This window comes from Argiope bruennichi, chromosome 4 (genome assembly GCF_947563725.1).
Source record: "Argiope bruennichi chromosome 4, qqArgBrue1.1, whole genome shotgun sequence".
Classification (NCBI taxonomy): Eukaryota; Metazoa; Arthropoda; class Arachnida; order Araneae; family Araneidae; genus Argiope; species Argiope bruennichi.
Window position 1 is genome coordinate 92,538,370 of NC_079154.1, and position 128,977 is coordinate 92,667,346.

The 128,977-nt window shown below is 26.3% G+C and overlaps 1 protein-coding gene and 1 long non-coding RNA gene across 2 annotated transcripts; one reads left to right on the plus strand and one right to left on the minus strand.

Moving 5' to 3' along the window:
• The first annotated feature begins 14,272 nt into the window (after window positions 1-14,272).
• LOC129967170 (syntaxin-7-like) lies at window positions 14,273-29,226 on the plus strand. The gene is made up of 10 exons (XM_056081866.1): window positions 14,273-14,435; window positions 14,935-15,036; window positions 17,020-17,085; window positions 18,481-18,550; window positions 20,204-20,294; window positions 23,066-23,140; window positions 24,352-24,504; window positions 25,234-25,348; window positions 27,246-27,328; window positions 28,624-29,226. Exons 2-10 carry the CDS (start codon window positions 14,946-14,948, stop codon window positions 28,717-28,719), a joined length of 840 nt encoding a protein of 279 aa, XP_055937841.1. The 5' UTR covers window positions 14,273-14,435; window positions 14,935-14,945; the 3' UTR covers window positions 28,720-29,226.
• Window positions 29,227-33,001: 3,775 nt separating this feature from the next.
• LOC129966630 (uncharacterized) lies at window positions 33,002-64,999 on the minus strand. The gene is made up of 2 exons (XR_008784281.1): window positions 64,624-64,999; window positions 33,002-33,486 (listed from the first exon to the last, which is right to left on the minus strand). It is a non-coding gene; the product is annotated as an uncharacterized LOC129966630 (long non-coding RNA).
• Window positions 65,000-128,977: the final 63,978 nt, after the last annotated feature.

The following is a 128,977-nucleotide window of genomic DNA, read 5'->3' on the forward strand; positions in this document are numbered from 1 at the left end:
GCACGAATGTTTTAATTGTTAACTTTAAGATGATGTAAAAATAATTTTTAACCTGTAATATTTTCGGAAACTGTGGTGAAGAAACACCAAAATGTTAACTTTTAATTACTTACAATTTTAATTAAAATTACAAAACTTTGCTCTGAGAGGCACATTTCCACTTTCGAAAATATATATTATCCAAATTATATAAATCTTGGTCTAATGGTCAGTAAAGTACTAATTCACTATTCATTATCAGTAGTAGCGAAGATATGACATATAGTTTTCCATACAAAACTGTAAAATGGTCCCTTCTTCTTTTCAAGTCACCATAATAAATCCTTTTTGGAATACTATTCAGATTTATTTCCAGGACATTAAAATTTATTTAAAATTCATATCATACGCCATGATTGTATTTTCTGTACGGGTCATTTTTTTTTTTTTTGTTAAATATCTTTTTCCTTCATTCAACTGAAATTTGACACAAGCATCATACGGAGTGGTCGACTTACCGGATGTTGGATATCTCTCAATTGCCCATGGAAAGTATGAAAATGCGTCTGGTAAGTAAGTCTCTTGTCCACGGGCCCACAGCTGCAAAGTTCACCAGACGTCTGATGTACCTCAAGAAAAAAAAGATCCAAGGAAATTAACCTCGGGGATCATGTAGATCAATGAATGAAATCTTACGGATACGGAATCAGCAAGATACTATTATTTCATACAAATAAATCTTCTCTTCCTATATGTTTGTAATTCAACAGCGAATCACCACCAATATTATTTTACTTTTTAAACTTCTTGTATATATTTACATCTATCTGTTATATAAATGTTATTGTAGTCATAATCGTATATTTATGATTTTACGTTATGTTTGGTAAAGCTATAAGGTATGTTTGGTTTGGTCTTAAGGAATTCTTCATATTTTGGGCAGCTTAAAATACAAGAGAATAAACAAATTAGTATTTTCTAGCCTCCTTTGAAGATCAAAAAGAAAAATTGGTTGACTTAAATTTTAATTACATATCTAGAATCTAACTTGATTTTTTATGGTACTTTCAGCAAAGAATTTTTAAGCCTAAAATTGTGATAGATACTAAAGCTATGTAATTTTAATAACCTTATACCTGTTGTGTTTACTGTGTGGATGAATCTTTCTAATGGACTAAAATCCCATAACATCAGAGTATCATTAAAAATGTCAACGGTTCGACTTGTCTTATTTCTAACTGCATTTTGTTTTATTCAATGTCGTAACTACTTTGTTACGTCTCATGTAAAAAGAGTAAACAATTAGTATAATCTTTCTTCTCTTCTAACAACAGAAAAATATAAGGCGATTAAATATTTGATGAAAAAATTAAAATGATTTGAATTTTATTGCAACAATGAAAAAATATTATTAAAAATCGTGGAAAAAATATTTTTTTTAAAAAAATGTCAGAAATTTAGAATAAATTATATAGCAGATAATTTGCAAGTCTTGACTTTGGCAACTGTTTAAAAAATGTGTAGAAATTGATGCGTAAAATGTGAAAAGTGTAAAAATTGACTTTGAGCAATAATATTTTTGGAAATTATTGCGGAAAAACATCAACATCTCGTTTAAATTTCAAACAAATGAAATTTGAAAAAAATACTCTAAAGTGTATATTCCCATCTTTAAAAGTAAATCTGAGTTGTATTTAATAGTTCAAGGTCAAAAGACTCGCCAAACAGCGCTAACAAATACACTTATTCATTCATTATTTTTAGTGGATATACGAAAAAAATGTAGCCCTATATTTGTATAAGAATTAATTTATCCAAAAATATCTCAGAAAGGTACTTATTACATGCACTTATTAAGGAAGAAATTAACACTTAAAATTATAAACTTGACCCATTATGATATTTCTTGCTCAGAGAATCTTGCCCAAACAATAGAAAATTGCAAATGAAAGAAAATCAGCATCAGGTGACCAAAAAGTAGACCTTCGATATCAAATGATCAAATCGACCATAAAGTTCAGGAAAACCTTGGTTGTTTTATAGTGTTTTTTTTAATCTTCTGAAAATAAAGATAAGATTTTTGTCTTCTAATGACAATATCACTGTAATTAATAAGAACTTGAGAGAAGGAAGGTTCTAGTAATAATAAACAAACAAATAAATATATATAATAACCGGTATACCCGATGAAAATTACTTAGGTTGCTAAAATTTATGGTATGCATGTTTTTTAAACAAAAAGATTTTCTGGCATTAAATATAATTTATTAAATGATGCATTTCTTTAGTTGCATTATGGAATTTTATAAATTAATTCCGAATAATGGGTTACAAATTTCCCATTGTGTTCAAATACCTATTTGTATAATAAAAAAGAAATCTATACAAAAGTATTACCTTGAACAATCATTAGTTCTAAAATTACAAATTATTTAAAAATCTATTTATGAAATTATATGGTAATTTATGATTAATGTGATGATAAGTGATGAATGTTTATCTCGTCGCACTCGATCAGTTTTATATTACGTTCAATTTAATTTCTTTCCTTTCCTTTTTTTTTTTTTTTTTTTTTTTTTTGTCTCTCAGTTTCAACTGTCGAGCTTGATTAGCATCAAGAGCTCCTTGAAAATTCTGAATTGACAAAACTATTAACAGGATTTCCCCGGTATCTGTTTAAACTACTAGCTAACTACTAATCCCAATGATCTTTCCAAGCTCAACTTTATTGCATTTGCTATTTTATTAACAATAGTCACGCAGTGGATAATCTGGTTTTAAACTGTAAATCTTAAAAGTATTCCTTATATCAAGTTCTATTATATTCAGTTCTTTATATCAATTCACAAAGAGCAATAACTGACCATAACTCCTTGGAATGGTCTGCTTACTACTCTAATGAACTTGTCTCTCTCTAATAAACTTATCATGCCAGAGAACACCGTACATGGCATTGGCGTTCAAAAGTTACGAAATATTAACTTTTGGCTTCAATTTAGCATTTTTACTGAATCTATTATGTCATTCTTGGCGAAGGTTTCGGGGATTAACATCTGGCATGCGTTAATAGTATCCGAAAATCGAATTTGTGTTTTAAAAATCTTTTTCTCAACGTATTAAAACAAAAATTCTACACAAAATTGCATTTGTAGTCACAAAACCCCACATTAAATTTAATATATTTAAATCATTGCGTTTTTGAATTATCGCGTTTACATGTTTCTGGAAATACAGACAGACAGACGGCCAACTTTTAATCACATTTGGCTCAAAATTTGACAAGTGTCTGCACTATAGATGTTACATCTGTGTACCTAATTTTACCTAGTTAGCCCTCTCCGTTTTGTAATTGTCGTGTTAGCTTATATTCGAACAGGCGGACTTCATCTGAGCAGATTTTACTCAAAATTCGATAGGAACCTGCAAATTTGGTATAAAGACAGTATACCAAGTTACAACCGTCCAACTCAAAATATTTTTGAGTTATCTTTGTCACAGACAACCGGACATGTTCCAAAAATGTGTTTTTCGAACTCAGGGTGGTCTAAAATGTGGAAACTCATCAAAATATCGAGTTCGAATGTTTTGACGATTTTTATACTTTCTCTATACTACGTATACGAGAAAGTAAACAAATAATCTGAGATGTTTAGGGATAATTTCCGATTCCTTCTTTATACTAAATCGAGAGCCCCCGGGGGGCACCTCGAAATAAGGATGAGATGCTTCCGGTATGTTGGTTGGATCTCGCCACTCTGGAGGGTACACTAATAGGTGGGGGATCTGATTCCTCCCATCGATGACGGGACGTACTTCCTTCTGGGATGGTTGTAACGTGGCCGGTGATGGCCCTTAGGACTCAACAACAGTTTATGCCTCCCGCCTAAATGTTGTCTCCGACGTCTTCCCACCAGTGTTGTTGTTGCGTCAGTTCGGTCATTCAGTTTTATGGTTTAAATCCGTGTGCCTTCGTGGCGGGTCGGAGAGTCAGATGGCTGACTTATACTAAAACTAGAGAACAATCAAGAATGCTAAAAGCATTTTTTTGAAACATGCACGACTCTTTTGAAACATGTTACGATTCTTCTGGAAAATGAATTGGCAATGTGTTCTTTTTTACGTGACAAGTTTATTATTCTTCATAATTATATGGAAAATGCTCAGTTTTCATAGTTGCATCTATGCCAATATTACAGCGATATGCACAACAAGGCACGGGGGAAAAACGGAAGAGAAAGTGCGAAAATAAATTCAAATTGGATGAACCCAAATTTAGCTGAAGAAGCATTTTGGTTTTAACGAATAATTATGTGATTTTTGCTTGCTATTGCAGCTTCATTATGCATAGTTAAACTTATAGTTTGAAAAGCGAGAAAAAACAAAAATGCGTTCTGCTCAGAAGTTAAAATGTTGAATTCAGATGGTCAGAAAATAAATAATTTTTATTATAAATTTTAGGCCTGTTTGTGTAAGCGTGTATGTATGTATGCATCTCAGATGTATACAAAAGTTTAATTCAAATGTTACTATTATTATTATTTTCGTATTTGCATTATTCTGATAGCTTTTTTTAGAGGAATAAATTATCATAACTGATGATCTGAAAAAAAAAATAATTTTCAGAAAGCAAAGCATTAAATTCGGGAACTTCCTTTAGGTGCTTTTGTTAAGTTTAAAAATCATTGCCTGCGATAGCTTATCTCTGACTTACATATATCTAATACACATTATGTAATTAATTATATATTTCCATAAAAACAAGAAATAAACATGTAAGAATCGATTCATGTTTTAGCAGAATCTCATGTTGAGTGAATGCGAGTATGTGTGCAAAATATAGAGATAGCATGAGATTCAAATTTAAAATAATTTGAAAGAAATGCTTTTTTACTTTTACAAAAAAATCTGTAAACACAAAAGTAAAATATTATCTTTAAAAGTTAGTAAGCTTGTTCATAAAGTATATTCGATCATAAAATAACCATCATGTAAAATATTTGGGACTTTATTTAAAATTTTACACAGTATAAGGATAGATTTCCAACAAAAATCAAACGAAAGATGGAGACTTTCATATAAAAGTGAAGCTTAAATGCTGAATATTTCACAATCTCTGATTGAAAAAGATATGTCTTATAAGAATAAAAACACTAATTAAAATTGCACAAGCGCTATTGAAAAGACATGAGAAGTCGTGACAGTTTTCAATTTGTAATACACATTTATTCTTTTTGACATGTAACTCACAATTAATATTATTTAAGGAAATAGGAAAAAACTTTTCATCAAATAAATATTTATACACTCATTTAAGGAATAAATAACGTGAACTTTGATCTAATAGATATTTATCTTTAAATGAAATGGACAGATAATAATAAAAAAAAGACAACTTTCATGAATTTTCGTTTATGATTTCTATGAATCTCCAACTTGTTTTTTAAATCAGTTTAGAGAAGTTTAAAAGTTTCCAATTCATAAATTAAATTTAATTTGACGCATGATTTTTTTCGTTTTTTTTTTTTTTTTTTTTTTTTTTTTTTTTTTGTCATACTAATGCTCATTTTTTAAATTCTAATAAGCATGTAACTTTTCACTCTTGAGTGCAGTTTAAATTTCTTGCTTTATTAGAATGATTTATGAATTTTACTCATTTAAATTTAAACACCAGTGATCACATGATCGATAATGGAAACGAGTGCCAAACATGAGTGCTTTTTTTTCCATCATTATTTGGTGACATGCTTGCTGATTCCATTAATAACGCATTATATTAGCATTATGAAGCAATCGAGTCAGTAAAATCACTCAGGCTTTGTGCAATATGTGAATTAATTAATTAAAATTTTTTAAAAAGCGCCATTTAACAATCATTAATTTTTTATCAAATCAAGACAAAATGGCACTGAAGAATTCACAAATCAGTTATACCTTTAGTAAAAAAACTTTTTAATGCATAGGTGCCTTTTTATAAACTCGTTTGTTTATGTCTTTTCTATTTGATTCAATCTGACCAATAAAATTTGAATGAAAATAAACTTATTTCGATTGTAATACTTCATAAACGAAAACACACTTTTAAGCCAAAAACTCATATGTTTACTGTCTTTCTTATTTGGTGCAGTCTAGCCAATAAAATTTGAACTAAAATAAATTTTTTTTCGATTTCAATACTTTATGAACAATATCCATTTACTTTTTAAACCAAAAACTGGTTTGTTCACTGTTTCTCCTATTTGGTTCAGTCTAGCCAATAAAATTTGAATGAAAATAAATTAATTTCGATTGTATTGCTTCATGAACAATTTCCACGTGCTTTTAATTTAAAAACTCATTTGTTGACTGTCTTTTCTATTTGGTCCAGTCTCACCGATAAAATTTGAATTAAAATAAATTTCTTTCGATTGTAATATTTCATGAACGAAAACACACTTTCAAACCAAAAACTCGTATGTTTACTGCCTTTCCTATTTGGTGCAGTTTAACCAATAAAATTTGAATTAAAATAATTTTTCTTCGATTTCAATGCTTTATGAACAATTTCTACTTACTTTTTAAACCAAAAACTGGTTTGTTTACTGTTTTTCCTATTTGGTTCAGTCTGACCAAAAGAATTTGAATTAAAGTAAGTTTCTTTTGATTGTATGACTTCATGAACAATTTCCACACACTTTTAAACCAATCTACCCACTTAACTGTTTTGGCTCTCTTTTTATATTTTCGATTTGAAAATGTATTATCTTAAAAATTTAATTAAAAATTCATGGAATACTTGAAGTTTTTATGCATGACATGTAATTTTTGTATTGAATTATAGCGTCTTTGAATGACTTATTTCAGCTAATAAATTTTTAAAAGTGCCAGATCGATGACCATATGACGCACGGACACATGATTAAGAACTTAAACATTATTAAACTAATTTTAGATGTTATTTTATGTTGTATCTTTTAGAAAACTGAGCAAAATTTTCACCCTGTATGTTAGTGCGAAACTCTGATAATATAAAATTTTAATTTCCTTTCTGTTTAGAATAAGTGAAATAGAACGGTTCACATTAAGACATGGCAAAATAAATCCGATTTATATTATCAGTTTCTCTATCTCTTTCTATATATAAGAGCAGATCTATTAGTTTTCAATAAAAACGCACAAAAAAAATCAGGAATGAATAAACAAAAGTCATATCTGATGTTTTAAATTAAATAATTGAGGAATTCGTGAAGTTTTTCTAATCATATTCTACATGTGAATAGAATTCACATTAATTCCATTTACATTAAGAAATGATGAAATGCATCTGATTTATGCTATCAGTCTAAGAGGAGGATACTAACTGATTTTATGAAATTTTTAAGTGACATCATATCTTGATGCAATTTAAAATGGATAATTAGGTAGTAATACTGATCGTTTAAATTAAATAGCAACTGATAAAGCAAAATTTGTAAGTGGAATTAATAAAGCAAAATTTGTTTAGTTCTGTTTACATAAAGAGACGACGAAATAAATATGAATTTTTCTAGAAGGTACCATCTGATTCCATGAAATTTTTAATGTCACCCTATCTTAATCTAATACACACAAAAAAAAGAAGAAGAAGAAAGCAATATACTCAATTATAATCTTTTAAAATTAATTAAAACAAATTATGAAAGCTGTTGTTAAATTGTGTCCTTTATTTCCAACAGGCCGTCATTAAAACGACAGTCTGTAAAAATTAATTTGACACACCTTTAGGTGTCGATGGGTGTAGTTAATGACACTTCAAAATAACACTACCAACCTTCTCACAGCCGCCGCTGCCAAAACATGCTAATTCAGTTGTCAACACCTAGCTGACTGTGTTCGCTCATGAAAAGTTCTACCGTGACTTTATTATGCATGTATTTCAACCAGTTATCCTTCATCAATATATTAGCAATACAATTAAAGTACGTGATCAGATTGAAAAACTTATTTTTAAAACTGTTTTTTGCAAAATGTTCTTCTTACAATGTGTGTCAAAATTACGTGATCCCGCCACGAAGCAACTCTGTCTTTGTTCGTTGCTTAACAAAAGAATTGCAGAAATGGAATTTCGTGAAAGAAGGGTATTCGCTTGACCATATCTTTTGTATTTTCTTGTTGATGCTAAGCAACAGTAGCTGGATACGACCTTGATTGGCAATCCATCTAGATAGCCCGATTGATGCTTAACATGCAATTTGGTTATTAGGCTAAGCAACAGAAGGGCACTTTCCAAGTAAACGATGATCTTTGGTTCACTTTTTCCGTGCGGTAGCTTTTTTTTTGTTTGCCTAAAACGCATTTAATTTCAAGACTGGTTTTAAACCACACTTGAAATTTTGAGTTTATTATCTTCTCAGTCCATTCCATTACAATCAAGACAATAAAGTAAAATTTTCTTTACAGAAGAAGTGTAGCATTTTGTGACATTAAAATGCTTCTGTTGACTTTTTTCAATTATTTTTGACGAGATAAATGGGTATTTTCAAAATGAACCTTTGGCCTTTGAGTTTTTTAATCTTTTAAATTGTAGTGAGAATGAAATAGTGTATTTCTTAATTGACGGCGTTAGAAATTCTTGAAACCTTTCAGTGGCCAATGGTTATTTTTTGAAGTAATATAAAAAAGAAAAGATATAACTAGAACTGTGAAAACATCAAGGTCATCTCTCTGTTTCTTTCAGTTTTTTTCTTTTTCTTTTTTGCCAGAAAAATAAAATAAAAAAATATTTATCTAATATATACAAGTGAAAAGATATTAATACAATTATAAAAAAGATATTTTTAGGTACTAACACATCCAGAAATAATTTTAGCAATAAGGCTACAATTTTGAATAACTTTTTTAATTCAATATCAATCTTAGCAACAATATGATAAAAGTGTCTCAATCCCAATTACATATATCGTTTTTATAGAATCAGAAAATTTCAGAATTTTATTTTATTTATTTATTTATTGTTAAGCAGATGTCGCTCCCAATCTTACTCTCTTTGTTTGAATTATTTAAGCAAATATTTTTGTCCATTTAAATCAGTCCATTTATTTAAAACCATATATGGAATTTTGCTGTATATTTGTCGTTCTACTAAATGATAGACCAGCAGATAGAGATCCGTTCTTCTTCACTCAAAAGTGTAACAGGCAAGATGAATTAAATTTGTCATTTCGATTTTAGAATAAAATAGCAAATTGTTGTCATATTTTAGAAGGAAATCCTTCTCTTGGAAGCATATCTATCCTAAAATGTCGTATCTCTCCTACCCTCGTACCTATCTCTCTCTATCTAAAATGTACATGTGAAGGCAGTAATTCAAAACAATAGCAAACAAGGTAAATGGAATTTGATATGTGACATTAGTACTAAATTATAGGTCTGTATCACGCTAATTGATACAGCCAGCACTGTTTGGAATTAAAATACTTTCATATATTGCATTGCTCGTAATATAAAATACTTTCATATTTCTTAATCTTTTGGAAAAAGAAATTAATTTTCCATAAATATAAATATGTTACACAATCATTTTATATAACATAATATCCTTTTATTACATCTCACAGCTTGATTAATAGCCATTGGGCCTTGCACAGAGGCAGGCCCTTGAAAATGAACCACCTCTGTTAGGCGCCGTTAAACAACAACTTTAAGTGAATCAACAACATTTCCCCAAAAAATTTTAAACAGAAATTTCTAATAATGATTATAGAATAGATATAAAATAGATTATAGAATAGATCTAATAAGGATTATAGAATATTACCTTGCTCCAAATCGTCTGAGCTAAATTTCAAAAGAGAGAATAAAAATTAAAGAAAAAATTGCACATGAAAGAATTTGGTATAGCTGAAAAAAAGTAAAATTTTGAATTTTTTAATGGTATTTATTATTTCTTTAATGGTATTAAATATATTTTAATGGTATTAAAATATTTCTTGTAAGATTATTTGCTCCGAGTTCATTGTAGAGAAACAGCTAAATTTTGATTACTTGCTAATTAACTCAATATTTAATTAAGTCTGGCATTTTTAAAAGTTAATAGTATTTTTTCTATAGTATTAAAGAATAAATGTGCAAAGTACTCGTGAAATCAGTCCTGCGCTTTAAAAAAAGTTGTGGAAGATACATATACATACTTTTATAATCACAATGAGTTTATTTATAATAATTTTGAGACCAAATTAAATAAAGGAAGAGGATCCAAAATGCACATTTGATTCTCTTCTCTACATTACGGAACTAAACACGCAACTCTCTCGTTGATTATTATGCAATATGGCGATTCTCATGTTTTCAACCTAATGTTTGGAATTATTACTATTGCTAGTGTTTATTCAGTGACGTGGCGACAGGACAGGGAAGAAATAATGATGGCTTGGATTCCAATGGAATAAAACATTAGTGTGTTTATATCATGTTTTCAGTCAAAGTCGTTTCTCTGACAAAAGTTCGACTAGTCAGTGTGGCACCGAAGAAGGATATAAAAATCACGTTATCAAAGCCTGTGTACTATGGCGAGAACACAGATTCAAATGGCCAAGAAATTGGATGAATCTTGACGACGAAGAATTCATAAAAATTCCAGCCTTTAAATCTTTTATTCGGGATATTTTGTCACAACTCTTGACTTCAGTTCTCACCTAAAGTAAAAAGTTAACATACATCTAATGTATTCTATGCATTTTTAATGTATCAAAATTAAATATGTAATATAAATGTATTTTTTTTCTATTCTTTTTTTCTGTACCAATATACGTTTTCTCTAGAGGGTTCTTTGTTGTTTGCAAATGTCCAATGCCATCAAATGTTGTTTGTTCTTTCGTTGTAGGCGACATTGCTCATCTTCGGTCCCATCAGGTTTCTCGCATGGCCTCTGGCTAGGTCGGGGTATTGCTTGAAATATCATGCTTTGAAATGGAATATACCATGAAGACGTGAAAAAATAATACCATACCTCGGGCACCATTTGCATTTGCTAACCACTGATAACAATTGGAGTAGAAAAAAAATGTCGCATATACCTATTATCCTCGCATCTCCGATGGATTGATTTCACCTAAGAAACTTTGCCGTAGAATTTAAATTAACTATGAATTGATGCGGTTTGAGATGATCATTTGTTAGTATCAATTATGTGATGGCTGCAAGCAAGTTATCGCTTGGCAGAAAATGTGGTAGATTAACACATTGCAACACTCATAACGCTCCGATTACAAATGGTTATAACTCTCCTTTAAACCGCGGAAGGAATAAATATTTTTTAAAGCATTAGCCCCCTCATTTCTACAATAATTTGAGTTCAGATATCTCAGATTAATGGAACGCTCAAATTCTTCTTTCAAAAATAAGAAAAATTCCCACCCATTCAAAAACCACACTGACAACTTGTATTCTCTCAAGGGGGTGAATATGCAACAGAGGGTTCCACTTAATAATTGGATTGACCAACATTCTTTGATAGTTCTCAGAAAACGTTAGCGTCCCCCAACCCAAGAGAGAGTCTTTCTAATAAAGCATGCCCAATAAGTTTTCAATCAATCACACATAATAAAAGCAGAAGGAATTCTACAGTGAGAATTAAGTGTTTCGGACACCCAACATAACTTCCCTGAAAAGATGTTTGGGGTCTTTCAGTATTGATAGAGTTAGAGAAAGAAGTTAAAATTTCAGTGGCATAACAATAATTTCGATTTTTCTTGGCCACAAGGGAAATATCCGCGAAATGGTCTTTTTATGAAATATGTTCGCAACTTTTGATAAGTTGTCGATAGCTCCATGTATGTTTCATATATGATTTGAGAAACTGCTTCTTGTGTTTCCATTACAAAACGCATAAGTAATAAACTTTGCACTCCTTCCCCCATTAGTGTGCAACAGTGAAAGATTAGAATGCTTCAGATGATATTGAAAACAGGATTACTGCATGGTTGTTGTTAATTTGATCAAGGAAAGTCACAATAAACATTGTTACATACAATAATAATAATAATAATAAATATTTTTCTGTTATGTTCAATTAAAAAAAAATATTTTGCAATTTTTTGGGGGGGGGTAAAAAAAATTTTGGTAATTATTTTGGTAATTATATCGATATTGATATAGAGGAAGCTGGATAAGATAGGCTTTGGGAATAATGGAAGGCAATCCCCTCCCCTTTTTTCTTCCTAAGTTGGCAATTCTGGCGACGATTTTATAAAAATATAAGTACGAATATATTCAAAAATCTTCGATATCTTATTTCAACTTTCAAGTTATCTTAGGAATTTTGTATTCAGTGCTAACATCGATGCGTCTTATGTCGCGTAATTTATAGCAAATTGTAACCCTTGGATAGATACGTTTTAGAAATTATACTACAACAGCTTTTACAAGCGAGCATAAATATGCTTTTTTGATAATATTTTAGATATTTTTCAGTTAACATTCTATTATTAACATTTTGGAAATTTATTATTTGTTTCTAAGCATGATTTCCACAAATCTAGATAATTAAAATAATAATAATAATAATAATTACATTGTATGTTTATTGATAGTAAAATTAATAAATAATCACGAGATGTGGCTAAAATTGTCTTATTTAAATGAAATACTATCCTTATTAGCAAAAGATATCGTAAGATATCTCCGCGATGTTGCTGATATTCTGAATGCCACAAAATATCATGAGGTTATTGTTGTTGGATCTTTTTTGTTATAATATTTCTAATCAAATTTTATAATTTTTTTGAAGTTTAATTATGAACAATTGATTTTCGTAATTTTATTCTAATTCAGAGATATTAATTAAACTATTTGAGTCCAATGACGAATTTTACAAATATGTCTTACTTTAATTAAAAGGGACATGCGCACTCTTTGCGCATGCCAACCAGTTGGCATACTGTTATTTAATTACATATAATGAATTTAAATATATATCTATCTCTATATTAAAAAAGACAACTGAAATTTGTCTTTGCAAAAATTACAATCCAGGCGCATGGTTTGATGTGCTCTCATCAAAGAAGCAATGGTGATTTCATTTTGGTATCCATTGGACATGTTACAGCGGAAATAAGGACATTAGGTCACGTTACATCGTGTCAGCAAATAAATGATGTGAAGAAACATACACAGTGCAATATTTAAATGTTACCTTCCTTGAAATAATACCATTGATTAATTAAAACAATAATACATAAGAAACTTTATATTTTCTTATGCATTATTGTTTAACATTCCTATTCATCACTATATACATATTGTAATTGAATTCAAGCAAAATTTTGAGATCTAAAATCCAGTTCAGATAGCTTCAAATGCTTCTTTTAATCGAATTTCGAGAATCATTTTTGTTTCGTTTATAAGAATTTAGTAATTTTTATTTTATCATGTTTATTACCTTATCTGTTTTTCAATGACCCTTCTTCCGAAAGTGAGATTCATAAATGAACTAAACTTAATGCTATTTAATATGTTTATAAGTTAGTATACTTTATCTAAAATGAGACACGCTTAAAGAAAAAATTGTTTAAAATGCTTTATAGGGAATAACCATCAGACATTAAATTACCAAATTTGGTACATATTTATTTTTTGAGTTCAGGTGCTGCTTAAGAAAGAATTTCTCACATTTTTATAGGATTTTTATTTAAAATTAATTAAAATGTTAAAATTTTCTCTCATTGATCTCGATGCATTTCATAGCAAAAAAAGTCATTTTTATATCAATTTAAAATGAAACAAACAAACAAAAATGCAGTTTTCCAGTGAGATCAACTTTGTTTCCGAACAAAGCTTTCTTTAATCTTATAAAATTTTAAAATTATTTTTAAGTGTATTTACATTATTATTCTGATAGATAAGGAATGTCTCAAGTCTCATAAGGTAATCAAATATAGTTTTGTGTATAAAATAAAATAATATTACGGAATCAATATAAAATCCTGTTTTGGTTGCATTCATTCTCCCAGTAGCACAGACATCGGAAACTAATAAGTGTACCAGTAAGCCTTTCTTAAGAATAAGATATGTGCTGCCATCTATGGAATGAGAATGACACTATACTACAGAAATCTGAATGTTAGTGTTTACAGTTAATATACACATTACAAATAAATAAATATTATAAAATTATTGAAGAGAGAAAAAAGTAATATTTTTATTAAATATTATAAAAGAGTACATGCTTCAGAACTAACATTCTATTGAAATTAATCTTGTTTCTTAATTTAATTCTTTTGTTGATATCGAACATATGTTTAATCGTAATCGACTTTCTGAAATGTTTTTGTCACCTGATTCTGTATGAATATTTTAGGATCGCCTTTTCTGTGATATATTGGTTTCATTGTACTTATTTTACTTTTACAAGATCACTTTATGTTTCTTTTATTCTTTATGTTGAACGTCTCTCTGTAAAACGTCGTTATAGTTTAGTGACGTATTCCTTCTTAATTTGTTAGGTAATTTTTTACGACATTGTTTTCGTAAATATTTAGAAATTATGGATTTAATTTAGTTATATCTGTGTTATAAATTAAAAGCTTCATGGCTTATACCATTAAAATTTTGAAAAACTGGAAAGGGGTTTTTTTCTTCTTCTAAAAATACATTTACTTTACATTTTTAATGACATTTTTGTAATTGAATATGAAACAATTATAAAATTATTTTTTATTATTTCCTTACAATGTAGTTTTTGTTGAATTTAAATATTAATTATCATAAATTAACTGTTAATTCCGTAAGTAAAAGAAAATATGTTTTGTGTTTAATTTGTGAATAATTTTTGTGTTGTTTACTTTAAAATCCTTATTAACATAATTTTAGATAACCTAGTACCTTGAACCAGCATTTATAAGTTAAATTAAACTAAGAGATAGCTGTCAGAGATTTAATATTATTATTTATTGTATGAATATTTGTTATTCCATATATTCTTATGTTTGTCTTTTAATAAAGGTTTATTCAAAATGTCATTTGGTCGATCAAGTTTTCCAGATTATGGATCTACTGATTCTAGATTTGGGGCACAACAAAGATCTCAGCCAAATACAAATTTTGGTATGTTTTTTTTATATATTTAATCAGAGATATAAATTATGCTTTTCGTTTTGTATTGTTTTGTTTGTTTTTATATTTATTATTATAAATGCTTGGACTCTAAATAACTCAGCTTAGTTATCAAATTGTTTATTGTGGTATTTATGAATTTCAATTATTGTTAACCCGGCAAAAGCTAAGAACTACGATTCTGGAGCAACACACCTTCATTCCTTCCTTCCTATCAAATTGTTTATTATTATTTTACAATTTTTAATTAAATCATATAGAAGCATTATTCACTATACAGTTAGCATCAATTTGAATATAATTCTTTGGCAGCCAGTACTTTAACATGTATGAATTTAGTTTGGAAATTCTGTTGTATAAAAAATAACTGATGCTATCTATTTATATTATGGCGTAATATTCATGTCAACTCCTTATTTAATTTTTTTCATGTATTGAAATCTTTGAATGGAATTAATTTGTAAGATTTTCTTGATAATAATAATAATTATTATTTTGAAATTTTTTTTGGAAACAAAAATTTTCAAGCAAAAGAGAATTAGTATTGGTTAATTGAATCCAAATAAAACTTAGTTTATACTGCATGTTTTCTTGTTTATAGCTTAATTACATAATGAAATCGTAATTCCGAGATTTATACTTGCAGTAAATAGTGTCAAAAATTAATTTTTTGCAAAATTTACAAATATCTTTTTAAAGCATAAAGATGCTAGTTTAAATTAGAAAATCTTTAAATTTATTTTATTAGAGATAATTTTTGAATTTGCTTATTAAAGTTATGTATTAGAGTTATTAGTATGTTTTTTTTTAAGTACAGCTGCATTATTTTTGTTTATCCTACACAAAATTATTGTATCAGCAATAAAGTATTATACTCATAAAAGTTGGTGAACAATGTGAATTCTTTCTCTCAACATTGATCCACTTTAACTCTCTAAAGATTAGAAGAAAAAAAATTATTTGTAAAAGTATTGATTTCTTGGAAATGTCGCTCTGTATATGCTTGCTCATTCTACATCCATTTACTTCACTGAACTGCAGCTATCATGCTTTCCAGGATATAAATGCACATTCATAAATCTTTCATGATATGGCTTTATATATATTTTACATATATGATGAGATTGTTGTTAAAATTAATTTCTTTGAATATAAGCAAGTTATGGTTGTATTATCCTATTCTAATTGGCTAACTTTTTGAAGTGTTAGATGTACAGTATGAAATTTTATGATGTATTGTGTATTTTGATATCCACTGTATGTTTCAATTCTTTGTGAGATAAGCTTTAGCTCATCTCATAAAGAGATGAGAGAGATAGTAGATTGCAAAGGACAAGCAGTGATGTTCTTTAGTAATAGTTATTTCACTTTTGAAAAAGTATCTGAAATTGCACATCACTGATTCAAAAAGAAAGTTGCCATCAGGTTATTGCATGGCTTGTCAAACTGCTTCTTTTGATTTAAAGATTTGCAATGCACATATTCTGCAATTATTTAGAGAATCCTGTCATGTGTAAATTTTGATTATCCAGAAAGTGTTCTTAAAACAGAAGTTTTCCCTTGTTGAATGTTTCTTTTTATAATTTGTAATTTCTTGATTGCAAATTGATTATGTTGAAAGTTTATAATTTGTAAAAATGTACTTATTTGTTTTTATTTAATTTATAATTCATAAAGCATTATTTGTGCTACTAAGTACTTATTTGTGTAAAAAAAAGTATTCATTATTATAAACATATTACTAAATTCAATACATATTGAATTTAGTAATATGTTTGTTAATAGTTGCATGTTTTATTTTGGGTTTCATACAACAACATATTAACATTTACAACAAAATTTAAGTCGTGTATGATAGATTTTCTTAAAATTTACATGTTGTAGAAATGAATTAGTTATTACATTTTTTTTATATGTATTGAAATTTTTCTCTTATATATATATTAATGCCACATTTTAACTTTTTTTTTTCAGATGTTAGACTGTATAATCAGCTATGTGATGAAATCAGTTGCAATATATTCTCTATCAATAACAATGGTAATTTGGTTTTATTGTATGTATCGTATTGTATTGCTGTGTATCATAGCATATGGGTATATGTATAAAGATGTTCATGTTTTTTAAGAATGTGTTCCAATAAGCATTAAAAATCATTATTGTAGTGAAAATACAAAAATATTGTTTACTCATCACTTAAGGCAAACAGTTGATTTACTAGGAATATTGGTTTTATTTGATTTCAGATAAATTATTTAGAATTGATGTCAATGATTTTGCCAAATTGTCTGACGTGTTATTTTAATTTTCATATTTAAATTATGTTTATTGTGTACATGAACTTTTCTAATGGACATTATAGCGCTATTAAAAATATAAATGCTTGGTTCATTTATCTTCTAACTTTCATGGTACACTTTTTTTTTTTATTTGTAATATTAACCAGAATCTTCTGTAGTTTCCATTAATGGAAGCTAATCATGCGATATTAAATATTTGATGAAACAATGAAAACAAAATAAAGTACATTTTTTTCAATGAGCATTAAAAGTCATTTTAATAATAATGCGACATGTATGTTATTCTAAAATATAATAGTGAATGTATAAATGTTATTTGTTATGTTAAAGATGCAAAAATTTTGTTTACTGCTTTCTTCAAGAAACTAGTGTGTGTGTTTTTAAAGGCGACGAAAATATTGAATATAAAATTGCTTGTCTCTTCCCTAGAATAGGAGTATCAATATAGTAATATAACATTTTATGATTTCAAAATGAAGGATACTATTATATTGGATGGAAATAAAAAAAATGTGCCAAAGACAATTACATATTAATAAAATTAGATTAATGTGATCCTACATTTAATAATACATGAAGAAAACAGGAAAAATCAAATTACATAAGTACATTAATTTTAGAAATAACATCATTCATAAATTAATAAAAAATATAAGAAATCAAAATTCTAAAAATTCCACCAGTTAAAAACATTTTGTAAGGAAAAAAAAGTTGATATAAAGGAACAAGTATATCCTCCCCCCCCCAAAAAAAAAATTAAATGGTCTTATAGTATTGATGTTTTAGCACTATATTTTATATAATAGAATCTATGAACAATTTTATTAGTAACAAAATTATACAACAAAAAACACAAAACATTACTAAAACATAACATATACAAAAAACATTACTAAAAAGTACACTAAAATGAAGCTAATAATACTTGAGTTCTGATAAAGAAATGAATAGATAAATAATAGTTTTAATTAACATGGGCCATATATGAAGCAAATATTATGTTTTAAAATTTATTTGTATTGGGATATGCGATTCTGTTGCATATATTTAAATTTATATTTTAAAAAATATTATATTCATAGCTTTCATTATTTTGAAGCATTTGTCTGTTAATTACTGATCTTCTTATACTTAGTTACGGCATTGGAAAAATCGTTAAAAGAAGTTGGAACACAAGCTGATACTCCTTTACTAAGAGAAAAAATGTATGTTGATTTTTATTTGAAAGTTATTTATTTTATTTGTTTTAATATAAGGTTAATTTTTTAAATTTTGTATTTAAAAAAATTACCTTTGTTTAATTACGTAATTACATACTGTTTATTCTATTCATTTTTTTATTTATAAAAAGTATTAATGTAACTAAATAGACACAATAAATTAATTCAACTTGAATACATATATATATATTCCTACTGAAAATAGCTGATAGCACCTATTTATTATTAAAAATTATGTATTTTTGTGTCGTGGAATATTTAAATGGAAATAAATTGAAAATGTAATTTTTGTAGTTTGGCATTACTGATAATAAAAGATACATTACTTCAAATTAATTAAGCATTTTATTAACCTTGATTTTTTTTATATAAAGTAAAATTATACCGATTTATTCTGGAATAATATAATTATATCAAACATTCATAAAAATCTTCAAAATTAAGTTTACTTATCAACTTTTGTTGTAATGTTTAATATGAAAGTGGTTAAAAAATTAAAGCATTTGGATTAAATCCTAAAATAAAAAAATAAAATTTTGTAGAATGAAAAAAAAAAAAAAAAAAAAAAAAAGTGAAACAATTTTTTTTTTTTTTTTTTTTTTTTGAAATTATATATTATTTTATACAATTATTTTTGTTGCTGATTGAAATAAACTGTTCCTCTTCAATTTGATTTGGTTTTGAAACAAAACAAGGAAATTATTTTAACACTGCAAAGATTTGATTAATAAAAGTTTTCAGTGAAAAAAATAATTTTGCTTTTTGAGTCATATAAGTATCTCTGAAATTCTCTTTTATATTTTAAGCAAACATTTTACTTTATTATTTGTGGGCATTTCAAATATATCTTGTGTACTATGCTCAATATCAGTTGCAATTAAAACTGAGTTATATGCTAACAGAAGAATTCATGCACTTTTATGCATTTCTTAATTAATGAAAAATATAGAAAGATAAAATGCATTAATAGCTTAAATAGCTATATAGTTTATATATTCAAGAGCATTGCTTGAGTTTGGTCAACACTGACCCTTGTCCAATATATAATATATATATATAGCTGAATTTTTGGAAAAATAACTGAAAGATATTCAGTTTGAATGTAAAAGTAGGTTTGACAATTTTTTTGTAGTTTAAATTATAATTTTGAAGGTTTTGCTATTACTCAAATAAAGTGCATTGATAAAGAATGTTTTTTTTTTCCTTCCAAAAAAAAAAAAAATAGTTATAAAGATTGATTAGAAATATGTGTAATTGAGCCTTAATTTTGTGTAATGCTATATATAATTTACTCAATTTTCATAGTACAGAAACTGTAATCCATAATTAGGCGAAACATTGTTTTAAATTTGAAGCTGAATTTGTAAATATTTTGAAATTCAAGAATATAATTAAGCTGCTAAAACCTTTTAGAAAAATTCTGATTTTTAAAATTTGTTATATAATAACATATTCAAACTCCGGTTCATGAGAGATTTTAATTGCTTGTATTCAACTTGGAAGATACATAAACATAAGTTGTTGAATATCAATATTTGTGCTGCTTTATTTTTCTGTTTTTATTGATTAGCTACTCTTCTTCTGGCTTTTGGAATTCTTTGTTTATTATGTAATTTAATGCAAAATTATAATTTTTAGACATGCAACACGCCAAAGCACCAAAGACCTTGTAAGCAGCACAACAAAATGTTTAAAAATGTTGACAAATGTGGTTGCAAGAGCAGGAAGGGTAAGCTTATATTGCTAGTTTTCAAATATATATATATATATATTTTTTTCTAGTGCAAATAAAATTTTAAACGGATTTTATCATTTTGTGTTGAGTTTGCTGATGTTTTATTATGTGAACTGAATTGTATTTGTGCATTTAAACTTTTCTTTATCAAATAATAAGTTTTATAACATTATTAACACACCTTTTAATCTGACAGTAAAGGAAGATACCATTCAGTTGATTATCGACTTCTTTCTTTCTTTTTATTTTTTTGCCATGGGAAAATAATAATAATGTGTCAAAAGAACATTCTGATTTTTGAATTAAATTTTAAAGAAGTTATTTTGTTTTTATGTATGAAAAAAGATTAACTATTTTTTTACATGGATAGTTTTGATTTTTTTTTAATGAAATCTAAAGACTTTTATGATTGAAAATGCTTAATTTCTACATATACAGTTTGTATGCTTCTTTAAATTAGTTTGTGTTTGTTTACATATTTGATGATAAAGATCGTGAGTAATTTGATTTGATATTATTAATTTTAAAATAATCAGAAAAGAAAACGTACTCTAGCATGTCAAATGAGAATATGAAATCAAATATAAAAATATTACTTTTATCACAAAATAAAAAATTAAATTCGTAAGACTCAATCAACACTTTAAAACCAATTTGATTTAAATTAAATACCTTTAAATAGAATGCTGAATAGAACAAAATTAAAATTTAGAATGTTTATCATGGACTATAGCAATTGTTAGAAGATAGTGGTAAATACAATTTTTTTATGGAAATCATGTTAGAAAAAATAGATTGGAGAATGAATACTGTTATATTCATTAGTAAGAAAACTACTTATAAATGATTGATAATGTTGCTAATTTTTTTGTTAGTCACATTTTGAGTGTATAATTATTGTGACAGCATGTGTAATAAGCATAATTTTTTTTTATTATTATTTAACTTTCATTCTGTATTATATTTGTTATTAAAGTTTGAAAAGAATTTGACTGTCACAAATGGAAGAACTTTATAATTTATTATTATTCCTTCTAATAGCCTGGAGTTTGAAATACAGTTTAAGAAGGTATTGAATTTGTGTGATAATTTAAATTTAATGATAGAAAAAGCAGTAGGGAAAGATGAGGCATAGTTTTACACAATTTTTATTTTCAACTTTGTTGTCAAGATATGCTGTGGTATCTTACATACAAAATTCTTATAGAAATCTTGGATCTCTTATGTCCATGTTATAATCATTAAAGCTCAAAAGAATAACATTTATTTCCATATTTAATGTTTTAGGTAGTTATGGGCCTATTTTAAGTATACAATGTTGCATTATAGTCACAGTAGTTATTATGAAGTTTATTAATCGATATGGTTTTTAATAAAATACCTTTAAATTGAGATATACAGATATCTAATGATTTCTTAAGCTGACATAAAATATAATACCACAATTTAAAGTTTATTGATACTGTAAAGTAGGGGTAAATATTAAAATAACATTTATAATATTTTCAATTTTTATACATTTTCTAAATATTAAGCATATCTTTCTTTCTTTTGTTTAATATTTCATGTTTAAATATCTGGAGCAAAATACAAACAAATATTAATAAAATAAATTTGCTATGAATCTAAAGAAATATTGTACATTTTCTTTCAAAATATATGAAAACTTGTGTAAAAAAAAAGCTTTGGAAAAATAACCAATTTATTTGTTATCCTTCATATTTCCAATTAAAAATTCTTAAATGAAAATTGAAATTAAATGAACATTTTGTTGTACTGTATCCCATCTGAAATAGCCTGTAAAACAAAAACAAAAAAAGTCTATATAATTTAAATTCTGGTCAGGTAGTTTAACTCAACTTAACCTAAAATAAGCTTTGCTACTAAAATGAACTCCACTCATGAATGTAAAGAGAATTTAATTACAGACAAAATCTTATTGTTAACATGTAAAAGTGGCAATGCATTTTTAGAAATATAATTAATAAATTAAAGTCTTCTAAAACAAATAAATTTCTGGGGGAAAGATGTTGATTGAAATTTTTAAAAATAAATTGAAACTAATGTTGCCAACATTTTAAAATGAAATTTATTGTAACAGTCTTCTCTATATCACACTATCTCATCTTCCCTTGACTACTTCCTTGGTTGATGGATATGTTGTTGTAATTATTATGCATATAATTCAGATTTGTGTTCCAGCTTTTATATATTTTACTCTAATTTTATTACTGATTGTTTGATTCAATCTTTCCTATTATCTAAACAAAATTTCTTAAATTGTGGATTTTGGTCTAATTTGAGTTATATTGAACTAGATTGGTGTGGAAAGTTTTACAGTGCCTTACATCAAATTCTTTAATGTTTTCAGCTAAAAGTATTTATGCTATTTTTTCATCCTGAATTATAAAATTTTATGAACTATTTATTTTATATATCATTAATCTATGTTTATTTTTCATCTTTGTTGTCAAATATTATATTCAAGATGAAATTTTCACAAAAGGATTTTATTTGTTTTTTTACTTATTACAAATTACAGAAATTAAAAAATCCCTAATTCCATGAAAGCAGTTGCATACAATAAAGTTAATTTTTCACAACAAAGTTTGTTTATATTGTGTTTATCTTATTCATTAAAAAAATATTGATTGATATTTATTTACTATGTGTATTTAATTATTTTATTTATGTGTTTGATCATGTAATATAAAAAAATCATTTTAATTTCATTCATTGGTTAAGTTAAATTTTATTATATTTAGGAGCAAAAATTGCAAGCTGAAAGAGTACGCAATGAATTTCGTGCTACAGTGCAACGTTACGATACATTGCAAAAGGTAATATATTTTAATGGAATTTTTTTCTATTTCATTTTGTGAAGGTTTTTAAAAAGTAAGATTGCAGTTAAGTTTTTTAAGTATGTGAAAAAGTTTTTTTTAAAATTAGAATTTTTATATTTATGCATAGTTTTGAATTAAATTTTATTTAAATTACTTTTGCTAACATTAGATTACTTGCAGATACACCTACTGTTGTTCAGATTGAAAATATTTTCATATCTTTATTAATAAAAAAATAATTATGTAATTTGTCACAATACTTTCAATATTTGTAAGCACATTTTAAAGTACTTGTTACAAGCATAGCTCACACTGTTGGCAACTGCATGATATAAATGTCATATTTGAGAAAGTAAAAATATATTTAATATTACCATTTAATGAAATAGCAATATGTATAAATAAACTCAATTCTTACAAATATATATTTTTGATATAGAAATATTTTATCTGAAATATTGTAATTTAAGTTTCTTGTCAATTTTAAATTTATTTTTAATTAAGATGGAAATAATAGTTTGATCCAACAAATTTTATTCTTTCTGCAACATCTGTTTATTATTGTTAACAGCTCTTTGAATGCTTTATCTTTTAAGAGTAAGTTTATTTGGTCTTATCTTATTTTGATTTGTTTTAACTTCTTTCAGTGTATAACTGTAATTCAAATTACTAATGTTAAACACTACAATTATTTTAAATAACTTGCAATTTGAAATTTTATTTATATCTAAATTTTCTAATAATTCAGTTAAATCAGTTGAATTTATTTAAATATGTTTTAGATTCAATGTCTGTTATTCTGAGATAGTAAAATTTTTAATTGTTTTTTTTTATCATGTCATGTAAAAATAATTAACAAATTTGTGTTCAAATTTTTTTCACAGTAAAATAATCATAATCAAAAGCAATAAAGTAAAAAGAAAAAAGATTAAACAAATTAATAAATTTATACTCTCTAGAATACTATATGAAAAGAATAAAGAAAAAATAATTATATATTGAAAACTAAAATATTTACTATTAAAAATATACTACTAAACACTACGATTTAATTCTATTAAATCAAACAAGAACCATTAAAATATCTAACAAATCTTTTGCTCAAATTGTCATTATTTTGTTATAATAGCATTATTAGTATTATAATAGCATTATGACATTGTTGAAAATACAATTCATATAAGCATAAATGTATTTTTAATTCGCAGCAATTAGATCCAAAAATGAAACAGACTGCGGTGCAGAATCCAAATACTAGTAGAAATATTTGGAATCCTGATGAAGAGGAAGAACAACAATCATTAGTTGCTGCGGAAAAAATGCAACAATATCAAATACAAGAAGAATTAGAGTTTGAACAGGTAATTTTTATCATGGTTTGATACTTGGTTGTTAGTACTTTTTTTTTTTTTTTTTTTAAGTAGAAGTCTCCAAGAACGTTTTTTGGAATTTTGTTGATTATATCTTTTTTAAATGTTAAAATGCTACTATCTAATTATTATCATCATATTTAAAATATATGCTATTTTTCTGAATTATATAGTTTGAGGCTATTTTATCCATCTGCTTTATTTCAAGAATATTTTTTTATTCAATTATCTCAATTTTCATTATCAAAAATAATTTTATTTATTGTGCTATGCATATTAATGTTATCCATTAAGTAGTTTAAATAATGATTGAATTTTTAAAAACAAATAGATGGAAGAGTATATTGTGCTGTTTCATCTTAGTACTATAATTTGTTTTTAATAAAAAAAGGGGGGGGGCATAACCCATTTTTACAAATTTTCAATTTATTTTTCCATATATATAATTTTTGTTTTGAAATCTAATTTCATGGCATGTGATTGTTCAATATCATAAAAATATATAAAGCTATCAAAATTTTTATTTAAAAAGTTAACATGCATCCTTGTATTCATAAAAAATTACTTATTTATGTATATTTAAAAAAACAGTATATACTTGTTGATGAAAGTAATATGCCTGATTGACTAATTTTTCTAACAAATATTTGCAGATATATATTACTGAAAATATTTTAATGTAAAGAATGCAAATATATTTATTATGCTTTTACACCATAGGGATTACTTTTAGAAAGAGAGCAAAGGATAAGACAAATTGAATCTGATATGCTTGATGTTAATAAAGTATTCTTAGATTTGGCGGCAATGGTTCGGGAGCAAGGAGAAGTAATAGGTAAGACTTTACTGGGTTTTTTTTTATTGTTTTGCTTAATTTTACTCTAATTATTTTCTTCTGTTTTCTCTCAAATTTTCTCAACAGTGTTTTGTATAATACAAAACACAGTTTCATAAATTTTTCATTAGTTCTAGCTATGTTTTTCTATCAGTTCATGGATATTGTTGCTATTCACCTCTAATCCCATAAATGTAGTCATAGATATAATCTTATTGATTATGGCTCCACCGATACTTTCTCAACCCGAGAGCTCGGTTAATTCATTAGATGTTTGCAAAGATCTATTCTAAAAATGAAAATAACACTTTATAAGAAGTGCCTGTTATGTTGTGGTGAATAGCATCTAAGCCAATTAACAATTCTTCTACCCGAACAATTGTTTTGGTATAATGGTTTAGTTACTGGACTGCAAACCACAAGGTCCCAGGTTCTATCCTAGCTCATCACTTACCGCTAAAATGTAAAGTTTGACTATATTGTGTAATTTTAAAATAATTTTTTTTCTCAGGTTCATTTTTAGTTAATTGATTTGTTATTGTATCAATTTAAGGAAATAAATCAATTATTTAAATTAAAAAAACTTTAGAACAGAGCATTACTTTCAAGCACTTACAACTGTAAAATTTCAAAATGCAGGCATATCGGAGAAAATAAACAAATCAATTACTGAATTCCATTCAGATGTGAAGAGTTAAATAAAGTCACATTAAAAGGAAATACAGTTATTTAATAATTATAATTTGATTGATTTTTATTTAAAGTCTGGAATTTTTTTCTTAATGAGTTCTTTTAAGTGAGAAAAATTTTTTGCCAAAATTAGTAGCTCTAAATCTAACAGTCTATATTATAGAATGTTTTTTAAATCATGCATGTCATATAATGCAATTTCCAAATAATATGCCTGCTTTGTGATCATCATTTTTAATATTAAATCTTGATGCTTCTTTAATATTAATTCTTGATGCTTCTTTAATTCTTTAATATTAATTCTATATATATATATATATATTGCTGAAACATTAGAATAAAAATTATCAAAAATTGTATTATTTGAAGATTAATGTGGTGCTTATCTTTGTGATTTTTTTTCTTGATAAAATATGAATATGTCCATTATATTTTAGAATTTGAATGTTTTTAATTTGAAAGAATAATCTTGCCATATCTATAAAGTAATTTGCATGACCCTCAACTTCTTTACTTTTGAAATATTTTGAAGATGTTGTATAGACATTGCTTAGTACAATAAAATACAGAAATACTTTCAAGAGATGGAATATGAACCAGCAACTTTTGTGTCTAACAGAATAAAGGAATTTTTAACCTATCTAACATCCTAACTGTAATGCAATTGTTATTGAATTGGCAAATAAATATCAGAATCGGATTTTTTTAGATTCTTATTTCATTTATCTGACATGTCCCCCCCTCTCAATAATTTAGCAGGATTTGCTTATGAAGAGAAAGCAATTTGTAGTATTTCTTCTATAAAATTTTATATTATCTTTAAGATAGCTAGAAATTATCTATAATGTATGCTTTCTTGTCTGCCTTTTAAAGTTTGTAAATTTTGTTTACTGTTCTTGTGAATTAGAAAAAAAGAGATTAAAATATAAGTGCATTTGTTTATCTTTTGCTATTTAAGCTTCTTAAATTATTTATTAGGCATTCATTTTATTTTTGGAAGTCTAACGTTTATACATGTACCTGTAGCAATGTTAACTATCGCATGTTAGGCTGTTGAAATATTCTTGATAGCATTACATTTATTTGGTTTTGATTATTAATTTTTTAAGCAAGAACAATTCAGTTGCTTGCATTGTTCGAAGCTTCTATTATGTGATTAAAATGATTCTATTATGTGATTAAAAATGCATGTTGTGTACTTTTTTAGGCACAATTGAAGAAAATATTACAACTGCTGCTTATAATGTGGAGGGAGGCACTGAACAATTGGTTAAAGCTAGAAATTATCAGGTACTTATATTTTATCTTTATCACACTGTTGCTATTTATGCATTTTTTATTTCATTTTTAAAGTATTTCAATGATGTTTCATTTGAAATAATGTCCCAGATTTTTTTATGAGTACTTGATCTTAATTGAAACAGAAATTGTTATGGAAAATTTCTGAGTGGATTTTCAAAACTTTTAGATAACTCTAAAAGTATGTATGAAATAAATTTTATTAAGTGGATTTCATAAATATTTAATTTTTTAAAAAAGGGTTTTTTGACTTCATTAAAATATGCTTTTGTTTACTATTTATTTATTTTCATTTCTTATTCTCACTTTTGAGAAAGAATTGACTTCTTTTTTACTACCCAATATATATTTTTCTTATGAAAATTATCTATTTAAAATATAATTATACTTTTTATAATAAATATATTTCTATTTTAAAACAAGAAAATATTTCATGAAAGCAACAAGGTCACTGCTGTTACCAAGATTCATTTGTCTTAATCCATATAATATAAGTTATGTTGAAGGAAAGATATTTTTATAAACTGTGATATGATATTCAGAAATATGTTGTGTTTTTCCATTCAGTTTCCTTTCCTTCTTCCACTCCTAGTGTATTTTTCTTTGAAAATTAGTAATTATTTGCTAATTATGTCATATATTATCAGACTTCTGGTTCAGTTTATTTCTTTAAGTTTATAAAATAATGAATGCCATAATTGATAAAACTGCTGTTATAGAATTTGTTAATGATGCCTTGGCCTTTCAGAATTGGAAATAAATTTCACTTTTATGGAGAATAAAATATCTTTTTTTGCATATTTTATGGCCTTTAAAAATGAAATGAAGAGTTAAAATAAATATGAAATTACTCCTTCATAATTTATGAAGCTTCTTACAGTTACAGGTGAAGAATAATGTACCTTTCTGTGCTCAGAATTTTAGATTGCTTATTTATTCAAAATAAATTAAATCAAACAAAAATGAACAAAAGTTTAAAGTGTGATTTAATGTATTCAGATTTAGAATAAAATTTACTTTTGTGAAAGTTTATTTTATAGTTGTAAACATTGGCTATTTAATAAATATTCAAATTGTTGCTTTATGTATTTTTTTTATATTTTTTTATGCAAAATGTTACTATCAAAAAGGAAGATAAATATTAATTTTTTATCAATAACCAGAAATAAATTTTGTTTTACCTACTATGACATGAGATAATCTGTTTCTTTCTTTTTTTCTCTATTTAAAGCTATTATGATAGAAATGACAAATATTGTTTTTTTAATAATTTTATTATTTTTCAGAAAGCATATCGCAAGAAACTTTGCTGTTTTGTTCTCATTTTAGTTGTTGTTACAGTCATCATAGCAATCATTGTATCAGTCAGTCTGAATTCATAATCGTATTTCTATTCCTGTTGCAATTTGGTATGCATTAAGCTTGTACAAGATTTATTGCCAACCATTATTTTACTGACAAGATATAGTCATGCCACTGTGATAATATTGCACATCAATAGCTATAGTTAAATATTTGTGAAAATATATAGCAAGAAATATATCATTTGTTAAATAATTCCATTTAAATTTACAATTTTTTCAGAGTAAAATAAATGTTTAGTCATAAGTGTGTTGTATAATTCATCTCTGTGTTTTGTAAATTGTAAAGGCTGCAACTCTTTTAATCTGTTTCTGTCTTATTTTGTAATATTTGTTATGAAATACTTTAAATATGTTAAATTCAGAACTAACATGACATTTTAAATATATCTATTATGAAAGTTGATATTTATACAAATATTAATATCATTTAATAATGTGAATGTTATTCATAACATGATCATTGCTACATTATATTGATACACAAAATGCAAATAATGCAGTTAATAATTATTTTTTTAAATATTGCTAAAATATTTTTTTTAGGTATTTATATTTTTAGCCATTTGCTTTTGTATTTTTGTGACCTAGGAAAATAATACCTAATCATAAAAATGCAACTTCAATTTTTTTAAAAAAGATTTTAGTTGGTATCTTTTTATTTTTGTTTTTGTATGTAATTCTTCTTATAAAACTTAAAAGCATTTTAAATGTGTATGCACTATGTTATATAAATTTAAAAGCAAAATCTTATAAATCTTCCCATGTTTGTTGTTATTCTAAAAATCATAATTAATGGAGGATGTTTAGAAAACAATTAGTTTTTGTGTTATTTGCAGTTGCAGTAATTTCATTTGAAGTCTGAATTCCTTTCAATTATAAAATATTCAACTTTTTTCTATAGCTTTATGATTTTTTGAATCAAGAATAATACAAAATTAATACCTTATAGTAAATGTCACTTTAATTTAAAAGTTGTTTTCTTTCATTTTTTAATTGCATATTAAAGGCTTCTAAAAGAAATATTTTATTAATATTTTTATTCTCTCTTTGTGTCTGATATTGAAATTAATAATAATAAATCATTTTAATTTTAAGGTAACTATTATAATAATTTATTTTTAAAAAATGTTTTAAAATTATCCATTGTAATGTGTAGAAGTGCTAAAAACATTCTTCTGTTTCACTTCATTGGTAATTAACTAATAAATTATATTTTAATGAAAATTATTAAATGCATACTGATTTTTTACGATTTGTAAATAATTCTCTGTAAATTGAACCTTATGCATAACTTCAGGGCTGTTTATTTTAATGATTGTTAAGTGTATATGAAGCAATGTTTTAACTTATCCTATGTGGATAACATCTATTATTAGAAAATATCTTAATTTAAATTTCTGTATTATAATAGATTTTTATTTTCTTCGTTTTTGTATATTTTCTTTATTTTTAAGAATATTTGTGGAAAATAAAACAACTTTTTTAATAAAAATGTCTATGTGTATTTTTTTCATTTTTTGATGTTTTTCCATCAGTGAAAATTTGTGTTAAAAAATAATTTGCGACCTGTATATGTGCTTTTAAATGAACAATCATTGAAGGAAAAATATTGACACAATGTTAAAATTATTGGGATTCGAAGATTGAATACAGATGCTATAAATTGGTGTCTCGTTACCTCATGGATGGTACAAATAATATACCTGCAGAATATTTATCTTATGAACTGTTACAACTGCTGTACCGGTAAGCAATTAGAATTTTATTCTCTTTATTTTAATTATTACAATTTGGAATCCTTACTAGATCCCTTTTTTCGAATCTTTAACACTTTTTATAGGACTTTAATCACTTTTTATAGGACAACAGTTGATTGTAAGAAATCTCGTAATTAAAAAGAAGCGAAGGAAAAATTTAATATTAATTTTCATTTTTATGTGTTGCTATTTTTTAAAAGTTTTTATAAATTAATATTTTAAAACAAATGTTTGAGCAAAATAAATAAGTTTTGAGGAAAGCATCTATTTTCCAAAAACAAAAAGATGTTCTGGGTTACATAACTCCTCTTGTGCCATCAGATTTCACAAGTTGAATGTTATTTTTAATTCTAAAATTAAATAGTCGTCGCTTACCATGATAACAGGAGTGTTTAAAATAACATTAAAACAATGTGTACTTTTTAAAGGAGATTGATGACACAAAAGGATTTTTTTAGTTAGTCTATAATTCATTAATAGACAAATATATAATTTTCATTTTATTAATTATAGGTTGCTCAGAAAATATTAATAAGGATCAATGATATTATATTGTTGCTATCATTCTTTGAAATTATTTTCTGAAAGCTGATAGTTTTGCCAATATTTTTGTTAATTTATCAGTAATATGAGTTAATATTGACTACAAGCAAACCATGAAGAGTTAGGAAATGCATTTTGTCTTAAAAAACAATTATTTTGACGAAAAATAATGTAGCCTTGCAGTTTGAAAGATAAAGCAAGACCATTAGTGCCTTTGGCCTCTGGCAGAACTTGACTGGGATGTCTTACTCCAAACTTAACATCGTCCTGATTTGGTCCCTTCAAAACCGTTTACTATTTTCTCCACTCTGCAAAATTCGTTAAATAGAATGATATATTTCATGAGAGGATTGGGAACAACATTTTAAATAGTATATTAACAATAAATAATTGATTTTATAAGAGTGAGGTAATGGAAAAAGATGGCAAATCATTATGAGATAAAATAATACATATATTATTGAATAAAATTCATTGTTACAAAAGATATTTTCAATTCCTTCCAAAATTCCGGGAAAAATTCAAAACATTTATTTTCCAATCTTTGAGAGTAATACAATAATAGAGGTGTCTCTGAAATTATAAAAACCTAAAGCCTAGCCCTCCTACAAAAGCCATTTTTACTATTTTTTCTCTGAACTATTACTGGTAATGTGGCGACCTGAGGAAGGTTGAGTGTAGATGCCCTAATCACCAGTCGTAAGAGGCACCATGGGGACAGAAAAATTAATGCGTTTATGTTTTTTTAAGGGGGATATCTTAAAGAGAACGAAAAAAACTAAAACCAGGCACCAACGCCATTTATCGTCACTATACTACTGATTGTTGTCCCACCTCCTGCGTTTTTAATTTATGTCTTCTTTATAATCAATTCGCAATTTTTTTTTTTTTTTTTTTGCCTGTTCTATTCAATCACCCCAAATTTAATAAGTAGTTTGATGATCAGCTATGGAAACAAGAATTGTATGTAGGTGGTTAAAAGAAATTCCAAATTTTACTTTCTAACAATATGAAAAGAGAGAGAGAAAAAAGCACTTTTCCTATTTCTTCTCTTTTAATAAGATTTTTTGGAGTTTCCTATTGGCAGCAGAAATAAGGGATAGTTAGATATTCATTGGACAATTATCCTGTTAATGATTTCAAGGACAATTATCCTGTTTTCCTTTTAATGTCATTTTTAAAAAAAAGTCTTGGAACATTACTTGCTTGATTTGCTTGAAATTATTTGATAGCAATGTCTGTTAATAGAAATACTTTATTTGCTCGAAGACAAACTTATATAAATTTATTCTTCTGTGAATCTAAATTGCCCTTAGAGAGATAAAAATGAAAGTATGTAGATTTTAAAAAAAGGAGGAACCAATTTTGCCATTTCTTTCTGTTTGAGTTGAATTATTATTATGCATAGAAGAAGAAAATGTAATCAAGCGGCAAGTAAAATATTCTTTTTCTTTCTAATGTCATTTTTTAAAATCTTGAATACAAATGCAGATGCTTATAAATTACTCACTTTATTATCTGTCATTTAATATGCTTCTTTTTCATTGAAAAATTAATTTACCACTAAAACTAAAAATAGAAAGGAAAAAAAAAAATTAAAATCTACTTCTATAAATGTAATAAAGTTGAACTTTTTAAAATTCCGCCTTTATTAATTTTTAATATATAGTCAGTTATTATAATTATAATAGAAACGTCTAATCCAATAATAGATGGCGCCATTAGTATGGCATCAAATCAAATATGTTAATTAATTAAACTAAAAATGTTGCAGTATATTGTCATCGAGAATTTGCAAATGTTTAAAATTTCAAAATGCAAGCACATTAGGAAGTCATTGAGACAGGAATTGATCACACAATTCCATCTTGCTTACATGAAACAGATCAAATTAAATAAAAGTGTGTTAAAAAAAAATGTGCACGAATAAAGCCAGATAAAGAGCCACAGTTCGCTTTAAATAAAATACGGAGTCCAAAATGCATTCAGCATGACAGCCATGAGAAATAAAACATTTTATTGACAAAACTGACACTGATACTCGAACTCTAATTTTAACAAATCATAAAAGTGCCTTTAATTTGTGGATAAAACTAAAATCTGTCTTTTTCAAGACAAAGAAAAAAACTGATGTGAGACTTGCAACATATTTTGTGCATTATTTTTCATCGCTGTAACTGGAATCAAATTCTCTCTCTTTAATAAGAGCCAGAATTCGAAATTCAGGCTTAGCTTTTCTTTCTAGCTCATACAGATAGCCCACAGGTGATGACAAATCTTCGCTCCTTTTGCCAAATCTCATTGGTGTTCTGTTCTGGCAGGTTTTACAGTCATCGCTGTCCTTATCCATGCAGAGTGCGGAGCAACGCATTTCGTTCCTGCCAAATCTCAGAGCTTCTACCATGCAGCATATGGACGCTATGGCCATTAAACTGAAGATAAGTGCGTGATAAAGGCTCATGTTGAACTGTTTCTTTGGATAATCCTGAAAAAAAAAAAAAAAACATAACCAAGGGGTTAAGTTTGTTGATGAATTTAATATAACGATATCTTATAAAGGAAATTGTATTCACCGTTTATTATCATCCTGTACAAAATCAATGCATTTGAAAAAATGATATCAGTCTTGTTTGTTGCATGGATTCAAAAGTTTTTTTTTTTTTTTTCCTTCTAAATACCGGGTGATTATAAAAAAAACTATCCCTATATATGAGATCATAACTATCATATCGTGTTTACAGGAGCGGAATAAAATTTTGGTTCAAAGAATTTTGAGATATGCGCTAAAAGGTGGGTTCACACGAGGCCAACAGTTGCGCGCAATTGTTGTCTCTCTGCTGTTGTCCCTATATTGTAACCCGTGTCAACAATTGAGACAACGTCGATGGGACAATGGCAAATGGTCATCCTGACGGGACAACCATTTGCCATTGTCCAGTTGCAGTCACGTGATTTTACTGAAGTAGGCGTGACCTTCTATTGCGCGCAATAGTTGGCCTCGTGTGAACCCACCTTAAGAATCATTTGAAAAACAACCGTTAAGTTCTGACGGTTGCGATTACAGTAACAAAATTTCAAAATTTTCACATGTAAGCACTAACTTTTTTTTATTGGAATTTATTCTCCATAGCAATAAACAACAAATAAAGTTGCAACGGTATTTATAACACGAAAATGACCAACGCCAAACAGACTAAGAAAAGAGAAAACAACTGTGGTGCGCCTAACAGAGACGTGAAGTTCAACAGATTCCTTTCGGCATCGCACGTGCTTTGGTTCTAGGTACCATCCGCCAGCTGCAAAATGTCATTGTGGTTGAAGCAGATCAATAAGCAGAAAGTTTATGAAACACAATAAAATGTTTTTTCGCTGTTATTTCTCTGCTGTTATTGGATTTTTTTCTCTTCTCTTATTAGTCAATCTAGCTTGAGTGATTTTAGTGCTACAGTTCCATCCAACGCTATTTATTGTTTTTTGGTATGGAGAACACATTCCAATAAAAAACGTTTTTGTTGACATTTGAAAATTTTGAAATGTTATCACTGTAGCTGTAACTGTTAGAGTTTAACTGTTTCTTCAGCGCATACCTCAAAGTACCTTGAACAAAAATTTTATTTCGTTCCTGTGAATGGTTTGATAGTTGCGGTCTTATATATCGGGAAAGTTTTTTTTTTTTTTTTTTTTTTTTTTTTTTTTAATATAATCATTCTGCATATTGAAAAAAAAATAATCCAGTTTGAAGAAACTGGGACAGACGGAACATACCACTAAAAGTCCTCATATCTGACGCGAGAATGAAATTGCAGAATTGCCTGCTATAGTAATTGGAATTAAATAACTAATGCATTAAATAATCTTGAACGAAATAAACTTTTTTGAAACTAAGGCATTAATTTAAAATAAAAAATAAAATCATTACTGACGGATACCAAATCATCACCAAATTTGAACACTTGAATTTGAACGAATTTTCGCTAAAGACAATATTTAGCCCTAAGATTCAATAATGAGAATTTTTGTTAATATTTAGTTGTATTTATCTCAGGATTAAAAAAAACTCAAATGGAGTTCTGTGTTCTAAATTGCTTTTCTCAATTAGTATTCAATTAATAAGCATTGTTCAAAACATTTCTTCATAAAAACCAAAATAAATTTACCTTTGAAATTAAGCTGCATTGAAAAACTGAGTAACAATAAATTTAGATTATATATAAGATTTCTATTTAATGAAAGCAGTTTCTAACAATAAGTTAAAAATATTTCTCCGAATATGGTTCATGGAATATCATTTTAACAAGATTTATGGCAATGCAGTAACTTCAAATGTCATATAGTTTGAAAGCTGGAAAAAAAGTGAGTTATGCTTTTAGATCCATATTGTCGTCATTAAGTCATGGATTAAAATATGAAAGAAATAACTACAAACAACAATCGTTTGATTTAAAATCGAATATTACTTTAACAAATAAAAAAGAGGAAATTCATATAAAGGAATTTATGTCCTTGTCGAGTTAAATTTCAGTAGATTGAAGTTTTATACTTAATGTTTTATCTTAAGAAGCTATTCGAACCTTAAATATTTATTAAATAATTTATTTACTAGTTATGCTTATTTTAGCTCAAAAATAGTGAAAAAAAGAGAAGAATATAACTTCTATCATTTGACTTTTTCTAATTTAATTTTTTAAATATGAAAGAACACACTGTTTTTGGAGTCAAATGTGTTGCTTACGATACAAACATAATATCATTTAGAAATGATTCCCCCCTCAAAAATTATACTTTCTAGTGATTTCTTACACCGTCACCACTTAATTAACTTTTAATTAATTCACTTCACCATTCACATAATCCTCTCTCGTGAATGTTGACGTTGTAATATATTTTCTGTCTTCTGATAATTTTTTAACTTTTATGAAATTTGTGTAATTACATTAAGTCATCCGTATGTGTGTAATTAAACTAAACAATTGATTTTTCACACTTGTTTCATAATTACATTAAATAATTAATTACTTCAACAATTGAAGCGATTTAATGCAATTATAAAAGATTTCAAATTAAAGCGCATCTTTTCGCTTCTATTTTGGAAGAACAGTTTCTATCCGAAAAATACCTGAAAAGTCATTCCGTTCGTTATCTGTTTAAAAGACTTTCACATCTGGATGATTACTAATTTCAAATTGAAATGCTTATTTGTTACATCAACTTCACAAAATTAAAAAAGATAAAACATCAATACTAAATTATATATTTTGCATATGAAAATTGATTATTTTCATTTAAATGTATAAAATATTATCAGTATTTTAATCTAAGATCATAATAAAGGTTCATACTAAAATGGAATAAAATCAATAAATGATCTTACTATTTCTTTTTTATCACATTTATAGATCATGATTATAAGCATTTGTTCTACGAAAACATCTTTTATCTCATTAAGTAGAGAAAGTACAAGTGTCGAAATTGAGTTTCATTAACTCAGTTGGATATGAAGAGCATTCTGCAAATACAAACGATAGAAAAATCAAAGAAAAAATATCCTTCGAATGACACACTTCATATATTTTAAAAAGAAAATCCAAAGTTCACCAATGGCTGCTGCTGAGCCTCATGAAATTTGCCAATTTTTTTAATTTTACAATCACAAACTTGTGCTGAAAAGATTCAAATGAAGATGGAAAGTTCTGCAAAAATATCTGTTGAAAATACCTGATTACTTACTTTGCAGAAGTAAGTCCCGCAATCGAAGCTGATTAGGCAAAATAAATAAATAAAAAAAATGGCGCTACTATTTTAAAAGTATTTCTATAGACTAATTTACGCTAAAGATCAATATTCCAATGTGCTTAGCACAAAATGAAACAGAATTTGGAAGAGCCATCTAATCTGACATTGTTTCAAGTTGGGTAATTCGGAATCTTAAAATTAAGAAAGATGTGATTCCATTCATTGAAAAGCAGAAACTAAGAAAGTAAAAGAAATTTATACAAACTCGAAATTTGGGGATAGAATGCAGAAAATTACACCATCTGGAAATGAATTTTCAGTGACTGTTATTCAGTCGTCTATAAATTTATAAATCATTAAAATATTTTCTGTGAAAATAAAATTTAATTTTTTTAAAAAAAAGTTAAAATTATTACTTTTTAATTTTTTAAAACTTAATAAGACTTTCATAAAAACAAACAAACTCTAGACAATGTATATTAATATCATTAATTCAAATAAATATGTTTTATTAATTAATATATTTAACAATTATTGTATCATATATCATATCATATTATATATTAATATTACTATTGGGTTGGCAACTAAGTAATTGCAGATTTTTTTTAGAAAATCAAAGACAATTTTTTCATGGAACTGAATAACTTTATTCTGTAATGTATTGCCCATTTTGATCAATGACCTTTTGCCATCTTTCAGGCAGCATCATAATCCCACGTTCATAAAACTTCTAGCTTTTATTATTAAAAAACTGACTGAATCAGGTACGATTTGACATCATCATCATTATTGAAATTTTTACTATTCAAGGAGTTTTGTACAGATCGAAACAAAAAGTAATCAGATGGTGCAAGATCAGGACTATATGGTGGATGTGGCAAAACATCCCAGCCAAGCTCCAATAATTTTTGCCGAGTGACCAAAAATGTGTGTGGCCTTGCATTGTCCTGATGGAATACAACACCTTTTCGATTTGTCAATTCGGGCTGCTTTTCTTCAACTGTATGGTTTAATTTCGTTAGTTGTTCAATGTAGACATCAGAATTGATCGTTAGGTTGGGTGGTAAGAGTTCAAAGTAGACAATTCCTTTGTAATCCCACCAAACTGATAACAAAACCTTCTTTTGATGAATATCAGCTTTTGATGTTGTTTGAGTTGGTTCATCTGCCCTGCTCCACGATCTTTTCCGCTTGATATTGTTGTAAACAACCCATTTTTCATCGCCAGTTATCAGTCGTTTTAAAAATGGATCATTTTCATTACGTTTCTTTAGCAAATCGCAGCTGTTAATGCGTTGCGTTAAATGCGTTTCTTTCAGTTCGTGAGGTACCCATGTATCGAGTTTTTGAACCTAGCCAAGTTGTTTTAAGTGATTTTCAATGCATGTATGTGATACATGAAGCTTCTCTGCAATCTCACGTGTTGTACTGTGACGATCCGAGTCGATTATTGCTTTAATTAGGTCGTCATCAACTTCAACTGGACGACCAGAGCGTTTTTCATCTTTGAGTGAAAAATCACCAGAACGAAATTTGGCAAATGAATTTTGACACTGCCGTTCTTTTAAGGCTTCGTCACCATAAACAACACATAACTTTTTATCAGCTTGCGATGCGTTTTTTCCTTTGCGGAAATAAAAAAGCAAAATATGACGAAAATGTTCCTTTTGATTTTCCATTATTCAACAAACGCCAAACGAAAACTACACAATCGCTCAAAAAACGTTTTTTACTGATTGACAGCTGAATTGCGAACTATCAAATAACAAAATGTGTTTTACATTTGTACTACGTCTGCAAACCAAAAAATTCAACTGAAGCCATTTATGAGTGAAATCCGCAATGCCAACCCAATAATTTAATTTCGCATAACATACCAGTTTTAAAAACTGCTATCGACAATAAATGTTTAAATTTTAGCGACATTAAATAAATAAAATAGCATTTTATTTTAAAATATACAAGAATATTTCATAATAATGATTTTAGCAAAAAGTAAAAATATTACTAACACTGTACTACCACTATAAATATTGCTGTATTTTAAAATACATAAGGAAATATAATATTTAAAAAGACATTTTTATATAGAATAAACTACAGTATATTCTAAAACATCAGAAATTTCAAATTTTTCCAAAATAATAAAAGTGAAACTGTTCCAAAAGTTTTTAAAAAAAATGTTCAACTAATATCGGGACATAGACATTTGGAAAACGTGATGAAGTATGGATAGAGTTTCAATTTTAGTTTAAAATGTAGCTAGAATTATTGCGGAAAAGATATACGATAACCTTTATCAAATCTCCTTAGTCAAACAAATATCTATTAAAAAAGAAGCATATATATATTTTTTATTTATAAAGATATATTTGCATTCTAATTGGTATGTTCGCAAAATGGAAAAAAAAAGGAAATTTTCTCAATCTAAAATCATAAATAGTAAGTGAATAAGAAATCCCGTTTTTCTATGAAAATTGTCAAGATACTGAGTCTCTGAAAAAAGTTTTTATCAAATTTATTAAAAATAAAAGCTTAAATTCTTTTCTCATATTCGTTGAAAGATGTATGTGGAAAAGTTATGATTATTTTTAATGCAATTTCGATACTAATTTGTTAATTTTGTTTTTGAATTAAATAATAACATTGAAAAAAGTAAAATTAAAGTAATTTTCATGAAATAATTCAGTTAAAAAGAATTTTAATTTTTCTTTCCTTTTATTAATACGAAATAAATATATGTTCAAATATCGCACTTCAAGTACGTCTCGTTAATTTAATTTTAGACTTTGCCATTCATCTTGCTAGAGGAAAATGTTGTGACGTCATATTATCGAGTAAAATAACATACAGTTAGATGTTATACGTAATTGCGTATCATCATATGCAACCGTTTTATCACTTAAATTAAGGTTCATTGATTGCTCGAGCGATTTCCAGATCTCCAAGAAAAAGTTTTATCAATAAATTAATATACGGCAACAATTTAAAGTTTTTAATAGTAATATTTTTGCAAGAAATTAACAAAATCAGTTTTTTAAAAACGTACTTTTATTAGTAGACTAAAGATGACAATTTTTAAAATTTAACTATTTTTTATTTTTATTTTTTAGCCTTTAATTTCTTATAGACTATCAGTCGTCATTTATTTATTATAGTTTATTATAATTAGTTAAAAATAATTAAAATTAACCTATTGCTTTTGATGACAAGACTTTATTAGAAAATAGCAGATGAATTTCATTTCAATTAAACCTCTGATGCATAGTTTAGTATTTAATGTTCCTTTAGTATTTGTATATTTGAAATAACTGATAAAATCCAGATAATCAGTCTATCTTCTCAAACCCAAGTCTGATTTCGCCAATTTTTGCTTTATATCAAATTTTATGATCACTAGATACGACAAAAATAGTTGCTTATAATACTGAAATATGGAAAATTTTTGATAGTACAAAAATATAGAAAATTATCGATAATACAGAAATATAGAACATGTGAATTTTGAGGCAAACTAGAATAGGGCGAACATTCTATTACATAATTTCTTTTTTGAAAACGTGGAATAAATCAAGTTAAATAAAAGTATGTAATGAGAAGCAAGCTTATTTTATGGAAAATTCATCGTTTCGAACACTTATTCATGTTAATAATGTTTCTTTAGTACAATTAGTTTTAAATCATTTTTTAATTCTATTGATTTTATATACAATATAAAATACATTGGGGCTTTATGGTTCTATAAAAATACTTCTTAAATGTATAATAATTGGTGAAATTAGCAAGAATGTTTAAAAATTCTTTACGATGATTTTTGTTTTAATTCAAAAGATGCCGTAATGTAAATTGAACAGAGAAATTTTACTTAATGTCGTTTTCAATTTAATCAATAAGAACTGCAGGGAAGAAATACTCTGTTTGCAATAAATGATTTATTATATGTTTTTAAAACGAGCATAAAAAATTTTTAAGCAATGAAAGCAAATTAACTGTGCTTAATAACAAAGGAATAATTTAGATTTTGCACAAAAGTTTACTTTAAATGAAAGATTAACCTAATTATCCGAAAGAAAATTTCTGATGTTACTTATTCAACAATGTATGAATTTTCAAAATGAGAGAGATGGTAACAATTTATTACTTTGTTTGTGATCTCAGTTAAATCAGAAAATAAACGAAATTAAACTTCTTAGACGAGCTTTGAGGTTGACATTATTCTGTTATACGTCTTTTATAAATGAAAAAAAAAAGAATGATTTTTAAGCTTTGCAATTTTAATATTTAACTAAGATACTCTGAAAAGGGACTATATTCAATATATTACTGCATATGATATATTACATAGTTAAAGAAAATTAAGATTAAATTGTTGATTTGAATTTTAAATTTGTTTTTTATAATACAAAACGATATTTATGAATTCCAAAGATATTTTGTCACAATTTTCGTTATTAGAAGACTAGTATAAAACTATTTGTATTCAAAAAGAAAAGTTTTAATATTATTATAATGCTTAAGTACTTGGAACTCATAAGTGTAGGCATATTTATTCCTTTAAATGATCGTCAGTTATTTGAAACAAAGTGTTTTTCTGGTAATAATGATCAGCTTTCGCAAAATTATTTAAAGTACAATTTATATGCTCATTTTGATCTTTTCCTATCACTCCAATTAGTTTAAGTTGTTTTCAGAAACGATGTAAACAAAGCAATATTTTAGAAGGAGCTAGTGGGATTTCTTCTCAATTTTCTTATGCAGAACTAAAACAATGACCAATCGCAATTGCATCTTTAAGACATATAGGATTTAGATATTTATGAGTAAACTTTTATTTATTTGTATCATATTTTGAATACATTTTTCAAATAAAATTCTTCTAAAAGTTTTGTATTTCTTAGCTTTCTTAAAAAAAATAATAGTGCTAACAGAAAACACAGCACTGTAATTTTTATGAATATGGTATTATAAATTTAAATTGTGCTAGTAAAACTACTATAAAAGAAGATAATTTTTTATCGGTTTGCAATAAAAGCTCATGACATCATAAACATTTTTGACACTGAGTTTTCTTTTAATTCCTCTTTTAATCCAATTCCTTCGTTTTCTTCTGTTTTCAAACATTTTGAAATATAAATAAAGAAATCGTTAAAAAGAACTAGGTTATAGCTATCGAATTAAAAGGTTTTAAAAATACCATAAGTCTTAGGAAGGTGGATATGGAGTAAATGAAAGACAAGGTGCTATGTGATTTGCTAGAAATCAATTAAAAACTTCACGGTACTAAAAAATTATTAAAAAAATTGCCTATGTTATCAAAGATTAAAGTTCTATTTAAAAGTTTCTATCTCTAAATGGGGGGAAGTAAATGAAAAGACATCGCATAAATAAGAGAGAATTTACTTTTTTGAGGGCATAGTAATGTTGTGAAGTCGAATTACCTTCACTCCAAAGCTGGGAAATGTCTGCAACGGGAGGAGTTCCACTATAGCTGGCGAATGGATAAATTTATACCCTCATGACTAGGTACCATTTTCCCGAATTATTATCACGAATATTATCTTTTATATAAGTTTAGAAGTCTAAACTAGTATTAATTCCTATGTGGTTAGAACATTGATGTTTGTACAAAATATATCTTTCACATCTGTCAAAAGTTGAATAGTTTTATTTTGAGCTAGATTCTTTGAAAACCAGCAATTGAAAATAAGTAAATAGTAAAACAACATTTCGAAATTTTTACACTGTGTTTTGAATTTGAACAGACTATCGTCAGGCATACAAGAAAAAAAATTACCGTGGATTTGATTATGCATTTTCATTAATCTGAATGGCGGATCGTCATATATAATAATGTGAGCAATGTTTATGCGAAAAGGGCTTCGTTGTGACATTACCAAGCTTAAACTTCTCTCAAAATGGGGGAACCTCCGAGGCTCGAGGGCTTTAAAAATGTGTCCTAGAAATTTGATTTTTTTTTTATGGAAGAATTTGAATTTCTGTGTAACTACTTTCAAAATCCTTTGGAAGCTGATCATAGGCATGATGGAAATTTATGACATTTATTTTCTCAGAAAACAAATGTTCGGGCATCTAATGACAGATGTGCGCGCACTCATATCAGTATTGAATTCCTTATAATATAATTTATAAGTAATATAGTTTACTTTCGTTATTAATTAATAATAATTTCAATTTTAGTTATGTATATGTCTGATGATTTCCAAATTTTTAAACTCAACAATCCTTACTATTTTAACAAAAATGTCATCCTTCAGTTACTTTTAAATGTGGAACAATAAATGTGATATTTTTGTAAAAATTAATCTTTGAAATTTTGCATATTGTGCTTTCTTATAAATAATATTTTCAGTATCATAAATGTCATTTCCTTTTTAAATAAAAGTGTTCCCTGGGCTTAAACGAGCAATAGAAATAATTTTTAGGTCGCTGCTTATTGCGTCAGTTGCATGTTGAACGTTCAAAATGGTTTTTAAAAACAACATCCTGTCATATGCTAGTTTCCTTCTGTCATTCGCTTTCTTAATACTAGGAATGCCAAACCAACTGAAATTCGCTGACAAATTTCTGAAGTTAAGGATAAAACGTGATGAGGGATTCGATGGTAAAGCGGTAGGTGTGAAGTTTCAATGAAGGGCATGAAAATGTCCCGAGAAAGAACGAAGTTGGTAGTGGACTCTGATTGATGATGATTTGCTTTTAGAAATTGAAGAGAAAATGGAGAATAGAAGATTCACCATTACAACATTGTCAATGAATTTTATTCAAATTTCTCTTTCATCATCGCAAGTGGCATCTTTCTTCGTCGAGGTTTTACAAAAGCTCGCGTATCGCCCTAAGGTAAATATTTCTATAATTGAAGCAACTATGTTGAAAAATAACGTAATAACGTAATAATAATAATAATTTTACAATAAAAGTGTTTTTCATATAATCAATACTTTTTTTTAATTGCTAGACCCAACTTAGTGTCTGGATAAATTTTGTTCTATGAAGTTAAATTTTGAAGGGCTATACGGTGTAAAAATATGAGAAAATTGAGAGAGAACACTCGTTCTAATTTTATTCATTCTTCCATTGTCTAATTTTGAGATCTCTAAAAGGACATTCTACAGTCTAAAAATCATAGCATTATTGGGCTCTCGTATTAATATAATAGAAAACTCTTATTTCTTCAAGTTAATAATACTCATGATAATTTTTTATTATAAAAAATTACTTAAGCCTAGATAAATAGGAGATAGGAGTCAAATGACTCCGCGTTGTTCATTAGCTTTGATTATCACGTGGTATTTTGTCCTTGAAAACAATAATCTTCTCAGTACTTTCAAGTTTTTCTTTCAGCAGTATTTTGGCAAAAGTCTAAATATGAACACGTGCGTATAACCGAGTTATTCTTTTTCACATTTTTTTATGGAGTCATTGACTCCATGTATCTGAAACTTCTTTTAATTTGAATAATGCAAAAAGAATAAATAAATATTCTTAAGATAATATTTTAAAAATATCGTATTCTTCTTTTTGTTTGTTAAATTTTAACAGTTATTAACATTAGTGTAATTCGTTAATATCTAAACGAAGTAAATACTTATTAAAAAATTGTTTAGGTTTTTCTTATAACATCTTTTCAGTATTTAATATTATAACATTTAACATTTTTAATATTTTTGGTAGCTTCATGATTTCATGAATGTATTGTGTATCCAAAATAAATTCCAATACTATTTACAAAAAACAAAAGAGTAAAAAACAGTGGAGTCATTTTGACTCCATGTCTCTGACCGTGTGAGGAAATTCATGTCTAGTTACGAGTTAAAAAGTTACGAGTACACAGAAATTATCACTTTTCTTTTTTACTAAGAAAAGATGATTATGGCTCTCTTCGGCGACATTTCGATAGTTCTTTCGAAAATTCAAAAAGGTTAGCAAACTCTGACAAAAGGAAATGAAACTAAAATCGCCGCTGAAAATAAAAACCAATGCAATCTTTGGATGCTCTAGAAGCTGCAATGCAATATTGATATAAAAGAGCTTAGAAATGCTATTTTTCATTTGATTCTAGCAAGTTTGAAAAAAATATACTTTGACTTTTCTTGGCGAAGTTCCAATCCTAAACGAGACTTTCTAAGGAAAATTCAGGCGAATTGTGACCCACAGTTTTTTTTCAGTACATCTAAATGCATTTTAGCATAAAAGTGAGATTCGAAAATGAAGACGCATTTCTTAGAAGGAAACAGTTGAAGAAAAGTAGTTTCGCTCCCACGCAAAATAGCATTTGTGTAGCAATGAAAAATGCATTTTAATTCATTCTTGTGACTCAAAAATTCACGAAAAAAGGATTAAAAAGTTTGTTTATTGTGAATTTTTTTAAACATTTAACATTTTTTAATATTTTTAACATTTTTTAAAACATTTTTTAACATTTTTTAAACATTTTAACATTTAAAGAAATAATCAAGGTTTCAAATCAATTTTTCCATGTATATCAAAAATATCTTCTGGATAAAATAGTTGTTTCGATGAGGAAAAAACTTGAAAAGAATTAAAAAGTAATGCAATAATAATAATAATAATTGAGATTTTTTTAAAATTTCATTTGTCAGTTAAGAATTATTTTTGGACCAAACAAAAATGAGAGATATAGTTTTAAGTTCTTTTTCAGTAGTCAACAATTTTAATAAATAATAGATACTGAAATTTTATTTATTAATTATTGCATAAACAAACTATATAAACTATATGTAAAAAAAACTATATGTCGTAGTGTATGAATTAATAATCTTTATTTTTATGAAATTAAATTTCACTCATAGAATTAATAGCAACTTTTTTTATAAAATGCAAATAAATAAATAAATAAATAAAAAAGTGTGTTTTTCAATCAGATGTTTTCATAAAATTATATATGTAACAATCCTTTCAAATAATCTAATCTTAGAGGATATTTACTTTTTTTTTGTCAGAAAATAAGACTTTTTAAAAAAAAACTTCTTCAATTCTTCTTTTCTTCTTAGAATTATTATTATTCACAAAGGCTAAAAAAATGTATCATACTGCATGAATTAAAAATCTTTTTATTTATACAATTAAATTTTATTTATAGAATATATCGCATTTTTTTGTGAATTGAAACATTTTGATTCGCAATTCAAATCCTAATTTTCAATGACATCATCCATATAACAATCCTATCGTGTAATCTTGTTTATGGGAATGCTAAATTCTCTGTTGGGAAATAAGATATTTGCAAAGAAACTTTTTCAAAACGAGTTGGATTTTTCCATTAAATAAAGTTTTTTTATAACTTCATTTTTGTTTTTGTTTTTTCGGATCAAAGGAATATAGTTTTCAAAGAGCAACGATTGAAATTATTCTGGAGTAACATAAATTTCAGTTTCTTTGCCAGTGTCAATGGTGATGATATCCTGTTTTTCGTTTTGTATTGTGATGTTTCTACGAAAATTATTGATAACATATGAAGAAAATCTTATCATCAATCCGCCTCTCAGCAGTGGAGATGATAATCTTCTAAATGATGGTTGGTTATTTTTCTTTTTGAGTGGGCACGTAAAGCTATCATGTTGACTTACTTTCATTCCAATGAAGGGACATGTAACCTACGAGAGAAACTGTATATGGTCGGTGATGATTATTAAAATTCAACCTCATCTCCCACTGCTTTAACGATGATGGTCATTCAGGTTACCCTGGATGCTTAGGTAAGGTGAGAGTAAGTCTGACATGGTTATTGTCAATCTTTCAAAATCCTTCGCTTGGCTCAAGAGTCTCAGGTTCTGTACATATTCATATACTCTATTTATTATTTGGTAATGAGTAGAAATATTTTAAACTTTTAATTGGCAAAAAGGCATTTGAATTTAATTTCCCGGGCCTCAATAAGAAATAAGCCTTTGGTTTATGAACAACTTTTTTCGGAAGTATGTCTCCGCCGAAACAAAATGAGAAATTGGGAGGAAAAATAGATCCCCCCCCCACACGCAGCATCACACACAAATATACAAATATATATATGCATGTATGTGTGTGCATGAATAATTTTTACCAGAAAAGTGTTTCAACTTTTGCAAATACATAATCAAAAATAAAAATAATTATTTCGAGAAATTGCATAAAATATTTTCTTTTTGTATAATTTTCTTTAAATATTTTAATTTTTTTTTATATATATCCCCAATTATTTTTGCGTCTTTGCATTTAATGCTGTTCCACTTTTATATGAATATGTATTTTCAAGTTTTAATCTTTTAATTTATTTAAAAGTTGAAATATTTGAAAGGTTTTATAAGCTGGATGACATATATTTACATACACTATCAATTTAATATAATTTCAATGTTATGTTATATAAAAAAAATTAAAAATCATATTGCTACTCAGATATTATATTCCAATAATTTTAAAATAATACTGGCGTATTTTCAATAAGAAAAGTATTAGTATTAAATAAGGCAAATTTGGATTAAAAAAGGAATTTTTCCATGTTTTCTTGATATTCAATAAACTTAGCATTAAACGTCTTATTGAATTTTCTAAACCTACCCACAAATTCGTCAATATGTTAATCTAATATATTACACCACATAAAATATATAGAATATGTTACATTTTAAATTTATTACAGATTTTAAATTTGTTTCATTTCACGACATAAAATAAAAAAAATTGTTATTATTTCACTACATATAATATTTAGTTAATATTCTTTTAATATTCTCAAGTATACTTTTAATATTCCCTATTATTCTTTTAGTATTCTCTAATATACTTTTAATATTCACTACTATTCTTTTAATATTATTAATATACTTTTAATATTCACTACTATTCTTTTAATATTCTCTAATATACTTTTAATACTCACTACTATTCCTTTAATATTCTCTAATGCACTTTTAATATTCACTACTACTCTTTTTATATCTTTAATATGCTTTTAATATTCAGTACTATTCTTTTAATATCTCTAATATACTTTTAATATTCACTACTATTCTTTTAATATTCACTACTATTCTTTTAATATTCACTAATATTCTTTTAATATTCTCTAACATTGCCTTCTAAAAATCATATACATTTTTAAATGTTTAGTGAATTATTTTCATTGAGTTAAAAAAATGTAAGCCAAAATATATTTTTTAGGGGGGGAATGTTATTTTCATTAATTTTGTTATGAAAATTGAATTTTAAACTCCCATTTATAGTCCTCTGTTAACCAACTAACACGTATAAAACTCCGCATTAAGGAAGTGAATTGAAATACTTTTACATTTGTTAAAACGTTACATCTGACATTAAAGCAGTAAAGAATTGCTTCTTCAACTGTCATCATAAACTTCTGAAAATGCAATCTATCATTGTGGATTTCAGTACCCTCTAGGGAATTGAATTCTTTTCCATTTGCGAGGCATCTTAAGGGTTATTTTTTATTTAGTTTATATCTACAAGGTATCGAAATGAAAAAGAAAGTACCATCACTAGAAAATTTTCTGGAAATTCTGTAAAAGTCTTCGTTTTTTCAAGCTTACAGAAATAATTTTCCCATGAAAGCTCCATTAAACGTTTTCCACAACTTTATCGGTATTGCTTATGAAAAGCAACAGATAAAATATATTTCTAAATAAACATTTTTTTTTAAAATTTTCATTCATCAATTTTATATCATTCGAATAGATGAAATATATTTTTATATGTACTTTAAATATTCGAATAAATAAACTTCTCATGAGTTAAATAAGAGGAAAATATTTTTGAATTGCTTAATAAAACTAATATATTTTTCATGGTGGTTTAAAAGATATAACGGATTGTATTTTATATGAAACGAATATTCCTTGTTATTGGCAATATATACCATTCGTATATAAAATGTTTAAGAGATTTTTAGAGTGATTATTCTAAAAATTGTAATTATTTTTTGGATAATATTTTATGTAAAATGAAAAATTTTTTGGATTATGAAAAATAAATATGCAAATTTTATTTTGAATCGAAATTTATAAAAACGAAATAAAAGAAATACTAACTTCTTGTCTTTACACCGATTCAATTAAATAAATTTCGCTAATCCATTTCCATAAAGTTTTCATTAATTTTGTTTATACTAATATATAATTTTGATTTTCAAAGTGATTACTTAGATCATATATTATCAACTTTTTACAAATTTGCAAAAAGAAGAAACATGTATTTTTTAAAAATATTTGGTGGTCTTCATTATGTAGAATCCCTAAAATACCTGTAGAAATTTTTAAAAAGAAGTGGTCAAAATTTTTCTAGATGAATTCGAAATTGTTTTAAAGTTATTCAGTTATTTGAGCAGGCAATAATAAAAATTAAAAATAAAAGAGTAAAAGTGATATTTTAAATTCTTGTCTTTCCCCAAAACATAAAGGCAATTAAATGTGAAAGTTTTAAAAAATTAATATTATTTCCAAAGTATAATTTTTAGCTTTGCTTAATGATTTTGGAAACGATAAATTGTTCTGAGAAAATTGATCTAAAAGAAAAATTTTGAAAAATCCTGAAAATAATTAAGAGAAAACGTTTTTTCTCAGGATTAGATATACAAAGAAGGATATATAGTTAAGATAAAAAAAATATTTGTATACAGAAATTTAAACATAATTAATGCTAACATTTTTAGTTTTCAATTACAAAGAAAATACAGGATTTAAATTAATGTTATATATCTGTAGTGATACAAACTTAATTTGATTGAACTTTATTAATTGAGATAAATATATCCTCAAATCGGCAAATAGCAATATTATACATAATTGATTAATAATATTTTAACATTTTCACACAAAAATTTTAAAAGTTATATTTTTTCTTTTAACATTCAGAATTAGGAATTTATAAAAGAATTGTGCCAAAGCTAAACATGCAACTTTTTCTTGCTTAATTTTAAGTTTTATAATTTGTTCTATAAGTTCATTTAAAAAGTCTCGCGTGTTCTTTAAATATGGATGATTTCTACAAGTTAACAAAAAGGTATCACAGGGACGTGAATTTATAGATAGAGTCATTTTCAGAGTAATCATGGTGCAACATATTCAAAAGAAAAATATGGAGCATATTTTAAACTAAATTATGAAATAAAAAGAAACATATTTGTAAAAAATAAGCTCTGAATTACGAAATAAGCTAAGGAATTAGAAATATGTGAAAATTTAGTTAAATGCCAAAATTTATTTTTGTTTTAAAATGTCTATCGAGTTTTATTCAATATCAAGAAACGTTCCTTTATTTAGTTTTTATGGTTATTTCATAGTACGAATTCAATTTGTGGCTAAACTTTTCACTTCAAATTTTATGATTTGAAATCCCATGATCTAAAACGTATTATACTAAATCGGTTTATGTTCGACACAATAATTTCTTTGTAATTGATCTCTTATATTTTTGTTATGAACATCCTGCATACATTGTATGCATGCATTGAAAATTAAAGCACACAATCAAACGAATTAATATTTACTGCTTTAAATTATAAATAACTAATTCACAAATTTTCATATATCAAATGACTTGATTTAGCTGAAATTTATCTACAATTTTTTGGGTATTTACAAATAAGCTAATTTTGAAATGAAAGCTATTTTTTTGAAATAACGTTTATCATCAATTAAACTATGGAAGATTTTGCTTAAAAAAGTGAATGTCTTCATCTTATTTCTAAATTACCGAATGATACTGAACTTATACATTTATTGACCTTATGCATTTACTGGCCTTATATATTTAAAACATAATAAGTAAAATGAGATGTTTAATAGTTGATTCTGCTTTATTTTAACTTTTCATTTTGACCCTTGAGATAAAGTGCTGAACAATTTGTCGGGAATCAAGGAGATTGTCTATCGCTTATTTATTTAAGTGCAAGCATTTATCCAAATAAAAGCATTTATACCTTGAGGCATCCTTATGGATCCATTTAAAAGGTAGCTAAACTTAGGTTAAGTCGCATTTGCTAATGAAAACAAGCAAAGAAGCCACCGAGAAATCGAAGCCATTTGTCTATTAAATCACCTAAGGCTTGGGAATCGAGGTGTTTAAAGCTAATGTGACCATCAAGTAATGCGAAAATGATCATTATTGCAATAATTGTTTAAAAAAGAGCTGTTTGTAGAGTATTGACATTATCGCTCTCAGGCGTGATGGAATCTTATTCCAAGAACATTCGTAGGCAAATGGAACAATGAATTAGTTTCTAACTTATTTAGAGGCTCATTCGAAAATAACCAGCCATAAATAGATGTTTCAAAGAAGACTTATGTTTACTTTGATAGATGATGCATTTTTAGAACTTAAATAATTTTTTTTCATTTAAATATTCTGATGTGCTCGAAGCATTAGTTGTTATATGACAAATAAAACATTTAATTAAAAAAATATAAAAAAACCATAATTTATTTCCATTTGAAAATAATAATCAGAAGAAAAATGTAACCAATTTAATCTTTCTTCCATTTATTTTATTGACATTAAAAGAATGTCTCATATTGATTTTTAAGAATGCATAATCACAGGAAAAGAAAATTATGTGAAAATATGAGAATTCCCCCCACCACCCTCACTCAATAAATGAAGTTAAATCTGAATTTTTCGTAGACTATAAGTGTAATTTTGACCAGTTTTTTAAATAATTAATTCTCTTAATAATAAATCTGAATATACAGTTTTTGATGCTCTATTAATCATTTGACTTAATGTTGTCAATTGGTACAAAAATACTTTGCATCAATTGACAAACATACTTTGTACTTTGAAAGATAGTTATTTGCTTCTAGAAATAATTGAAATTTTAAGTCATTCAGAAGCAAAAAGTTGTAGACATTTTTTCACGATGGTTCTCCAACAAGTAATTCCACAAAAATGATTTTTATATTATTGTAAAATCAAAAGTGCTGTCTTTTCAATGATAACAATTTAGTCATCACATATTTTTCTTTCAGAGCATATATTACTAAGTTAAAAAAATTAGGGCATTTTTCAGGATAATTCTTCAAAATGTAATTACACGAAAATGGATTTTATACTATCGTAAAATCCAAAATGTTGTCTTGTCAATGATATCAATTTAGTCATCACATACTTTTCTTTTAGTAAAGCATATATTACCAACTTTGAAATTATATTTAAAACTGCTTTAACATTACCTTAAACACAGGATATAACATATTCGATGTAATTCTAACATTGTTTTTTCATTTATTAATATACAAAAGGAAAAAAGATTGAATTCATATTTGATAAAATTAATTTTTGATTAACTTATTACCATATAAGTTTTTATAAAAATAGGTTATAATAGATACATGTAATTAATTAATATATTTTATTTTAAATCAATGAAGTGCTTAAATAAATTACTTTGAAGAATGAACTTTTTTCAATTTTAGGTGATAATCAAAAATTTAAAATATTTCTTCATAGGTTTTATTTTATCTGTCATTATAAATTTTGAATCTATTGATTCCATCGTAAGTTTTGTAAAACTCCTTTAAAGCATTTTGAAATTTTGAATCATAAATGTAAATTAGTTTCATTGATTTTGTTTGACAGACCGACATATCAACAAAGATAGACTAACAAAGTGATATCTTTGATGAAACGATTTCATCTTTTCAATAAAATTACTCAGATCAATCGCTGCCAATTGAATAAGACATCAAACAGGTGTGACTTCACATTTATCCTCTCTATAACATTAGAAATTGAGATTCAGCCTCAACTTCAAACGAATTAGCAAAGGACGAAATTCATATTCAGCAATTACCGTTTATAATGGAGGCGAATAGAGAATATTTAGCTCTATTCATTATTAATTAATGATCCCAAAATTGATAGAGAATTTATTGAATTGTGGCAATTTATTAAGAATCAATATTGTTATAACAGAAAGTAATAATTGATTTTCACTTTGATAAGATGGCTTTCTTACTTATTTTTCTTACATTTCATTTTCTAATCATTTTCTTGGTTTTATTTAAATATTCGAGGTTTTTATTATTTTGATTGAATAATTTTCAGATCTTAAGAATGGAGATGTGAGTAATAAAAGCTTTTTTGATATGTAAACGAAATTTTGATTTTGCAGCAAAATATTACCCATGGAGCTTTAAGAATATGTAGAAATAAATAATAATAAATTTCTTTTTAACTGAACATGAAAAACAGAAAAGACATTCAACATACACATGAATGTGTATAGACAAATTCTTACTTGAATGTAGAACGGTAAAAAAAATCACGGATGTCTCTTAAGAAATAGCACAATAATGTAAAGAGTAGATAATAAAAAATAGCCAGGAGTTACTTCACTTTCATGGAAAAAATTAACCCGGTCTTCATGATCGAAAAAAATAGACAGTTGCAAAAACATCATGACTTTTTGCAATTGTGAGTAGAAATATATATTTAATTAACTTTCAATTTTACTTATTCAAATATTTAAGTTAATACACGTTATTTTTACAATATCTTGATTACACCACAAGTTTAATCTCTGAACTTATTTATTTCAGATTAATGATAAAATAGTGTTATAAATTTTTGTTGAAACTTATCGAAATCGGATTAAAATTGTTTGAATAGTAAATAAAAAAAATTGTTGATTTTTATTCACAAATTAAGGAATAAATTAGTTGCTTAGAAGATAAACTTTTTAACATGTAATCACTAAGCAAAGCATTAATATGTTTACTAAGCATTTTGCGATATTGTGTTTCAATTTTCTATTGCTTATCACGTTTTATCAAATAGATTTTAGAGCCCTATTTTGCTAAGATCGTTGCAATTGTCTGTTTGTATATTTTGAGAAAGCATCTCATTATGATTCTTAGTCGATTATCAAAAACCTTTCAACAATGGATGAGAATGACTACTTCAACCAAGTGGATTATTCTCAATATTGTTTAGATTGGTGTTAACTTAGTTTGAGATCTAGAATCTGGCTAGAATTTTTTTATTATAAATTATTCAATATTAGGGTTTTTTAATTTAAGGATTTTTTTTAAAACTTTCTATTAAAGATGAAGGATTGAAAATTTAAACAAAATATGGTGCCATAAAACAACAATAATTAATTTAGGGTAGAAAAAAATAATAGTCAAAAACACATATGCCACTCGAAAATTAAAGAGAAAATAAGTCAATTGCACCTAATTATATCACTAGAAAAATTGTACAATTTTTACTTTTATTTGAAACTTATTTTCACAATAAATCAAATGATTCTTATTTTTTATTAATTATCATTTTTTACAGATGTGTTTCCTAGGAATCGATTAATCTCTAAAATCTGATTAAATTGGTACAATAATCTTTTTTTGTATTATGGTAATAATGATTAATTTTGTTACTCCTTTCAGAATTGAAATTTGTTTAAACATGTATCCATTCAATAAAAAGAATAAAGTTACTAAAAAGCGAGTTGATGAACACCAGAATAAAGTACTTCAGGAATATATTAATTTTGCCTGAGCTATCTATTTACTCTCTAATACTAAATTGCGAATTTAAGGCATTCGTCTATGTTGAAAGTCTATACTCGGAGGTTAGACTTAGGAGGTTTATATAATAGCCATACTTTTAAGCTCCAGAACTGTTTTTGCTTTGTTTCAGAGATATTTAAGAAGAAAAATAGAACTGTTTAGGTAAAACTTGCGGCTAAAAATCAAAATCGGAAATGTCTTTAAATTATTAGCGGAAGTGGAATGATGGGGAATTATTTTTCAGTAACTTAAACAATGTCAACTAATATTCATTGTAATTTCCAAAACAAAACGAGTCTTTCAAAGAAGCTATTTGGTCGATAAAGCCAAAAGAAACATTTGTTGAATTGGCAAAATTTAAATATGGAGTCAATGTTACAGTGATTCAATTCAATATGGGCAATTCTGGGTTACTGACAGTCCTAGATGAAATGTATATTTCTTCAGGGCACATACTGAAGACGAATTCCAAATGATTGGCAACTCTCGAATGGCGAATCGTAAAGAGACACTCGCTAAGTTTTGCTAAACTGCACAAACAAAACAAAACAACAACAAAAAACGAGCCGTAAGAGAACAAGAAATTGAGTTATGCTAAAAAAAAATAAGGCATAATTTATAAAACCGGAGAGTTTTGAAGAAACACATGCATATCTTCCTAATGTAAACAATTATTTATTTGCAATTTTCTCAAAACGTAATTTTCTTTATCAATGTGTCAATTTTCAAAAACAATAAATACCAATTTAACGTATCAGTACAAAATTTGGTATAATTGCTGTTTGAAACATTACCTAGGTACCGTAGCAGAATATATGTAAAATAACTATTCACTGCTAAATTATGTAGTTTTTATATTTGTCAAACAAGTAAAAAAAAATTGAAAGAAAAAAAAGCATCCTCAGATTTTGTGTTGAAACTTTTATAATTTAGAAATGCTTCAAGATATTATAAAAATTCTGCTACAGACCCTAGCAAATATACATGTGTTTATTTAAGCAAAAAGTTATATTATTATGATTGTTTGTTCTCAGTAGATGGGTTTTTGAAAACGAGGGGATATTTAGAAAAAATGAAATGAGCAAAATGAAAAAGTTTCTTAAATTTAAAAAAAATATTTAATGAATACTTTTTTCTACGTGAATTATTAAGTTAAAATATGAATTACTCCTAAAATTTTATATATATATATATATATATATATATATATATATATATATATATATATATATAATTAAAAGACTTTTTTTTAAATAAAAGGTCTCCAAATGTACCATAAATAAAATTAAAAATGGCAATTCGGAACATTCACAATTGGGTTATGCAATAGAAATGGAAGCAAACGTACTTCAGAAAGTTTTAATGAAATGATAAGCTAAAAAAATTACGTTTGTAATGTTGGAGATAAAAAGTTTGGTAAATTTTAAGAAACGTGATTAAATAAAGAAAAAAATGGGACAAAGAGATGCTGTATGTTATAGCTACGATATCTTTGTAGGGCTGCACGGCATCGAGAATATCGAACTTTTCAAATATAATAACCACTTGTTGAACACTATTAACATTTTTCAAATTACTAATTATCATATCAAAAGAAAAAAAGGTAATTTTCTTTCTTCAACATGGACATTTTTTTAATGTTATTTATTATTTAGAAATAAGTGGCAAAATCTCTGCTTTATTGAAGAGTAAGTTGCTTGAAATTTTAAATCCAGTATATGTGAAAGCAAAATGTGTAAAATTATTTAATTCTGCTTAAATGATCTACCGAAATACTTTCGTCAGAGTATATTTATTTATCTCGAACAAAAATCTTCTCTGTGGATGAATCAAAATACTAACTCTCTCTACATCTAATAAAGAAGTATGTGTCTGTCTGTAAGTGTATTAGTTCTCTACAGGACATATCATTTAATCCTAAGCCATCTTATTTGAAACAGATATAACATAGAAAATAATAGTGTGCGCTTTGGAACGATTGCTTTGATCTTTTAATTAATTAAGGCCTAAACGAGATTTGTTATTTTTTTACGATTGCTCCCGAAAACTTTATTGCACAGTATCCAATTCTTGATTTAGAAAATGGAATTGCAGTATCATGAAAATTGGAAGATTGATGAACTAGACAATAAGTGCCTTTCTAATATCCATATGGCGAATGGGAATGAACTCTTTTAGGAAATATCATATACACAATTAACAAAACGGATGTAAGGATATTAAGCAATAATTATTTTTGAAAAATTATTACAAGTAGTGAAAAATTGTACAGAAATAGAAATGTATTATCAGAAAACTAATTACACGAATTTAAAAATGGTTTCAAAATAATATTTAACTTTTATTATTTGAAAGAATTAGTGAGAGTAAGTTAAAATTTCCTTTAAATTTTGATTAATTAAAATTTTACAGAGCTTTTTAAATCAAAATCCGTTGTTAAAAAAGAGTGAAAACTCTTCAAAATTGATAGTTCTAAATACAAAGGATTATACGATTTTTTTGTTTAACGATTTTTGCATCATTCAATTTACAGATAGTATGCCAACACAAAAACATTATCATATTAATAGAATATGTCATCTTATGTTCATTTTACTATTGAAAACTATCAATATTCCTTTCAGGATCTACTAAACACTTCTCAATTTTTGATTTATAAAGAAGTCTTTTCTGAATGATAGGGACATTAAATTTTTGATGAATGATGATGAATGCTACTTTTAATCCGGAAATAATATTCTTTCGCAAGCGCTTCGAAATCAAGGATGATGAAAATTTAATAGAAATATTTAACGATTTTCAAGCATTTTATATATACACTTTACGTTATTGCATTAAGAATTGAATATCTTGTTTCTGATGTATTAGATTATCAATATCCTAAAATTTTGAATACTGTATGATTTTGAATAGGACCCTTTATGACAAAACATTCTAAATTTATATTGGATGGAAGTATATTTATATGTTATTTTACATAGTACAAAAAAGTAATGCAGAAAAACTGAAAGCTTTTATTTTATAATAGATATTATCCTCTAAAAATTTCGTGAAAAAGAAAAAAAAATGTTTTAAAATAGAAAAATGATAGAATAGAGCAAACATTTATTGAACAAAGAATTAATACATAGATAAATGTTGAATGCTTTCTAAAGTATAAATCAATTTATACTTAACATCAAAATGAAAGAAATTTTTTTAAAAAATGGAAAAATAATATATTGAAATTTAAAATATTCACTTTTGAAAATGAATAATAAAACAATACCAAAATTTTATATCACTAATAGTTGTTAAACTTTTGAGAATTAAATAAAGTTTTGTAAAGGTCACTCTAATAAAATTTTTTGTTTCTTATAAAAGAAGTCTTTTATTGTCTGATAAAACTATGTCTAGTAATATGTAGACAGATATAGGCATACATACAATTCTATGATAATAAATACCGTTACTAATTTGTAACATATCTTTCCACCACATGAAGTTTCCTGGTAAGGAAAACAGTTTTACAGATAAGCCTGATGGATGTTGAATAGATGTCGGGTCAATATCCCCCTTGTCATAGCAACAAACTTAGGGAGCCTCGGAGACTGAAGACAAAAATTAAGGTTCTGGAAACTGTTAGAATTACGGCGATGTATCCATTAGAAGTGAATATGTGACGTTCTTCTAGACAATTCGAGGCCTTGTCATGGATACCTGTAAAAGTTCGAGAGACGGTAGATATAGTTAATCTTAAGTCGATATAGTGGAGCAGACGAGTCAAGAGACTTGAATGTAGTTGAAAGATGTCTTTCTTCTGTAAGCTCTATCTGAGCGTTTTGTGCTGCTATGGTTGTTTATTGCTGATTTATTTCTTGTGTGCTGTTATTTACTACTAATGTTTCTGTGAAGTCTTCTGCTGTGCTTTGGAGTTGTATATTCCTGTTTATGTGTTGAATAAATCACTGTTATTGGTTATCGTGCAAGTTAGAAATTTTTTACCATACAACCATTTGCCATTTTGATCTTTCCGTAACAATATATATAAATATAAAGTTTTTTACAAATAAAATTTTAAAATTTTGATTAATTTTGTTTATTAACAATTGATTTGACGGAAAAAATATTTACAGGTGTACCTTTTATTTATCTACTAACATAAGGAGACACAAACACATTCATCTGAGAAATGAAACGAACAATTTTTCTACTGTATCAAAAATGTGTAATTACAATTGAAAAATGTGTAATTACAATTTTTCAGCATAACATTTTTTTACACACACTTTTATTCGAATGATCAGCTACCCCAAACAAATTTGATAATTGCTTATATATTTGGTTATTAATTTTCCCATATATAATTGTACAAATATTTTAATATACTGAATTCCATTTAAGCATGTAAAAGTTGTTTAAACTCGAAAAATATTATAAAACCGATGTGATCGTCCATATCGGTAAATTCTTTAACAGTAATAAATTTTTCTTACCTCAGCTTGTTAATATCCTGAAAATAAGTGAAAGTATTTCGAAATGTGTATAACTAAAGAATCTCATTTAAAGCAACGTAGAAATTGGAGTTTTATTAAAATTGATGTAAGAAATTATTTTTACAGATTAAATTGGACATTAAATGTGAAATATTAACGAACAAATATTAAGGCAGAGTAATCTATATAGAATTTAAGATAAATAATAAATAACTGTGATAAAATCTTTGAAAAATTCTTCTCGCTTGTTATTGTAAAATACTGGATCGTTCTATAAAAACTGTTGAAATTAATGGCGACAAATAATCTAAATGATAGTTGTAAACATCTTTATTACAACATTCAGTGTTTATTTTGTTAAAATGAAATATTATTTCATATTTTTTTTATTTACTTTTAAAATAAAACTTGAAAACTTCAATTTAATATAAATAATGTCTGGGTTTTCTTTTCCATATAAAAAATATATACATATCTTTAGAAATAATCAGTTAAATTAATAATTTTCTCTTTAAATTCTATAAATGCAAAGAACTTTTTGTCAATTAATCAACATATTTAATGTGCTAAAAATTCTTATTTGAAAGCTTTATCGAAATAATTCTATGAATACGTTAGACAGCCTAAAACAGAAAAATCATTTTACTTTAATCCATAATCTATATCAATCAATCAGTGAACATTTTTTAGCAATGAAATAAATTTGCAAAAAATGTTTCTTTGTAATGACCCTCAGTACATGAGTTAAAAAAATTCTGCAACAGAAAACTCCCTCATTAAAAAAAACAAAAACCGAATTTGCACTTTCTAAATTTATCTGCTTCATGAGTACGAAAAAAATATATGCTTAAGAACTTTTAAAAATATCTTCACATAAATACTGATAAGAAATTTTTTTTAATTCTAAACATTTTTTTTAATTTAGGATTTTTAAATTTTCTTATTTTTATTTATTTTTAACAGAAAAAAATATTTCTTATCTTGATTCAAAACTTAATAGCAATTATTTTATTTAATTAAAAGTTTTAATAAAAATTTATCTTTTGTAAGATATCTTTTCTTATCAATATAAGAAAGGACGTCAATTTTATTTTATTAAAATATTTCATACACATTCATCTATGCAAACTTAAATGTAAAGATAAATTCAAAATAATTTAGATTTCAAATTTTATTGAGTGTATAACTGTGTTTGCAGTGATTTTATTTAAGAAAGATTCTTGTTAGATTGACTGTTTTAGTATGAATAAACACAGAATACTAATAAAGTCTTCATAAAGCATTTCTGTTTATTATTGGTTTTTATCAATAACAAAAAAGAATTTAAATGAAGGAATATAATAAAAAATGTGTTTATTGGAAAATCTTTAAATTAAATTTGACAAAAGAAATAATAAGAAGTTATTTGTGACTTATTTAAGTTAATATTTCAGGGTTATTTTTTCCTACTTTTAAATAAGTAATATCGTTTGAAATTAAATAAACCAATTCCTACCAATTTTAATACAAAAATATAAAAGTATTACGAGTAAAAATAGATATGATATATGAAATGGAACTGTGTTCCATTATTGGTTTAAGTAGAATTTTATAAATTGCGCAGTGAAATTTTAGTTTACACTACCTTAAATATATCGATTCAGAAAAAAAATGTTATGAAATTATTTCCAATGTTTCATTATTAAATATTATTACTTTTACAAAAAAGTATGGCTTTCTTTTTGGATAGATTTTACAAACTAAGTAACTTTTAGGTATGGCTTAGTTGTCTTTAAATTGATTGAAGAGTTTAAATGGATTTTATAATATTTCAATTCAATGACGAATAAAATAAAGTGCCTTAAATAAGATGATTGAAAAATCATATTTATCATTTAAAGTTAAAACAGATAATATTACTCATGATAGAAAATGTGAAATGATTCTGAATAATTTCCAATTTTAAGCAAATAAGTATGTAAAAGTTAGTTTTTTTATGTGTAACAACTTAGAATTCTAAATTTATTTATGATGTTTTCAAAGATAAGGTACTCATATCATTATATAAAGAAATAAAATATTATTTATTTTTTTGCCTTACTTAGTAGGGATGGGATGCATGCAAATAATTCGAATGAAATTATTCAAGTTTCTTATATTTGCACCGTTTTGGTTTTAAGACTTCAATATCTTTTGAAATTAAGTGATTAATTTACCAAATAACATTTTATGAAACTATTCATGCAAATTGATATGTTAGAAATTTTTATTTCTTAATAAATTTTACTTTCTAAAATTTTGAAAATACATATTCAAGCAAAATATTTTTGACAACTCTTAATCTAAAATAAATATTTCCTTTTAGAATTTTATAATATAAAATGAATATTTTATTCTAAAGTTGAAATCTTGCTTTAAATTAGTTGAATAAAAAAAAACTCATTTTTATTAGTGTATAAAGTGTAGATTATTTTTATTTCAATAAATATTTACTTTGTCATGCATTATAAAAAATATTATAAAGTCTTGAAATCAATTTTCTCAAATTATCTTCCATCAGGTGTCACGATATCTTATAAAAATCAAGATTTAATTAAATTATCTGTTGACATGTAGTGAATTGTAGAAATGAAACAGTTTATTTTCATCGGGAACACACAAGTATACGAAATTTCAAAATGCTAAGGGGACGTAAGGAAATGAGAGATAAATCAATAAAAAAAATTCCATCTTTCTGTTCATGTAAAATAAAAGAATTTGAAATAAGGTACATAAAATTTTATTATATTATTGCCAGAATTTGTAAATAAACGTTCTAGATAGCTATATTGAGGTTATGAGCATTGAATTAAAATGTGATAAACATTTTAATTAATTGAGAAAAAGCATAATAACACTCTTCTAAGCCTACAATATCTAAAATTGAAAATAGAAATCAGAATTCTAATAAAATGCGAAAGGAAGTATAGTTTGAAATCGTATGAGTAGATAAGCCTCATATTGGTTCTCCATTGTCTTTATGTTCTGGTGAAATCGTATACCTTCCTTCGTTCATAATCGCTTACTAATACCCTCACGAATTTCAGGAAAACTGTCTAAATGGTTGGGGCGTAATGAAAACTCTCAGATTACTATCAAAGTTTCTGATTAAATGAAAACAGTTATCAACCTTCTAGTTGCCCAGAAAGCCTCGGCAATAATGAAAAATATTATCTGCACGTCTCCCTTGGCCTTATTCATGGAATAAATCGATGACCATAAAATATTCTAGTTTAAAAGTTTTTCTATTTATTCCAAATATCTTTTCTTTTCTTGTCTTATGCCTAAAAAGTATCTTGATCAAGAATTTTCATGAAGTTTTTCTTTTATTCTACCTTTATATGCAATGGACAATTAGAAGATCCTACCTTCTTCAATTAAGAGTTAGTGAATGACATCTTTTTCTTCATAAACTATATTTTCTCTGAGAGTTCAATATTTTTATAGTCAACTACATTACGTGTTTCTGCTACTTCATATGCACAAGAAGCAAGAATATTTCATACTGTCTCCTTATTGACCACGTTAGCCATTTGTAAATATACAGAAATAACCCATTAAGGTTTATAGATTCAATTTTCAAAGGCATGTTCAAAGGTATATATTACATTTTAATTAATACAAGACATTCTGGTGAAAAAAGTATTTTCCCCTTTTTGTCACGTGATTCTTCTGTTCAAGATATATTTTGATCGTAAATATTTTGATTATTAAATAATTTAGCTACGCTAAATTTAACAAAAAGCATAATTGATAAAGAAAAGCTGTTTTCTTATTTAAAATCAGCACGCCAGTCAACACCTATTAAAAAATTAATTCCAGAAACTAAAGATTTTTTAAAAATATTTGCAATTTTCATTTGATGTAAGAATTTGATTCTAAATATTTTAAATTAGTTTCTATGAAATGTCTAAAATTCCTGGAACAAATATTTCATATTTTGTGTCTCAAGCAATAGCAATTTCTGAGATTTTGTAAAAAAAAAGAAAGCTTTGAGCTCTTTTAATTATTATACCACTAAAATGAAATTTTGGGAGATATTAAAAACAAGTCTTCTTTTGAAATTAAAAAAAAAATTCTGTTATATCTTTTTTAATAAGTATTAAACTACATCAAAATTTTGAAAAAATATACGAATTGCTTCTAGTGGAATAGTTAGGATATCAATTATTTTCTAAAAATCTCATGTAAAGAGTGAAAAAAATTGAAAAATGGGAAGAAAATTCAAATTTGATTTTGAACTAAGACAATTTAAAAATATTTTTTAACCTTTAAAAATTAGTATTGTAATACTAAATTCAGAATATTGCAGTACTGAACAATATTAATTGCATTATTACTTTAATACTGAATATTGATAATAATATTGTAATAATGAATGGAAAAAAGAAGAAACATGTGAAAGCAAATAATTAGTCCATAAAAATTTCGCTATTTAGTAAATATTCTAACTATTGCGTAATTTAAATCAATTTAGAATCTAACAGCTTTGTTTTTAAAAATTAATTTATTACGAATAGCAAGTGTACGAAATTTTCATGTATGATATTTAATTGAATTTATTTCAATTTTTAATAAAGAATATATTTTATTCTTTTCAAAAGCATTTAACATATTTGAAATTTTTCTTATCTTTTTCAAAACAGATTTAAAAGTATACATCTATAGCTTATAAACTTTGCTAATTTATTTCTTAAGAAATTTTTATTTAATTTAATAATTTCTTAAGAAATTGAAGGAAATTTTAGAAATTACATTTTTTAAAATTTTACTTGTAGAATTGGAAATGCTTATTTAAATATTTGTCCAATTAAATATTTTTAATACACAATCTCTATATTATTAATAAGACCTTGACAATTGTAAATTGCACCATAGTTTGTATGAATTTCATTTCAAAAAGTTGAAGAAAATTTATATATAAGAATGAATTTCAAAAAAACCCCCATGATTCACATTGAAATTATATCGATTATTTTATTGCAACTTTCTTTGAAACGATTTTAAAAATGTGAAATCGAAATATGTCAATGCTGTGTATATATATATATATATATATATATATATATATATATATATATATATATATAATCTGCATAATTATTAAAAAGATTCTTAATTCAAAAATTGTTTGGAGAAAATTTTCTTAATTCTTTTCATAATTTTTAAATAAAATCATTGATACTCTCTTTAATAAAAAAACAAATACATAAATTTTATTTAATTGAAATTCAATTTACCTAATTCTGAGCAAAAGATAGGAAGAAAAAAAAACCAAGTTCTCAAATACAATCTCTGATCTGCAAAGATATAATATCGGTATTTATTTAAAGAAAAATGACTAATCAAGATTAATCAGATTAATAACAAATTAATTCTATGTAATTAAGTAATTTTATGGACATCAGATTGAATATTTTATAGATCCATGCATCATTGTATTGTGTTATTGTTATATAGTTTATTACGTTAGTAAAATAAAATATATTTTAAATGGCATAATAATCTTGCATCACATATTACAATAAAGATTTCCAATTACATAATATTTCAGTTTCAAATTCTTTATAATATTTCTAAACGAAATCTTGAAATAATTATGTAACATAAAAGTATTATTTCAATGAAAGAATTTAATTAAAGAGTAATACTATACTATTACCATTATATATTCATGATATTTGAAAGGATACATTGATTTTCCTTACATCACAAATAATTGTAAATACTTCCTAAATACAACATATTTTTATAATAAAAATATTTTATTTTTTGCAGAAATTGTTTTCGGTTATAAATTGAAACCATGTATTGAGAATTATTTGTTACTCGAAATATATAAAATTTGCTTACCTTTGGATTACTTTCAATTTCTCTGTTTACTTCAACTTCCTATCTGCTTACGAAGACAAAAATACGCTGTTTATTTTCTCTTATTTTTTCACGAAATATTCACAAACCGCTAGAATTTCCGATAAACCATATCTTGATCTTTATCAGCTCTGTGCGTGTGGTTATCTTCTTTGGGAAATATATAATACGAGTGCAAGGTTGTGCTGCGAAGTGACTACCTTTATTTAAAAAATACCTATCCCCGTTTCCGAACATATCATTTGATAACGCCTCCAATTCGGAAAGGCAAATTTTTATTGGTTCATAAGTTAGAGTGAGCTGTTTGCTTGGTAGTGACGTCACGAGGTGCGATGTGGAGGATTCGGAATTATGTTGCCATGGTTGCTAGCTTTGCAGGAAAGTCAAGTGATTGTAGTGCTTAGGGAAGATTATTTTGAACCTTTTCCTGATAACGAAAATTCACTTTAAGAACACCCACATCTTTATTACTTTTCGATGGCGAAAATGCTGCTTTGACAGTTTGATGTAAAGTAAATGGAGTTACGTGTGTTGAATAGATATGTTTAACAAAATGGATGCTATTTTTTTCAAATGATGATTAATTTTTTCTTATTTTGGAAATTTGATTATGAATTAATACTGTTGCTGAACGATCTATTTTTGGCACGTTAAATGTAGTTTCTGTTTGATAGAGCTATTGATTTTTGTTTTATAATTGATGAATTTTTCTATACGAAAATGATTATTACTTATATTACTGAATTAAATAATAAAAAAAGGATACATTTTAAATTCTCTCTCTCTCTCTCTCTATATATATATATTGCAGTTCTATGCTTTTGTTTGAGTTTATCAAGAAAAATTGAAAGGACAAGTAATTAAATCCCTTCAGACTTTTTAATTTCCTTTTTGTTGAGGGGGTGTGGAGAAGGGAATTACTAATATAGCGTTGAAAATTTGTCATATAAGAGGGTAAGCTCTTTCTTCCTTGGTGGATGTTGCAAGGATGGCGTCGATGTTTGTAACTCGATCCTAAGATGATGTATATTTCATAAAGGAAGGGCGGTGTCTGATCTGTTATTGGATATTCTGTAACTTTTTTAGTAATTATAATGATATTCGTAGTTGTCAGTCATTCAAATATACACACACACACACACACCTTTCCACCAAATACCAGGACAAGGTGATATTTCTTTAACGTTTTACACAAAAATTTGTATTTTTAATACCATGATTAATAATTATTTATGTGCTTTGCTTATCTGACGAGGAAATAAAGAAAAGAACAGTACATATTTTTATAAAAAATTAGTAAAAAAATCTTCTATTTTATGTAACAAGTTAAATCAAATAATCATCTACTTTTTTTGAATAATTAGCTAAAGTGTAAACTGTAAATAGATCTTCAGTTACTTATAAAAGTTAGCTAAAAATAAATTTTTCATTATTATATGATGAATAAACTTGGAGGCTCCGCAAAGGTGAAATAGTTACAAGGAACTTCTACAGTCTAATATTTTCACCCTTAAATTATTTATTTCTTGCATAGATTGAATGTATTATTTAATGGAATTATCCGATTCTTTTTCCCTTCATTGAAATATTTTGCTTCATATTAAACTAAATATTCAAAATTCACTTAATATTAACTTTTATCTCCAACAAGTAGATAAAAGCGAACAATAAACGAGTTTCAAAATATTCAGAGTTTTACTCGTACTTATGTGCTTCGAATTGGAAAGGAAATGAATTTCCGATGTTTGCTTGAAATTTCATTTTAAGTTTAAATATATTAAATTAAATCGAAGGAAATGTATTTAGTTGTGCACACATCGTATTTTAAAATAACAATAGGATTATATCAGAAAGGATTCGTAATTTTTGAACAATAGTCAAAATGACAAGGACGATACACATAATAACGCTCCTTCCTGAAACTTCAAAACTGTACCAACGAAATGACTCTTAGCCTCAACGGATTTAGAGTGCACCATTCTTGCAAATTGGGTTTCGAAGCTCCAACCTTTCCTCTCAGAGGAAAAAAAAGATAATACCATCAAGTTACGGCGGGACTCAAGGACTCAGAAGTAATATAAATTATCATTGGAGGCATGGATGTTAGAAAAATTTTTCAGATTAATGTTTCAAATATCCGATTAATGCTGTAATTATATTTTTTATTTTTTTACAAAATGGAATTAGTACCTATTTAGAGAATCCATTTTACTGACTAAAATAAATAAGTAAATTTGCTTATTGTTCTAAATGTAGCTTACTAATATAAATAGAAGACATACATTAGCTACAAATTCAGATAATTAGAAGTTCCTTTTTCCTTCTTTTATAAAAAATCGTCAATTAAGATTATTTTTGAAATATCACTGATTTCAAATCATTGTAACGTGTAGTAAATATTTCGGAATGAAAAAATTTTATTGATGATAACATTTACTTTAACTTTTGGGATTTAAATATTTTGGAATGAAAAAATTTTATCGATGATAACATTTACTTTAACTTTTTGGATTTAAATATTTCGGAATAAAATTAATGATGATTTTTTAAAATTAAATATTTCGTAAAAGTCCAAAAGCTTTTTAACAGTTTTATTCATCCATTTAAATAATTTTCCTTTTTAAATACAATTTAATACGATCTTTCGTATGTTCTTTTTCCCTCTAAAATATTAATAAAATAAACGGAAACAAGTTTCAAAAATCACTGAACAACACACTAATAGCTATTTTTTGCTGCCGTAGTAATTAAATTTAAATTTTTGAGATTCAAAAAAATAATTAAAATAGATTTATTATGCCAAATGTTTGTTTTGAATTAGTCATGTTACGAATGTTTAAATTTGATTTGTAAAGTTTTTTTTTCATCAGTTAGGCTCGAAAAAAATACGCATAAAGTAAAAAAATATTACCATGCTACTTCCTTAACATAAATAAAAAATAAGAGTTACAAAATTGACGAGTGCAAATTTTATAAAATATAAATAACTTCAAAATATAACCTCTACGACATGTCATCAATTTTTAAAAAAATGATGTTATTTTAGTCAATTTTTTTTTATGTTACAAGGTATAATTGCCGAAATTTATTAAATTTCATTATGCATCAATCTATATACTTATAATAAAGCTCAATGTGTGTGTGTGTGTGTGTGTGTGTTGGCGCTCTACAGGCCAGGTCATTTGACATACAGCTACCAAATTTGGTACATGTATACCTTAGAGATCGGGAATGTGCACCTGGGGTCCCTTTTTTTGAAATTTTAATTAGAATTTTAATTATTAATTAAAAACTAACTTTCCCGCCAAAAAAATCTTCCATTTTCCCCACCGCCAACTTTTCCGCCAAAATAATCTTCCATTTTCCCCAACGCCAAATGATTTAGGCTTTAGTTCTTTTTTTCTCCCAACAGTAATGAGGCTAGGGTTAAGATTTTTCGGCGGATTATTTCAAACGATTCTGTTTATTTTCTTAATGTTTTATGCATTTAAAATTAAACATTGTTAATTAATCCATGTTTCAGATTCATTCTGAAGTACTTTTGAATTAAAATAACACAGAATAAAGGAAATTAAAAATGTATAATCTGCATAGCGTTACCCCAACTGGCGTAGAAAAATTCAAGCATTTGCGTTACCGTAAAAGGCGAAGAAAATTCACGCATGCGCACTGTGTTCTGATTGTTGGCATGGCAACCATTATCAACGGACGATTTAAACTACTTTTAGGTTAGTTGTATGCTTTTGTAAGTAAATTGTATTTATGTTAGTTATATATTTTTTGTATATGCTTATAGTTTTAAGTACATCGTTTTTTAAGTAGTTTTTTTTTAACCTGTTTACAATGATTTAAATTATTTTTAGGTTAGTTGCACGCTTTTGTAATTAAATTGTATTTATGTTAGTTATATATATTTTTTATATATGCTTATAGTTTTAAGTACAATGTTTTTTAAGTAGTTTTTTTAAACCTGTTTTCAACCGATTATTTTAAACGATTCATTTTATTTTCTTAGTGTTTGATGCATTTAAAATGAAACATTGTTAATGAATCTATCCGTTCATGATGAATCTGAGAAAATTTTGTTGACAAATTCTTGAGATATATAAATTAAGAAAGATATTCTTTAGTGCCCATAAAGTTTAAACGCTCAGTGACTCTATTATCATTAATCATATTATTAAAAAAAATGCTTTGTTTCAGTAAAAAATATTATTATATTAATTGCAGATTAATCCTTTACACTTTAATTTAAAGCATAAATTCTACGAGGGGTATTATCACGTTATGACTGAAGGCCTTTATAATATTATGAGTGAATTATATGACTATCAAAATTTGAAGTTTTAAAATATTTTGCTGAAGAATCTATTAAAGTTGGAATTGCATAAAATATTTAATTATTAAAATTTTAACGAACATTAAGATTGGCGAACCGGCTGGTCGCCAAAGGCGGCTAGTATCGTAAATAAATAAACAGAATAAGAAGATACATTTATTCTATTTAACATTTCAAAATTTACAAATGGCGCTTTTATTCTTATAAGTGGTTATTCAAAGCCTGAATTTATTTAGCCTTTCATTATGATAAAGAAAGATAGCATATAAGGGTTTTCCCCATTACTAAGTTTTTATCGATCCATTCTTTACGATTTCTAGAAACGTCCCACAGTATTTCTAGCAATCTAAGGTATTGAAAATATTCCATCAAGAGTCTCCAATAATATATATATATATATATATATATATATATATATATATATATATATATATATATATATATATATATATTTAATATGCATTTATTTTAGGAATCTTCATTCTAAATAAGTTAATTTTAGTAAGTTAGAATAAGTTTTTTTTCTTAATGATTGAAAATTAATTAAATTTATTTTGGTAATAAGAATCATCGTGAACTCGAGTCTTTATTAAGAAAGCTAGCTTTAACAAACACAGGTTGTTGTCAATAAAATAAATGTAAATTGGAAATAATTATCATTTTTTAAAATAATTTATTTATAAAGTTTCATGCTATTACGATCTTTATTTTCTTTGTTTCTGAAGGAATTTTCTTCTTCTTCCTTTCGTATGACTAAAATTAAATTAATTTTAAAATTTTAAAACTTTAAACTTACTAAAAAATACGAGAGTCATTAACTTTTGAAACTGAATTTGTAACATGAAAAAGAAAATAATAATAATAATAGTGGTGATGATTACTGAGTCAAAGAAGAAAGCTAAATAGTTTCTAAAATTTTAAGATATTCTTTAAAATTATTTATAATATGATTATATACCATCATACTCAATTAAAAATCAACAAAACGAAAGAAGAAGAAAACTAGGTTAATACATACTTTCTGTTTTAAAATATCATCTCTATAGATGCAAAATCAATGCATGTATAAATATAGTCATTCTTTCTTACTTACTTTACGTATGCACTGATACGAAAAGCAATTTATATTATAGAAAACCCAATTTTAATACAACAAAAGCACAAAAAGCATTCTTTATTATTTTTTTCTTTAGACTTGATGACTCTAAGCTGTATACCAACAATGCATTTAGTCCTCAAGACCACTGATACAAAATTGGTTCTTTTAACCGATGAATGCCCATTTGGCTTATATTGTTAAATTGGCTTCAATATGTAGCCTTTGAGTTTGGAATGGGATGTCTTATGTTGCTTCACAGGCAAACCATAATCGAACTCAAGTTGTTATAGATAACGGATTTGCAAGAAATTTATTACTATGTAATAACAAATGTTGAAACCTCTGTGAAAGAACCGACAGAGTCAATCTTCTATCGATAAAAAAATGAAACAGATTTGATTAAAAGTAAATATTTGTATGTAAATCTGTCCAATGGGTGTACTCTGCAAGAAGTCCAACATGCTCGATATCCATTAATGAAGCTTTCACTAGAAAAAACACGAAACAGAAGTTGTGAGACGCAGCCGAAACAATTTCAAAGACAATACTTGCAGAAATCAAGAGAAACTTATATCAAGTCGTTATTAAATAATAATAAAGCAATAACTCTTAGAGTAAGCTAGAAAGGTCTTTTTAGAGTCATTACTTCCAAGAGAGAAATCGTTAGACTGATATATTTTGGCTAATTCGAGTGTATGTAGAATTTTTTTGACAGAACATGTAATTTTCTTGGAGAATTTCTGGATCTAAAGCTAAAAAAAATAATAAAAAATCTTTTTTCTCAAATTTTCATTTTTGACATCAAAACCCCAACATTGTCTCCAAGATTGAGGACATTAACTCAGCAAACTATTTTTACCCGAAGAGGTTAGATAAAAAATTCCTTATCCCAAACTACATCCTGCATAATTTTATTTGATAAATATGTAAATAAAAAGAATTTCTTTTAATAAATGTTATATTATCCAGAAAATTTCGTCAAGCATTAATTTCTTATTATAGTTGCCTATAAGGCTTGAGTATCACTGTCCTGCTATCATTGAGATTCTATTAAAATATCTGCAAAACTCTCTTCTTTACTGTGAGACTAACTGCGCAGAGAAACAATGTTATAGTAAAAATACATTGTATAAAATTTGGTATAAATGAAAAAAATAAGCCAAAAGAAAAAAAATCTGAAATATTTGTTTTTAAAAATATTTGTTCACAACAGAAAATTGATAGTATCAAGTTCATAATTCCGAATTGTTTAACTTACAGAAAAATGAGTTAATTTACTAATTGCAAAACTTGTAATTAGATTTTGCAGTTCAGAAGGTTGTTTATCTCAATATTAGGATTACAAATACCAGTGGGCCTCTGAATGTGAAATTAACTGTGTTAAGAGATAGAAGAAATTTATTGTTTGTATATTTAAGGCAAGATTCGATTATAGTATTTAAAACATGTGATGAAATATGAAATGTTAGAACAAGTAAAGAAAAGTGAATTCTATGGTGAAAAAATAAATACTTATTAAAATAAACAATTGTAATAAATGAATTTAAAAGCATTAGCATTTGTTATAAAAGAAATATCTATATGTTTTCAATCCATGATATAAAAATATCTTTCCCTTTTCTAAGATGAACTCTTTTGACTTGATGCAAAAAACCCTTGAAGAATGCTTCGAAAACCGAAAACGTGAATAAGATAACAAATGATTCATTCAAAATGATTTTAAATTTTGCTATTGAACATGTTGACAGAAAGACTTGCTTGAAAAGAGACTTTTCTCCTTTTAATAATATGTTTTATATATTCTTGACAAAAGTGACCTCATACTGAGGGCTCGATGTTTCCCTTGACAGATTTCTGCCTGAAGGAGAAGTCAAAATTCAAATCGATGTTACCAACATGACAAAATAATCAAAAGAAAGTCTAACAGAAAAAAAAGAGAGTTTATTTTAGATTATATCCCTTTGAGCTATTCGAATTCAGTTTGCTGACATTTATATTTGAAATTATTGGTAAAGAAATATAGTGTAAAAGATGCTTAAAGAATAATAAATTCTGAAAAATTGATTCTGAAATGTATAAAAAAAATTCAAATTTTATAACATTATTGAACTTTCATTCTTTGTTAATTTTTTCATTAAATATATTTTAAAAATTTGGGATAAATTTTGATTTAAAATTCTGAGTTTAAATTCAGATATTAAATTTCTAATTGCCCTATTTATTATTTAAATATTTGCAGAAATTAACACATATTTATTATTGTTTCTTTTCAGTTTAGATGAAACTAAAGAAATTTAATAAAAAAATTTCTCTATATGTATACAAAAATAAAAAATATCTCAGAAATTATATCATAAAATACTGCAACTTATCGAATTATTGTGTAACTTCATATCATTATTTAAAAAAAAAATCAACATCTTAATGTTGCCTTAATCTAGATATTGATTAATACAGTTATATAAATAAACTACATAATTTAGCATATATTATGTAAGGAAAAGTTAATCAAACAAAATAATCGTTTACAATAAAATGGATTGCAATTACTCAGGTTATATGATTTTCTACAAAATATTTTGCACAATAACTATCTTAAAATAATCCCCAAAAATGTTAACTACATGAGATATTAATAAGAATATTTAAATTCAAAGTTGGTAATGATAAAAATGCTCTTTTTAAAATTTTGATCCCTGAAGTACATTGAACATAGCCATTACTTATTTTTCTATTTCTAGTCAGACTTTTTAAGCAGAAATGTCCATTATGTATTATATTTAAAAGAAATATATTCTAGATATTGTTAAGTAATAGTTAAGCTTCTATTTTTTGACATTTTCTTTCAAGGAATTAGTCGATTTCCCTCTAATTTTTTAGTACTATTTCTTAATACATTAACAATACATTTGATACAAAGGGTTTTTCAAACATTATTCAAATTCTAAAAATAAAATACTTTTTATTTTATTTTTTAAAGTATTTAATTTAAAATCCATTATTATAAATGTTCTATAATATTAAAATAAAGTCCTTTTAAAATTCGTCAGTAGGTGGCGCCATTCGTAGCAGAATAAAAATTTGATTAAATAAGCTATCATTTGACAATTAAGATTTGAAAATATTGCACACAAAATTTCAGACATCTAGCTCATAAGAAATTGAAGGAACAATTGATTTTACAATTCCATCTCTACAGACTTGTAATGTCAAGTTAAGTAAAAATATTTTAAAATGGACAGAATAGATTAAAAGTTTTTTAAGGTTATCCAAAGTGGTCATAAAACAACTTTCTAAGTTTGGCGGCATCTGCAGCTCAAACGAATGAACGAATTGAAACCACTGACCGTGGAAGCATGGTAAAATGAATACGCAGAAAAAAAAAATTAGTACCAAAAGTCTCCGATAGGGGAAATACTGACGCTGTGGGAGTACAGTTTTGAATAAATTCATGACTCTCAGAAAATGACCTTTTATTCATCATTAGGATCCCCTGGACGCCATGCAAGGTTTTCACTATTCTAACCTTCCCGGTGTACAATGTACTGCTTACGGTGTATGACGTTCTCCACTATTGCGTGTAAACTGCCAGTTTCGATGTTCATAACAGTCCGTCTTATGTTTTGTTTCAAGACATGCAGGTTTGATTAAGAGCAATCACGACATTACACTGTCTAGTGTAGAACAGTTTTAACAATAAAGTATGCTAAGGTAAGGTAAGGCCCATATTAAGCATTCAATCATTAACAACAGTCAAGAACGAATTGCTAAGTGCTCTTCCCTTTTTACAAGAAATGCATGACGCTGCTTTCACGCGCGCACTAGGAATTTTACATAATCCATCTTGATATGCAAATTTCCTCATTCGTACGTGACAGCAGCGCCAATATTTTCCCTATCGGCTACTTTTAATACTATTTTTTTTTTTTTTTTTAGGAATTTATTTTCCTATGCTTTTAACAGTCAGATATGAAATGTGGTTTCAATTCGTTCATCCGTTTTAGCTGTAGGAAACCTCCAAACAGGGAAAGTTATTTTATGGCCTCCCTGTGTACAGTACATAAGTATTATTTTGCAATGTAATGAATATGAAGTAGACGAAGAAAGAATATTGGGCGCATCAGATCGAATTTCTAGGCTATAAAATCCATAATTATGATGCCCAACCAAAAGTGCGAAAAGTAAAATGTTAATAGAAGTGAATATGCTAAAAAATAAAGGGGTTATCTATGGACCATGATAAACTTCGACAGCAGCTTTCGCAAAGTTTTTAAATCAATATATCAGTTATTTGAAACAGTATAGAACACATTATTTAAATATGACCAAGATTTGCAAAGAATTAAAAGTTCTCAATTAGATTTTATCAAATAAATATTTTCGATCGCATCCACAGCAAGAAAAATATTTTTTTGATGAGAGTATACTTTTTCAATCACTAGTTGTGGAATGTTTCAGAAGCTCTTTTAGAATTTTAATTCTGTATATCACCAGTTTATGAACTTCTATTAAATTGGATTCACTGTGAAATTTAATTTCTTCACATAAGATACAATTAATATTTACTTTTTATGTATAATTCCAGGGCATAAGTGATTGTAGATTTGTTCATAACCATTACATTTATTCATATGTCATGGTAGAATAATATATAATGGCACGATATTACAAGTAGATTATGATAAAATATACCTTGATGGAATCACAAAAGTAATGGCATTTTTAAATTTCAATTACCTTAGAGCATAAATGATTTGTACTAAAGAGATGCTAACGAATTTTGTAAATTTCGTGTTTTGTTATAAATAACAATTATGAGATTACAAAAGTAATTAAAATACATTAATCATACGACTACGTGAGGGACTTTCTTTTGAAATATTTGGAAATATTCAGTTTTATCATGCTTTTGTCTCTGAATTCAATTTATTGGTTTAACGTCTTATGTGATTTTATTATAAATATTGAGATTTCTAAGAATGCGTTTTAAATAATTAAATATTTTGTGTGATTATTTGCTATTGGTAAGCCGAAATTGCCTGTTGCAATTCGCTCTATCTTATTTCCATCAATTCTTTCATTCTATTTAATTAAGCATGAAATTGAATGATGATGATCTAAGGGATTTTGTAAAAATTCCTGAGAGAAGAATCCTATAGCCTAAACTTTAACTGCGAATAATATTGAACCGTATGTTAATAAAATTCTTATTCGTAACAATGTTTGTTGGTCGATTTTGATAATGTAAAAAATTCCATAAAATATTTCTTTGAATGTTAAAAATACAGTTTATCTTAGAAAAAGTTCGACTGTATTCATTTATTATAAATTAATTAATTACCTTCTGTAAGATTCTAGAAAAAAATAATATCAGTCTTAACAATGACTTGTCAATATTGCCATAAAGTGCTATTGCCGATAATATTGCCATAAAGTCAATATTAAAAGTAATATTGCCATAAAGTCAATATTGCAGATGTACACTCAAATCTAGTCACTAGAAATGTGATATCAAGCTAAACCAGGACATTTGTATATGATGAATCATTCATCGTATATGATGCATGGGATAATCAACACAAAATATTAATATCTGTATATTTTTCTTTACCAGGTTTAAAGACTTTGTATTAGCCAAAGTAGAATTATTGTTAATAGTTGTTTTAATATCACACTAAGATTCTCACCGAAGCCTTTATTTTAATATTTCAGGTTTATGATATTATTAATAACATTTTATCATGTTAAAATTTCATAAACAGGGAATGTCTGTATTATTAAATTCTGTATTTATTCAAATAGGCGTTAGTCAAGAATATCAATTGTACTATGCTATTTGTAATGGCTACCTTTATTACCAACGAAAGATGTAATATGTTACAAAAGTTTCGATAAAATATTTCGATGTACAATTGCAAATAAAACTAATAATAATTAATAAAATATAGATCCTTGTCTTCCAGATGTTTCAAGTGCAATTGATGAAAGCCATGAGATAATATTTTATGAAGTCTATTATAATGATCCATAATTCCCATTTTGAAGAAATACATAATTTTAACTTGAAATTAATAATTTAACACTATCATATTTTTTGCCCGTAATTAATTTTATATATCTTAATTAATTTTTTGTAAAATTTTTTAAATAAATGAGTAAACATGGAGGATTTTTAGATCAAAACAATGAATAAATTTGCACTTCATAATATATATATATATATAAAAGTTGAAAAGTTCTATTAATCCTTTTGCTTAGAACAAACCAATTTATTAAAAATTGCAGAAATAGATTTAACTTAAACATGCTTTAATGTTATAAAATAATTCTTGTCACTGAAGCAAATATTTGTCAGACAGATAGCTGGCTTTACCAATTACCTTTCAAATGTATCGAGAGTTGTGAAGTGATGTTGCTGATAGCTATTTGTGAGGCACTGTAACTCTTAATCAGATGTTATTAATCTCCAAAAATACATTATAACATTTTCAATCAAAAGAAAGCACTATTCAAGGAAAATAACCACTTTCCTGTACTGTTAAAATGCGGATTTAAAATAAATTAATAATAATATTTCGAAAAATAATCAATTTTCTGCATTGTAACTTTCGGAATCTACTAGAAAAAAATTACGATTTTCTTCCCCTGACTTCGTATTTTTTTAATTCAAATTTTGATGTAATAATTTATTTTTCGGGTTAAGTTTTTATAAAAATTTTAACAACAATAATTTCAAATATTGAAGAAAATAAAAATAAATGAAATGTGAAAAATAATCAAAAATTAATTTTGTATTAAAATTGAATTAATTATGAAGTATAAATATATTGAAATATTTTTATAGCTTCAATAGTTTTATATGCAATTGATATATTGATGCAAATCTATAATTAAGATCAATAAGTTGTTCATATTTCTTCAAATTGCATGTTTTTAACATTATGTCAAGAAGTTTAGAAAGAATTGAGATTTGCATTCCAATATTTGTCTAAATAATTAATTTTAGCTCTTTTATTATTTTTGTCAAATTTTATAGAGCACATGAACTTTCTTAAGGGTAGTAACGATATTAATAAATTTAATAAAAACAATGAAAAGAAACACAGTTTTACTATTGTGCCAGAATGTAGATTTTTTATTTTAACCTTTGTTTATTTTAAATCTTTTATGTATTCTGTTATTATAACGACTATAAAATTTTTACTTCAATTCTTTCTGAAATTCAGAACCAATTTGTTGGTGTTATACATATGGAATCAAATTTCAATTAAATAAGTTTATTAACTTAGAATTAAATTTCGGAAACATTAAAATGGAGTGTTATCGTTTAGAATAAAACAGCAATAAATTGAAAGAAATGAGAAAGTATTACAATATCTTGAAATTAATTATCTTAAATTTTTAAAAATGTATTTAAAAAGTATTTTTCTTACCTTCAAATTTGATCTCGCACATGAATTGCTTATGAATACTGTTATGTAAAAGCAAGAATATGATTCGCATTGCATGTGTTTGATTACATCGAAAGAAATTTTTTTTTTTTTGAAATTTTCAAAGAATAAAAAACATACGTTTCTAAGTATTATTAAAGATTTAGAAACACTTTTTTACAATGAAAAATTCTTTAAACCCGTATATATATTTAATATTTTTTAATGTTCAATCATGTAGTAAAACATTAAATATATTTTTATCTTAAGTTAACCTTTCCCTTAACTTCAACCTTTCCTTTCAATATTTCGCTACTTAAAAGAGAAATCGATGAAAAGAGGAAAATAATCGATTTTGTTTCCGAGCTTAATTTAGAGAGACTTAATCTTGCCGTCTTTAATCATTTGTTTCGATATTGTGTTCATGGATTCCATTTCTAATCGTTGATGCTTCAAAGTGCATTGCACTTCAAATAGGAATATTGTTTAAAGGGTGGGGTGGGGAGAATGTTCTTGAATGTTTTCTTTTCGTGTTTATTAAATGCAAAGATCTTGGGAGATAGGTTTTGGTTTTCAGACTCAAAGGGACAAGATTTTTTGAGAGATGATATTATATCAGATATTATACAGAGTATATATTTTATTATCTAAATTGATTCTGACGGAGTCGAATGTGATGATGTTTGTATATATTGGAAACTTCGAAAATGAGTGCTGTATTTTATATGTTAACTTAGTCATTTGACTGCTAATTAAAATTATCCAAAATTAACCTAAATTTAGCCTCGTAAGGAAAGACGATGCAAATATAATTAAAATTTTATGTGCCTTCTAAAGTTATGTAATCAATCTTAACCTTTTAAAAATATTAATTGCAAACTATTTTAGTATTATTAATTTTGAGAGTCAAAGATGTAATATACTTTTTAGTTTGCATCATGCATGTATTTTTACATTCCTTCAATTGATTGATTTTCTAATAATTTTAGGTACAAAACCTTATTTTCTAAAAATTATTTTGTTTAATAACGTTTAGAAATAATTAATCGTTTTTTGTTATTTTTGCTTAGTTAGAAGGTATATCTTTTGTAAATTAAAAATTATAGAATCATACCTGAAGAAACATTCAATCAGTTGGACTATTTTTTTTTAGAATCGTTTTTTTATTTATAAATCTGATGTCTATCAGAATTCAAAAAAGATACTTAAGACTTAAGAGTAGTTTTCATTAAAGATTTTTGTTAATAAATAAAATATTATATTAATCCATTTTGAAAGTTCATTTTTAATTGTTCAGTGTGTAATTTTTTCATCCGATATCATTAAAATAAAATCTATTAAAAGATAAAATTGTTTTACCATTTTATTAAAAAGACATCAGATTAATTATTAAGTTTCATTAGATATTTTCCTACTTTCAAAATTATTTGTTTATCTATAAAAATCAGAAAGTACATTTCGGACTACATTTCAGTGTTCAAAGGTTGTTAAAATTGAAAAAAAAGTACTAATAAAAACTAAAATTTAAATCAAATATTATTTTTGAAAATATGCAAAATACTTATAAGTGGCATGAATATATTTTAAAACTTATTTGAAATTCAAATAGTCATTGAAAGGAAGGGGAGGTAGTGGAATAAAATTCACTAAACGATGGAATCGATTAAAATTGATCTGAAAAATTGAATTTAAAATGTTAGGAAGTTGAGAACTGCTGGCTTTAAAAATATTTTATTTCATATTAAGCAATGTAAATATATTGAGCTTAACTTTCGAAGAATTTTGATAAAATTTTGATTAAAGTTTGAGAAACTAATATTGCTAAAATAAATGATTTCCCGTTATAAATTGTTGATACTCATTTTGATTTTTACTAAGATTTATGCATTTGATTTGATCAATTTATAGGAGCGATCTTTTATTATAGAAATAAATAAATAAATATCAGATTTAGTCGCAAAAATATAGGAAATAAAATAGTAAAACTGAGGTAATTTTATATCATGAATAAATGTGAATTTTATAACTTACAAATAAGCATATTAAATTTTAGTTATGTTATATTTTTAAGATTCATTTCTAACAAAATTAAATTACATATTTATTGTTCAAATCTGTAATTAACTACATATTTTAGTTCACATCTTTAATTGATATCATTATGAAATCCGAAAGTAAACTCTTAATTAATGTTAATGTTGATGCATTAATATACAGGGTGATCGAGAAATAACAGGAGGTGTTCGGAGCTCTGTAGCGTGTTATGTATGGGACGAAGTATAACAAAATTTGGCCATCATACACATTGAAGTATGCGGTTTCGAATTGTCAAAACAAAAAATTAGTTTCAATAAACGCCGATAGAAAAAATTCTGGTGCTGCGATCGACAACTTCATTATGTAATTTGCATATATCGGTATTTTGTGACACGATATTGAGGATAAAAGGAAAAATTGTGGGAATTTAAGTCATTCTGCAAGAATTCGCCCGTAGAGGGCATTGTGACTCTGTGAACGTGCCTTATTAGTCAAGCTGTTTGCTGCTCTTCGTGAAGACCGGCAGTTAAAACAGTTATGTGGAAGACCGATGACTATAACTAATTTATGAAGAATAGTTGAAAGATTTGAAACAACAGGAATTCTTGGTGTGCAACCAGACCGAGGACGATTTCAGTTTGTGGGGCTGCTGGAAAGGCAGGTTCATGACATTCAAGGACATGTTCCTGACATTCCTATTTTACAAGATCAAATAATGTTACATGCCGGACGAATAAATGCCGATATACTGCGAGTCATCGTCGGGAACCTTGTATACCGTATGCGATTATTGGAACAGCGGGCTGATGGTCACCTTGAGTCAAATTTGTAAGTTGCTATAATAAAAGTTTTTCATTGGTATTTGGTGTATTGTTATTTACTGTTTCCATTGGTAGTTATGTATTATTTTTACACATTATGCGCCTGCAGCTTCAGGATTTCACCTATCGGCGTTTCTCGGCACTATTTTTTGACAACTCGAAACCGAATACTTTAATGTGTATGGTGGCCAAATTTTGTTATATTTCATCCAGTACATAACATGCTACAGGACACCAAACACGTCCTGTTATTTCTTGATCACCCTGTATTTATTTTGAAGCTTCTTAATTCCTGCTTTAGTTGAGAAACACTCGTTAAGAACAATTTGAAATTGCTCATATTAGTTAATTAGAAAATGATTTTATCGCACCGAAAACTTTCTTCAGTGGAAGAAATTAAACATCTAAATTAGATGAAAATTAGATTAGCTGTCTAAGGGGAGTGACCGAAAGTACATTATAACTGTTAAACCACATTCAAATTTATGGATCGGGATGGATAAATTAAAAATTTATATCCATCCAAATAATCAAAACTTATGCTTTTTTTCAATTTGCAGTGAAACTAGAATTATTTGGAACTGACAGATAGAAATATTAGATAGGTATTGCAATAAAATATGGAATGATGAAAAAAATCAATAGATATATAAATAAAAAAAGGCATTAAATGGTACTTTTTAATATTTGACCATTTTAATAAACATTATATATTTAATAAATAAACAACACATTAATAATTTAAGTATTAATGTAATAAAGTTATAAAAAATAAATTAATATTTTTAATAATCAACCAATAGAATTAATAATCAATAGAACAATCAATTTGAATTGGGTAAAAGCGCAAAATAGAACTTCAAAATAAAATAAATGTATAATCCATTTCTATAAACCTTAAAAGAGTGACGCAAATTTTGTTGAATTTTATTGCTACTTAATAAAAATAGTAATTGAATTGTTGCTATAGCTTTATTACATTAATACTTAAATTATTAATCGTAGTTTATTTATTAAATTTTTAATATTTATTAAAATTGAATTTCGAATGAATTTAAAGCCTCAAAAGTTCTTCACCTACGATCATTGAAAACAATAAGTTCATTAGCTAACTACAATAATTCAAAGGTAAAAACCTCTGCTTTTAATTTTATACTTGAATTCGAATTAAATAATGCAAATTCTAATTATACATTTAAAGAAAGTCCAAGGAACCAAAGGAAAAAAAATTAATTCTAATTTAAAAACATTTAAATTTGTCAAATTTTTCTACAGTACAAATTCAAAAACATCTAATTCAGATTGTAAATTATATTTGCTTACTTTTATCTGTTATACTTTTTTTGAAAATTCGTTTTAGTGAAAGGAACCTATTAAGTGATATATTTAATTTGAAGATGGTCCCTTATATACGCCAATGTTAGCCGAGCCATCATAACACTTCTCGCAAAAGATAATTACAAACTGTTTGCCGATGGGAGTGGCCACTAAAAATTAATATCAACGAAGCAATATTTTCAGGCCTGTCGAAGATACCCAGACTGAAAAGGAGAGTCTAATTTTCGTTGAAAAATCATTTTCTTACACAGAAAGTGCATGAAATTTTCCCTGGAAATAATCCTTTTTGATGTTGTTAGTGATGTAAACGCAATTAGTGATAATCCTTACACTAAAAGTATTCTTCATAATTCAAAATTTCCACTCGAAAGTGGCGTAAGTTCAATGAATCTATTTGATCAAAAACTGAAGGCGTACGCGAAGTAATCAATCGTAAGAAAGTTCGACGAATCCAGGTGGATTATAGTAATTTTCAAAATTTGACTTTTATTACTGAATTAGAAGCAAAAAATAAGCAAGTGGTCTTAATTGTTTGAAAATGTGATGATATGGATATATTAAATAAAAGCAAAATGTTATTATGATTTGTTAATTAAATAAAATAAAATTCCGAAAAGTCTTAAAAGTATATTACAACTTGTTCCTTAATATTTATAAAATATTGTAAAATAAAATTCTATCAAAATTAAAAAAAATGAAAAAAAAAAGAATGCTAATTATTAGATGTCTTTTAAATACAAATATAAAGAAAAAAAATATATATATATTTTCAAAAAAATTATTTGGGAAATGTATTTAAAGTTATTTTATTAGATTTTGACTTGAAATATTTTCTGTATTTTATAACCGTCACATTTCTTATAAAGCTAATTTGAAGATTTCAATATTTTTTTATTTTATTAGTGGATTTCCTTATTTTTTCGGAGTTGTTATGAATAATCTCTTATTGCCAATTTGAAGTAGTTTCATTTGAGCATACTAAGTTTTTGTGAATAACAAAGTCCAAAATTTTATATCTACATAGTTATAATATATCATTTTCCAATTTGTCGTAATAAATAGCGTACTTATTTATTATGAGCTGTTTTTGGCAATCGTTGGTTCGATGGGATTAATAGCCATTAAAAATTTCAATTATTTTTTCATCAAAATATTTTTAAACTTAACTATATATAATTTCCTTTATTTCAAAAGATTTACACAGTTCAGTTCATCCTGGTTCGTATTTCCTTAATTTACTGTCTACTTCTTTACACATCCAATTATATCGTAGTACAAAGCAGCAGTATTTTAAAATGGTGGCGCTTTAAAATTTTTCTACTTTTAATTGATTCTGAACTTTAATTTTAAGTATATAAAAGTATCCAAAAATTATAAAAAGCATGTCTTATACTGAAACTTACTCAACATAGAAAAATAAGATAATTTTCATATACTTTTCATAAGAATGAAAAAAAGCAGGTCTGAGTTTCAATTTAACAAAAAAACAAAGAAATAGCTAATTATAAAATACACTTAAAATATTAAAAAAAAAAATTAATTAAAACTAGAAAAATATATGACCAAAAATTTAGCATCTTTGAAAAAATATTTTTTTGTATTTAAGATTCTATAAAAATCATTTTTGTATTGATTTAATTTTTAAAATTATCTGAGAAAATTAAAAAATCTGTTTAATTTTTGATTAAATTGTCAATTATTTTGATCAATTTTCAAAAAAAAAAACCACCTTACATTCCAATTTCTAAAGCATGCATATATATATATATATATATATATATATATATATATATATATATATATATATATAAATACTAAATATTTTTTTATAATTAAAATATTATGAAAATGCAGATATCATTGAAATTGAATTTTCCATGCATGGAATAGCAATATTTTGCAAATAAGTTGAAATGTCTATTCCAGGATTGTTTTATATTTCTTCAAAAACAAAGGAAAAATGATGAAACTTAGTTATTCTACGTCTTTTGATTGTCTTTTACTAGGAAAATGTTATAGCTACAGTTATAATTCAATAAATAATTTACATAGAAAACTATCATAATTATGTCATTTTTAAATCTCATTCTAATTGTCTAAACTTTGAAGAAATTTTATAAATGGATGAAATCTTATTTGTCTAAAATTTTAATTTAGTTAATCATTTTTAATTAGATCACTTGAAATAACATTGATGGAACCAATAAATGTGAAACTTTATACGCATTCCAGAGTGAACAATGAAAACGGAACTAAAAGAAAAATAATTTCTCATCAATTTAATTTCAAAAATGTTTATAATGATGTATTAAAATCTTAAATAATTATTATTAATTAGAATTATTTAAGATCTTAATTCAGCTATGATACATTAGAATTATTAAGATCTTAATGTAAATAATATGTTTTTCATATATTTAATTGTCTGTATTGTATTATTCTCAATGGTGTATTTCAACTAATTAACTTGTTTACAACAACTTACAACTTGTTTCAATTAAATTATTTCAATGATTTTTTCAGTAGTTTTTTTATAGACTGTTTCAGAATCAATTTTTTTTATGTCCTATATATATTATTCAAGAATGCTTGAAGTTAAGCTCTCTTAATAATATTTCTAATGTCACATTCAAACTTTCAACTTCATTCAAACTTTTTTTCCTGAATTGTTAATTATAAGTGCTTTAATCTCGTCTGTTGTCATTTGTTACTGAGAAATGCATATTTATAAAACAAGTTAAGACTGATTTTTGGGAACAATCATGCATTTATACTTATATTGTAACACAATTTCAATTTCAAATATGTAGAATTTTTAAGCGGTATTTTGTGCAATCTTTCTTCAATTTCTATTTATTTTTCAAACTGCCCTAAAGCGTTCAAAAATATGTTACGAAAACAGCTTTTTACTAAAGTTTAAGTTTACAGTTGCTTCAACTTTAAATATATATTAATTATAAATGTATTCTTGAATCAAAATGCTTATAATAAATGAAATAATTGAGGCTGTCATTAATTAATATAGTGAATCCACAAATCTTTAATTCAAGCTGAAACTAATAATTGGGAAACAGTGCTGCATTTAAGAAAATATAGCAAATTAATTTCGTTTTAATAAGACTAAAATTTATGAGCTGAATACATTTTATCTTTCTTCAGTTTGTACTTATTTTATCAAACACATTAAAAAGACTGAAAATATATTTGGCAAATACTTTAAGTTCTACTAATTCCTCTGTTTAAAGTTAGTTTGAAACAAATGTTGATGGTATTAAATTTCTTCTTTTAAAAAATAAAATGATGAAAATTTTATGATTTTTTAATTATTTTATAAAATATGTAATTTATTCTATAAATGATATAAAGAATAATTTTGAATGAAAGCAGAGTATTTACTTTATTCTTTAAAATGTCTTCACATATACTAGTATAAATTATATGATCAGAATTTCGTCTGCTGTGTAGATATGCTAAGAAATTTTTCAATTCATCTTTATTGGCGGAACATTAAATAATCATTTTAAAATTTGATCGAGTCACCCGGAAGAGGTATTAAAAATATCTTTCAAGAAGAGTTTCCCAAAGATAGCGAAGAATATTTTCAGCTGACTGATATTTAAAAGGTTGTTATCGATTGGGTATTAATAAACCCACGCAAAATGAAGGGAATGGAATAAACCATAATTAAACCACGTGCCTGTAAAGCTCTTTTTAAAAAGTAAACATACGTAATATTTGATTTTGTGTCTCATTAGGAATTTTTACAAATTAAATGCAAATTTTTAATAATTTAATAAGAATACATTTTTTAAAAATAATTTAAATAAAACAATTTTTCTCATCTTTCCTTATTTTAACATTAGTTGTAAAAAAATGTGAGTAAAGACATAGTTATAAAATCAGCAGTTTATATTAATTTGTATAACCAACAGATAAAGTGTTATGATAATATTGCAGATAGTTATTTAATATTATATGCCTTTGGTGACCAATTGGCTCACTAAAATTATTGATTGCATTTAATTTCGATTAAATCCTTTATACATGATGTGATTTTCAGAATTCCCTTCAAAAAGGTTTAAATGTTATCTCACATTATGAGAGATAGTAAAACTATGTTATTTTAAAAGCTTTATTTCTGTTCTATTTATTGTGCAGATGAATTCCCTTAATGTGACGCACGCACGCACGCACACACACACACACACACACACACACACACACACACACACACACACACACACACACACACACACACACACACACACACACACACACACACACACACACACACACACACACACAAGCACACCAAGTTTAAAAGCAAAATGCAGATTTATTTTTTTGCAATTAATATTTTATTTGCTCCAAAAGATTGTTTAAAACTGTATAATAGATAATCTTTTTATATATTCAATTTTTGGAATAACTTTTATTAATGAATTGCATAAACTAACACAATCACATTTAAAAAAAAGGTTTTGAAATAAATGCTATGTTTAATATATTTTTACATAAAATATTTTAATTTTTGCTTATATAAACATTGCTTAGAAAGTTTAAAAACTGAGAGATATTTAAAAAAAAATAAATATTTGATTAAGATTTTATGTGCGAAAGTTTATGTAAATTACATAAAACTGTTCCCAAAACTTTTTTGTGGTATAAAATATAATTTTTAAGTAAAATTTTTGTGCAAGTAATATAGATATCTTCAAAACTGTAGCAGCATTGCAAAAAGCTTAATAAAAATATGTCTTTCAATTTAAAATCTAAATATTAATAATTTCGATTATTAATAAATCCAATAATTAAATTTCAGTTTTAAATCATATTGATGGTAATATTATAAATAAAGAAGATTTTAGATGGATCTGTCAAGTATTTGGAAATATCAAACAAATAAAAAAATACTAGGAATACAGCAAGTAATTTTTATGTAACTGAAGAAGTCATATAAAATTTGAAATTATTTCGGCTTCAATCGAAAATATTATTAAAATTGAAGATAATTTGGAATTTATAATGAAATGTTCTAAGGAATAAACTGTGAGAATATATGATTACTTAAAGAAATAGCTTTAATTTTTAATATTTGATTTTCTAAAAATTAAGTTGAAGAGAAATTTTGTTATTCGTTCAAAAGAAACGATTCAGTTATATGTCAAACAACCGTAGAATTAATTTAATTTTCATTCCCTTTTTCTGAATTATTTTATCAGCATGGAGAGTTGCTACCTTAGGTAATTAGAATTAGAATTCGTCGAAAGCATAATGAGAAAGTAAAAGATAATACATTGAAACGTATTTGTAATTGAATCAGAATCAAAATTCTTGTTGATTTGGACTTGTTGTTTTCCTACTTTTTATTGATTACTCAAATATATAGCGTTTTTTTTCATTAGCTTTGATTCTGAAAATATTTTTCTAGTAAACAGTTTAACTGAAAAACATGTATGCTAAATTCGAGAGTGGTTTCAGAAAATAATTAGAATTTACGGTTCTAAACATAAATTCTTTAATCTTCATTATCATGCATTTATTTTAGAATTAATCTTTGGAATTTGATATTTTGAATTCATAAATTTTATAAACAATTTTTAAAATTTTCTTAAGGAATTTTAATTATAAATCAACCAAAAATGAGGAACAAATATTTTATGTTACCCACGTTGACTTTAAATTGATTATTAGGTTAAACGCGAATATATCGAAATTAGATTTTGATGCTTTTTACATAGATTTAAAAGCATTTGCTATACATTAAATTACAGTGTAGAGCAAATATACATTAAAAACGTCACCAAAACTAAGCACATAAAATATGCTAAAAATGAATCAATCTTCAATCCTACTCTTTTATTATTATAAAATATAATAATAGCATAAATTCTACGGGAGCTAACAGAAAATCAGAGAGATACATATTACGTTATGACTGAAGGCCTTTATAATATTATGAGTGAATTATATGACTATCAAAATTTGAAGTTTAAAATATTTTGATGAAGAATCTATTAAAGTAGGAATTGAGTAAAATATTTAATTATTAAAATTTAAACGAACATTAAGGTTGGCGAACCGGCTGGTCGTCAAAGGTGGCTAGTATAATAATAAAAGAATACGATTGACGCTAGATGTATTTTATCAATGAGCACTATTGCATTACTCTTTGACGTAAAATAGTGTACTATGAAGTCGATTCAATTCTATTTGACGAATTGAAATATTATTTTCTGCATTGACAGCGCGCCCATAAATATTATTTTCAGCATTGAACACGAAATGTATTAAATAGTAATTTACTTCTTATTGCATATCTATGTATAACTATGGAATCTGATTTTTCTGTATTAAATGGCGAAATTTCCTGTATTAATATATTAGAAAAAATATGAAAAAAATGTTTAATAATTGATATATAATTAGATATTTTATGAAAATAAAATCGATTGTGACCTTTACTCAAAATAACTTTTTCTACTTCTTTTTATAATCCATTTTTAATCGCTTTCTGCTACATTAAAATTCAGAAATTTTGAATAGTTGTGAATTTATGATAAAAATACACTATTTTAATATATTTACTGCTTAAATATGACTTAATTTTTTCTATTAATTTGTGTATGTTAACATTATAATTCGATGCGACAGATTAGAAAAAAAATTAGAATTGGATAATATTGATAGAAGAATACTTCAGATGCACTTACCATAATCTTACAGAAGATAACATAAATAAGTAGAAAGCCAACGTTCAAAGGAATGCGGAAATTGACTTATTGATTTAAGATGCAATTAGTAGACCATGGTAAATTATAATGTGCAATCCAACTTTTTCTTTTCTTCTCCAAAATCTATAATAAAGAGATTAATAACATAAAAGGAAAGACATAATTTTCCAATGAGGGTAAGGATGTTTCCCAGTATATATCTATAGGTTCCGATTCATTGGTGACAATATTTACTGTTGCAGAAGAATGGATATAGTTGTATTATATTCTACAGAAATCATTTTCATTTATCATTTAAATACTGAAATATCGAAAATCCCATTCAAGCAAAGTGATGTAGTCAGTTAAAATGTCGGAACATTGCTGCGAAATTTTCATCTTTTACTTTAAATGTGGTTGATTGAATATTTGTCTTATTCGTCAGATTGAGACTACTTTGAAATTTAATCCAATTTTTTAAAATTTATCATCAAGCTAGGAAGAGTCCTCTTTTGTACAACAGATTTTTAAGAACCCTAACTATTATTTAATTTTCGATGGAAGGAAGGAAGGGGTGTTTCTCGTCTTTGAAAGAAGAACTTGGAAGTTATGAATCTGAAATAATGTTTCTTTGAGCGGTTTATAAGGCTTTAATAAGATCTAGGTTTTAATCTCATTGAACAAAGATGAAGGTTTTAGAAAATACAAAAATTATGGCAATGTTTCTATTTGACTTTAAGTTTCAATCATTTTTAAAAAAATACTTTATCCCATGCCACATAAATTTCTATGAACACCAAAGAAAGCTAAATAGAATTTATTTTTATTTAAATGCCGATCTCGGAGCGAGCTGTTTTAGATGTTTCCTCTGGATGTGGTATTGTTTTTTGTCTTGTATTTTGTACATCTGTTTCTGCAATTATTGTTCTTTGCGAAAACTCAATTCTGGTTTTGCTACCTGTACTACATGTTTTTGGGGAGAATTCTCATTTCCCATTGTTCCTCAAATTGATTTTCTTTGCCTTATAACCATTGGATGGGTTTTTGGGGTATTATGAATAAGAGGTGTGATGCCTGATTCAAAGGAATTGAATCAAACTTTCTTCAAGAAGGATTAATAATTATAATCATAAATTGACTACTCCGACTCAACCTGAGCCACTTGGTAAAAACTGAATGATCAGACCACTGAGACAGCAACACTAGCGGGAACTGTAGTTGAGTCCTAAGGACCATCACCGGACACGGTACAACCTTTCCCGATGGAAATAAGTCCAGTCTTTGATAGGAGATAACCAATTCCCACCTTTTCTGTACCCATAAGGGTGACGAGAAACAATCATCATTCTGGTAGCTTCTCATCCTCATTTTTGAGGTGCCCGCCCCAGTGGGAAAGGGATGAGTAATAAAAAACAGAAATGCCACAGAAATGGAAACAGAAATGCAATATATATTACAAATAATTCAGAGATATACTTTCTTGGACAACGAGGACAAATACTTTAGCATAATCAGATTTACTTTTATGCATTAAATGCTACTTTCACTATTTTTATATTTATAACAGTGGACAAAACAATTTAACACTTTGTTTTTTATTATAATTTTAATTATTGGACTTGACCTTATTATCATACTATTTTGCACAAATACTTTACCGTACATGTATAGGAATACTTTACTTTACCATACATGTATACCGTACATCTATTGTCAAGAGAAAATCTTTATCTCTTAACAATTTCAAAGACAAATCTGTAAATTAAAAAATGCAGATGCTTGTTCACTAAAATACATCTTTTTGAACAAATATTAGGTTTGCACGAAATGCTAAATGAATGAACTTAAGTCAAGAATAATGTGCGGCAGTCTTTCGCGATAATTTAATTGAGCTAATTGATAGGAAAATTATCAATTCAAAAGTGTCTCACCATTTTGTGAAAGAACAGAATTTTGAAGTGGAAACGAAAATGAAAGTTAAATAATAATCCAATTAATAATATCGGTTCAATTTAATTATCTGATTCTTGTTCGAAATGGTGCTTTTGGAAGTTTAATTAAGAATACTCAGAAATGTGAAGATGCAAATTTGTTTTCATTTTTCCACATACGAGAAATTAAATAATTCTGCTAATTATTGACACTCTTTTAATTAAAATATCCATAAAATAGAAATTTGGAGAATGGAATAATATTTAAGATTCATAATTTAAAATGCTTAGGAAATATTGCGAAAGGGACAAATCTATTTTTCCTTCAAAAGTCATAAAAATAAAGCAAAACGTATGGTATAATTTTCTAAATATGTTCTTTATAATTAAAGCAAAAAATTTAAGGAAATAAGTTTTGCATTTAACATTATGCTTTTCTTTTTTTCATATAAAATGTGTCCTTCGGGATTTAAATAATCTAACATCAATACGTAAGATTAAATATCACCTAATAATATCTTAATAATTGATATAACATGAGTAGTTAGTTTCATATTAAGGAAGCTAGTTTTAGATATATTTTATTGGCTGTTGAAAGGATAACAAATAAAGAAGTCCCTGGTCTTGACGACAAATTTAAAGACCATTTTACTAAACTTAAAGACTAAACCAGTTTTAGTGACAAAAACTAAAGTTTTTGAATTCTTGCGAAACTTGACGACATCTCTATTAGGACTTGAGTTCCAGAGTTTGTTCTAAAAATACTTCATCCTATCATGGAAGCTATAAAAACTGAGGCGTATTGATAAGAGGAAGAATAGTGACTTCGAGAGAGAATACTTCAGGAAATCTTCTCTTTGGAGTATTGATCTTCAATGAGTTCTTTATGTCTGCCTTTTGCTATTATTTCTTAATAATTGTTTTTTGTTTGCGTGTTGCTGATTTCTATAAGTACTGTTTTGTTTACTTAAGTACTGTTTTGTTATTCGTATGCAATTTATTTCGTGTTTTTCTTGTACAGAGTAAAGTATCATTACCAGTTATTGAGTTGTTGGACTGTTGGTCTCTGTGTACCAGAAGGATTGTCTCTCAAAATTACATCTACATTTACATTTACATCTACATCTACATCTATATCTACATCTATATTTACATCTATATCTATATCTATTTATCTATCTCTCGATATATAATTTTAATATGGGGTATACATAATAATAATATTAATAACTTCTACGGTTTTGGAGACTTCTGCATCCAAAACTAATAAATGAGATGTTATGAAATATCATATCCAGACTGTCAAAGGTACGGGAAAATCATTCGGAAAAAATGCGAAAGTCCTCGACGGACCGAAAACACTGAAATTAGCAATTACGGCGTACTTAAGAACAATGGATTACACAAAATTTTGTTTATGTTCGAGAGATCCACCTTCCCCCCGGAGCCTACCGGAGAGGAGCTGGTCACCGTAGCTGGTGATGACCCGTAGGAATCACGCATAGTTCTTGGCTAGAATGTTGCTATATTCCGATCATTTAAGTTAATCCGTGTGTCTTAGGGAGTGTTGGGGTATCCATTCTTGCTTTGTTTGAAAGAAAGAAGAGGAAGATATATCCCAGAAATCTCTGCAATAATCTGCATAATTCCCAATAAAGATATCATCCTCGTCCACCGGCATAAAATTGGGAATCTTAAACACGATCCTAAAAGATGAGAAATGCTTAGATTTTTATTTCCAGAATCTCGCATGTGAACCATAAAACGAAACTTTTATGGTTAATAATTTAATGAAGAAACTCTAGTTATATTCCTATTTGTCAACCACTAAAAACCAAAATTTAACAAAGAAATAAAATTTTAATAACAGCATCATATACAAAATTTCATTTATATAAGGCATTATATTTCATTTATCTAAGCCAGTCAAGCCGTAGATTTGAAATTTGATATGTTCTACAATCTAGATACTAAATCCAAGTATTAAATTTCACCCTTCTAGCAGTTTACATTTTATAGTTTTCGTGTTCATTTTCATTTGAACAGAGAGGAAAACAATTTTTCTCCGAAATGTTTTCGTTTAAAGTTTGATAGAAAACTACAAAATTACGGATAGATCGCTTACTTTCATCTGCTTAAATTAAAAAGAGTTTTGAGTTATTTCGTTCATATGTTTTAACTGCAGATGTCTTTAAACAGGGAAGTTATTTTATAACCAACCTGTATTTTATGATTACAGGTCAGTAAAGTCGTTTAAAGGTATAATTTAATACAAAGGAAAGGAAATTCCCTTTGGAATTTTCCCTTTTGCTTTCTACATAATAATATTTACTGTTATTTTGAAAGTGCTTATTTCCTGCTTCGTGTAAAGTTAAAAATATTGAATGGACCATGTTAGAAAGAGAAAAAGAACTTGAATTTTAGGATTTTAATATGTATTTGGGAAACATATATTTTATATAATTTTTACAAATTATTTAGATTTGTTTAAGCTAGTGGGGTTACTGTTTCATGTGTTTGAATGAATACGATATTTGAATTATTGAAAACATTTAGTGAAAATACTTGAACAAGAACAAAAAATAGAAGGCAGAAAGCTTAAAATGTTTCAGCGAAACAAAATTTTTTTCCAAATGAAAAAAAAAATGAAGTAAGCATACAAATAAAAAAATAGATATAATCTATAAATTAAAGAATTTTAGCTCTTTTCTTGAATTATTCAAGACGAAAATGATAAAATGTTATGAACGGCTTCTCGAAAATAAACCTTCTACATTGTAAAGTAGAAATTTACATTAAAAAAAGTTTTCTTATCACTTTATATCAATAAAACATTAATTATATTTGTTGTTTTAAAATTTTTAAAAATGTTTTGAAATGCTTATCTAGCTTTATTACCACTTTCTGAAGTATCACAATTAATACATCAGCATTTTTTTAACTGAACGTGCATGGGGGCTTTGGCTGGAGACGTCATTTGAGAAAAATTCCATTTCTTCAGAAAATTATCCACCGCCTGAGCTCTGTACAGATTCATTATGTTATTTATCACCAGCTGGAGTAGTCTCCCTGAAACTTTCTAGAATACTCTACAATGAAGGTAGGTACATAAGCATAAAATTATAAACTTTGGATAAAGTCGCAAGTTTATAGTATGGCATCAGCGAGCAATACATCATAAAGATCTTTGACATGAATATAATATTTTTACTGAATCTGTAGTGAGAATATGTATTTAGAACGCCTTTTTGCCAAAGGATCGAAAATAAAATATTACACAGAACTACATTTGTTGTCATCATATAACATACCACATTTCATTGATTTAAATAATTACATTTATGAGTTGCTATGGTTCAAACGCATACGAAGGTACGGACCAATATATGATCAGTTTTTCGACAAAGTTGATTCAAAATTTGATTATAATCTATATTTTAGATGCTAAATCTATGGACCAAATTTTATCTACTCTCTCTTTATGTTTTGAAGTTATCAAATTCATTTGTAATGATACAACCAGACAGACAGACAGACAAACTTCCTGTGAATGAATTTCGTTCAAATATTGATGAAAATAACAAATTTAGGAAAATGTCTGATTATGTATCCAAAAGAAATAAAAAAAGTCCATATAATATATTTCATTCCTCTAGCTAAATGCGTTTTTGGATTATCTTGTTCACAAACAATGGGACAGATTGACAGACAGACTGACAAATATAATACCAAAAATGAACCTTTCGAATTAAGGAAATTCCTAAATGTGGAGATTCATCAAAATCTGAGATTCTAATTTCTTGACGTTTACAATACTTCACCAAGATGAGAAAGTAAAAACAAAGTCATCGTCAATAAATTCCGGTAACAAAGAGAGAGAATCTTATATAAATTTTATCCTCATATATATATAAGAATCTATTATAAAAGAAGCTTATATAACCTTTCTCTCTGTTCCGTCTCAGAACTAAGCTGCACAGAAGGCATCTAGGTGTTGTACTACCGCCATACGTTATTTCTATATACACAGGAATCAGTTTTCACCGAAATGATCGATTTTTTTTTGGTTGGAGGGATGATATTGGTTAAAAGATTCTCTGCAGATGAAGTTAATTGAAAATTAATCTATGTACTGCATCTCAAAGTATTATTAATAAAATTACAATCCTGTCTTATTAAGAATTGTTGTCCAAAATCCACAGAAAACATGTTATTTTCTGCTAGGTATTGAACAAACCTGTACCATCGGTCTCAAGTCAACAAGTCCATTTTCAAATTGTTTAAAATTTATTCCTCCATTTTCATAGCGAAGACTTGAAAATATTCGATTGCTTGTGCATTTAATATTCCATATGGTTTTCTAGATACCGTATCTCTTGGGAGATCTTGGGTGGTCTTTCAAATTCCTAGTTTCTAATTAATTTCAGAACCTAGATACTACCATTCAAGACACTGTTAGCCATTCGGTAATTTCAATTTGAATACAGACAGCTCTCCAATTTAATTCTTTTTCAAACTGCTTTTAAAATTATATTTATACTATAATATCGAATGAATTTTCATAAAAAAACATCTATTTACTCTGGTTCAGATTTTAAGACCTAAATTACCTTTTCGGATAGTTTTATTTCCTAGTTAGTATTTTATTATTTAAGAGTTATAAGATTTCTACAATATTCCATTTTTGCCCACAAATTTACAAGAGCTCTTTTGGTCTTAGTTTCAACAAAGTACTTTTTTTAGCTGTTTAGTGAAGATAAACGAAAGCAACAGTTGATAAACAGAAATAAAATTAATTATAAAATTGTTCAATAACATCTTTTTGTACGTAAGGTAGATTAATTAAACGAAATATTTAAAAAAAACTGAATGCCCAGTATCGCAAGTGATTCGAATGCAAAAATATAATGCTATGAGATCATATAACATAGGAAATCTTACAAAAACACTTCCTAATAGCATATTATCAATTAAATGTGACATCCAAACCTTTCCTTGCAGATACAAAATAATTGGAGAGCAAATCAATTTCGAATAACATTTGTCCTTATGTAACAGAATACGACATCAACAATCCTAAAAGAAGAATGTACTTTTTTTTCTTCTGAAAACACTTGTGAAGACTACAGATGATGCATCTACAAAGGCCTTTTTCGTGATTTTATTTGCTGAATTTTTATACTATATGACTTTCCTTTTTTCCAATTTGGTGTTCGGTTACACATCAGAAATGAAATGAAGAAATTTCATATTTCCTTAAAATCGCTGGTTGCTTCTTCGTGGCTTAGAATACGATATGAAATTTAATTTTAAAAGCAGAGAAACGCAGGGAGCGTAACGGAGAAAAAGAAAGATTGTGTTTCTATTAAAGGATTGTGTAAGATATGTATTATTAGAGTTAAAGGAGGAACTGATTTTACTTTTTAATGCAGACTTATTTAAAGAGTGATATTACTTTATCTAAATTTCAATCTTTGTTGTTTTTTCAAGAAATTAATTTTAACTGTTTACAGCTTCGAATTTTCAATTTTTCTCAAAAATACTAAATTTCTCTTTTAAATCTAAAGTAATTACAAATGATAAATAGCAGTTACAATTATTTTTCATTTATTATTAATGAATTACAATAAATGACAATAAAGCTATATATAATAAATTATATAAAAATATATACATAAATCTATATATAAAAGATTGTATATAGATATAAAAGATCTCTATATAAAAATCTATATATAAATAATTTGAGGGCATATAACGTCAGCATGTATATGAGCTTGGGAGGTATCTAACTAAAATGGACTTCAAAACTCTTAAAAATTTATGATTGAAAAGTGACAACAGTTTTCAATTATTCCTCTGAATTTTCTCAAAATATTTTTTTTACGGTGTAACAAGTTTAAACATATTCTGATAGTCTAAGATTTAAAGAATTCGATAGCTCTACTTTCAGCATCAAATCAACTAAGAATTTTCAACTTTCTATAAAGTGTAAAATAAAAAAAAATAATCATGATATACAGTTTGAGAGTGACCATGATATGTAATTATGATATTTAAGATATTTTGCAGTTTGAAAATAATTGATTGATATATACGTAGCATATGAAATGTTTTAATTCTTAGTATAATTTAAAAACATATATATATATATATATAATATCTGTTTCTTTAACTTTGAGAATAGTGGGCCAGATAAGATGTCCTCTTTGTAACCCAGATTATGAGGATCATCCCAAGCATTCTTCGTGCAGCGTCAAGATGGAACATTAACCCAAAATAAAATCACATCTGATTTAAGGATCTCAGCTTATGATCTGTGATTTATAAATTTTATAATTCATATTCAGTGAATATTTGGTGATATATTTTCTTCGCTGTCAAATAAATTTTATTTAAAAAGAATATACTGCTGTTGCAATTATTATACCACAAAAGATCTGTTCCAACGAGGCAAATCAAAATGAAAGGGATGCAATAACAATTAAAATGAGCACTGTAATAAAGACAAAATATTTCTAATCACAGCACAATCCGCGTCGCTCCTTCTATTTCAATAGGTACGTTTCGCCATGAAAGTGGAAATAACCCAATTTAACATAATTGTTGTACTCTCTAGGAAGGTTCTGAAGATATAAAGGCTTTCCATTTTTATTTATGTAATGATGTGGTTATAATACATTTGTTTTCTTTTAAGTATATACTGTACACTTCATCTGGTATATCCTTTTTCTTTTTTTACTTGATTTATTGAAAAAGAGATCCTCAGTAGTTTTTGTCTCGTTTTATATTTGCGACATATTTTGCAGAAAAAATAAACATATTCTCATGTACCAATTTTTAGAAAATGCATATATTTCATGTAATTCTTAGTATTTGCAATATTAGAATTACGCTTTGACCAAAAAAAAATGTATATATATTCAAGGTCTCAAAATTCAAAAACGTATTATAGGAAAGAACTGAATATCAAATATCTAAATACATTTTCTGTAGTAAATCTTCGAATCAATTTCAGCATTTGGATATGATTTACATTCTGTTTTTCTTTCGATAGCAAATACGCGAGAATACAAAAACCTATACATTGTTATTTTTCTGCGAAAACTTGTTTTCCTCGATCTTTAATAAAATATTTTCTGGTTGATATTGCTTTTCATTTTTCTTCCAATGCTTTTGTTATCATAAATTCAGATTTCCTTGAACTACAATGCAAATATAAGGATTAAATATCAGCCAATGTCTTGCTTTTAAGAATATCTGATACTATATCATAGAAAATACAAAGGTACACTTTATAATAATATTATTGGTGCTCTCATTTCAGATATTCGGTCTGTCACATTGGGTAGGCCACTTAGTCATGCGATCAAGTTTTTTCAGACATTTTTCGCGATCTGAAACTGTTCATGTTATGACTAGCTTAGTTAATTTCAACCACAAAAACATTACCTTGAAACAGCAAATTATTAAAATAGGGAGTAAGAGAGAAAAATGAAATTTTTTCATCTAGAAGACAAAACAGTGTCATTTGTTTTAATAAAGCTTTCTCATTTGATAATGCGTAGCATCCTGGAACGCACCACTGTAGCACGAACACCTATCAGTCGGTGATAAATTGAAGTTTTTGAAATGTGCTTTAAAGTTTTCATGCCCAGTCAGAAACTGGCAGTTAGACTCAAAGTAGTTAGCCTTTAAGCGTCTCCATATGGACGGAACAAATTCCTTAGTGAACTGCACATTAGTGGATGCATGATATAATGTATTCCATTCAGATATAACCATACCTTTAAATACATTTTTTAAATAAGATTTTGTAATGCTCATAGGAATGAAATTAACTAGATTTTCTGTTCTTTGGCACGCCAATCAGCGCGTTCATTACCCCAGATTCCCGTATGACCTCTAAAAAAAAGAAAGAAAACTTGTACACCTATGCCTCGAAGAAAACTCGGATTGGATTCTCGAATATATTGCAGAAGAAATTTCACCGTTATTGAAAAAGAATACAATGATATTGAGACAACAACAAGCTTGTCATTAATGATTCAAAATTTCTCACTGATTCTTAATCTAGAGAACAATAGGGACTTTTTATAAGCCATCCAACACCTATTATATTTCGATTTCGTTAATCGAAAGGTATTCCTCCTGCGTAAGTATTTTCCCCCATACAAGTGTACTATATTTGAATCCGGGACCATGCAACACCACTGGAATGAATTTCCTGGATCTTATGTGAACCGTTTCTGAGAAAGTGTTAGAGATCATTTAGGTTTCCCAGGGTAAATATAGAAGTCTCAAAAAGATATCAAAGTTTGTTTTGGAAAGTGTTTGGAGAAAAAAATATTCACCTCGAATCTATAAGCAGCGAAGTAATTGATTTAAATCCTACAAAGCGTGTCAGGGGCACTTTCTTGAAAAGAGGAAATTTGAAACTTTCTTGAAAAGAGGGAATTTGAAACTTTCTTGAAAAGAGGAAATTTGAAACTTTCTTGAAAAGAGGAAATTTGAAACTTTCTTGAAAAGAGGACTTCTTGAAAGTCTCTATTTTCATCATGAAGCCGCATGCTGGGCATATAAAGCTACATGGGGTTTGTCACAATGGACATTTATATAATTATCCAGAAAAAAAATCAAGTGCCATATTTCAGCAATACATGTTCTCCTTTGGTATGTAATAAAATGCTGTTGCTAATTAATTTAGGCTAATTTAGGGAATCTGTACAAAATACAATACTACAATAAACGATTTAATTTTCGACGTATTTTTCGACGTATTTCTTATTTTTAACTAAATTATTGATATTATTGTAATCAATAAATTTTAAACTGCTCGCTTCCCAAATGGCACACAATATTGCCGCATTGAAAAGAATCAGTCGCCTTTTCATGGCCGAATGGTCATAGAACTGATCTCGTACTCAAGGGATTGCGAGTTCGAATCTCGTGATTCACAGTTTGTGTAAATATTTAATTAATTGATTTTATGTTTCTCTTTATTTCATGTTCCAGAAGATTTTGGACATTTCTTTAGTTTATCAGACAAGTTTTCTGGATTTTTCTTACTGTCTCCAGAAAAGTATTCTGAAACTTTCCCTGCTATTATATTTTCCCTGCTAAATAAATTGGTTTAGCTCTACCTCTTGTGTGTGTCATTGAGTTCTATAGTATCTACGTGACAATATTGCAAAATTTGGAAAACCAATATAAAATTTAAGATTTTTGTTCTTTGGATTAATATTGTATTACAATGTAGTTTTCCATTATTCACAGAATTAATTCTCTATACTATAATTGTTCCCAAAATTAATTCTAATAATCTATTTCAGTATAAAAAAATAATAAATTTTTAGAGCGTTTTAAAATTATTTTTTAACCTAAATTTGCTATGTATATTTTTTCTGTTTTCTTTTATCAAGGCATTGATAATGAAAGTTAATAGAACGTTTTTGAAATTCTAATTCATCATATAAATAAAATTGAAATGCTAATCACTTTGTGCTTTGTAGAAATCCATATTATTGGATAGAATTTCTTTAAATTTTGGTCATAAATACTAAGAAAAAAAATTATATTCGAGATTTCATCACATTTAATTAAATAACTGATTTCTTATTAATTGAAAATTATGTTTCTACTAACATAAGTAATATTGTCCAATCAAGCAAAATGAAGGATCATTGATTGTATGCATTGAATAATAAGCCTACAAAATTTTTGATCGTTCTCTCTGTAATTGTATAATATTGTGAATTTCTAATGTTTTTTTTTTCTTTATTAAATTGTATCATGGATTTTGATAAATATATTAACATGAATTAACTAACAAACTGCTTCCAAAAATATGTGGATTTCTAGAAATTTTTAAAATTACATTTTAACTCCTAAAACATGCGAGATTTTTGAATTGATATATCACTTCGAATTTAATAACAAAAGAAGGGCTGCACTTTAAAATATCAAGTGTTATTTTATTTCAACTTATTTGCACATTCAAAATGAGAAATAGAGATCATCAACTGATAATGGAAGAATGACTTATTACATTTTCATCGGTCTCATTGGTCTAATTCAAGCAAAATTAATAGAATACTTAAATATTTAAGTTAACAACTATACTAAAAGCATTTTTATCACAGTGAAAATGAAAGAAATTTAAAATTAAATAAAACATTTATTATAGATATTCCCTTTTTGCATTTTTAAAATTATGAAAAACATTTTTGAATTCAAAATTATCATAAATAATAATTTAAAACAGAATATTTACTATGGCGGTGTAGACATTTACCATTCCTCATTTAAAAATTTTAAGGAAGCAAAAGTTCAGAAAATTATATGCCTGTGAAATGCATCAATTTTAATTTAATTAATAATCTTAAAATTAACTTTAAATATTCTTCGATTTCTTTTGTTTTTTATGGCACTTGTCATAGACAAGCCCACTGACTTTAGAAGGCAGTGATTTTGTGCAAAGGTTGCGTCTCTTGCTTTGCAGTAGCGCCATCAAGGTCCAAGGGTACGACTTAGCTAGACACACACGTCACAACCCTTTTCACGGAGCGGACTTCATTTATGCATTTCATTCACTCATCCACAGATCGTAATTTATAGATCTGAATCAGAGAACGATCATCCCTGATTAAGTACCCCCAGTGGTATTACTCACGACATGGAGGACTTTATGACTGCGACAGATTTATACGTTCGCCAGCCACCACACACACGGAAAGTCTTCGGCCGTCCGGGTTCGAACTCGCAACCCAAGGGACACGAAGCCTTAACAACCAGGTTATCCCGGCCCTATTCATCAATTTTTAACATATATTATGTACTTATTTTGTTTCTGATCTTTAACTACCTCTCTTTTAGCATAAGTCAATTACCATTTCCATATATACCCAGGCAGATATAAAAACATAAAACTAAAATTGCATTTGTAGTTTGCTCTAAAAATATAAAACTAAAGTGTAGAGATTACATTAGCAGTTTGAAACTGAATTTTTCAAAGATTAACAATTTTTCTCTCAGTAGACGAGAACATTTTAATAAAAATAGTTACAGTTATTCATATAAATCGAATGCTAAGTAATTCGAAACTGATTGCACGCCCACACAAATCGAATGACATTCGATACTTTGCCTCACGAAAAGTTCTACTTTTGACTTAATGACTTACATAACTTAGGATAAAAGCAAGCCTAAGCTGATGAATTGCAAAAGACATCGGAAAGGAACCAATATTCAATTTCTTTTTAAATGAATCGCTGAAATGAGAACGCTGAAAATTGAACGCAGGAGGAATTAAAGAGCTCTGAAGAACTACAAAGCAATGCTCAGGAATGATTTTTAACAGAAAACATGTTCTTTCGAGTCGAATCGTTGCTTAGAAGGATGTTCTGATAGCGTAAGTGTAATGAAAGTGTCAGATGCAATTGAAATTAACTAACAAGTAAAGACAATAAAAAAGAATAATTTTTGTGGGTGAAATGAACCAAAAACAACAACAACAAGAAATGAGCGTATATCTATGCTTTCCATTTTTTTATTGTAGTTTCACAGAAGGTCAAAAAGTGTTGATCATCATTTCTTTTTCTTTAACCCAAAACTGGAAACATAAATTTCTTCACGCGGCTAAAGACATGAAGGCAAAATAATTCCATTATTATTTTTCATTTTTGTCATTTTCAAACAACATCGAATTTATTTTGGAAGCACAATATATTCTGGAAATCGTGTAGTTACCAAATATTAAAAAATATATAAATATTAAAAAAATGTTAAATGTTATAATATTAAACGTTGGAAAGATGTTATAAGAAAAACCCGAGCAATCTTTTAATGAGTATTTACTTCGTTTACATATTACGGAATTACACTCTAATGTCAATAACTGTTAGAATTTAACAAAAAAAAATGAAGTATACGATATTTAAAAAAATTATTTTAAGAATATTTCTTTATTCTTTCTGCATTATTGAAATTAAAATCAATTTCAGAGACATGGGGTCAATGACTACATAAATAAAAACAAAAACTTTGAAAAGGAATAACTTGGTTATACGCACGTGTTCATGTTTAGGCTTTTGAAGACATACTGCTGAAGGAACAACTTGAAGGTACTGAGCAGATGATTATATTCAAGGACAAAATACCACGATATAGTCATAGCTAATGAACAAACCGGAGTCATTTTGACCCTGACTTAATTAACGGGTTAAACCTTTTCCGTATAGAATAATCAAATTTTTCTGTAGTTACTCATTTTTTAAGACGATATTTCAATTACTAAAAATAATTTAAATATTAAAATTTAAAAATTAAAGCCTATTTTCAAATGATTTCATTGCTTTTAGGAACATTTTTGAAGGAAGTAAATTCTTTTCGTGTGTTTAGTTTATTCTTCTTAGAGCAAGAATGGATACTTCTAATGCATTCATGTATTAAAATATTAAATTGAAAACAAATGAAAAAAAACACTCCTATTCATGAAGTTAAATCAAACATGTATTTCAATCAATTTATAAATTATTAAAGTGAAATCAGGCATTAATATTTGGTATCTGTAGCCATCTTCGTTGACTAGCTATTTCTTTGGCATATTAATAATAAAAATTCTAAAAATGTCAACCATAAAATGTATATTTTCATCCCAAATGAAGAGGCTATTTTAAATTATAATACCACAATAAACAAATAACACTCTGATTGGTTAGCTATGCTTGTAAAAGGGCGTAATTAAAAGGTGAAATCAGTACATTTGTTGTACTTGGGTCTACGTTAAGATTTTATTTAGTAAAAATTCTCAGAAATGAAAGGTAATGTAGAGCATCCGAATTTTTGTAATATTTTTTAGGGGTTAAAAATTCAGAATGAAACAAAAATTGGCAAAAGTGATACTGTGGTTTAATTGAAGAATTCTGCCATGGATTTTCCCTCATAAAGAATGTGCATTGATTTATTGTTTATTCAATTTCTCTCAAAAATTGTGATCCGTGAGGAACAGGCAATTATTGATGAGGTTTTGGATCTTCGTATGAAATAAAATTTACGAACTCATTATGATGGTTTGGCTGCGGTCTTGTTCTTTGGTTTGCACAATTACTTTAATTATATAGATGAGCATTCAAAATTCAGCATTTATTATACACTGTATATGTTCAGGCTCTATTTCTTTCAAAATTGTTATGCTCGGAGATTTAGACCTTCTAATTCATATACTCCCCAAACCATCCTTCAAATAGGCAAATCGATTGCTTAAAAGATTGAAGGTCCAGCCAACTTATAAGAATAAAGTTTTCATATCTAAAATGACCCATTTATATGAATAAAGTTTTCATACCTAAAAAAAGTTATCAATTTCATATTTACCGTTTTCTGCACAGAGTAATTGTCAGTTGACAATAAATAGCTTATGAAGGATTGAATTATTGATCAGAAGCAGTAACACATTTAGTAATAATCAAAAGAAATTTGCTTACAAAAATTACAAATATTATTCACTAATTTTTTTGCAGAGTATTTTCGTTGTTTCAACTCCTAGTTGTCTGTCAATTGCCTCTTACCATAATTTGTTTACTTATTGTCTATTAGAATCCCTCTGATCATTTTTCATCTTGTTATCATCTTTGATATTGTTACGAATCAGTGATACTGCTTCCCAGCATAGTTGATTCCATCATCAGAAAGACTGTTTCACAGTCATCTGTATTGGACGGTGTCCGGGTGTTGCGTCGGAGGTCCCAGAGCTTGGTGACAAACTTGGCGACCATTTGGCTATTTGGCGACGAATTTGGTGACTTTGACACCAAAATAGATTATACCCGAAACATCGAGAATTTTCCCGATCCGTCCATTAGAAACCGAGATACGCCTCGCAAGTTCCTGATTGGCTGAGAGGCTTCTAGCCCCGCCTCCTGAGACCTATAAAAGGAGGCAGTCTGCAGCTCCCGAAATTAGTCGGAATCGACAGTGAAGAACGAGTCTTCCAGAGAATAGCAGAGCAGCGACGGAGTCAAGCTAGTGCTGAACTAAGTTGTACGCTACTGTCTGCAGTAGAGTCTTGTTATGTGCATGTCTCGGCTGAAGATAATTGTCTTCTCTGGGCTGTATATAGTTGTCGTCTTTGTGCTGTTCTGTGTGTCTTCGTGTAAATAAACGTCGTTGTTTTTTTTCTACTGCCGCCTGCTGATTGAACGTTCTCCACACCATATAACTTCCACAATCCAAACGAACCCGGAAATTCCGTAACAATATAAAATTTTAAAAAATAATATATGTCTGCAATATTTTGTTCTGATGCTTTCAGTTAGAGATTAGAAGTTTTCAGTTGCAAAAATAACTGCGCCCGAAAAGTTGTATAACCATAAAGATTTTAATGAAAAAGAAGATTCATTCGAACTTCAAAAATTCAAGTAGCAGCAAAATAAACAATTCTTCAATTTTTTGCGAACTGAAAAAAAAAATTAATGGATCTAAAATATTTGAAATACTATTAAAATACAAAAATAATTGTGCATTAGTATTTAAATTTCTTTCAAAGTGGTTTCATTATTAATGAAATAACGTTTGTAAATTAGTGTTCTATCTGTAAATTGTGACATGCATGACGAAGAAATCTTTTAAAACTCTTTATCGATAAATCACTGCGCCTAAAGGTATTAAATTCTTCGAGTTATTATTTCTTGTGTAGTAGGTGCATTTTAAGAAAATTTTCAAATTTTAATTTACATATTTAAATAAATATTAAGAGACTAATATTTTCCTCTACGACGTTGGAGAAATTTATTACACAAAAATCAGTTTTATGTCATTAAAATCGAAAAAAAAAAAAGCTTAAAGGTTATACAAGTTGTTTTTGCACTGTGTTTTTTCCCTAATTTTCATAAATTTATGAAATATTTTAAGGCAAATTTTTTTTTTGTTTTAGTTATAGAACTTAAATTCAAGCGCATACGATAATATTAGATAACTTATAAATGCATGTTATTGCTTAATTAAACTAAGGGGTAAATAAAAAAGAAATGAATACAAACAATAAAATCCTTGGACTAACATTTCATATCTTCTGTTTAATTTTCAATGTACTTGGTGCGAAAAAACTGTAAGAAGTTTTCTCTTGATGCAGAATCCAGTAAAAGCACTCTTCAACTTCAAACTGCAAGGAATATTTTCTGGTTTTTACTTACAAAATGGAGACCTTTACGTGGCTCTTTAAGGCATGTAGTGCCATCTACAAGCTGATGACATAATTAAAAGCAAATTGATATGTGTTTCTTAACTGAAACTGAGTAAGCAAAAATGCGATATGTGTCCTAATTTATTGAAAACATTTAATAATTTTTATGTGTACTCCATTTGAAGTTAAAGTTTTGAGACAAAATATGTAAATAAAAGTCATTAAGCTGCGCGAAATTTCATTTTAAATTATATTTCCATTCTTTTCAAAATTTTTTGCGTTTTGACTAATCGTGGCTTTTTTTATTATTTCAAAATTCCCGTAACTCAGAATATTTTATTAGAAGAAGCTTAAAATGTCTTTTTAATTACACATTTTAAAGCTTAGATGTGTATTCTAAGATGATACTGTAATGCCTGAGAATAAGCAAATTTGTCGTTAACTATTAAGTAATTGATTTTGCTACATGCAAATTAAAAATGAATATTTTTATAAATATCTAAAATTAATAAAATAGTTTTTTTTGCTTGGCATGTATGAAAGAAATTTCTCAACAGAGGTTTTCTAAGAGCACAGCATTTGAAAACGGTAAAAAATTCATCTTAGGTACTCTCGTGATTTGTTTTTAATTGCTTTAAGTATTTAAACTTTAAACTGTCCAAAAATGAATTATAATAGAAGAAAATATTTTTATTTTGTATACAAATACGAAAATTTTCGTTTTGCAGGTATCTATATAATCAACCATATGATTACCATCATAAACAGTTTCATTCAGTAATAACATAACATGCGTCAATACATTAAAGTATATTAACTGCACATTGTGAAACGGATAAAAAAAAGCCAAAGGTTTTGATGAACTGTGTAATCTTTATATATGAAAGTTACCATCAAAGTTTCTTCTACCCCAATAAAGGTAAAACGAAAAACGAATCGTCATGTGAAGTATAGTTTTATTTAGTTTTTTTTTCTTTGGCAGAGAAAGAGTTTCATCTTTGAGGCCATTTTACAATTATTTATGGTCAAGATCTGACCATGGTAATCTGACCATTAACCATGCTCAAGAATATAAGTGACATCGCAGTGCAATGGCAGGTTAGAAAGAAAGCGATACACACACACACACACACACACACACACACACACACACACACACACACACACACACACACACACACACACACACACACACACACACACACACACACACACACACACTTCCATTATTTTAGTATCACGGCATTTTGAATGCTACAAATTATTTAAAATTTATTATTCAGCAGTCGATGAGATCCAGAAATGAGCTCGAAAACAGTAGGGAATTTCTAAAGCTCATTCTCTCTCAAGTCCACAGTAGGGATTGCTGTACTTTGTATATTCCTTCTTAAATTCTTTACTTCGCTCTATAAATTTGTTAGAATTTTTTTAAAAAGTAACGAAATTTAACTCTGTTTCGTTGCGCTCATCAAAAGTTTTGAAAATGTGATTTTCTCTGCTCCGAAAAGAGAGAAGGAAGAGAGAAAGAAATAGAGAGAGAAAAGAAAGTGTTCTGTAAAATTTCGACCACGTATAAGATTCTTATTATTTCTTTCTTTTGTTTCGCTTAGATTTTATTTGTTTACATATCGATTGTGTTTAGATTTATGAAATTACCCTTCTTCATAAAATAGCATCAATGTAAAAACTCAATTATTTTTAAACATTTATATTATTTAATAAAAAGGCGTATGCATCATGAAAGTGAGAAATAACAAGTATGTTCAAGAGATAAAATATGAGCTACTGTATGCTAGGATAAAATTAAATTTTATAAATGCAGCTGTAATGATTGTTGTAATGTAAGACATGCCAATATTTAAGGATAATGGCCTTTGAAATGTGCGGCCTTTTAGTTTAAAAGTTTTAAAAACGTTTTGTATGCAGAATTTAATTCTACTGTTAATTGATACATGAAAATAAATTTTACATTTAAAATCATCATAAAATCATACATATATTTCTTTTGTAAAGGCCTTCTTCTATAGGAAAAGAAGTGTTAAGAATAGTAAGGGAAAAATAAGTATATCTATAGAAATGAATATTATCTTCAAACAGCTTATAAAATTTTGTATTTCATTCTTTGCTTATATTTAAGTATACTATAATTAGGCTTTTTATTTAAATGATGGATGATAAAAAAGTAGAAAAATTTTCTTCATTAAATACATCACATTTTTCTATATTTAATAAGGAAATTATTAATTATTCATTATTAATATGCTATTCATAAGAAGAGAAAATGAGAAAAATTATGAATATAACAAGAATTAAGAATGAAGTAGAATAGAATGAAGAATAATGAATAGAATATTTTATTAATATTCTATTCATTATTCTTGATTCCACATATTTATCTTCAGCTTTCATTAATGAGAGACTGAATACGAATTTATTTTTATTTTCGTAGTACTACTTATAAATTATGGAATAAATTGCGTTTATAGTTCTACTTTTCCCTTGAATATCACAGAATCATATAATATAAATTTACGTCATTAAAAATAATAGGAATCTGTACGTATTTAATAACATTCATCGTAATTTCTTTCACAGTAATTTTTGTGTCTATCACAATTTTTGTGAAACAGGAGTGATTGCTTTAAATATTATATCGTCTCCCAAATATTTTCAACGCAGTCTGATCATTTCAATATTATTCTTAACATAAATAACATGTTTGCTAATTTTTCTTCAAAGAAATTTGCAAAAAATATTTGAAGATTTTGGGGACTTTCCATTTTAATTAGATTATTTTCTCTTAGAAAACAATATGCAAAATCACTTTTAGGCATCTAGTTTTCAGATAAAGAAATAATATAATCTAGTTATTTTTACTAGTGCGGGAAGAGTTTTGCAAGAAACAGTATCGGATGATAGAAAATAAAGTTTAAAATAATAGATTATTTAAATTTCTTGAATATTTAATGTTAATAATTATTTAAAAAATTAAATGTATCATAATTTAATACATTATTAATTGTGTTAGCAATCGGAACCTATAATTATATTGATAAATATAACAATCCATTAATTCAAATCATATAAACATTAAATAAATGAATGAAAATTTTCTTGATGAAACTTCTCATTTTTATTCATAGATGGCGTGACCAGATTATGCATTTTAACTCCAGTTTTATAAAGAATCAGTAACAGATGTCATCCTGAAATGCCACTAAAATTTTGTTCAAGTATTCTTAATTAATCACTACTTATTTCGGAATATGGTAATACAGGAACAAAAAAAAAAAAAAAAAAAAAAAACAAGCAATTTATGTAGTATAAATCGTTTTTATCCCTGAGTAAAAGTCCTATTATTTAATTTTATTGAATTGAATGCTTACGCCTTTATTATTTTATATGAATGGAAAAAAATATAAAATACTGAATAATTTAGTATTAAATTTGCAACAAAACGTTATACACTCGTGATTTTTCCCTTTCCATATTAAATCATAAAATAATTTATTTTTTAAATAATAAAAATACCTATTAATATACAAATCTTGTCAAATTTCATTAGTTAACTATAAATAATTTCGTATTGGATTCATGAATTTCAATAAAAATAATTCTCCAATTTATTGGAATTATCAGTTAGAAACTGCTCATACATAAAAAATTGTGAAATAATAATAAAATTTTGTTAAGAAAAATGCTGTCATTTTTAAATAAATGAAGAGAAATTTGCATCTGAATTTCGGTATGTAAAACTGAAGTGTATTCTAGCTCACCTTTAAAAGTTGCAGAAAAATCTCAAATAAAATTTTAAAAATAATCAACCCGGCAAGTGCATTGAGTTGTATTTAACCGACGAGGATATTTCCTCTTAAATACAGAGAATTTGTTTTCGATATTTTCTAAAACAAAAAGAAATAATTCTTAAAAAAACTTTTAAATATCACACTTAAAGAAATGAAAAGATGATGAAATCAAGTATTCACTTTTATATTTATGTATTGATTTTCATTTCAGAGTCTTAGTTTCATTCACTTCTATTTTACAATTTATTAAATTTTTTTAACAAAGTTTCATTTATTGTATAATATAAAAAAATCTTCTGACCTTTTCACAAGAAACACTAAAAAAGCGGTGATTTGTTTTTTTTTAATAATCAGCGATTTTGTATAATTTTATGTTAACAAGAATGACTTACTGAAACTAATTAAAAAGTGTTTACGTTTCTTCATCATTTATTTCGAATGTAGTGGAAAACTCGTTTCAAAGACTAATTATTGAAATTTTTATCACTGATTTAAAAACAAGGAAACAACAATATTATAATCATAGAGCAGATATATAATATTTATATAAAAACAGAAGGTGGTGTATACACTTTTCACAATCGTGGGAATATAAATCTATAAAATATACTACACATATGAAACTATTTTAGTTAAACAGAAAGTATAACTAATATTATAGGCATTACAAACATCAAGAATAAGAAATTTTATTATTTTAATTCGTTTTAATATGAGTACTTTAAAGGATTTTTTTTTACAATAAATAAATATCAATTAAATTCTAAAATATTTGTTTATACTTGACATTCAATGCAAAATAGTGAGAATATTATGTCTTAGTCTGGTTAGAGTTACATAGGTGTCTAGTTTCTTAATTAATAATATAAATTATTACATTGCGCCAAGAAAAATTGGAGTAAGTATGTTTACAGAGTCAAATTATGTCATCTTTTTGTTGGAAAATATAGTATTTATACTAGATAACTAGATTCATCAAAATAAATAAAGTATACAAGCATTGACAATATGTTTTTATGCTAATTATTGATGAATTAAAGAAATTACACTTGCCTGAAATTTTAAAGATTATACCGTTAATAATAAATTCTGACAAAAATAAATCTTGCTGTTTTTTATACAATTCTGTCAGCTGCCATTTAAAAATGTCAACAGTTACTAATCTATTATATAGTTTGCATAAGCAAAAACTATGATTAGGTATTGGATTACATTGAAATTAGACTTTTATGATTAGGTAATTGTATTGAAACTCGATGCTTCGCTTCATTTTAAGAATGTATATTTATGAAATATTTTTTTATTACCTAAATTACAAAAAAAAAAAAGAAAAATGCATTCCTAATGAAGATGACGAGGAAAGATAGCATTCTTTTTGTTGAGATAACTAATTGAATTTCCGGGACAAATGATCTCATATAGATCCGGAACAATGAATGCTCATAAGGAACAACCTAAAAAAAAATCAATTTTCTTGAAGATATTTGAGGCAGAAGTCGTCATTAGGCAAATACTGATCAACAATGCATATTACAAAAAGAAAAAAAAATATATTCTTCTCTAAACAGAACATCTATTAATTTTTTTAATGATTATGTACTGTATATTACTTTTCTATTAATGGTTATTTTGTTAACCAACTGCTAATTTCAGGTGCATAAGGTTATTTCAATGAATCTTAATTTTAATGAGTTTGTCTGTTCAGTGTCTAATTTGTGCGCTTGGAGTATCCTCATATGAAATTGGATGGCGTACTTCAATTAGGCTGTTTAATAAGTATCTCTAACTTTAAGAACTAGTAGATCGAAAGAACAGCTAAATATTGACTACCTGCAACAGAATAAATAAATGATGGTGTATTTTTATATTCTTTTATTTAACTTAACATCCTGCAGTAATTTTGAAAGTTTGCAAATTGATGTATTATTTGATGGTAATAAGAAATATTTTATTAATTTTTGAACATAATTATTATATTATTGATTGATATAATTGAATTTTAATCCATATGAATCAAGCTACCGGATAGCGAATTAAAGAAAATATTGATTTCAAAACTCTATAGTATAATAATTATTAAAAATAAAAAACTGAAAAGTAGTAGTGTTTTTCTAGAGTTGTCTTTATTATAAGTTTAATAGTTGGCAGTGCCGGTGTCCTAGGCCTAGGGGTAGCACGTCTTCCCCGTGATCTAAGCGTTCTGGCTTCGAGTCCTGGTTCGGGCATGGTTGTTCTCTTCCTTGTGTGTTCTCTCTGAGGTGCGTGAATGAGCCCTCCTGTAAAACGGGGTTGTGCAAGCGAGTGTGTGTGCTATCTTCATTTGAGCTAGAAGTCAGACTTCTGCTCTCGGGTGCTCAGGGGTCTTTACCCTCAGAAGCTACTGCTCAAAAATTTAGCTTATATAGTCCCACGACAAAAAAAATAAATAGTTGGCAGTTTTTAATAAAAGCATTTCTTAGTGTTTTTAGATAATTCAGAAAAATATATTTATTTCCCGGAAGTTTATCATTTTTTGAATTTATATATTTGGTCAAATTTATTCGAACTATTACGAAAGTATAAAACTGTTAATACGAAATTTAGTAATTTATTAAAAAAAGAATTTAAGCATTGCAGCGATTTAATTGAAATAAATATTTATGCCATTCAGTTTTTAGCTGACTTTTATGATTTTCCAGTAAGAAATTATTTGAAAGAAATAATTGCAACTTTTCAAAGTGTATAGAAATAATGCAAACTTTGAACTTATTATGTCTATTATTAATTGAATTATTATAATAGGCATAATAAGAATAGAACTAATACTAAACTAATATTAATTAAATTAATATTAAACTAATATTAATTAAATTAATATTAAACTAATATTAATTAAATTAATATTAAACTAATATTAATTAAATTAATATTAAACTAATATTAATTATTAGAATAGAACTAATATTTTATAGATATTAATAGAACTAGAACTAAAAAAAATATGCCTAATCACCTTAGGGTTAAAAATTAAAATAACAGACTTTAAAATAATAAGTAATATAAAAGACTTTAAAAAATAAGATACAACAAGAAAATTATTTATCTATTTTGATTAGTTGTATATATTATGCCTTCTGTCAAGAACATATATCAATTTGTAGGGAATATCATTATTCAGAAAATAAAGAAATAATTATTGACGGAATGTTTTTATTTATTAGTTCTACGACAACAATACAATTAGTGAAATACTAACAGCATTCTTATCAAAAGTGAATGGTGTAAGTACTTCAGATATTTTTTAATTACACCGCCCACCTATGAAAGTAAATCAAACATTCAAAGCAAACATAGTGATCTGCAAAAAGAGTTCTGGGTATAAAACAGATTTTTTTTGTGCCCTCTTGTTATCACAGTTTGGATCTCTTCGTAAAAAATACTGCGAATAACAATTTATTCGGTAATTTTCTTTTCTCGGTTCAAGTGCTTTGCAATTTTTTCTTACTGCAATTAATTGATGATCTATTTTTAAAAAGAATGCTTCAACTTTAGTATTAAAACTCTCTCCAGATGCTTGGTGGTAGAACCGGAAAGATGTTATAATCCCATTAAAATTTCAACTAACAAACGGCTTTGTTCTTCAGTCTCTACGAAAAAACAATAAAAAAAATTATAAGACCACAAAACATTAAGACACATCTGTAGGAAAAAGAATTCTAATATATATATATTCACAATTTCTTAAATTGTCTTAATTAATTTCTTAACTGTCTAAACTGTCCGTGTTATGAATTTTAGATGTCACCGTTTAAGACAATTTTGTACCATTTCAATGGACTCCTTGAAGAAGAGTTGGTTATGAAAGGGTAGTATTTGTAGGATTCTATTGTGTACGTATTGTACGTAATTGTACGTATTTGTAGTATTATATTGTTGATTAATTTAAAATAATAAAATTAACTACTAAATTTTAATTGCAGAAAAAGTAGGATTATTTTATTTAAAATATTAAAATATCATGAATATTCTATGACATATAAATAATAGAAACAAGAGATAATTTAATAATTTATATAACCCAATTTTTGAGAAATAAATTTATGCACAGTAGAATGTGTTATATTTATATATTTGGGCCATTTAAAGCATATTTTATTTGGAAGAACATATTAACATTTGAGAAATCAGTTATTTCGCAAGATATATAGAGTGGATACACTGTATGTTTTATTATGTATTAAATACCTAAGACTAGGTATGTAATCAATAAACTGACAAAGCATGGAAATGTTACATTACATGAACATCGTTATGCAATCTAGACCAAAATCCATTACTGAGATATTGTGAATTCAGCTGTAAGAGAGTGTAGTTATGTCTGGTAGATTAAGCCAACTTTAAACACTACTCAGCAGAAAATAACCAACTTTATATCAAATTTGTGCACGTTTTTTTCTTTTCTACAGCTATATCTATGTATATCTATATAGCAGAATCCCAAAATGCTTATTTTAGAGTTGGTTCTTTACTGTATAACTGTGCCTATTTTAAAACAATCTTTCTTTTACGTCTTAAGCGATATTCTCTTTAAACGAACAAAAAAGTTGAATTTTTAACTCGAATTGATGATGCTCTTTAAATGTTTCTTCAACCTCTTAAAACAGAAACAAAGAAATACACAATATCTACTTAAGAAAATAATTTTTCTTTAAGTATTTTCTAGGCGCCTGACTTGCATCATTAAGAATTAGGAAAAAGCCATAATAGCAGCCTATGGTTAATGATTGCCCTCAAAGGAATTTGACAAATTATTTTAGATGTACTAAGTATACAATTTTCGTCTTTACTATTTAGTAGAGAAATAAACAATTTTTCAAAATAGTAATTATCCCTTTTCAAAAGGATGGTGTAACTAATGAACGAAATGCAAAGGTATTTATTTAAAAGAAAATTTGCAATAAAAGAATGAAAACGATTGAAATTTTACCTCTTTGACAGATTGTTTCAAACTATTTAATGTAATAAAAATATTGTTATAGAAAGTTGGAGCAGAATTGATCTGTATTCATTTCTTGTTTAATTTAGTTTTAAAATGTGCTTTTATAATTGAGATTGTTTTAAGAAAAGAGTAACTCAATTAACATATAAAATAAAATTATATTAATTCGTTAATTGAATAAAAAAACAAATTAATTTCTCAATAACTTGCTTAATTACTGACTTTATAACAAGTTCAGATATTTCAACAATGCTTAGAATAGATAATTGAAAAAGTATATTTTTGATTCTTCGAAAAATTTTGTGAAAACTGTCAGTCGACTTTTTAGCACTTGATGTTGGCGCGTTAATGACGTGAAATAATAATAGTAATTATTTGAAAATCAAATTTACTTTTAAAATTGTATTTGTTAAAGTGTTTAACAATATTCTTTATGTTTTTTAGTTACTGGGAGGAAGTGGCTTTAATCAGAAATGAATAAATTAATTCACCATGCATAATTTTGAAAATTAATGAATTTAGTGAAAAATATACTTTCCAAGCCTTTATAAAGAATTAAAGGATTTTCATTGAAAGATTCTAGATAAGTGTATTTCTCTACTATTTTACAGAATCAAATTCCCAATAATACATCCACTTCAAATTTGCATAAAGATGGATAGCTATGCATTTTCAAAAATATTACTTTTTAATAAATGAATTTAATTTTAGTTTTGGATTCTCATAAAATTAAAAATATATATATAGCACTGTAGACAACATCAGTAAGAAAACAAAATCTGATTTCTGAATTAAATCTTCTACATTAAAGCTTGAGTCAATTAAAAACATATTTTGCATCATATACTTTTTTTACTTCGAATTCCTTATTATCTGCTCAGGGAACGAAATAAAAGTCTCATCAAAGATAATTTAAGTTGCAAGAATGTATTACCCATAGGAAAATATTAATATTATTTAGAAAACAACTGTTTGATGTATAAGAATCTTTATAGTAAAAAATTATCAGCAAATAATTTCTGTTTAATTTGTAAATATTATTATAAAGAACTTTTAATTAATGAACATAGCTCTAACGCAACTTATATGTTAAAGAACACCGGGGAAAAGGAATTACATAAAAAAATGCTAGCTTTCGCAAAAAAAAAAAAAAAAAAAAAAAATTAAGACTTGCTCTCTAAATTATCTTTATTTATTCTCAACAGTTAAATTTCATAAAAATCCATTAAAATTCAGATTCTTGACCTGCAGCACTGGCAGTTATAAATTACTATACGGGTAAACATTTCTTTAAATACTTAAAAATTATCCTGGACAAGATAAAAGATGAAGACAACTTTATTATTTCTAGTAACAAAGATGTACTGGATTTTCTTAAAGATAACAACATGAATAAACTGAATACTTATAATTTCGAAAATTTATACTCCAATCTACCTCATGAATAATTAATAAAGGTCTGCACTTTTATATATGACGAATATTTAAATGAAAAATTGTCATTCCTAAAAATAGCTGGCTAGAATTGTGTAATTTTATGAAAATTACGTTTTTAATGGCATTAATTTTTATAAACAAGTTAAGGGAATTCTAATGGGAACAACTTTTTCAAGTGCTTTAGCTAATATTTTCCTACATTACTATGAGAAAAAAAATATTAAATATAATTTAATAAACGAGTGGTGGTATATTGATGGCCTACTTTTGATAAATTTCGACAATACTAATATTATTACTAATTGCTATCCAAAAGATTTAATTTTAACAGAAACAAATAAAAATAAACTTGAGGCTACCTTTCTGGATTTAAAAATCGAAATTGCTAATGATAAAACAATAGTTGGTATCTACGATAAAAGGGATGAATTCAACTTTAAAGTTACAAAACTATGTAACTATCATTCCAATCTAACTCTAAAATTTTCAAAAATCTAATTTTCTCACAAGTCAACAGGATCAAAAGGGTTTGCAATTACAATAATTCCTATATTGATGCATCAAATAAACTCTTTAAAAATGTAATTAAAAATTAATTTCCTAAAAATTACTGTAATGTCAACTTTTTAATTAAACAAGGTATGGTTTGGGATTAATCCTTTACCTAAAATAAAAATAGAACTTTCCTTGAATATTAGATCACTCAATAGATGGCTCTGACAGACTACAATTATTATTTACCTTTAATCTGTTAGCTTTGTGTTTTTAAAAAGCGGGAATCACAATCGATAGCTTAAAATTTCCTTGCCTGCTGCTTGTATGTGCTTTCCTTTTTGTTTTTGCTTTAGTGGTTTAAGTATTTTAAGTGTTTATTGTTATTTTGTTATTGTATTTTTACTTATTAGTGGTTATTTTCTTCTAATTTGTTTTGTATTGTCCTTTCCGTTAAAATGGTATATCTAATAGGCCTAATTTCAGGGGATTTTCGGGTCACGAGGAATCATTATTAGACTTTCTTGTCTGCATTCCCTCCCCGAATAAATCCCTTTTTTTTAATCCCTGCCTGAGGGTGACCCTTGAAAAAGTCTTCAGGCCGGATTCTTTTTTTATTTGGTTTATTTGATTTTCCTATTAACTTGATTTTAATACTTTTGTCTCAATTCATCTGTGTTTTAGAAGTAGCTGCATTTGCGTTTTCTAAATACTGTGAAGTTTTTCCTGTTCCTTTTTTGGTTTTAGTTGCGATTCCGAATATATATATATATATATATATATATATATATATATATATATATATATATATATATATATATATATATATATATATATATATATATATATATATATATATATATATATATATATATATATATATATATATATATATATATATATATATATATATATATATATTCCTATGAAATCCACTTTCATTATAATTTATTTTGTTGTAATTCATAACAATAATAAAAATTAACTATATGCCAAATAATTTGCTCAACTCATCATCGTTTTTATTTCACTGTCTTTGTATTCATTTCATGACAAGAAGGAAGCAATGATGTTAATATATAGACGAGAAGACGTTATAAATTATATTCAGTATGCATGTTTTGTTTTGCACTGTCTTTGATAATTATTATTGAATTCGATCTCTCGAAAAGAGCAGGTTAAGACTGATTAATATATTTTTATGGAAAAGCAGGTTATCAACAACAACAACAACAGCAACAACAACAACAACAAAAAAAACTGAATACATTTATTCATAAAATTTCCAACTGCTGGATTACTTATAATTGGTATAAATTTAATTTAAGAAATATTTTTATTTTAAACTGCTGGATTCTTAATATAATCTCTAATATTTTCAACTAAATTTGACAAGTATTTAAAAATTAGAGGATTAGCAATTTTTCTTAGTTCTAAATGGCTATAATAATTAACTTTTTAAAAGCGTTTAATAGTAAAATAAGTTGTTTAAAAATATTCAGTTAGTGCTTAATAGTAAATTAAATTAATAATTAATTCGTGCTTTTTTCTTCTGTTGCTTTAAAAGAGAAACAATTTGATAATATTCGTCACCCGATTAACACAAACAATTAATGAAGTTTATTTCGATTTATTTAATTCGAAATAACGGATATAATAGTTCTTTTCTATATCAATAAATTATCCTAATATTCTTAAAAGAAAATCAAGAAAATTAGTCCATTTATTTGTCAGATAAATAGATAAATATTGTAAATTGATATTAAAATGCCATGATTTTTTTTAGAAATAGATTTATATGTATTTATTTAAAATTGAACTCGTCAAAAACTTATACATTTACATCGTATTTTTAATATGACCCCCCCCTGGGGAAATTCATCATAGATGTCAATTCATGAGTTCTTACATAAAAAGAATATATTACTTTACTGTGGGCGGTTTAATCATACAACTTGGGAACAAAACAGATTGTATTGATAACTTAATTGAAAAACCCCAAGGAAGATCGTTGTTAACCATGTTATCACTAGGAGTAACTTCATTATCACATTTGATAAGTTGATGCTTTATACATATTTACTCTCAAGTATTATTTGCAAGAAAATTTATTTAGCATATATAACTTCAAACTTAGTGAGATATTTTTAAAAGGAAGTTATTTTTTAGCTTAATTTTCTATTTAAATAATATCAACTATAAAAAATCCGAATGTTTTAAAAGAATTGCATTTGATTTTTATAGAATAATTCAATTAGTAAAATATTTCTGATGGGCTTTGATATAGAAATTTGTATCCTTTTGAAAAAAATGTGACAAATCAATCTACTTGTTTTCCCCTATTTTTCTTTCTTCTATTTTTGCATTTGTGCCTGCGACCTTATAATTGAAATTTATTTTACTGTCGATTGCGTACTGACTTACATTTGTGAGCCTTGTGGTATACTTGTTGGCACACAAGGAGTTTATACGTAGAGAACAAAAAAAAATCAATCTACTTCTATTTTATCACTTATAATAAAAGAATTTGGTAAATTCAGTGCTTGGATGTCTTTAATATCCCTTTTTAATTTGAGGCGATCATTTATAAAACGCATATAATAATGGTTTGAGTGCCATATCTAGAATAAATAAAAGAATGAGTTACTTTTTTGGACATTGCATGAATTAAACGATGTAGGTTTATAATAATTATTTAACTTTATACAAAATATAATTTCTGTAAAGTAGTTCTTGTGTGAAATTTTCGTTACTTTTTTTAGATCGTCATTTGCAGAAGGTTAATCACATTAATTTTGGTTCCGATTTGCAGTGATTTTAGTTTGATATGCAATGCTTTATGCGTACTTATGTAGTGATTATACAGAGCAGTGATTATATTTTAGGATAAATAATGTATAACGTTTTCCTTTATGTGTTCAAACTTTGTTTGGGTAAGAAATAAACGTATTCTTTTCATAGAAATATTTTGTATAAATAGAAACCGATTTCAATTTAAAAAAATTAATATGTGACTAAACCTCTGAATTCAATCTAAAGACGAAACTTTGAGATTATTACAGTTAAATTGTAGTGCGATTTATTTCAATATTTGCTTTACTACATCAGGTTTATGAAAGTTTAAAAAAGTTACTTTATTCGAAATTTTTCTCTTTTTTAGATATATTTTCAGTCATGAATCAGTCAAAGCCTGGAATATATCTGCGTTTTGAGTAAAAAGAATATTTATCTCTCTGTCGTGGTTTTATTTTATCTGTATCAATCAGAAATTTTTATCTGCATTCAAATTTCATGATTAATTTAATCCAAAAGAGAAGCTTTCTATATCTTAAATTTAAATTTTAACCATATTTTTACATTATTCATAATAAATATGCAATGCAGTTGTTGGATTATGTCAATTAACAGAAGAAATTTCGAATATTCTAGCAAAATTCCTGAAAGATGTTTGAGTGAAGTCAAAGTTTTTCTGTTTGCTTACTTCTAAAAATGATATACGGTATACTACAGTTGTCATTAAGAGTTTTCTGATTCGTAGGATATTTTAGTATAATTATAATATATTATTATCATTAGTATATGGTATCATTATTGAAAAGCATATTTATTATTGGTTAAAAGTAAATTTACCATTGATGTTATACGAATATGATATTTTTTAAAGCATGCCAAAGTGAAAATGAGAATCCGTATATTAATCTGGATATCAAAATTTTTCAGAAGTCTCCTTCTATGTTTTCATCATTTTAGATTTAATAATCTCAAAAGAGAAATAAAAAAAATAATTTGGGTACATAATCTTTTCTTTATAAGGCAATAACTTAGAAGAAAGTAATCATATCGCATACACTGTATATTCCGTTGAAAGCACAACAAAGATATTCTTAATAGCTCATCCAACCAAACTGATTTTAAATTAAATTATGTTTTCTATTATTATAAAGTCAGAAAATAAGCTAACAGTTCAATTTATTTACAATGTAAAAAATTTCAGGTTTAATACCGGAAAATCAAGTAAAAAAATCCATTCTGAGTAGAATAATTTGACTATTAAGATTATTTAGAATCTATAATTAGACTATAAAGAATTCAAAATTATTAAATAAAATACATCAGGCGCATATTTATTTTAATATTAATTTATCAGGAGAATAAAAAAAAAATTGTGAATAAATTTTATGTGTAAAAGAAACATAAATAAATTTATTCATTTAATAATAATCCATTAAATAATAATGATGAGTAAACAAGAGAATATTTCAAAAATGTATTTTATTTTGATTTTGCATGTCATAATCACTTTTTATAAATTTTTTAATTAAGTATATTAATAGAAATTGGTTTTATTAAAAAGTTATCGCATAATTTAAAAATATTGTTTATTCAGTTGTAAATGGATTAAAAATATTAAATTATAAACCTTCTTCTTTTAGCACTAAAAATTCTTAAATGATAGTTCCATAGAAATATTATTTTTATGACAGCGAAATTAATTCGCAAAAATAATTCAACGGAAAATTAAAATGGTGTTTATTTAACCAATTCTTACCTTTAAATGTCTTTTAATTAGGTGAATAATTAGGAAGGTGAATAACATTTAATTAACCGAAATTTAATAAAATATTTAAAAAAACCAATAGTTATTATTTTCATGCATTCTCTTTCATGGTTAAATCTATTTTCATATATATTTTTATTAGTGGTAATATCTTGTTTAAGAAAACTCACGAGCTATTAATGAATGTAAGACAAAAGTAAAAGCATTTAAAAAATGCTTCTTGTTCCCAAATGTCAAAGAATAAATATTTTTCTTCATTCAGTTAAATTCTTTTGAAAAATCTTTTAAAATAAATTGAACATTTTATTTTTAAAAAAGGCCTAAGGTAAACATAGACTCAGCATTTTTTGTTTTAATCAATTTAGAACGAGAGAAAATTGTAAATTCTTGTTGTACACTTTTTATGCCCTTTTACTAAATTCGATTAATGAGAGAATTTGGAATTAAAAAGAATGATTTTGTTCATCTATGTGAGTTCTTTGATTTCTCAAATGTAAATTAAAATTAAAATATTAAATCATTCAATTTATTTGAAGTAGAATTTTCTTTGAGCAAATAACCTTTTAGGAAGGCTTACTTAATTCTGCTACAAATTATGAAGAGAAAATAAACAATTCATACTTTGCATATATGTATATGTGCTAAATGAAAAAAAAATATCAATAAAAATTATTCTTTATTTATATTTTTTATTTTGAAAATTTAAACAAATATTTTAAACCAATCTAATTAGCACAAATGCTCCAAAACATTCATATGATATTTTAACTGTATTGTTCGGCATTTAGAGTGTTAATAAAAGACATGGTATAAGATATTTTACTGTATCTTATACTAATGTGGAAATATTCCGTATTTATAAAGCTCCTTTCAAAATCAGAAAAACTCTAATAAAATATTATTGCTTTTTCTCTCTGTTATTTAATAATTCGGATTTGTAGTAAGCAGAATTTTTGAAGGTAGATCTTTAGGAAATTTAAGCACTTAAATTTCAACATTCCATTGTAATTACATTTAAGACGACAAATCAGAATTACATTCAATTTACTATCTAAAATAAATCTAGTGTGATGTAACAGATTGACAGATTATGTATTAATTCCCGTTTATTAGCTTGTATCTTAGTTTCGCTATTTCTTATTTTGGAGTTCGCCAGCAACACCTAAAAGATTACACTTTATTTGTCTTTTTAATATAACTGAAACTGTGTATGAAAATAACTGGATGTATAAATTGAGTATAACTGAATGTGTATGAAAATGACGTAAGTGGTATTTTTGATCTTCTTCCCATCGAACACTAAAATATATAGTAGTTCCATCTAAGGAATAAATAAATATATAAATAATTGGATCCATTTTTTATACATAATATTAGTAATAATTTATGTCAGATTGATAACCTTTAGTATTTGAGAATACTATAGTTATAATCTAATATAAGATGATATAGCTCCAAAATTACATTGTATAAAATATAAACTTTGTTTATCAATTTGTTTTTGTACCATACACTAATAAATACAGAAAACAAACTTCTAAAATTGCTTATTTGGGTTTTGATGATTCAAATAATAATACATTTCTAAAAACGACAGAAACGTGATAAAATAAAACTACTAATAAACCAATGGAGTAATGTAAAATGAAAAATAATTTTTTATTATTGTGGTAGTTTATAAAAAATAAAACCTGAGTAATTATATAATGCTTAAACTAATCAAAACGTAATTATTTAATAATTTCTTTAATTATTTGAATGGCGCAATTAAAAAATTAATCCGAAATAAAAATTAATCCTATAAAAAGATCCTAGAAAGTTAATCCTAGAATCTGCTTGATATTTTTAAACATATTAAATCTGATTCACTCTGATAAAGCAAGACAAATTATTTAATTAGTAACGGAAGAGGAAATAAATTATTCAAGCAAGAAATCACTTAAATTCATAACTGATACTTTTTTAATTTTACATATTCCTGAAATGGACTATTAGATACTTCATCTAAAAATCAATTTCATAAATTTCTAAAGATTTCTATGAGATTCTATCGCCACTGAAATACTGAAATGTTTAGAAAATGATTAGTTAAAATTTTTTCAAGGTCATCGTTTACACATATACAGTACAATTCCGTCCACCCTTGAAAATTATTTCTGAAATAAATAAAAACTCCTTTTAGAGGATTAAAATTTCCTTTTTGAAGAAATCTACTAATTATGGTTTTAACTGTAGGAAAAAAGACTTCGGAGTTGTATGTTGCATAAAATATTGTACAGATTATAAAGCAAGCCATCAATTTAATGAACGAATAGGAATGAAAGAATTTATGTAAAATTGGAAGCTTTTTATGTTTTAATTTGGTTGTAATTTCTCGACATTAGTTCTTCTCGGAAAAATAGTGATAAATTAATTGTTATGAAAAGAAACAATTTAAATGTTTTGTTTATTTTTGATATTCAAACTAAGTAAAAAGTTAAAAAGGCCTTAAAATATTATAGATTTATAGATTTATTTGTAGTAACTAATAATATATTCAAGAAATTTAAAGAAACATATGTGGAAGTATTTCTGTAACCTATATATATATATATATATGAGCGTATTTATAAGAAAAGCAACTGCATTAAAAATATTAAAACTGCAATTAAAAATATTTCTGCAAACAATTGCAGAAATATTTTTATTATTATTATTTTCTTATATCAGAGCACAATTCTTAGCACTTCAAAAGCACACATTTGTTAATTTTACTAAGCTCTACTAGTTACGTGCTTATTCAAATATATGGAGTGACATCACTGACAGTTGCTTATCTGAACCAACTAATTAAATATTTTTTTGTATATTAATAAGAATATTTCTATTAAATCTGGTTTATATATAAAAGCAGCCCCTTTTCTTTTGTAATAATTTGGACATTCAACATTGGTTGAAAAAAATTTTCTTTATTAGTTTTGATTATATAATTATTTTAGACTGCCTTAGCTGTACATTCCAGTACATTCAATTTCAATTTTCAAAGTTTTCTTTCCCTGTCTTATCCCCATTTTCTTATCTCATTTCACAATCATCTGGATGATGCACGTTTTTTTATTTTTATTTTAACAACAGTTATCAAATTAACGTAAAAAGTAAATGAAATATACAAAAAAAAAGGAACTGAAAACTTAATTGGTTAAAAACTTTAATTACCTAATTAAAACTTCCTTCTAGAAAATATTTGCCATCTCAACTAAAAATTAAATAAACTATTTTAGTAAATACTAATTGTTTTTGATAATCAGCTAGTTTTCTGAGAATAATATTGACATTCAATTTAATTTTCTTATCGTGTGCCTAACTCGAACTCCATAATTTTCTCGAAACACGATGAAATTATTTAACACAATCTCGGATATTTTTAAAATAAGAGTAGAACTAGTGATATCATTTTTTCTCTTGAGTTATAGTGATTTTTCTTGTGAAATATGTATAACACACACACAGTTTATTTTAAATTGTATGTTGCCTGTAGGTAATGTAATTTCACTTTCTTATTCTTATTATAAATTGCTTAGAATAACAGAATCTTTTTGAAATTTGAACAAAGAGAATAGTTAAATAATTAAAAAATTTTAAGAAGCAAATTTATTTTTTGTTACAAACATACAATGAAATAATTTATTTCGATGAAATTCTGATATATTGGATTTCTTAAGCTCCAGATCAAATTAATATTTTTCTACCTATTTACTAGTAAAAAAAAAAAAGATTTAACTCACTGAAAATTTCAAAATTTTACTCCAATCTAGATTTATTGTAACATTCCTTTAATTATACAAAATTATAATAAGCATTTCTATAAAGCAGCATTTAAATAGTAGGTACTTTCATGTCATCTAGATCCTTCAAATGAACTTCAAAAACAGTTTTTAAAATCACACATTGGATTTAAAATTATAATCAACATATTTCTAGTCTTTTTATTGAAATTCACTTTTAAAAAATAAATAAATAAAATCAGGACCACTCCATTTTTTTTAATCTTCAGATAAATTCATAGCTTTTTAGTTCTTGAATTATGAATTTTAGGAAACAACTAACGTTCGGAGGTTCAGTTCAGTTCAGTTATATTAACGTCCCATTTCAAAGCAATACTAGGACTATTTTTGAACCGCGTAATTTTGAACCGCTGTCAAATGACGAGGACGACACCTGAGCTGGCATTCTCTCTCCAAACTTTCACACAACACCAACGGGAGGACAATGTTCGGAGGAAGGAATTTTAGAACAAAACAATTACGAAATATTTTTGCTGTTTCGTTATACATATACATTATATTGGAAGTAGAGGACGAAAGTTTGTTGATTACCTGTTCTTTAAATGAAATATTTACTTATTACATAATTATAATAATTTTTTAGCTCACAGAAATGTTTTGATATAACTAAATATTTTAAACATATGCTTCTTAAAATATTTTCAAAGTAATTTAATGCTTTAACTCATATTATTCAAGTACGATTTCTTTAACAGAAGCCTTGCAATGCATATCCTGTAAGAAGGAAAATTTTGTCATTGTAAAATCTGGAATTTATTTCTAATGAGAAAGCATTATTTTGAACTTATATTTCTAAATATTCTTTTGAGTAATACTCTTTTTAGTAATTGATTTAATTAGTTATACTTAATTAAATCAATCAAGAGCTTAAAAAAATCTTAAGCTCTTTGCTTCAAGTTATTAAAAAATATAAAATTTAAATACTAATTATCTAAAAGTTAAGTTGATAGTCTATGTAAAAAGCACAGCCTGGAAATGTTTTCATAAAGCCAGAAACATTGTTTGTGAAATAATTTATTTTTGATGTGATATTGATGTTTATAATTTTAAAACGAATCAGCAGCTTTTATATCTATTCATATATTCTTCTCTAATAACATCTAATAATAAATAACGAATTCAAATGCATCCTTAAGCCACACACGTATTAGAATTCGCAGACATGCGTGGTCCTGTAGTTTGACTTTAATTTTTCTCGATCCAGAAGCCAATGAAAGCTTTATATTACTAAGCATGTATATTTCGTGTAAGATTTGCATAGCTACTCAACATTTATTTTAAACACGAAAACGAATAATCCTGATAATTAATTTGTGATGATTTTATTCTATGACTAATATTTCAATTCTAATGACTAATATTCTAATATTTCAATTCTAATGACTAATATTCTAATATTTCAATGACTAATATTCTATGACAAACAATGTTTCAAAAACGCTTTATATAAAGTTTAGAATGTTTAAATTCTTGCCCTAATTTCTTTATCAATATTCATAATTTCAACAAATCTTACAATCATATGCAATTCGATGGAGGAAACGGTTTTAACTTTCCTTATTTCATCATTCATTATTATAATTTCATCATCATAATTTGATTTCTTCATCTGACTGATGTCATTACTTTCTTTAAGTAGTAACTAATATTATTAATTACTACTTATAATATTAGTTTTGACTGCTTTTTTTTGACATTATTATCAACTAGATTGAAATAGACGTATACTATTGTGACATTATTATTACTAGATTCAGATAGACGTAGATAAATAATAGACGTAGATAATCCGTCAGATAAACAAATTTTGTTGACATTTTATATTAAAAATGATTACAATCAGCAACCATATTATCCCACTAATATTTACTTTTTTAAAACCTTGCAAACTCTCTCTACTCAAAGGCTGTAAGTTTCAAATTGGGTATGACTCTCTGATAATTAATAATTTAGTTAATTTGATTCCTCAATCCTCAGGTCTGTATTCAGCTGATGATTTCTTTTGCGAGTTCAGAACAAGTATCAACAGGCAATAAGATTTATGTAATATTATATCTGTTTTCTTAATTGAATTTCATTAGGTTGTGAGTTTTTACCAAAAAATCAAAATACTATTAATAATGAAATGTGCTCAACCATGTATGAAATTCTCATTTGCTACTTAACATCCTTCATTTGAAATGATAATGCAAATAAGCATTTTTCGTTCTGTTTCAATTCTTTCTATAGTTACGTTAATTAGATTTATTTCAGGTCGTAATTAGATAGGAAAAACGTGGGCAAGTTGATGAACCGAGAAGGATAAAAAATAATTTATATTCATATTATTCAAACTTTTCCAATTTAAGGATATTATTAGTGCACCACATTTCTAGACTCTAATAATTTGTGCAGTGAAGTCACTGTCGCCATTTCGTTATTTGTTAACTGTTATTCGTGTGTATTCACTTATATAACTTTCAAGATTTACAACAAAAAAATTGAATACTTGAGAATATATTTGGTAATTCATTGTTATATATGATTATTTTAATACAATTCTTATAAATACTATTATTTTATTCTTTTTAATTCTACGAAAATAATCAAGGTACTTTAATGTTTGCAGACGACATAAGATGACCGAGATACGTTGACGCTATGTCATCTTCCCTGAAGTATATAGTAGTTATTTTATTTGGTTTTTATATACTTTTATTGTGCGATGCTTCCGGACTCAAATAAAGGTATTATTATTAAGAAACTTAAATTTGTTGCTTGAAATTCGTAACATATGCTAATATTCCACACAGAAGAAATTAAACACAGTAAATATTTTATTAAATACTGTTGCAGAACACGAATTTAAGAATGTTTGATTGATTATCATGTTTTATGAGATCATCTAAGAATGAAACAATGTGTTCATCTCTTAACAAGGTTGTCTTCTTACCCTCAGATCTAAATCAGCTTATCAGATGACATTTTTGCATTCTCTTTTTAAGACATCAAAATAATTTTATACTAAATAAAATATAATGCTAAATATAATATACAAAAATATGAATTCACCCAATTATTTTTAATACAAAAAAATATCATTCTAAAATTCTAGGTAAAAAAAACTCGTGAAAGTACCTCAAAAATTGAATTTTTTAAAAAATTGCCGATTATTAACACTTTCATTAATTTTCCTTGCTTATAAGGTGATTTGAAACGAGGAGCTAACAAAGACGTCTCATGAGTTGACATTTCATTCCCATTACGTTAATGAGAAGTTTAATCCTCTAGAACGTATTTAGAGTGCACCAGACTGACAATCAGAAGGGGTTCTTTCGTGTGCATGCTCTTGAATCTACAATCTTTTAATTCTGAATCTAAAATTCTACCTTCCAAACCAATTTTGTCTAATGTTCGGTCTTCACATTTTCAAACATCCTTGTCACCCAAATTAAAATTAATATTATATAATAAATTGAAAATTCATCCGAAATTAATATTGTATAATAATTTTTAAATAAATAACAAATTTGGATTCCTCCCTTTACAAATAACGTAGAAAATATTGTTTGAAAAAGGAGAAAAAGAAGGAGACAACTTCGTTATTAAACTTCAGTGTTTACACACTAATCAAATAATTTTTTCTTGGTATTCAAGGAAAAAAATCTTTCATTGAAAGTTAAATATTTAAGGATATAATTAAGATAAAATTGCAAGTTCTTGGTGGAAAATTTTTCTTTCAGTATTATTCCGAACATAATTTTCGGGGAAAGTTTTTACTGTTAATATTTTTTCACAGAAAAATTGCATGATTTCTAAGCTTGGGAAGTATTTACCTCTAATTTTTGTTATATGTATACATTATTAAAGTGCTTTGTGGCACACACAACGCAAGTTTGATTTTAAGACAACTTTACCAAAATAAATGCTGAATTTGGATTTCAAAGTGTGAATTTTGACTTGAACATAACATCTGTTTTGATAGAATCTGTTCTGTTTCGAAGTAATGAATTTTTGTATAAATTTACTATACAGTTTAATAGCACAAAGCCTTATAAATTATTTTAATGGCATTAGAAATATTTCGTTGCAATTCTACAGAATTTCATGGTAAAAATCTGTTTGAAAAATGTGCACTAACTTCGAGAATTATGAACAATATATTATTCCAAATATCAGCCAATTTACTTTCACAATTAAAAAGATATTTTCGTGTTTTCTTTGAAGCTTAGGAAGCCTTATTCAAACCTTTTTGCTTATAATTTATATTCAAATTAAAATAAATAATTCTTTATAAAGGGATGAGAAATTCTAAATGCTCTTTTTCCAATTAATTTGTGAAACTTTTACTAAAGAAAATGGGAAGAGTCATT

What these genes read in the sequence shown, in the direction of transcription:
- LOC129967170 (XM_056081866.1), top strand. Translation starts at nt 14,946, where the DNA reads ATGTCATTTGGTCGATCAAGTTTTCCAGATTATGGATCTACTGATTCT. An exon ending in GTTACGATACATTGCAAAAG is followed by an intron (nt 23,141 to 24,351) that starts GTAATATATTTT and finishes TTTAATTCGCAG; the next exon opens with CAATTAGATCCAAAAATGAA. An exon ending in TTAAAGCTAGAAATTATCAG is followed by an intron (nt 27,329 to 28,623) that starts GTACTTATATTT and finishes ATTATTTTTCAG; the next exon opens with AAAGCATATCGCAAGAAACT.